Below are 127,455 nucleotides of genomic sequence, written 5' to 3'. Positions count from 1 at the left end.
GGAGAAACACACGGGAGAACGTTTTACTCGGTAACGACGCGTTTAATCTATTTTCATTTCTGATTTTTTTTGCGTATTTGTAATGAAGGCACAAAGTAAATTGAAACTGAACACTAATTAAACAAATCGAACAAACCTACGCCCTTTTAATTCAATTTCAATAAATTTCCAAGTTGGTAAGACGAGATACGTTCACGAATTTACGCAACAATGTACTTAAAGTTACGAAATTCATTAAGTAATAAGTTTCAAAGACGTATACAATGTGTAGTTCTAAAATAACTTATGTATAAGCAAACAAAAAAAGGAGTACATAAATTGTCTAAATACACAGAAACAATACAAAGCGTCAGCTAAAACATTCTCCCTACAATTTTACTAAATATAAATATCTGAATTTTACGTTTGATCTATATTCTATACACGGTCACCTCACACCGCACAAACCATACTTTAAATTTTCTAAAAGGGCTGAAATACAAAAAACGCGGCGTCCCGACGCCCTTTACCTGTCCTTACATCATCAAAGCTATCTGCATTCACAAAGAGTCCGATCGAGTGTTTTCCTAACATTTACGCTCCGAATAACATTCTGTATGCGCACACGTGACCATGATTTATCTAGGGGGAGGGGAGGGGGGTCTCTCCGTTGTTATTTATCTCTGATTCGACAATGCCATGAAATATCGTCTGAGATCTTGTAAAGGGCTAGTTATTTTCATATTTTTGACAGTGATGGATAACCTTTGGAAGTATTTGATGTATCGAGTGATGTTTGCGTCAAGGTCGGAGTCGAAAGGTTGCTGATGTAATTATTTATGGGTGCTTTTTTCCTTGTTGCTAGGGGTTATTTCATATCGATGTTTCTTTTCTAGGTGAATTTAAATTTAAAAAGTAGAAGAACAAAGATCTAACTACAATATATTTTGCACTTACAGACAATGAAAATTTACCTACGCTTTTAAGCTTTAGTGAAAGCTTTATATTGAATTAGGTGTAACCCATAGCTACGACAAAGATATCCATCAAAAAGCCTAAGCCTCTACAAATGGGCAATATTCAAACAAGCAAAATATTCCCTTCATGGTACTACATTACAAAGGTATTAAAAATTGAGGATTTTATTGAACTCCTATTACTCTTTATTTAATGCTGCTAAATCATCCACATCTTTCGTCTCACATTTTTATATCGCAAAGCAATATTACTATTGTACTGTGTATTTTCTGAGTTTGGAACATAGTATACCTATTACTCTTCTACGTACGACGACTGACTGGATCTGGATTAAATATTTTGTCATAGACATTGATTAGATTACGTAAAATATAAATGTTCAACATGGAAACAAGTAAGTGAAGCAGTAGTATTAAACAGTGTAAATAAAATTACTGATTCCAATTACTGTATACTATACCTAACTCAAATACGAGAAACACACACAGACTAGATACATAAATCCCGTTCCACTAACATATTTCTTTTACACAGTAAAAACTCGCTAGAAAAATAATATGACACAATTTCCACCACAATAGCTATCTTAATGAAGCGAGGGAACCAATTTAATTTTTTAAAAGATGTTAATACGATTTCCGACGAGAGATAAATAATATTGTGTTCAGGGAAAAGTCTCATAAAGCCTTACTTCATTATCAACTTGATTCAATTAAGTTTACGTAGCATTTTTTAATTTCGTCGCCTTTATTAAGCAGTGCAGGCTTTATTATTTTCTGTAATGGCATTAGGATTAAATGTCGGAAAGGAATAAGAAGAAGATAATAATGTTTCGCTTGCTGTGACGTCATGGCCAGCTACATCGTGTATGGACTTATATCGGTGATCGAGTTTGTTCTCGTCTTTCTATTTTAGTGGCTAAAAGGATGCTTCAATTCTTGTTAATGTTAGATAATAGTAGTTTGATTAGAAACTATCGAAACTACTATTGTAAATAAAATAAATTAGTACTTAAGTATGACAAATAAAACACGCATCATATTCATAACATTTATTACAAAGGCAGTCCAGTAACAGATCGTATCCAGTCCCTGGCCATCGGCACCAAACTGTAGACCCCAGGGTGCTGGGCCCCACCACACCCCACACCATACGATACCATCCCCACAAGACGACCGTTCACCACCGCTGGGCCACCAGAGTCACCCTGGAAAGAAATAAGTGGTAAAGAAAAACGTTGGAAGACAAAAAATCTAAAAAAAGCTCAAACATTCATTCAAAAAGTTTAATTAAACTTTTAGAAGCACTTTTGAATCGCAATAACATAGTTTTCTATCGCTATTAATATTAATAAATGCTAAAGTATACAATCTAACTAAAAATAAGATTAATTATGTGTCATTTTGTGACGTCGTAGATTAAAAATTTAAGTTGGGAAATAACATATTTTGTATAGTTACAAAAATACGCAGACAGATCGGTAGGCGTGACGTTCCTATAATATTTAGGTGGATAAGCGTGTCCGTCTCATGATGAAGTATAAAACTTAATAGTAACTAAGATTCGTGTTTCAGCAAAATTTCATTTAATCAAATGTAAAGTAAAATTGAACTATCCTTTATTAAAATACCGGTATCAGTAATGTAAATAGTATGAATATAGAATCATTAAGAAAATATACAACCAGAGGTTATCAACATGCTAACACGTGTGCATTTTAATTTTAATTCAAAAAATAATTCATTTCAACTGCAAGTTAAATACGTAATTATAATACTCGTTATAAAGATAAATATTCCAAACTTTTTGCCCCAGTAAAGTTCAAAATTCTTTTATGGGTCAAGGTATTCATTTTATAATAAAATTCCACGTATCTAGACTAACTTCTGCGAATTAAAAGGCTTTAAAATCAATTTTATACAGAGGTTATGGAGGGTCCGAGGTATGTAATTTTATTCTTGGTTAATTAGGGTAGTTTATATTATTTAAACTAGGACTCAATACTTAATATTATAAACAGCTTACGGAACATTTATGTATTTTAAATCTCATTTGTCAAAAAAAAAAACAGTTAAGATCGGCCATGCGCTGTGATAATATAGGTAGGTATAGTCCAAAATTCCTGCGTTAAATTTAAACAAAACTTACTCTCTTAATATGTATTTTAAAGTTTTACATTAACCGCGAAACCAACCGCGCTAAATCTTGAAGCATTAACTTCAAGCTGCACTCATCCCATCAAAATTCACAATAACAATTCCGCAAATGATAAAACACGCTTAATTCCATTAAAGTTTTCCAAACAAAACAGGAGAATCTCACAGTTGCATTATTCATATTTTCTCTGCAATTTTATTCGGAGCATAGTTTAATTACATACGGGATTGTTTGGAGTATAATTAGTCGTGTTTGTTCATTAATTGGATTGCTATAAAAATGTAGGTCAGCCTGGGGCATGGTGACATGTAGGTATTTCCAAATTTTGTATTGTTTTTACCACAGTACCAGATTGATACGAAATAAAAAACTGTTGTTTCGTCGCGTCGTCCAAAATGTTTCAATGACCTTTCTGCCACTAACAGATCTAACTCTAAAGTATAATAAACTTTTGACACTATACAATATGGTAGTAAAGTTTCTTTCAATTTTTTATTTTAGGTAAAAATTTAGCGCATCTCGTTCTCACGCCCCTAAAATCTGTCGCCCTTAACTGCGACTTATTAATACGTCACTGTCTACATTTGATAAAAACTTTCGTTTGTTCAACACTCAAATTGTATCATGTATAGGTCACGAGGCAATATTTCAGTAATGAATTAAGACGAAATGTGAAGTCGCAACTGACGTAGGAAGTTTACAGTTTCATGAACTGTATTGTTTGCTGCTAATTATGAAGATAAGTTATATATGTATGTTTTAAAATAACAAAAGGATAATTTTATATGTTTTAAAATAACAAGAGCATAATATTTTAGCTTGGAAGTATACAGTTTTGCATCTTATTGCAGAAGGTTGCCTTATTTTAATGGATTACTTACACGTGAACATTTTTTTTTTTCAAAATTGTATAATTTTAATGTACTGGGTACCTATTTTATGTGTACCTGTAAAATACTAATTTGTTTAGAATTTATGTGAATCTAATCAAAATTGCGAATTTAAATGTAAGCAAGCTTTGATATTAAAGTACATTCATCAACAATGGACCTTACCGAGAGTAATATTGTACCTATTGTGATTCCAGGAACGAAAAATATATTATTAAAGGTATTTAATATTTTCGTTCAATTCTTCGAATCCAAATTCAATATTTAGATTTTCAATTCATAACAACTAATAAAATTATTGCATTATTTATAAACAATTAATTAGCATAATATAAATTATTTACTGTTATACTAATTACTTTAATTATGTTTACATAATAATTGGAAATTGTTTACATTTAGAAGTACCTAAACATTTCACATAGGCCTGTAATTCAATTCTAGATGGCGTTGAAGCACAGTATTACAATATAGATATTGTAATACTGTGGTTGAAGTATATATCACAAATAGTTATAAATCATATTTTAATAAAATAATATTTGCATTTTTTAAATATATTTTTGTAAGTATGTAGTGCCGATTTTGTTTTTTTTTTATGTAATAACATAAAACTATGACCCGCAGCTTCACCCGCGTTGTAAAATAAAAACTTGTACCTATAGTTCCCGTAATGGTGGAATTACCGGGAAAAATATATATCCTATGTCCTTGACATGAAACTATATTTATTAGAAATTTTTATGCAAACCAATTCAATGGTTTAGGCGCTAGAAATGAAGAGGCACAGACAGATTTACTTTCTTGTTTATAATAATACGCCAAAAATGAAAATCGGTTCAGCAGTTTTTACGTGAAGGAGTAACAAACAAACAAACAGACAAACTTGCAATTTATAATATTAGTAGGATAAAGTAGTAGGGATTTACCTGACACGAATCCTTGGTACCATTGACATATCCCGCACAGAACATTCTAGGTGTGATCTTGTCGTAGTTCCCGTCTGGCATTGTTCTGCAGGTCTCGTCTGCCATGACAGGCACATAGGCGCGGCGTAAGTACTCTTGCATTTTGCTTTTCTGTTCAATTAAAATTTTATTAGTAAATGTATAGATCGAAGGACGAAATTGAAACCGACGGAACCCGTAGTTGGTCAAATCTCGAAAAGAATCGTGGCAAGTTAAGGAAAAATAAATTTAGATTACCTATTGAAATAAAAATATCGATATTCCATCCATCTTCATCCTAAGCAATAAGACTCGACAGATAGAGAAACGTAAAAATAAAATTTTAGGTTAAATTAAATTTTTAAGTGGACCAGTCACCTTTTGAATCTTACAATACAAACATACCGATAGATTAAATTAATATAAGCTTTAAAATCGGTTCCGTTTCTCCTATGAACTTTATTATTTGAATAAGGGAAGTAAAATAAACGCTTGCTCATTACAATAACTGCACAAGAATGTTGCTTATCCTTACCGTGACGAATCCAGCTCATTCATGTGCCATGAACTATCGTTATCAAGAGCAGCTATTAGTCAATGTTTTTATTAAAAAACATGAATTAGGAACATTTTCGATCAAATGCTAATTTAAAAGGCATTGCAAGGTTAGGATTAGGGTACTTAAACGTAACCTAGTTGAAATTGATTCGATATTTTCGCGCTAATTATAATATAATTTTGTATTTTATAATATTGCCTGTCTGACTATGCAACTTATAACTAACTAACTTACTTTCTGACTATACAACAAAATAATTCTAAAAACGGAATTATCAGTTTTTTTGTGGTGGTGCAAGCGCCCATCCCTGGCTACGCACATGGGTTTGATCTTCACTGGTGTCCAGATGTACAATTACGTAGTATAATTTAAAGTGTTTAAAATCAGCACATTATCTGTTAAGCATATCTCGATTACCATCAAATGCGACGCTGCTATTTCACATAGTAAATCAACATACCTTATACTGCAAATGTCCCCATCCACTGATCGACACCATTATCCCTGGCTTCACATCATCAATACTACCAATCGCGATGGGCCTGGAACTGTCAGTCACAGGAACAGCTTTCTCCAGCAGTACGAGCTGGTAATCGAAGTCGTGGCTGTGGAGCCTGGAGACGTTCCACATGGGATGGATGAAGTGTGCGCAGACCTTGAAGGGGGCTGCTTCGCTGCGTTGTGTGGAACCGATGTAGACGTATTTCTCGTATGACCTGGTGGATGGATATGTGTAGACAAATCAAAAAAGATAAAGGATTAGAATCTTGAAAATTTGACGCCATTTTTCCTAGTTCTATGAATCCTTGGAAATATTATTTGGTAAGTTTACTCTCTGTCAAATCGGAAATGTGAATAAACAATATTATCTCACTTTAATTTAGTAAAATAAAAACATTTGTGATTTCTCTCTGTAATAGATGTTTCTTTATCAAATTCCTATGAATTTAAGAACCCATCTATGTATTTTAACAGGTTTTTTAAATATTGTAGAACATAGTAGGTACAACACTATATTACATTCTGTTATGTTATGAAAGTAATCTAGATTGTGCACAGCTAGATCATACAGAACAAACACATTGAATGTTAAAAATTTAAAAGTATTTCTTTCAGACTATGTTTGATATACTATACTTACTTACAATGTGCAGCTGTGATAACCCACTCGGGTGCTATGAGCGCCCCTCCACAGTACTTCCCATACATGACCTGGAACGGCACCTCCCGGATACTCGCAAACCGACCTCCCACTATCCTCCAACCAATCTGTAACATGTTTATTGTTTAATTTTGTTTCATACCGTGATTTAGTTGATCATTAACTTAAAACGATCACTAATAGAGTAATTACAAAAAAAAAATAAAGTCAATGGTTTACTACAACAATTTTTCAAATTTAATGAAATAACCTAATCAAATCAAGTGTTTAGAACATATTTTTCTATTTTATATTTAATGTTTAATGTTTCAATTCCTCGTTACCCTGAAATCTATAGGTAGGTACGTTTTAAACTAAACCAATGTTTGTCGTTACTAAATACCTACGCTTATGTATTTATATATAAATTACACGTTATATTATGTAATTATTGATGTAACGTTGTTTTAATTATTAAAATCTAATTTCACACCCACGTACATAATTAATCAGATTCGTATTATATAAGTTACAATAATGAAGTTATAGGCCATCTTTTAAGCGGTCAAAATGTAAAAAAAAAAACTCACGCAATTCAGATTTTTCAATTTCATTACCAGCTAAATTAGAAGGCTCAATGGCCTTAAGAGCGCTTATTCAATTTAACGCAAGTCAAAATCTCCGCGATCTATTACGATAGATCGCGGCTTGCGCTATCCTTTTACTATGAACAGCATAGGTCCACAGGAGAGCGCCGAGCAACATGTCCTCTCGCTGGGAAGGCTCGCTGCCGACTGATTTTAATCGGGTCGCGCGCAGTGTTTTATAGTACTTTAAAAAAAATTGTAGAAAAATAATAGAGGTACCTTAGTTGATTTTTTAAATTTTATCTTATAAGTAATACGTTCTTTTATTGCAATATGTATAAATTATATTCAACTAAGTCAAATATCTTGGTGAAAATAATCATTTTGTCGAGTATAATTTCTAAAAAAATTCACATTGTTCGGATTTTAATTTCGTAAGTTAGGAGTCCAAATTAAAAAAATCTTTTAACTAACTATTTTAATAAGGATTTTTGCAGTTAGTTAAAAAAAATGTGTGTTAGATCTGTCAGCAATTTCAGATATTTTTAGCTTCGAAATTGACACTAAAAGTGAAATCAAGTAATCATCGGCTCAGTTATCTTGATGGTATTCACAAATACTGTATTAATTGAAAAAAACTCTTAACTAACTATATAGACAATAAAATTCCCTAAAATTATTAGTAATTCATATGTTTGTAAGATAAGTGGTTGATGGACAATCTGGTTTGAAAAATCACATATTTGAGCCAAACAGCGCACGGACCGCGTACACGGCCTTAATATCTCTCTTAATCAGGGTAGATTTACGATTCGAACCTCGGGCATAGCTATTAATAAATACTTACAGTAAGTAGTTCAAACTTGAATGAATAAACTACTATTACCAAAAACTTACATCAACAGTCCGTTCAGCGCTGTCCTCCTGATCATACAAGGCCGGCAAGTTGACCTCGTGGTAGTATCGATAGGTGCGCGGGGGGACGTAGCGCGAGATGTACAGCGCGTGGTACTTTCTGACACATTCTGGTGTGAGGAGACCGCGGTATTCGGGAACTGTGGATATTATAAAATACCTACTTATATTATAACAATATTTTTTGTTATTTAGACATACTACGGAAAATTGGTAAATACGAATTGTGTTAATTTTTTTTGTGTTCATTTAGACGTTATTTTCTTAAAATATTACTTTACCTTTATGTTTCCGATTAAAAAATAACTGGAAAAGGTTACAGTTTTTTTTTCTCATATATTTTCATTGAAAATCCTTGCTGGTATAAAATAACATATTTGTTTGTAACAAAATAGCACCACAAAGCTCTACCTTAAATATATAAACTATGTATTTTATACGATGCAACACTAACCTGGTTTATCATCATCTTCACAATAAGAAGAAATAAACAACGCAAACAGAACCAGCACACACTTGCACATGTTAACAAACACACGAACTAAATGTAATGTGACTAATGGAATCTTAACGCCTCTCTATATAATTATATTTATATATACAAGTTTATGATGTGTTTCTGTTTCCGATACAATTTCATTTTTCAACTGTATTAGTATTTTTTCTTTATTTCAATGTATGTTTATTATAGGGATGATTAGAAGATTAGATTAAAATTGAAAATGTGATTTGAATACTTATAATTGTAGTTTTATTCCATGCTCATAGTACTATAGCTAAATAAAATATAAATCCCATTAATATAATAAATGCTAAGGTTTGTTTGTCACTTGTTTGGTCATGAAAGGCACACATATTGGATAACTTGGATTAACACATAGGATAGTTTTTATGCCAAACATCAAATACAAAATAATAATATTGTGAAACACAGTCGTTTGCTGAACATGTTTTCTAGGTAAACAACCATAATTGTGCACAGAGGTATATATTGTAATATTTTGTTACGATAAGAAATCTGGCGGACTTTATCTTGTAGGAAAAGGATAATGATCAATAAATATTTTTTGTCGTCAAAATAATAGCTTTAATTTTAATTAAACTGAATCGAGCTTGATACTTTAAAAATAAAGATCCATAAAAATGTGTTTATTTGGCTATGAAAAGTCTAAACAGATTTTTTCAACAGCTACTTTTATTTGGACAAGCGTTATATGAATTTTCTATGTAGGTACCTACCTATTCATTTTGTTTTAGGTGAAACAAAACAAGACAGTCTATAAACTACATACAATTTGATTGTTTACTCATTAATTCTTCAAAGAATAACAACAATAAAATGATTATTATGATCGAAAATTATTCTTATGAAATATAGCTCTATTTTTGAAATAAACATAACATATTTTTTACTTTTCAATACATCAAAAGTTGCATAAATCACTGTCGCATAAAATTGACATTTAAATTATTAAATTGTGAATATAAAATGTCTACAAATGAATGAAAGTATATAATAATATTTTTTAATCAATCTACAAAATTAAGTCTCTCTAATAATATGAAACAGATAATAACTATTTCAACAGATTTTACATTCCCTAAAAACCACATTAAAATTGAATAATCCATTTTGTTACTTCATAATTCATAATAAAGTTATTAGAGCAACAAACGTCATCTCTTTTACTTTGGGCTTGAAAATAATTTGAAAAATTGAAATTTTCCCAATCAATATAATAACCGTGTTATCAAATATTAAAATCGTATCGAATCAATAATTTTAATAATTTTTAATGCAAAATAATATACAATTAAAACATTTTGCAGCACATGCGTCAAGATATTTGAGAAAAAATTAATAAAATTTACAACGTTGCAAAGATAAACTTTTCTTATAAAAATACTTATTATGAAGAAATTCCTGCATAAACGGGAATACCAAGATATTCCATCGCATAATATTATTCCCCTTGTATTGTTTTTCCGAGAATTGAAGGTGAGTTTGTCTAGTATTAAAATCTAGATAATTAAAATCGAGAATGATTAAAAGTTAAAACGTAAAACTCTGACACGTGTATGAAATAGAGAAATCAACTAAAATATACATAATTATAACATTTAGTTACAGAAGCTATTAATATACTAAACAACAGAGGTCTAACCTTTAACCAAAATAAAATTAATTACCTACCGAATCTATTACATTACCTTTGAACTTTCCCTTTTATAAAATAGCAATTTTTATTTATTTATACTATATTGACTTATCCCGACTAATAGTATAAATGCGAAAGTAACTCTGTCTGACTGTCTGTTACGCTTTCCCGCTTAACCTCTCAACCGATTTTGATGAAATTTGGCACGGACAATCTTGAGTCCTTGAGAAAGAACATAGGCTACCTTTTATTGCGAAATATGGACCACGGGTGAAGCTGGGGCGAACCGCTAGTAAGAAATATAATAATTACTAATATAATTGCAGAATATAATTGCGGAGTTAGAAGAAAACGGTATGTACATCTTTCAGAATATTTATACGTGATACAAAATTACAAATGCTGTTAAAGAGATGAAGATCTTATTTTGGCTTCAAATGTATTTTTTCTAAGACGACACTTATCATTCTTGAAAATTTTGGCCTAATTTTTTTTGGGCAATTATTAAATGTCTATTAATAATATTAAATTATTATGATCTGTCAACCAATTCCTAATCGTTGTTATTTACGTAAAACTAGAAATAGGTAATTCAACTAATTTTTACGTAGGTCGCTCGATCTCGCAAAATCAGATGGACCCACTTAGATAAAGTTTAGTTCACTTCATAACCGTTATTACCGTGTAAGCTCCTTTGGAAAGGGCTAGTTGTAATATGCATTAAAATACACGACTCTATAAAGAAATAACATAAAGGTTCTTTTATGGTATTCTATGAAAGAACAGGGATTTACAAGGGATTTCTGGAAATACCTTTTCATGGAACAGCAAAGGGACTGAGATATCTAAAAGTGAACCATCGAATATAGCTAAATCTATACTTATATTAGAAAGCTAAAGAGTTTGTTTGTTTGACGCGCTAATCTCAGGAACTACTGGTCCGATTTGAAAAATTCTTTCGGTGTTAGATAGCCTATTTATCGAGGAGGGCTAGGCTATATATTATCACACTAAGACCAACAGGAGCGGAGCAATGCAGGTAAAACCGCGTGGCACAGCTAGGCGTTAATACGATTCGATGCTTATTATCATTTATTTATGAAACAATAATTAGAATGTTTCAAAGGAATTCCCCTATAATACATTAAATTAAAAGAGACGAGTAAAGACGATTTCATAAAAAGAAAAAACTTTTTAATTACGAACAACAGTACAAACAAATCGATTATATATGTATATAGTGACGTAAGCAAAGTTTCAGATACATCAATCACATGATTACAATGACGCTTCTGTTGAAATTTATTAGCGTATCCTAACGCGTAAAACATAAATCTGTAAGACGTAAATTATTTAAAAATAAATTCATTGAAACATAATTAAAGATAAAAAAACGTACAAACGAACTAATCAAAGTTTTGATTATGTTGTATAACTAATGCATAATAATATAGATACGCTTTTTTATATGAATTTTTCTTTTAAATCTGTATTACTAAATATATGAATATATTATACATCCTGTCACTCACAATGGGACGATTAATCGTCCATCATGAAGCTTTATTAGACTTCTTTTAGAAGCACTTTTTAATCGTTTTTACATATTTTTACCATTTACCACCGATTCGGAACTCCGTATATAAGGATTCTCCTTACCGGCAAGAAATTTCATAGTTGCTTTTTTATCGAACACTAGCTGTGCCCTGAGGTTTTACCCGCAGTGCTCCGCTCCAGCTGTTGGTCTTAGCGTGATGATAATAATATATAGCCTATAATATATATAGATAATAATATATAAATGGGCTATCTAACACAGAAAATTTTTTTCAAATCGGACCAGTAGTTCCCGAGATTAGCGCGTTCAAACATACAAACTCTCCAGCTTTATAGTATTAGTTGTATTATACGTAGTATATTATTATTAGTCTGTGGTATTAGCATAGATGACAATTAGTAATTAGTATAGATTATCACACAAAATTTTTCTAGGAAGTCTAGTTATAAAACCTGAAGCTATATTGAAATGAGAAAAGCGCGAGTTGGCAAGTTGGCCCATCAATTTTAATGACACCGTAAATAAAGGAAAAGGAATAAGGCCATACATTCAGCTCGTAAGTAACCCTCGATACGCCATAACTGAAATCGCGACGAATGTACGAGTGCTTTCAATGTTCTTGTTTTCGATAGCGGTTTTGTTGTAAAAGCGAGCGGATTATATCACAGTATTACAATATTGGTAATACTGTGATTATATTCTTAAGAGTAAAGACTTTGTTTTAATTTTTTTTAAGCTATTGCATAGCTTCTATCGCGGCCCTTGAGCGCGGGGACCAAATCGAGAAATTCCGTAACGAAAAAACCTCACGCTCCCCACTCTGACGGGCTCGGAGGTGTGGCTTGAAGGCATGCTATGCAATAGCTTTACCGCGGCAGTCCCCGAGTCCCACACGTCTTTTGGTTTGTATTGAATTATTTAAATGATTTTTGCTAACACAGCCAGTTATGGTGTAAAGCTGTATACCTAAGTGTATCATAAACACTATACCTATACTAGGTACCTGCGCCTACTTTGCACGGCTGTAATACTAATCTTTTATACATTATATAAGCCTTATCGAACCCCTTTATCTATTAAAAAACTTATAAAAATCCGTTGCGTAATTTTAAAGATTGCATACATAGAGATAGATGCAAGAAGCGACTTTGTTTTATTTTATGTAGTAATGAGCAATTTTTATTATTTAACTTTAAATATTTCTCAACATGTAATTAGAGCAATTTTAAAAATTTATATTGTTTATCCTGATCGAACACATACGTAACAGCAAACCTCTCAGTTTGCTTGTAACTTAGTTTATCTTTCGAGTCTTTAATTTCCTAATACAGAAAATAATAATTAATAACACAAAGTTTTCGTGAAAGCCTTTATCATGAACTACTTGTTAATTAATATCTACGTTGTTTGTAATGGTTGGTATTTTTGGTAAGTATATTTTTGGTTGTTGAAACGTACCTATCTGTGTTTATTAGATTTGATTATGATAATTGGGATGTATGATTATTTATTTGTACAATCATAGAAAAGAGTGTCTTTTCAGTTTGACATTAATATGGGTACGGTGTGCCTATGGGTGTGCCCAATTATTGCTTTCAACTGAGATTAATACTTGTAAAATTTCTTGTTATCTAATTTTTAACAAGCTTTGTTACATCACATCTTTTTTTGGGAATTTTTATACGTATTAAATATCTTTACTTGCTTCTTTCAAATCCAACTGCTTCTATAACCAGAGACACTTCATAAAGCAATATAACACACTAAATGTGCCCTGCGGTTTTACCCCCAGTGCTCCGCTCCTGTTGGTCTTAGCTTGATGATATTTTATAGCCTTCCTCGATAAATGGGCTATCTAACACTGAAAGAAATTTTCAAATCGGACCAGTAGTTCCTGAGATTAGTGCGTTCAAACAAACTCTTCAGTTTAATAATAATATTAGTGTAGATAACCATTATAAAGGTAAACCCGCCCCGCGCACGTACATACCACAGTTCCTTAAACAGGAATCAATTTGCTATCCACCGTCAGAAAGCAGTAAAATAAAGTGGAGGGGAGATATCTGAGATAAGAGGCGTTTTGTTAGGGACCATCGTAAACCGAAAACGGTTTCAATAGCTCGGGACAAAATGTTGAAAAACTATCAAAATAATATGGAAATGGGTGACTGTGTCCATTGTCACACGGTTTTTGGGGTCTGTTCAATTGGCCGTAGATAAGCAAAAAGGATCCAACCCACAACATGACCGAAAATGAGTTAAATATACCAAACTGCTCGTCTAGGTCTATATTTTCGATTAGCAAAAACAATCCAAGTAAAATATGAATATTTTGACGTTAAATTGACACTGGGTACCAACCCACATGTATGGAGAAGCCATATTTTAGTTTCGTAAAAACGATCCATTCTTCTTGGATCATATTGTAAAACGCTCAGTCTAAGAAACTAACACAAAACTAAAATGTTTAAAAAAATCCAAAGCATGTGGATCCTTTTAGATATTTAATTTTTATGATATTATGATGCAATAGATAAATCACTAAAAAGATTCAGAAAGCATGGATCTCTTTTGTTAAACTGAATTTTGTAGAAATGTATACTGGTTTAATAACAAAAACGATTCAGAACATTTGGATAGACTGAATATTATGTACTTAAAGCTTGAGGCGTTAGGCATGCATTAAGTTCACACTCCAAGTATCTTGATTGGGTCACACATCTTTGCCTTTTTTATACCGATTTTTCTAAAATAGAAGCACTTTGAAAATACCTGAAAAAATTTACGAAGCTGACGAATATGTCGAAGTAACAAAAAAAAATTACTCGCACAACTATCGATCACGCGCTCATGTGATCTTTATTACCTTCATTCAAGAATTCCCTATAGAAGACTGTAAGGTTTGTTGGGGATATAAATTATTAAGACTGAAATCGATTGTATGCGCACCTCCATCGACTAAACAGTTTAGTCATGTTGAATTCAAGAGGAGAATACAGCTCGACAGATCAGTTTAGTCGATGCAAAAGTTGTATGTATGGGCGGGCTCGAAAGGTAAATCTTCGGAGGTATCTGATAATGATTTTCAATGACTATGGCCAAATGTTAAAGAAAAGCCCAATTAGACGATTTGGAGTCAATCTTTGACTATTTATCTAAATACTGCCTGGATTTCTATAAATCAATCCAAGGGGGCAATCCAAGACTTCATGACGATGTAGATATGGCGATAAACCGGACTTCGCACACGAAGAAGAATAGTAAATCGGATACAATTAATATGTTTTATATAAATAATGAAAAAAAAATTGAAAGTTAGTTGTTTTATTTATGAAATTAAAAAAAAAATAAGGATCTTAGTAGAAATTAGCTACTTTGAATCGTTTTTGCGAAATGAAAATTCACTTATCATAATTGAAAATAGGTTTTATCAAAAAGGATCCTAACACACATTTAGCTGAATATTTCAAGAAATAAAACTAAATTCAATAAAATTTGGTTGTAAGAATAAAATATACATTGACACACACACTTTTCCTTAAGAAGCAATTAACACAAGCAAGTCTTTATATGAACAAACACAGGTTAAACTTCAAACTTCAATAACTCAAAAGTAACATTTTGTGGGTTGGATCCTTTTTGGTTATCTACGGCCAATTTGAGGATTGTAAACTGTATTGTTGTTTGTTGAATGGAAATAGTCTCGTGTTTTTACAATTTTTTACCTGGTTTTATTTTAGCTTGACCTGTAAACTCTATGAGTCAAGGGATATTTTGTCCTTATTTTTATTGAAATCTAGGTGATTCATTCACATGCAAAAAATACGAATGGTATAAATTTTTCATAAATAAAGACGAAGATATTGAAAGGAAAATGGCGCTATGCATTGGACAATAGCAATGATTTAATAAACTGTGCCGAAAATATTTCAAAAAAAAAAAACATTTGCAAATGATCAACTACTTACATAATATAATACGATTTTAAGGCAAGACGTAAAAGAAGTATGTACCTAGGTATAAAAGAATAAAATATTTTTATGATATAGAGAGTTTGATAGTAAAATATGTTATTTACACCATAACTTAATCATATTTATGGAAAAAGACGTCATTAAATCGAAATAATGGTGCAATATTTTTGATTACAGGTTTTATGGCAGCTCCTTGACGTATAATATGGTCTTTTAACTTGAATAGTTCCACTTAAAGATTTTAATGTCTGAATATAATAACATATTATTATGTTATAATATTAAATATATTCAAATGGCTCGTTAACGTTTGAAACAGAGCCATACGCTCTATTTTTTTTCAAGTAGGTACACAGTATCGCCGACTTACACACATAAAGGTAAAAGACATTGTTTTGACACAAGCATTTAATAAAATGCCTGTTTTCCTGATTTTTAAAGTAATAAATGGATTAACTATGTATGAAAAACTAAAATTTATAATTTACATCACATAAAAGAGCAATCTTTCTTGGCGGCTCTTCTCTATAAAAACTGGTTTCTGGAGTGGTGGTTAAATACCCATGTCTATGCACTAGCTGCGCTTCGCGGTTTCACCCGCGTAGCCTTCCTCGATAAATGAGCTATCTAACACTGAAATAATTTTTCAAACCGGGCCAGTAGTTCCTGAGATTAGCGCGTTCAAACAAAGAAACAAACAAACAAATTCTTCAGCTAGTTAAATTCACTTTCCAGTGAATTAATAAAAAGAATTATATATCTTAAATTATTTTAATTAAAAAGTAAAATTACATTATACGTGTTATTATGAGCACGATGCTTCACAATATGTTTTTATTCTAATATTATAATTTAAAGGAATAAAACGTTCTCACGAACGAAAGCACACCGTCAGCGCTTCACATTACATATAGCGTAGGGTTGTCACATAACTCCTCCCCCCGCAGATCCGCAACTATTTTAGGACATTGAGTGAAAATGTTGCGGCAGGATCAACTTCTGGGGCTGAAGAGTTATTTGATCTCTGAATGTTCATTTTCTTTGATCTGTAGCGACGATAGCACAGGAACATTAAAGTGGCCGCTGCGCACAGTAGAAAGATGTAAAATGGTATTGTTGTATGGTAGATGGCGAACTCTCTTTCAGGGGCGACCGTCGTATATACTTCTATTTGTCTCTGTAGGTTGTGTAATCCCTGTAGGTTGATGGAGTGCAGTCCCAAGGTTTTTAGCGGTCTCGTCGGAATATGATTGATTGGTGCAATTAAAATTTTTGTAGGTGTCCCTTTAATTTCATTATTAATATTTACAATAGTGAGGTCGTCAGTACGTAGAGAACAGTTTGTCGGCAACGTTGCTATGAAACTGCCTTGGAGATGAAGGTATTCCTTATGATTGCAGGATAATTCAACTTTAGTGAGATGTGGGAAAATAATGGTGTAGTGACTGTCGTCCAATTTCTCCATTGCTGGCTTAGTTAATGTTAGGCAGGTGGATTCACAGTCGCTGGATATCTCTTGCGTGGTGATGAGTTTTTCAATACAGTCGGGTGAACTTCTTGTATGATGATTTAGGGTCGACTTCACATAGAAACCGATTGCTCTTCGATTGAACTTCGGGCATTCAGCCTCTATGTGCACATAAATATCTTTATTGGTTGCTATATAGGGATAGGGAGGTATGATGATATGATTTGTACGATTAAAGTGTGAGGAGTTATAATGGGGAATCTTAATATAATTACTATCCTATTTTTACTAAAGTATGATCCAGTGCGAATTATTCGCGGAGATCTACATTAATAATTTGTTCTGAATCGTAAAAGGAACGTAAAGTAACTAATATAATACTTAATATATCTATCCCTAACATAACATGGTGCGCTCGCGATGTACGCATAAAAGCTAAACTATCCTCTATATTTCTTATTACTAAAAGTAAATCATTAATATTATCGTCTAAGGAGTCTAGGAATTGCGCTAATTCTGTATAGAACCTAAACCATTTATCAATCTACGTTTTACACTGGTTTTAAAGCTTCTAACAAGGACGATGCCTTATCCAATTTTTCGTTTAAATGTTGAACCCTAATTTTATATAGTAATAATGTACGGTTATAATAACTAATTGGTCACATATTTTAATGAATTTTGTTAATACATGGGGGTTACCATCAAAATCTGGGACCACCCTTAAGCATTTAAAAATTTCTTCCGTGTCAAACGACATATTAAAACTATCAATACTTCTAATACTATCAACTAAACTATTTCTCGAGGACTGTTGGGTATTAACAGCCTCGGTACCTCGGGATTTCCTAGGATGGAAAATCGTGAAGGTTTATTCTAAAATTAATATAGGAATATAATATAGGAAAGCAACACAATAAAATAATTCTGTGCAACTCACATTGACATGGTTTCTGTATCGATGGCTGGATACTGCTGATGTTCTGGATACTCGCTTGGGTTTTTAAAAAAACCGGTCGGCCGCGCGGGGCCTCGGAACCGATATTCATTTCGGATATCTTCCCGCGGGCGACCCGAGTATCCTACCGACTGCGCCAGTTAAATTCACTTTCCAGTGAATTAATAAAAAGAATTATATATCTTAAATTATTTTAATTAAAAAGTAAAATTACATTATACGTGTTATTATGAGCACGATGCTTCACAATATGTTTTTATTCTAATATTATAATTTAAAGGAATAAAACGTTCTCACGAACGAAAGCACACCGTCAGCGCTTCACATTACATATAGCGTAGGGTTGTCACATAACTAGCTTTATAATATTAGTATAGATTAAAAATATTGAATAATAAATAAATAAATATCTTTATTTGCTCAAATGTGGTTTACAAGAACGAAGAAGATTGAAGAACTTCTTAAATTATGTATGGTTGAATGAATTTAAATTTTGATTTGAGTTTATTTCAGACACACAAACAAAAATCCTTATCCTAGTATAATATCTATACATATAATAAAATCGTAGGAAAGTCAAAACTGTACATTGAATATTTTTTTAAAAGAATACATAATCCATGATCTATAATCGATATAGAAGCCAAAAACATAGTTTTTAGAATTTTTGTCTGTTTGTCTGTTTGTCGGTTTGTCTGTTTGTCTGTTTGTCTGTATATTTGTCCGAGCTAATCTCGAAAAGTACCGCATAGATTGACTTCAAATTTTGCATGAATATTACTAACAGGTCGGGTGAGGCTTTTATATACACATTATCATGCTATCACCTCCGGGGGAGGAGCTGTGAACCTTTATTTTTCTAACGTATTCCGTGTATTACACAGCGTACAATCTAAAGACTCATGTTTAAATGTTGTTTTTGGGTAAGCCACGCTATTATCTAGCTTTACACTATAAAAACTACGTCATTTACGTAATTTTGGCAGAGAAACAGTTTAATGAATCTTAGTAGTATAAAGACAAATTTGAAACAGCGCCATCTATGAGACTTCATTAAAATCAAATCAATTTACATGTTTAACGCTTCTTGCAAATTTATAATTAAAAATTAAATAATATGATGTTGGTGGGGTTTTTAATTGTACTTATTTATTTAACTTTTTAACCCATGTCCTCCCAGAGTCCACTTCAGGTGCTTATATTTTACGTGAATATACTAAATAAAATTTTACAAGTGAGGGTAGATGTTTATTATTTGATGTCAAACAAGACACTATTAACAGTTAATTGTGACATTTTAAAAAATCTTTCTTGCGTTCCCACAAAAGGTAAGTTGTAGCTTTTATATTTATTCTTTATTAATTAATTATATAGTTAGACTCATGTTTTTAATTAGAATTGAAGTTACGACAAAATAAGAAAATGATGAAATTTTATTTTTATGTATAACTTTTACAAGAGTCAACACTATATTAAACGCCCAAAGAAGGTCACTTTAGTTCTTGATAGAATTTTATTTGTTAGTAGCTATTTAATAAAATTAGGTAAAGTAATCTTTTCATTTTTTTATTTACAGATTCAATGTTCATAAAAATTAACGATTTGCATGAGGATGTAGTAGAAATAAGTATCCTGGCGCGTGGTCAATTGCTGACTAAAGTTAATTTCCAACGTATGGTACAATCATTGGAAGAATCTTGGGTAATTTTAGAGGATATTTTTCGGGAATGAGAAAAGGGGCAGCCAACCACGTATCAGCGTGCGTGCGTGAGAATCTACCTACGTTTTAGTACCAAAAAAAATGTTATTTTGAAACGTAAATATTGCACTCACAACTACTGTACAAGTATGATTTTTAATCGTGCTTTACTGTCATCTGATTGTTTTATTATCGTTATGGCTATCGCGGTACAGATCGTACTGGGATCAGAGTACATATTATTTATCAATTGGTGTGGTAATATACGTACCACACCAAGTAAAATATTTACAATCATACCAAATGGATTAACACGGTATGTACATAAGGCGGTCTTATCGCTTACTAGCGATCTCTTCCAGACTGCCCAAGGTAAGAGATAAAGAATTGTACTCATGATCCAGCAATTTTCAACCGAAAAAGAAGTTTTTCTGTAATTGGTAGTTGTTTCATTTATTTATTTTAAATACCTAATTTTACTTTTATATTTGCCCATTTGCATTACATTCAGCTTCCATAAAACTTATAAAAATTTTATGTTTATTTCTGTCTAATATAAATACTCTTTTTTAGATATAAATAACAAAAACAACTTTTTTATTAAAATTTAGTACCTTGGGAAGATATTATCTATGTGTTAATAGAACAATACATAAAGGAAATTATGTTACGATTTTATACAATGAAAATATGTAAAAAAATATTAGCAGGTGTAATTATTAAATTGATCCCGAACCCAAAACTGTAGTTAATTTTTTTTGTCATTTAGTGTTTAATTCATGTCAATTGGTTCATTAATAAAAAAATTATGATCATTTAAATATAATCACGGCGAACATTTGCTAAGGCATTCATGTACAAGGTGTAATCGTTCAGTGTACACAGGCGATTTTTTTTTGTAAGTATTACAATAACAAAAAACTTTAAACTGATATCGAAAGTACTTAACCTAATAGTGGCCGTAATCATTTTTATTAAATAAATCGAGAAATATCAAAAAAAAAAAAATATATCTTTAAACCCTCCCATACATTAAGTACATAATATGAAATATGAATATCCCATATACATTTAATATGAAAGATTTTAGCTTTCTTTTTCTTTTTTTGGTTGTCTGCTTTAATTACTTCACAAATTTGAAGTGGCATTTACCACGCTTTTTCTGGACATTTTCACGCATTTTCCGGATATTTTCCGGTCATTTTCCGGGCAATTCCTCACGCATTTTCCGGGGATTTTCCAGGCATTTTCCACGCCTTTTCCGGACCATTTCACGCATTTTCCGGATATTTTCCAGATATTTTCCAGGCATTTCTCAGGCATTTCCCTGACATTTCCCTTTTTTTTTTTTTTATAGTGGGGAAATCTTCTTAGATACCCCCGGCTCCCGGGGATGGAGCCGTGGTTATGTCGGATTTTTACCGACTAAAACCCCACTCTGTTCCATCGCGCTGCTTTGGACGGAACTGCGGGAACGGTTACGACTCTACCGCGTGTCCCGCCCAGCAGATGCCCGTTTCCAGGCCCACCACTAGAACCCCCCTCGCTGGCGGCTGCTGGAACGAAGGCTTACGCCACCAACGCGCAGACAATGGATCTTTCCCCGCTCCATCATCCGCGTTCCCCCGAACCCCCGACCCCAACACCGTCCGGCCGGAGGGTGCACGCCGGAAGGTCCTCCGATGTGTGAAATACACGTCGGGGGACCCTCCGGCGCACTTTTATAGAGATTACCTCGCAGCCCCCACCTCACTAGAGGTGGCGGCCCTCGGTCCGGCCCCACGGACCGGATTACGAGTTGGCAGACGGCCGTTTTACAGCGGCCGCCGCCCCACACCTCTCTGCAGGAGTCTCCGCGCGTCATCACAATGACGCGTCGGGATCCCGCCCTCCACTGCACGGCGTGGCTTGCAAAACCAGCGAGCCCGCCGCGCCGCGACCTCTGGCCGCCATCCACCGCCGCATAAAAGCCGGCTCCTCTCTGGTCCACAAACAGGACCTCTGCTGTCGGGTCAGTCGAGGCCTCGCAACCCCGACTGCCGTTCAGCGCCACCTTTGCCTAGCGGACACAGGGTCCGCCAAGCCACGACCTCTGGTCGCCATCCCACGCCGCACACAGCGGCCGCTGGGCCACACCTAGCCCTGGCCGTCGGGCCGGTCGAATCTCCCCGACTCTAGACCAGCCGTTCAGCCCCTCGCTGGTCCAATTTCGCTTCACTCAGAGGGCCATAACTCTGAGCTACTGAGCCCCTCCGCCGCGACAAGGCCTGGACCGTTGGGGGGCCCTGACATTTCCCTGACATTTTCCGGAGATTATCCAGGCATTTCCCACGCTTTTCCAAACATTTTCACGCATTTTCCGGGGATTTCCAGGCATTTTCCAGACATTTTCCGGGAATTTTCCAGGCATTTTCCACGCCTTTTCCGGACATTTTCACGCATTTTTTGAATATTTTCCGGGCATTTTCTGGGCATCTCTCAGGCATTTTCCGGGGATTTTCCGGGGATTTTCCAGGCATTTTCCACGCTTTTTCCGGATATTGTTCAGACGTTTCCCGGATATTTTCCGGGTATTTCCCGGACATTTTCACACATTTACCGGGGGATTTTCCAGATATTTTACAGGCATTTTCCGGATATCCCCGGAAATCCCCGGAAAATGCCCCAGATTTCCGGAAAGTACGTAAGTTTTTTAGCTTAGATTAGTAATAAATTCTATTAACAATTCTATGAATTGTTTATGGTAGTACGTGTTTACTAAATAATTGTATGTAAAGTAGTAACTACTATGCAGTCGCTATTCCACGCGGACGAAGTCGCGGGCACAGCTAGTAAGTAAATAAATTAACTTCATTTTCTTTATCGAAATAATTCAAGCGTAACAAATTACGGGATCAATGGAAACAGCCCCCGGCCATGTTAATTTGGACTACGAGTCGTCAAATATTATCCAATATGAGGAACAATACATTTTATCATTTGTCGAATGGAAATTATTAATTTTGAATATTGGAATATGGAGGGTAGTCGCAAAACAAGGAATGAAAAGCGCTTGACATATCTGCGATTTCTATTTGTGATTTTAAATAGGTTTCCGCTCGTAGCTTTTTTTATGCTCATATTTATTGTATTGCATCAAATAGAGTAATTACAAGATTTTACAAATAGAATAACTACATGGTGCTGAGGTGTAAGATAGAAGATGTTTTTGTGTTACAGTGTTTGTATCCAAACACCTCCGAAACGGCTTGACCGATGTTTATGAATTTTTCTTTATGAATAGCAAAGTGGATAGAAATAAATTGTAATTGTTGTTAATTTTAGTAGATTGTTTCTACTTCATGAGAGGTAACTAATTAAATATTATTTTTTAAATATTTTATGAAACAAAATATTAAACAAATCTAGGTCAAATTTAGCGTTACTAATACCAAAACGGGAAACGATATAAAATAATGCGTATCGGTACATTAGAGGCATATCGGTGACGATGTTTTTGTTTTATTACCTATCAAAGAATGTGCTTATTTAGATATTTATAAAATCAATATTAAAAGTAGCTCAGCAGTTCAATTCGAATTGCTTGAATTTTTGATTTGAATTTGAATCGAATTCAATTTGAAATCGAGGTTTATATACTACTATACTATATAGACTACCTACTAAAATATAGAGCCGAGAAAAAGCAGGAAGTACGATAAATTCAAATTCAAATTGATGAAGGAGAACTTCGTTATAAAACTATCATACCTAATGCCAAATTTCATAATATATGGCACGTACCAACACCTTAAATCGTACACCAAACTAGCTAGCTACTAGTTATTATTCTGTGACCAAATTAATACTCCTGCAATCACGCAATGAAAACTTAATACTTAAACCGAATAAGAAATCAAATCCAACCCTTTTTATTTCTTTATTTATTTCTTTATTTCAGGCAACAAATGTAGTTACAGTTAAAGGTCTTAATATAACTTAAAAACTACGGCCCATATGAACTTAAAACTACTTAAATACTAAATTAATACACGCTATGCCTTCGGCGTGTGACGCGATTCCGGGGGGCCGGGTATCCGTCCGAGTTTTTATCTGTTGAGGTGATCCAGAAAGCCTGCAATTTTCCCCGCAGTCGGTCTCGTCAGCTCGGACAATAGCAATCTCAGGCTGGCACCTTGAGCCGGTATATTTCAAGAATTTAAACAATTGCGCGCCGACATTATAAAGACGCAACAATACAGAACCTTGCTCGTTACGGGACAAAGGCCCAGAAACGCCTAGTTTTAATTTTAATGAAGCAATTATCCTTCTATTGCTGTGAACTGTTTCAAAGGAGACCTTATAAAAATGTTAATTAGGCTGTATAAAGAGCATTGGATGCGGATTCAAACTGTCATGGCGCCGAAATCCCTTCGCTTATTCATGAGCTCCTTGTGGAGACGGTTGCACTGCGGTTATTATCAAGCTGGGATAGAAAAGAGAAAGAAAATAAGGATTGGTATAACACATACATGACTTAAGACAGAAGAGAAACTTTGCTTCTTGCATTGGTAATGCATATGGAAGCCTAATGTTATGCCTATGCCTAAGTTGAGTTGTTGTTAAACTTACCTATATTAAAGTCAAAAATAATCTTTTGCCGAGCGAGTGAACTACGTACGCTTTATAAGGATTTGTTTGTAAAAGGAAAAAAAACGGTGGTTAATGTCTGCACTAACAACCCAACTCCACATTACAATGGGCTAAATTTTCAATCATTAAAAAAGATAATAAGACGGACAAGTCGGAAGCTGTCAAAATATTCATCGCGGGGGGTCTCAGGGCGCTCGTTAGCCTCGCATTCATTAAACGAAAACCTTTTGTTAAGGTGCAAAAATGACTTAAATAGAACTTTTTAAGTGTATATTGTCCCTTTAGATTACGAAAGGGGAAATCTTTTGGGAGGGGAGAGCTGATAGCGACTGTTTTTGCACTCGTAAAAACTAATAAGAGCCTGTGAAAAAAGGATTTTAGAGCTTTGTGAAAGGGGGTGGATAAATAGCGGGATTTAGGAGGTTTTAAAACGAGATTAATTTAAGTGATTGCCTTATGTAGTCACAACAGACTGAGGTGTACATGCAGCACATAAATTAATTGAATATTAAAGAATTATTAGTATTATTTTTTACATTACATCTCTGCCTAATTAACTTACAACTAGTGGACATCGGTTACAACTTACAACAAGTTTGGAAAGCAGTAACTACAGAGAAGAGCAGCTGGCAACAGTATGAACCAAACCAAAGCTTTAAATTCGATAAAAAGAGGTAGAAGCTATAGTTTAGTAATAAAGATTTAACAGCAACACAGAAGGAAGAAAATTATTTATTTCTAATAAAAATAATTCACGTGTACATGAATATACTATGTGTCCTGCCTGCGCAAAAATTATTAGCAACCTCCTTTAAAAATAAGTAAAACAATAAAAATTTACCTAAAACAAGGAACAGTCCCAAGGGATGATATCACAAGATTTATCAAAGTCAGCTCAAAACTGTCACATCATTACGACTCGCCCTCGCGGGGACTCCGGTCTTATAACAATTATTTTACATTACGATTTTTTGCGAATCCAAGTCATTTTACTTGTACCTTGTCATATTATCCTGTAGATAAGAATGGTTTAAATATAATATTTTGACGACGCGGTTGGCGCAGTGGTAAAGTAATTGCCTACTGAGCCGACGGTCCCGGGTTCGATCCCCGGTCAGGGCAAATATTTGTGTAATGAACTCAATTATTTGTTCTTGGGTCTGGGTGTTATTATCTATATATGTATTTATTAAATATTATATTTATCGTCGCCTAGTACCCACAACACAAGCCTTAATTGAGCTTACTGTGGGACTAGGTCGATTTGTGTAATAATGTCCTATAATGTCCTATAATATTTATAAATTTTTTATACGTATTTTTGGTTTTATACGTCTTCGCTATATGGCTTCGGTATTAAAATGACTATTTTAACTATATACCTATAATAGTACCTCTATAGTACCATAGTACCTCTATATCTCTTATTTTAGTCACTTAAAAATGTGTATTTATACTTCCCCTTTTATGTTTTTATGAATAAATCAATAACTAAATAATTGATAAACACTATTTTATTATAGTTATAATGTTAAATTGTTAATCATATAATTTTGATCTGATTGTCTTTCAAAACCACAAATTTTAATGCAATATTCCGAATCTCTATCCGCCTCAACTCATAATTTTCGAATCTTCAACATAATATATATCACATAAATACATTTTTTAACAAACAAAACTTAATTTTTCTCAAGACTAACAAGTAAAACCTAATTCAGAAACTGTAAGCTCGAATGAACAATCCTGGAAAGTTCTAGTCTATGAATCGAAGTTGTTGACAGACGAGCTGAGCCCATGGGAACGGCTTATCTCTTCACAACTACTAACTGATATTAATTGAAGATTAACGTCAAACCATGTTTTAAAATGGCTAAAAACTAGACTTTTCATCTACTTTTTATGAATTCCATTGAGATGATTTATGTAATTATTTATAACTAGCTTACCGCCCGCAGCTTCGCCCGCTTTGTCTAAAACCTAATAAATTATATTATTTTACTAAAACCTTCCTCTTGAATTACTCTATCTATTAAAAAAAACCACATCAAAATCCGTTGCGTAGTTTTTAATATTTAAGCATACAAAGGGACTTTGTTTTATACTATGTAGTGATATTGAAAAGACCTATAGTTTGGAATAATTGATAATGAATATAAACATATCAGTAAGTATCTACATAATTATTATGTACCTATTTAAAAACAAAGATACTTAGTTATTAAAATCATTTAAAAAAATTTACAAAATTATGTAAACATTACAGATGAAAAGAACTCCCGAAGGAATAACATTAATTAAGAGAAAACGAAATCGCAATAACTGATAATTTAAAAATACATTTCAACCCTCAAATGAGTAAGTAACCCTTGAGAGGAATAATTTAAAATACAAGAAAGTGACTGAAAAAGTGCCCCCGTAACCCTGAAAAGGTAGCGAGAATTTTAAGGGTTATTTGCAATTAGAATTATTCTCTAGAGTACTTGAATACGGGTTGAAATGAAACCGTTTGGGCCACTTCGACCCCGTGTTTATGTGGAACGGGTTAAAACGAATATAATAGAGTGTTTGCGTGTGTTAATTGTATTTTCTTGTGCAGGGTTAAATGTTGGGTCGAAAATTATTAGTTTTTAGTTTGAATTTTATTTTAGCTACTTAAAAGCTTTTTATTATAAAATTTATTTGCCATTTTAATGAGGTATACAATATTATACAAGCTATTCTTTATTGTGACTAGGTACGATGGGTGTTCCAACTTAGAGCTAAAAAAATTGTAGTGCTTTTTACAAGAAATTGGTAGAACATTCACGATAAAATATAGTCGCATTAATATTAAAATTGCTAGGCCATATCCATCTTAATAATATATAGTTTCAGCCAAACCGTTGCAGGAATAAAAAAGTTTCGTTATTTTTTTACATTTTTGGACACATTGTCCTAAACCAACATATTGTCCTAATGCTGCACAACATGTTTTCATAGATAACTTAAAATTAAGAGGGACGCTTTATATATAAAGAGCGATCTCTTTCAGACAACTTACAGGGTTAAGTAAAGCTTCAAGTAGAGTACATATTATATTATTATCTATTGTACAGCCATATTTAATTTTATTAGCATTAGATGCACATTCTTTACATTTTACAAATATTATTTACCTTTAAGACAAAAATCACAAACATTTTTTTCTAAATAAAACCACAAAGCTAATTAATAAGTGTTAATAAGCTTGGCTAGAATTAGTGTCGCTGCAACGGTGTCGCGTTAGCACGTTCGTTCTGCTCACAAATTAACATAATTATTGCGTTATACTGCGATACGCTGGATTATCACGAAAACAATTAGTACATTGTTTTTAGAAAGAATTTGGAGTAAAAAAAAATTGTTTTTTTTTATCCTTCATTGCTTGAGAAATTAATATTTTGAATTCATTTGAAAGTCATAACAATGCCTCTTATGTGTATAATATTGTTCCATACGTAAAATTGTCTAATCTGTATTTTTTTCATGACGTATGTACCTATAGTTGCAAATATAATATGCAATTTGCTGTTTGCTATTGCAATAAAGCGCTAAGTAGCTTCCTGATCCCTGTCGTAAGGTCTCATTTTCTATATTTTTTTTGATTTGACTACCGAATTTCATTTTCATGCATAAACCACTTTACCAGAAGTCGGTCGACGTTATCCCGTGGTAATCCAAAAAGGATGATTCGATTTTGATAACTCTTACCAAGAAAAAGATCCTCTATCTTTGAATATTTAAGGCTTTATTTTATTGGGATAACTGAATATTTCAGCCGGTAGGATAAAGCGGGTTACCTTCACTTCATTCATATCTACATAATATGTATTCTATGGAGGAAAGTTTTTAATTTTTGTTTATTTGTAATAAGATCAAAAATTGCATAATCGGTTTGTAAATTATTTTGAATGTGGCCAGCTCTACATCTTATAACTGTTTTCCTGTTAAATTATATAGAAAATTGGAAAAAATGCGCTGACTCCCGCTAGGTTAAATTCAAGTACAATAATTACTCGAATTATAAAGAAAGAAAGAAGAAGAAAATACTTTTATTTAACAGCACGCCACATTGAAAAAAAAATACAAATACATTTTGAATTACTAACTTTGCAAGAAATTCATAAGCTGTTTAAAAAATAAACTGTTTACTATACAGATATATATAATTCTACCAACGGACGTAGACAAAGCTAATCCACAATAATATCATTGCGCAGTGGATTGAGGGCCTAAAGGGCTTTATGAATAACTCCTCACTCGGTAATTGAATGAGGCGAGTGTCACGCGACACTGCGAGTTGGTGATTACTGATCTAATTAAGGCTTTCACGAGCTGTAGGCCAGGAGCTGGTTGGTTTTTATTCTTACATTCATCATTTTATTTCTGTAAACTTTTACTTCTTAGTTGTAGTGAAAATACATTTTAAAAGTAATTATAATACCGAGGTATGTTTATAGCTAGAACTTATTTTTCATTATACAAACACTGTTCAGCGGATCCAAAGGTCCAAACATGAAAAGTTGAAAACCTTACTTCACGTAAATTTATATAATATTAAAAAATATAATGTTATGAGCTTACGGAATCGAATATGTGTACAAAGTTATTTTCTTTCCTTTCGTAGGTAATATATTTTCTCATATTATGTTTGTGAGTTAGTTTGAATATAAAACCATAAGGAAAATATGTTTGGAATATTATAACGATCGGATTAAGACCCCAAATGGTGTTTTGTAAATTTATACGAGTATAATAATGTAACAAAAACAACTTTTTACCATACAGGTTGCGGTTTCCTTCTTAAAATAATATGTATGTACTTCTATTTTTAAAGAAAGCAAGGAAGCCTGTTATTTATTTCTTTTATTTTATATTTTAACCTTTGTAAAACTTCAAATGCAAAAAATACAAAATAAAGGTTATTTAAACAATCTCGAAGTCGTCTCCCGTACTGATCCGGGAAACACAGAGTAATGAAAGAATAATATACAACATTAATCTTTTATTTCACTTCATACAAAATCATAGATTAATAATTTGAATTGTTTGAGCATTAAAAAAATAAGGATTCGCACAAACATTCACGGATGTAGGTATATTATTCATTCATAAATGATTCCATAATTTAAGTATTATTGAAGTTATTACATATTATTGTAAAAACATTAAAATTGTTTAACTACTGACTTATACAATACAAGATATTAGTTATAGCTAAATTGCACAGTTATTTGTAATACCTACACAATATTGTAATTTGAGTTCCTTCTAGTTTTTAACATGAGTTTAGTCTCTTTAATTTTCGTTTTTTAAGTTTCTTGCTTTCATAACTAAAAACAGATGGTTCTTAGTTGTAATCAATTCCTAAACGAATATTTATGGAAAATATTTCGCCATTTTAGGGTTTTAAAGAAAAATACGCAGTAACATACTTAATCAATAATTATAAACGTAACATTTTTAATTTTCTAATACTTACTAATAATAATTATTTTTCCTTAGAAAATTAATCTGCTTAAAAATCAGTATTTCGTCTCTGAATCGCCTACTCTGTGGCCTAACCTAATAAAGTAGCAGACTGTTCATTTGATGTACGAATGTGCTCGCATGAAGTTATGCAAATATCTAGTAATTAATCGATCTACATAACTCTGTTTGCTGAGTTTTAGTTTTTGTTGAGTCTTACAAGATTACAGTAGAGTCTTGTAGTTTTGAATTCGAATTTTATATCTATACTAATAAGCTGAAGAGTTTGTTTGTTTGAACGCGCAAATCCGATTTGAAAAATTATTTCGGTGTTAGATAGCCAATAGTTTATCAACGAAGAAGGTATAGTCTATAATATTATATCATCACGCTAAGACCAACAGGAGTGGAGCAAAGCGGGTAGGTAAAGGCGCGGGGCACAGCTAGTAATGTACCTATAATAATTGATCTTTCAAGTGATATAGGTACTATAGTAATAATTCAATCAATTTGTTTTTGATGGTTCAAACCACATAAGTCGGAGCAAATATGGCAACGAAGCATTTCGCTTGAAATTTGGTGTAGGATTAGCTTTATGTAAGATCTTCAACTTGATGGGATGGAACATAATAATATTATGAATAACAGAGTACTTTACAAAAGTAATTAGAAATAAATTACTAGTTCTGACTTTTCTATTTTTGTTTGAAAATGAGATGATTCCTGTGTAATATATTATTTAACAATGAAGTGAAGTAAATGTAGAAATACATGTAGGGGAAGTGGGCCCAAAGGGGGCACCTTACCGGAAAATTAAAAAAAATAAGGTTTGAAAAGAAGTTAAACCATTTATTTTTTTGCAAAAAGTTCCATTACTAAATACTTTCGAATGCTAAGAGGTTAAATTTGTCAAAAGTTAAAGTATATAATAATTATAAACAGTTTAGTAAAAGCCTACGATTGCCTGCTTTGCCCGAAGGGGAGGCCTAAAGCGGGCTTTCGTTTAGGGCAAAACGGGCAGTAGTTGGGTAAAGCGGGCAGACCTGGATTTAAACAGCAGATTCCAAAATATACAGCCACAAATAATATATATAATAAATGTAAAAGACAAAAATATTTTATAAGTTATGTATTTCAAACAGTCACACAATTATTTCTAAATTTATATATGAAACAAAGGAACTTAAAAAATAAAAGTCTCATATACTTAGTCTCATTACAAAATTAAAAATAATTTTATAATTGTCATTAATGATGAAACAAATTATTAAGGTCGGCATAACATGTGAACGACAAGTATTTAAACAAAATAATTCCTAAAATAATGTGCCTAATAGGTAGGTAAGTATACAAGTTCCATAAATTCTTGTTTAGACAGCCCGTAAAATAAAGAGTCCACGTATTCCAAAAGCTCCATATCTTTTTCCGTAGAAAAGACAGTAGTAAACCTACCAAGCTCATAACACGAACGATTTAAGATGTCTTTGTGATGTCGTTCTTGGAATCCCATATTTAGTTGCTACTTTTTTGACAGGTTTTCCTAACTCTTGCACTTCTCGCATTGCTTGCTGCATAGTTGAGCGTTGCCATGAGGCTTGTAAAGTTTTACGCTTATATTTACTAACCATCTGAAAGGAAAAAGCAATTTAACAAAAGAATGTATGTGTGTGTAATGAATGAAAGAAAGAATGTAAGTGAATTTTAGCGGACGGGGCAAAGCGGACGCGTGCCCGCTTTACCCTGCCCGCTTTGCCTTTTTCGACATATGAAAGGTTCAGACGAAATTATAACATCAAAATTTTTAGACACGTGTCTTTTTATGGAACTAAAATACGGCCAGATAGCCACTTAATAACTTACAAATTTTGGATAAAGGATTGTAAGCACCAAAATAAAAAGAACACATATTACATACCTTGCAATATTTTTCAAAAATCATCGAAAAACATTTATTTGTTGTAGCTTGTAAATGCGTGCTCGCAAGCGAATCGAATGACTGCCGCGAGGTGGGAGGGGTGAAGGGATCGTGCTCACGCGTCGCGCGCGCGCCATTATTTAAAATTACGATACTATACTGAGTGCCCGCTTTAGGCTATGTGCCCACTTTAGGCCTCCTTCCCCTACAATTGAATGTTGTAAATCAAAATTCTAGCAAGAAAAAGTAATAGCTGCCCTAGAATATACACAATATATTATATACTACAGACAGCGAGCTTATTCCCAAACATCTTAATTATAATATTACATTCCACTCACTCTGAAGATTTTTCATTAAAAACGAAATCTCAAATAAATAAATTATTGTTTGTGCGGCTCATCGTTTGAAAATCAACAAGTTAAGTAAACGAGGTTGGCAAAACAGAAGAGCGTCGGATTGCGCCGCGTGGATATCTTCAAAATATTTACACAAAAAATCCAACGAATATAATTTTACTTTTTCGGACTTCTGGGTAATAGATTAGGTAATCGGCAGATACGTCTCATAATGTATCTATATTTTTCTTTTATTCTAGGTAGAGGCCGTTAGTCTTGATTTGGTAGTAGCGTCTTGGTTGTTTAGTATTAGGTATAATAATAGTATGTTTTGTACTTAGTAATAGGATCAATAATTTAATAGGTAATAATTATCGAATCGTTTTGGAAAAAATATCTGTTCAGTAGTTTCTGTGTACCTTCATACTTTGGATTAATATAAATTTTAATAAACAAAAAAAGAATACATAACTAAACATATAGTTTCCTTCATATTACAGCATAATGTTATTTTTTCCGTACGTGTTGAAATCACTCACAAATATTTTTATAGCAACCTATAAAGCACGTTCGTCGGGCTGTGGGCATAAACTCGCCTGCCGCATCTACGTCATTATTCTGACAGCTAACGAAGGCGCGAAAACCGAGTTACTGCGAAGGGTTGTTTTATCAAAGACTTTGTTTCTACCATTCTTTTCTTTTTCGTATAATTTCACGTCAATAAGTGCTGTACGGACAGATGGCGATCTGGAAGTTGGTTGTTTGCTGTTTCTTACGTTGAAAAGACGTTTGATTTGGGACTAACTTCGAAAAGGTTTTATAAAAAAAAAGAAATGAATTACCCTTGTTGACTATTTATATGTATTTCTAACTACAAAAGTATTAGATATCTAACAGTTAATTTGTTTGTTTGAACGCGCTAATCTCAGGAACTACTGGTCCGATTTGAAAAATTATTTCAGTGTTAGATAGCCCATTTATCGAGGAGGGCAGTAGGCTATAATATAATATCATTACACTAAGACCAACAGGAGCGGAGTCACGCGGGTGAAACCGCGGAGCGCAGCTAGATATGTATACAACTTACCAGTTTACGAGCTTATTTAACCATCAAAAACTTGTTAAGCTCGGTTGTTACTTCAATACAAAACATTTAAGATTCATCTCCATAAGTCAGGTCGAGGAATATCCAGGCAAATAAAGAGATTGCCATGGAGAGCATATCGCGATTAGGTAGGTACATCCCGCATCTTATTACAGAGGTCCATTGTTTTGATCCACAGAATTTCGGGATTACTAATCCATTGTTAGGTTTGTTTTGTTCTGAAGTGGGTAAATTGCAGTGAGTTTGTGGTAATGAAGTTAGGTACGTTTTTAATATTATTTTGAAGTGATGATGAGCTTTGGGATTTATGTAGGTACCTAAAATATATAATAAATCTCATGTCAAAGTGTTTAATTTTATGTAAGGTGTAAATCTATAGTTACTATAAATTATAATATTATAAAGCTGAAGTTTGTTTGTTTGAACGCGCTAATCTCAGAACCACTGGTCCGATTTGAAAAATTATTTCGGTGTTAGATCACCCAAGACCAACAGGAACTGTACAATGCGGGAGGAACCGCGGGGCACAGCTAGTAGATAAGTATGAAGTTTGAAAATGTATTGACTATTCAAATGTAGGTAACAAACACTTTCGTTACGATTAATTTATATCAAGATGCGTGTTGGTAAATTAACTGTACTTAAGTAATTAGCTAGCTATTTATCCGAATAGCTTTCGCACTGAAAGCTTTGAAATACCCAGGTACTCATGTTCGAGGATGTGAAAAGTTTGTGTTAGTTAGTTACTACTGTGGTTACTACGAATAATATATTATGTACCTACTTCAATTTTATTAAATAGTAAAATATGAACTTATATGTAAAATTCTATATTTTATTCATATTACTAAAAGGAACCTAGGATAAAACATGATACATTGAGACGTGTATCTCGAGACCAACCCAAAACTATCAGCGAAATTAAATCCCATCTCAAGTGCTGCCTCCGACTCCACTGTATGACGGATGGTATCTTTTTTCTGAATAAAATCACATATCACTGAAAGGGCCCGTATTTACATAATACTCGAATTTGAATTCGTACGCGACTACAAAGACTAAATAATGCATGCAAATTCTGGGGTAGATTTAATGAAAACCTAGCTTCTATTGAAGCGGTTTATAAAAACGAGCGAATTGTTCCCAGGCGCGCGGAGAATGGGTTTAAAATCCTTTTTTCATAGTTTATTACTTATTGAATAACGGTGATTTACACGGTTTGGAGTGCGGGAACCTATGTGCAGCAATGTGCAGTGTTAGCTGGAATTAAAAACGAATGCAATGTCGTAGAATTACTCCATAATGAATGTAAATACCAATAGATAGGTATACAACATTGTGGTCGATTTTGATGAGATTTTCTTTTGATATTTATTTTAAATACAAAAAGAACCGTATTTCCCGTTACAAAATATGAATATTGAGAAGAAAATTGTCTTTATTTAGCAAGAGAATAAAAATGTCTCATCGATTCAACATAATAAGTATTAATTTTTTTTACGACATAGGTAATATTCGATACTAGTGTTCAACTCAACTATAATATATGTAATAATTTGGATTAGACTGCACGCGATAAATTCTTCACATCCACAATATTTATGCTAATTTTATGTCTGCTATAAACGTTATAAACCTTTAATGTGCTTTTATGATGTCCCGTTTTCGAGTTATGTGAGCCTTGATAGGAACTGACTTAATTCTTAAACTTCCTATACAGGGTGTAATCGTTAAGTGTGCACAGGCGATTATTCCGTAACTATAACAGATATCAAAAAACTTTAAACTGATATCGAAAGTATTTAACCTAATTAGTAAAATGGCCATAATAAATTTTTAAAAATAAAACGAGAAATATCTAAAAAATTAACTTGAAACCCTCCCATACATTTAGTATGAGATACGAATATCCCATGTACATGGGTTGATCCAAAAGTAATGATAATCAATATTAAACGAGGTCATTACAGTTATAATAATTATGTAGTTCTCTAGATAGTCTTCTAACTAGAAAATATACTTCAATATTTTTTTCCTAAACTTAAAAAAAAAAAACTTTGACTTCATCCATAAAAACCCCTCCACGCGGCCATCACTTCGCTGTCTTCTTAAAATAATTTATTGCTAAGAAAGTGTTTCTTGTGCCGAGGAAAGAGATAAAAGTAAATAGGAGCTAGATCTAAAGAATAGGGTAGGTGTTCAAGCATTTGGAATGCCGATTTTTGAATGGCAGCCATCGCAACTGACGCTTTGTGATCTGGTGCGTTGTCTTGGTGAAACAGCGTTCAGGTCCGCAGTTTGCCATGTCTCTTTTCCTTACTTACCTACCGCAATGTTTTAATTTGGTCTGTTTAGTAAGAGCCCTATAAAGTGGCTACCTTTTTAAAATATTCCACCATAATTATTCCTTCAGCGTCCCAAAAAACTACCGCTTTCATCTAACCAACTGATTTTCACTTTGAATTTCTTCATCGTCACTTTGGAAGCTCGCATCCAGGACATTGATTGTTTTTTGGTTTTAGCATAAACATGGTGAACTCGGGTAACGTCCATGATCACAAAACGTGACAAAAAATTATCCTGATATCATTAAAAATTTAGAAATTTAACCTCTACATGTCGAATCGATGATACTTCTTTTCGTCGGGAAACATTCTGGCACGCACGGTTCACATTCAAATTAATGTAAATAATTGGAAACGTGGCCTGTTGATATGATTTTTTTGTGATTACTTAGTGAATACATGAGCAAGCAAAAAACATTTATTTTATATTTTTATGTGCACAGGAAATACCCAATTATCTACTTTTGGATCAACCTAGTACATTTAATATGAAAGATTTTAGCTTTTTCTTTCTTTTTTTGGTTTTCTGCTTTAATTACTTCGCAAATTTGAAGGGAAGTTCATTTAGAAAGTGTAAATAGACCTCCTCATTATATTGCATAATGAGGATATCACTTCGAAAATCTGCTATGAATACAAAATGTATGGGAAATAAAATGTATGGGAGCGTTTAATATAACATTTTTGGGTATTTCTCGTTTTATTTTTAAAAATTTATTATGGCCATTTTACTCATTAGGTTAAGTACTTTCAATATCTGTTTAAAGTTTTTTGGTATCTGCAATAGTTACGGAATAATCGCTTGTGCACACTTAACGATTACACCCTGTATATTATTTTAAGCAGCTGTAGATTCCTTGCCAAGCTGTTTGGAAACGAGATGTGTGTACACTTTTTGAATAGTGATTTTTTTTTGGAGGGCAAGCGACCGGACGCAATGCCCGAGGTCAACAGCAAAGTGCATCGCCCAGACGTTCACAACGTAAGATCATAATTTTGATCATTAATTTTTAATCAAAGATTGTCATTCAAGTAATGGAATGTATTTTCAAAAGTTCAAGGATACTTTATCAGAATTTAATCGTGAGTTCCAATCATTTTACTGTTTAATGAGGAAATATAGTCTTGTTATAATTAATAACAGTTGTGATGTGGTAAAATAAAACAACAAAAGCTCATACAAAAATACTTTATTAAAGAAAATATAATTGTTCTAACAATAATATTATTGGATAATATTTTGTGACAATAATATAATACGCACTTTTTGTTAACACAATACATTCGTTTTAACTTTTATTTGACGAAAAAATAACATTCAACAAATGACTTAAAATATCAATAGATGGCGCTGGAATAAAAATAAAACAGATTTATTTCATAGAAATCACAACTGAGAAAATAAGTAAAAATAAAATACATACACACTCACAATTTCTTATAAATGTAAAAATATTAAAAAGGAGTAAATTGCATAAAATGAAGATTCTAAAACAGCGCCACCTATCGTTTCTAACCTAAAACGTTTATAAGCTTACTGTACCAAATTTCGAGATCATTCTTACATAAAAGATTTTAACAAAACACACTGTAGTTATACTCATAACAATACTTATATAAATATCACATAAATCAAAGCAAGCAGACTTATCAGTACATAACCAAAAATATTTCGCCGCCATTTTGAATTACATATTGAAATTACAACATTATAATTAGAATGGCGGACGCTTATTGTAATGAAAGGGCATTTAAAATATTTATCAACAATAATTGACAAATATGGAATGGTCTGAACCAAAATGGAAGAAAATTGAATTGGCTTTTCATTGAGAAATATTTGAAATTAGGAATTTAAAAAAAAACATTCAGAATTATTGAGGATGCGTATTTTATAATTTCAATACTACCTATAAGTTTTTATAAATTAAGAAACTGAAAGCCAGTTTCACAACTTCTAGATAATAATTATGTCTGTTTATTATCTGTTAGTTAAATGAATATAATGTATGAAATGCAAATATTTCGTTCTAAGTGTAGAATAGGCTATCAGTGACTTTATCAGCAAGTCGTGAAACTAGCCTTTAGTTGTAAATTATAGGATTACGTCAACTAAATAATGAACATCCTATTTTCATTATTGCTTTTAGAAACTATATTTGGAAATAACTTTTAATATCAAATTGGTACTGTTTTAATTATTAAATTGCTAGCTAAAAGTTGTATTGTGTTTATTCATAACAGCTGTTAACGTAATAACAATAAAAAAACGACGTGTGTCACTCGGGGACTGGGGCGGTTGCGCTATTGCATGCTATGCCTTCAAGCCACACCTCCGCCCGTCGGAGTGGGGAGCGTGAGGTTTTGTCGTTACGGAATTTCTCGATTCGGTCCCCGTGCTTAAGGCCCGCGATAGAAGCTATGCAATAGCTTAAAAACTTATTTAGAACTACACTATATATTTTATAAAGTTATGAACATGTTAAAGAGAGCTTAAAAATAGGGTAATTGTAATAAACTGGAAACTTAACAACTCTTTTCTTTATAATGTTCGTTTCATTGCAAGCTTCAGAATGATATAGAGAAAGAATTCTTCGGTTTGTGTGTTTAACACGGAACTTTTTAAAATCGGCAGGATCGAAGTAAAGCAAAACCGGGACGATTTGCTAATTGTTTGTTAATGTTTATTAGAAAATATAGTAACTGATAGTTAAAATTATTATCTACATAGCTTACTTTCATCAATCTTTCCTCATAAAAATTCAGTTGAAGGAATAATACGCATTAGCATAAATTCAACAACAAATCACAACTATGAATGGTACAGAAACACAAAAATATGCTTTTTTAAACAATTTAACGCAGAAAACAAAAGAATATTGCGTTTTATACGTGTTTTAAATATAACATTTAGCACCAATTATTGATATATAATTTTATTAAAACCTACTATAGTAGAGCCATTTTAATAGGCAACATTTGACAGTTCAACAAAATTCAACAACGTAACCTAGTAACGACGACATAGAATAACATGATATTTCGTTTTGTTAGAACTGCACATTTGCTTAACTTTTTTCAATTACGATTACATATTTATAATTATAATGACCGATACAAGTTATTTTAAGATTTCATTTTACTGATAAACCATCCTAAACATAATAAACAATCTCTGAATTGAAGAACTGACGTCGCTACAATTTTGTGTCAATAAACCTTTTTTCTTTTTAAATACTAGAGACGTTACTCTAAAAATCGAAATCTGATATCTAGAATCGAATGCATTGATTACTTGTCAATAAAAATCATCATAAGTTAATAAATTCGATTGACAAATGTTTCAAATCCGTATCGATTAATACACTTTTAGTACGAGATCCGGCTGCAGGATTAGTGCGTTCATCGGTTTTTTGCTGAAAACCGAATTTTTGTGTATATTTATAATTAGGAGAATATATATCGACTAGGTTGCCAGTCAAAATTTGGCCGCAAGCATGTTTAATTAAAATTTTTCTAATCGATTTTTGGGAAAAAAATTCGTTCACTTGTTTTTTGAATAAAATGTAGTCTACATCACGGCAAATGATATAAAGATTCAAAAAAATCACGGTTGCCGCTTTTCACCTGGCCGCAACATCTTGGCAGCCTGGTGCAAACAGGTATGATTTCGATTCATTTTTACGTTCATAACGTACATTTATGAATCATATATCAAATTAAAGCTAATTTTTTTCTATTTATTATCATATATGGTTGCCTAATTAAATCCGGCCGCAAATAAGGGTTGCCGGCTGTTAAAAATTATAAATATTTACGCCTATTAGTACACCGACGCATTCGCGTGCGGCAGCGAAACAACGAGAAAAAGAGAGGATCGGCTGTTAATTATATTAAATCAATATTACTTTTTAAATTTGTCATTTTGAAAAGGACGACATATTTTCTTTCACTCAACCTTAAATATTCAACATCTTTAACAGCCGGCAACCCTTATTTGCGGCCGGATTTAATTAGGCAACCATATATGATAATAAATAGAAAAAAATTAGCTTTAATTTGATATATGATTCATAAATGTACGTTATGAACGTAAAAATGAATCGAAATTATACCTGTTTGCACCAGGCTGCCAAGATGTTGCGGCCAGGTGAAAAGCGGCAACCGTGATTTTTTAGAATCTTTATATCATTTGCCGTGATGTAGACTACATTTTATTCAAAAAACAAGTGAACGAATTTTTTTCCCAAAAATCGATTAGAAAAATTTTAATTAAACATGCTTGCGGCCAAATTTTGACTGGCAACCTAGTCTATATATATTCTCCTAATTATAAATATACATAAAAAGAATGCGTCGGTGTACTAATAGGCGTAAATATATATAATTTTAACAGCCGGCAACCCTTATTTGCGGCCGGATTTAATTAGGCAACCATATATGATAATAAATAGAAAAAAATTAGCTTTAATTTGATATATGATTCATAAATGTACGTTATGAACGTAAAAATGAATCGAAATCATACCTGTCTGCACCAGGCTGCCAAGATGTTGCGGCCAGGTGAAAAGCGGCAACCGTGATTTTTTTGAATCTTTATATCATTTGCCGTGATGTAGACTACATTTTATTCAAAAAAACAAGTGAACGAATTTTTTTCCCAAAAATCGATTACAAAAATTTTAATTAAACATGCTTGCGGCCAAATTTTGACTGGCAACCTAGTCGATATATATTCTCCTAATTATAAATATACATAAAAATTCGGTTTTCAGCAAAAAACCGATGAGCGCACTAATCCTGCAGCCGGATCTTAGACTATTTAATCGATGTTTTTAAGCAGGTTACCTCTCTTCGAAGATAAAATTGATAGACGTCAAATGTTGCCTATTAAATTGGCTCGACTATAATACATGTATCAAATTCCTACACAAAAATATATAATACATTTGAAAACGCATTTAAACCTGCTGCTATTTTATGTAATAATAACAGTCAATTTTATGTTTTATTATTTTATGTATTAAGTAAAATTTTCCTTTCTTTCAAACACGATATGGATCTGTTCCTAGTCTTCGAATTCTCTTTTTTATCACAGATCTATAATAGAAGATTATCTTCTATAACTATAACCCTGACTGGGATGGATGGTTGAAATTTAGAAATTTGCGACATTTTTAACTACAAATACTCAATTCAAAAACTCAGTAACATGCAATACAATACAATTAATATGCCATACATTGAACATCACTTTTTTAAACCGGGCGATAGTTGCATATAATACCATACAAATACATTCAATCGGTTTTTTTTCACAAAATTAATCACCTGTATACCCCCCCCCCCCCCTACCCATCCAACCCAGTCATATTCAAGCTATCCTCCTCCCCCTCGCTATTGTACGTGAGGTTCTGGTTCCCCTCCCTCTCCGCGTCCCTCAGGACCTTCTCGAGCCTCGGCTGTATGTCCCCCAGTAGGGCCCTTTGGCTGGGGTCCGTGGCCCAACACGACTGCATTATGTCCCAACACTCGTCCGAGAATTGGGGCAAACGCTCCGGGCGGAGCCCTGGAAAAAATGAATAAAATTATTGAATCAGCGTAAGAACAAAAGGAAACAAGTTATTTTAGCAGTAAACAATAAAAACTTTTTTATTGATCCGTCTCGAAGGACCAACGATAAGAATTAAGCTCTGCTCTCACGATGTTTTTGGTTGGAATCAATTATTAATTAAATGATAATATATCGAAACGAATATATTTCGTAGAAAAAAATACGGCAAACATAATGCCAGTGCGATCTGTTACGTTGCTGTGCCCCGCAGGTAGCTTAAATTCACTAGTCACTAATTTTTCTCCTAATCATTTCTTACACCTGATATTTTATTTACTACGTCTTCATAAAATGGAAGAATTCTTAAGAAAAATGATCACCTATTTTATATTAATTACAATTTAAATAAAATATAAATAAACACCTTTTTTCACTTTACTCCACAATTGTTCTTTATTCTGGAATGATTCAAATGCTGCGGGTAGTTTAACGGTACCAGCACACAGATACCTGAAAATAACAATATTTATAAACATCATTTTCAATGATTATTATCAAGTTGAGTACCGTTGTTTGCACAGTACAAAATTACAGAAAATCGATCCAAGATTTTACATTCACGAATGTGTAAATCGTTTCGATGCACGATGTGTAAATCGTTTTAACTTCATATTAAAATGCGATAGAAACGATTAAAAATGATATTCAGCCGCACAAAGCTTTAAGATCGCTAAAAGTATTTAGCTTTTGATTGTACCGCTTTGTACTGCTATAATATATCGTTTGTACCAGTTTGTACTGCAAAAATATCGCTATTTAAATAAAGGCGCTTTTCATTACAATAGACCCGACGCGTTTGCGCATGCCTTTGTGTAGAACTGCGCTCCTTAACAGGAATAGTTATGCAATGGCCATAAAAATCTTTAACCACCTTCCTAAGGAGCTAAGATCCCTGCCACATAGGAAACTGAAATGGCAACTCGTGAGATTCCTCGCAGAGCGTTCCTTTTACACAATGGATCTACAGTGATCACAATGGATCGCAGACTACTTCCAATATAAATTTTGAATTGTGATTTTTTTTACTTTTTTAACAATAATTGTAGACTTTGTAATGTATGTAATGATAATGTAATAAATGAAATTTTGATTTATAATTAAGGACGCGTTTACGAATCTGACTAAAATAAGCAGTTTTTCGGTGCATTTTGCGGCGAAATAGTACAAAACCAAATTTAACTAATAATTACCATAAATAGATTACTCCTTAATCTTTAAGTGGTACTAATTTTTAAGTCGAAAATTTTGGTTTATAATATTGAAAAAAATAATTTCCGTTGCCTCTTCACACAAAATTGACAATATCGTGCTGAATAAACGAGCATTTTTCTTGTATTTAATAAAACAAATTGATTTATTTAAAAATATTTTAAGTAAGTAGACATGTCTAACTCAAAAAGGTACTAGATAAAACTATCAAAATGTTACAAATAGGCTGAGAAAAAAATTAAAATCAAATCTTATTTTTTCACATATTTAGCTGTAACGCGTGATACTTATTGCATTGAAATAAGGGTTATTTTATTTGTCACTATCTTGATAAAATTTGTAATGAAATATTTTAGTAATTTAGTCGGCGCTCGGACGCCTTTGTGAGTAGACGCTGTGACGCTTGTAAGCAGTTCCTCGTTTACGAAAAGATCGCTGTACGTATACAAAATATTTGACCTAATAAACTTGATCATTGACGCATTCTGCACCGACAACCAAGGCACACCAAGGAAAGATTTTATTTATAGTTTTTCATACTTATGGGATTATAAATTTCATATTTAGTTTCTGACTTGATGGAGTGACCTGCATGTGTACTTCGAAAGTTCGAAGACTGCTACTGGAACTAATAGACGAGTAGAGCTAGGTATGCCGAGTTTGGGCTCGTTTTGTTAGTTATGTTGAGACCTTACCTCCGGACTTGATGGAGTGACCTGCAGGTGTACTTCGAAGACTGCTACTGGAACTAAAAGATGGTTAGAGCTAGGTGTGCCGAGTTTGGGCTCATTTTGTTAGTTATGTTGAGACCTTACCTCCGGACTTGATGGAGTGACCTGCAGGTGCATTTACAAAATATGTTTTATTAATTAATGTAATAATATAGTGTCGTAGTATACGTACGGTTACTTACATATTTTGTAAAATTAAATTGTAATACTGAAATGATTTAAAAGAGCAACTATGGAGTTTCTTGCCGATTCTTCTCCATAGATACTGCTTTCCGAATCGGTGGTAAATGATAAAAATATGTATTGACGTTTCAAAAGTGCTTCTCGAAGAAGTCTAATTGAATAAATAAATGTTTGAGTTTGAGTTTGAGTTTGTCGACTTATAAAAATACTACAGGTTTGCCGGCAGCTTCGCCTGCATCATTTTTAAATTTAACCCAAATTCGGCGCCATTTTGAAATTCTTTGTTAATTGACCGATTTCGTTCAAAATCGATATCTGAGGATCCTTAGGATCACAAAACAGGAAACTGTTACAAAAATTTGAAAAAGTCAACGCCATTTTGAAATTTTCTGTTATTGTACCGATTTCGTTCAAAATCGATATCTGAGGCTCCCTGGGATCGCAAAACAGGAAACTGGTACCAAAATTTTAAAAAGTCAGCGCCATTTTGAAATTCTTTGTTATTGTACCGATTTCGTTCAAAATCGATATCTGAGGATCCTTAGGATCACAAAACAGGAAACTGTTACCAAAATTGAAAAAAAGTCAACGCCATTTTGAAATTTTCTGTTATAGTACCGATTTCGTTCAAAATCGATATCTGAGGCTCCCTGGGATCGCAAAACAGGAAACTGGTACCAAAATTTTAAAAAGTCAGCGCCATTTTGAAATTCTTTGTTATTGTACCGATTTCGTTCAAAATCGATATCTGAGGATCCTTAGGATCACAAAACAGGAAACTGTTACCAAAATTGAAAAAAAGTCAACGCCATTTTGAAAATTTCTGTTATTGTACCGATTTCGTTCAAAATCGATATCTGAGGCTCCTTAGGATCACAAAACAGGAAAATGGTACCGAAATTTAAAAAAGTCAACGCCATTTTGATTTTTTTGTTATTGTACCGATATCGTTAAAAATCGATATCTGAGGATCCTTAGGATCACAAAACAGGAAACTGTTACTAAAATAAAAAAAGTCAACGCTATTTTGAAATTTTTGTTATTGTACTGATTTCGTTCAAAATCGATATCTAAAGATCTCTACGATCACAAAACCGGAAACTGGTACCAAAATTTTAAAAAATCAGCGCCATTTTGAAATTCTTTGTTGTACCGATTTCCTTCAAAATCGATATCTGAGGATCTACGATCGCAAAATAGGAAACTGGTACCAAAATTTAATAAATTCAGCTGGTAAAGAAGCAAAATATACAATTCTTGCAGTTTCTATGTCAGTTAACTGTCGAATCTTTCTGCCAGCGTAACCAGCAGAGCTGAGTTTGATCCTAAGGATCCTCAGGTATCGATTTTGAACGAAATCTGTCAATTAACAAAGAATTTCAAAATGGCGCCGAATTTTTTAAATTTCGGTACCATTTTCCTGTTTTGTGATCCCAGGGAGTCTCAGATATCGATTTTGAACGAAATCGGTACAATAACAGAAAATTTCAAAATGGCGTTGACTTTTTTCAATTTTGGTAACAGTTTCCTGTTTTGTGATCCTAAGGATCCTCAGATATCGATTTTGAACGAAATCAGTACAATAACAAAGAATTTCAAAATGGCGCTGACTTTTTAAAATTTTGGTACCAGTTTCCTGTTTTGCGATCCCAGGGAGCCTCAGATATCGATTTTGAACGAAATCGGTACTATAACAGAAAATTTCAAAATGGCGTTGACTTTTTTTCAATTTTGGTAACAGTTTCCTGTTTTGTGATCCTAAGGATCCTCAGATATCGATTTTGAACGAAATCGGTACAATAACAAAGAATTTCAAAATGGCGCTGACTTTTTAAAATTTTGGTACCAGTTTCCTGTTTTGCGATCCCAGGGAGCCTCAGATATCGATTTTGAACGAAATCGGTACAATAACAGAAAATTTCAAAATGGCGTTGACTTTTTCAAATTTTTGTAACAGTTTCCTGTTTTGCGATCCCAGGGAGCCTCAGATATCGATTTTGAACGAAATCGGTACAATAACAAAAAAAATCAAAATGGCGTTGACTTTTTTAAATTTTGGTAACAGTTTCCTGTTTTGTGATCCTAAGGATCCTGAGATATCGATTTTGTACGAAATCGGTACAATTAAAAAAAAATTATACTGCGTCCATAGATAACAGGTATACCTGTTATACGGACGCAGTATAATTTTTTTAACAAAACGAGCCCAAACTCGGCACACCTAGCTCCACTCGTCTATGAGTTCCAGTACCAGTCTTCGAAGTACACTTTGGCAAGTACTTGTTTACCAAACAATCACTGTCCAATGAAATTAGATAAATGGTATCTACTTTTGTGACCATTCAACGTTACAAACTTTACAAATCAAAGTAAAGTTAAAAAAAACATAGCAATAAAAATAAGCTCAATTATCAAGTCGTGTCAGTTTACTCATAATTTCGCCGCTTCGCGCATTTCGATGTGTGTGTGAGCCGTGCACGTGTAGTAGTAAGACTCAATACCTAAAATTGATGCGCGTCAATTTGTAAATACGTCCTTAAGTGACATAATTTGCATGCTGTTAATAACGGCTGAACATGCTGGAACTCAATTGTTAACATCTATTTGTAAGTACCATGTTTTTTGGCAAATAAATTAATTGAATTTGAATTTTGAATTTAGGATAACTCGATAAGATTATGATTATTTATAAGTTGTATACATATATTATGTGTAATAGTTAGTACTTGCATTTTATTTGTTTTCGATTGTACCGCTAAGTATATCGTTTGAAAGGGGAAAACATCGTTTGTAAATGCCTTTATTTTATGTAGGATATCGATTAAACTTTAATTTAGGTTAAGAGAAATTTATTTTTGTAAAGTATTGTAAATATTTTCATTTTATTGAAATTATCCGTTCTCGCAAGTTATACAGGGTGTAGAATAGTTATAACAAGTAATTTTGCTTATTTGCGATCGAAAAATTTGTTTGATTTTTACAGTTATCAGTTATTTCACGGTGTAGAAAAGAAAATAGTAAAAACTGTTTTTGCAGTGAAACTTCTTTATCGGGGTTGGAAAAAAATTGAGTGTAACATTTTTTCGTTACGCGCCATCTTTTTCTTATCCCTACCACGCGAGATTGACGTATTTCTGTAAAGTTACATATAGAAAATTATTTTTTGAAAAATACGGCCATAAAGAAGTTTCACTTCTTACATGTGTACACTAGTACACGCACACATTTTTTGACGTGACAACGTCTTATAATTCGATAGCGCCGGCTGCACGCACGAAAAAACATGACTCATGCGGCGTTACCTCGCTCTGAGGCGTTCCATGTAAGGCTTGAAGTGCGAGCGAGAGCGCGGAACGAGCGACAAAGAAGCACAATCGGACGTTGTCACGTTCAACTATCGTCAGTAAACCGACTTTACAGACAACCCATTTTTTTTTGTATTTTTTTTTTTTGTAATGTCACTTACCACAGCAGCACCCCCAACGCATACACATCAACAGCCGCATGATACCTGCCGGCCAGCAGCTCGGGCGCCATGTGCAGCGGCGTGCCGACCAGCGAGCCGCACACTAACGCGCCGGCCGCACAGAACCCCAGGTCCGCTAGTGCGGCCCGACCCGATGCGTCCACTACTACGTTCTTTAGCTTTACGTCCCGGTGGACTAGGCCGAGGGAGTGGAGGTAGCGCAGGCCTGGAATGGATTGAGTTTTGAAAATATTTGATTGAAGAGCTTTGAATTGTTTTGAAATGTTTTGAAATGTTCAACTAGCCGTTTCTAACTATCTGCAGACACGAAGTTAGCACAAGACCATAAAATGGCTCTGGAGCGAAATTAAAAATAAACAAATTTTTAGCCTATTATAGTATCTTCAATGAAGAAACATTTTTCAAACACAGATACTATACTGGAATAGTCTTAACTGAATTAAGTTCTGCCGATCGAATAATATTGAGTGTAGGGGAAAATGATACAATTATGACCGAAACTGGGCATAGATAATTTTACATTTACATTATGATATCAAAATTAAAAAAAAATAACGCTTACTTAGCGATAAACATAGTAGCTGAAAATTTTATACGGATTTAAATAATATTGACCGAAATACGCTACAGATACGCTATGGATACAGAATCTGCTGTTGTTTATTTTTACATTTAACTACATCGGCATCGATTACTAGAAGGACATGTTCTTAAGCGTAGATGATAAAGATTTCGCCAAGATCCGGTCCTTGTCCGTGTCATACGTGAAAATTTTAAAATATACTTTCGATGTATAAAAGTTTTTTATTAGGAATTTAAATAATTGCGATCACGAGAAAAGAAAATGTTTATCGAATGTCACGTAAGTCTTACACTAATATTATAAATCTGAAGAGTTTGTTGTTGTCAGCAACTACTGATCCATTTTGAAAAATTGTTTCGATGCTAGATAGTATATTTATCGAGGAAGGCTATAGGCTGTATATTATCACGATAAGACTAATAAGAGCGGAGCAATGCGGGTGAAACAGCGGAGCACAGCTGGTTTTTAAATACGAAAAGTTTGTATGTTTTTCTTTAACGTCGCAATAGATTGATATTATGACATTATTTTATTAGGAAGCTATAGGGTTAACGCTATATATATGCTATTTTTTAAATATGTCCAGTCTAATGCAGCTAGTTATAATATAATAGCTTTCCGCCCGCGGCTTCGCCCGCGTTTTCAAAGAAAAACCCGCATAGTTCTCGTTCCCGTGGGATTTCTGGGATAAAATCTATCCTATGTGTTAATCCAAGTCACCCTTTATATGTGTACTAAATTACATTGTAATCGGTTCAATAGTATTTGCGTGAAAGAGTAACAAACACGCACACACATCGTCACAAACTTTCGCATCTACACTAATATTATAAAGAGGAAAACTTTGTTTGTTTGATTGTAATGAATAGGCTCATAAACTACTGGACCGATTTTAAAAATTCTTTCACCATTCGAAAGCTACATTATCCACGAGTAATATAGGATAGGTTTTATCCCGGAAATACCACGGGAACGGGAACTATGCGAGTATATCTTTGAGACCGCGGGCGGAGCCGTCGGCGGAAAGCTAGTTTATAATATAAGTATACCGTCGACGACATCGCAGGCGATGCGCATGCGCTGCGCGTGCGCGAGGCCGGCGCGCACGGCCGCGTGCAGGTCGCGCGCCCACCGCTCCGACACCAGCACCACGCTCACCCCCTCGCCCCCGCCCCCGCCCCCACCCCCACCACTGCGCTGCACCAACGAGCCCAGCAGGCGCACTATGCGCGGGTGCGGGGGGATGCTCCTGAGGGACAGTCATCGTATAGTTAAGAAAGGAAGTCTACCCAGGACCGCGCTGCTAAGTATGCAAAACGTCCGCGTCGGGATAATAGTACAATGAATAAATCTCGTTTAATCATCGTATATGTAGTTCACAAAAAAGATGGTAGCGAAGTCTAGGAAGAGTGTGAAATGCTCGCTAAAATGAAGACGAATTTCAGCATATTACAAAATGCCGACCGTTTGTAATACGGCGAATTATACAATCCGACTGCGACATACACAGTACATACCCCTCGTCCCGCGTACCTTCCAATATCTTAGATATTTTACGTTTCCGATTAATATTTAGGAAATGTATAGATTTCCTAGTAAATGTGTATAAAATAATTTATTTCACACATTTCCGTACGATTTTAGAAATTACATAGATTTCCGTTAACATATATATTAATGACTAGCTAAAAACAACGAGATATTGTAAATTCACTGATGACATATTTTGTTTAACAATTCCTGACGATCTGAAAGATACTACTTCTAACGGGACTTTAAACAATACTATTCATAATATAATATCCTGGATAAATGTAATGGATTGACACCAAATTTAACAAAAACAAAATGCATACAATTTTTAAATTATAAAACACAGAGAAATCTTATTAATATTAAATATAATGACGAAGGATTGGACGAAAATTTAAATTGGAAACTTCAATGCGTGCAAATGTGCTCTAAAAAATAAGTTTGTTTTTGCTATAAGAAAATTAAGAAGAACTATTTCATACGAATCTGCTTTAACTACTTACCATGCTTATAGTCTCTGTCTTAAGATATAACATACTATTCTGGGGTTACTCAACAGGCGCCACAAAAGTATTTATTGGCCAAAAAAAATGTATAAGAATATTTTGTAATGCATTTCTATTGGATTGCTGCAGACCATTATTAAAAAATGTAGAACTTTTTCACTTACTAGTCTTTATTTATTAGAGGCTGCCCTTTTATATGAATGGCGTATCGCTAACAACCTATAACCACAGAAAATATATAGTAGGGGAGCCCAAGAGGGGATTTTGGGATTTACTCGAGGGCGTCAGATTAATATAAGGGACAATACCTTAGCTATTGATAAGTATCTCTAGCCAGTAGGAGCAATTAATATTGGTGGGTGCGCTCAGGGCCCACAAGAAAATTTGAAAAATCCATAATTTTCTAAGGTTTATCTAGAATCGTCAGATTAGCGAAATGGGGACTGCTTATATTCTAATTAACCCCCCATACCTAAATCTGACGCGCTTGAATAATATTACTTTAATTTTTCAACCTTTCTTTTTAGCCACAAAATCAAATTAAATTAAATTAAAAATTAAATAACTTCGGAGTGAAACCCCCTGCTACAACTCCAAGTCTCACCTGGTGTAAAAGAACTCCATGGCCAGCTCGTGGTAGTGCCTTGTGTCTGCGGGCAGCACGGACTTGGCGGCGACCGGGCTGTGCCCCGCCCACGCGCCGCGCACCGCGTACACCACGCCGTACTGCCCGCGACCTGCCCACACCACAGTTATTGTAAGAAATAACACGGGGCGCACAACATAACTTCCTACTTTACGCACAGTTGGTAACAAATCACAGCAAGTCAACGACTATTAATAAAGTTTTTTTTTTAACACGCTGCTCAGGCATTTCACCGCCTTCTCATGTTAAGCGAAGATGCGGTCTTTCAGGTTAGCATACCTGATCAGTAAGGTAAAGCCTCACTTTGGCCTTGAAAGTGAGGGTAGTTGGGTCAAACGTCGTATAAACTCCGTTTAAAATCCGTTAAAAACTATAATTTCTAAACCGCCCGCCCGCCCGCGTAGTCAAAGGAAAACCCACATAGTTATGAAGTACACGAACAGATGATACACATTATTAAGACACAACAAATAAAAAATAAAATTGAAATGCCATTTTCCGGCTTAATGGATCAAGGTATACGCTTTTACAGTAGATTTCCTTCCAGAATTAAACAGTTAAATATTCTTTGACATCATTATTATGATTGTATACATATTATGTAAAATAAAAATGTAAAAAAAATCCTTCCCGTTCTTATCTCAATATTGAAAATATTGTAATGTACGTACCAATCTCACGGCCCAAATCTGGAGTTCCGTACATGAGCAGGTCGCACATCGACGTACTTTCTAAACATAGACGAGCGAACGATGGTGCGTATCTGTAAGAAAATACCATCAAATTATCATTCATTCATTCATTCATTGAGTAGTTTTTATAGCATTACTCATAACATAAACAATAAAATAATATTTATTTTTTTATTTTTTATTCTTCTTATTCAAAATTTGAAGATAACAGTCAATAGATGAAAAAAAAAACATGCATTTCCTAACTACTAAAGTCTACTAGGTAAGTTTTTAGTAAGTTTATATGAACAGCATATTTTGGAAACTACCGTCAAGGACTTAAATATTATCGTCCGTGGCTTGATCATTCATTATTTGAACAATAATTTTTATACATTTTAATTCGTAACTTACTTCTTTCTTATCGCCAACTTAACGTCTTCCGTGTGATGCAATCGATTCGACAAAGCGCTTTCGAGCGACGCGAGCGCTGACTGATAGCGCTCGTGAGCTACGCTTAGACGCTCTAGGATCTGGAATTTAAATTTATACTTGTTTTTTAATATAATAAAATTGTATTTTCTAGGGTTTGATTTTACGCGAGTATTATACATTTAGAAATTAAAGACTTTTTAACGGATTTTAAACGCGATTTATTCATTGTCTCCCCGTGACCACGCTCGCTGTAAAGTGTTCGAAACGTCGGGAAAATAATAGAATGAATAAATCGCGTTTAAAATCCGTTAAAAAGTCTTTAATTTCTAAATAATAAAATTGTCTGATTAGCCATATTTTAATTCAGTTATTTATAGACTACAGGCCCGTGTTGAAAAAATTATGGGTCATTTGACCCACCAGGTGACCTATTTAGAACGATATAGGAGCATAAAATAATAAGATTCAGCATTATGACGTCACTTGTGAGCTGTCCACCTGAGAGCAGATGAAAATTCGAAAGTTCAGGTAGAGATCTTCTCCCCTTGTTCCTACGTGTGCGTAGGTATGCGTGTTGGTGATTAAAGGTCGCGTAGCAACACAGTAACGTCATAGAGCAATGCGTTGTTTTTGGTATCTTTGTTGCCAAAGCAGTTCCACTTCTGCCACGCACCTGGTGGGAGAGCATGCGCGCGGTGCGGTGCGCGCTGAGCGAGGCGAGCGCGCCGAGCGCCGCCTGCCGCCGCCACGCCGCGCTCAGCGCGCAGCACGCGCCCATAGACCCACCGCCCGGCACGCGCAGCCTGTACCAAAGCATCTTTATTACTAACTAGCGGTCCGCCCAGGCTTCGCCCGTGGTACATATTCACGTTTTCTCCACATAAGAACCATCCTCGTACTTCAAGGAATATAATAAAAAAAGAATTAAAGAAATCGGTTCAGCTGTTCTAAAGTTATGCGCTTACCAACACATTTTGGGATTCATTTTTATATTATAGATATATTATATAACTAGCTTTCCACCCGCGGCATTGCCCGCGCAGTCAAAGAAAAACCCGCATAGTTCCCGTTCCTGTGAGATTTCCGGGATAAAACCTATCCTATGTCCTTTCCCGGGTATCAAAATATCTCTATACCAAATTTCATGCAAATTGGTTCAGTAGTTAAGGCGTGATTGAGTAACAGACAGACAGACAGAGTTACTTTCGCATTTATAATATTAGTATAGAGTATAGACTAGCTGCTCCGCGCGGTTTCACCCCCGTGGCTCCACTCCTGTTGCCCGTAGCGTGATGATATATAGACCATAACCTTCCTCGATAAATAGGCTATCTAACACCGAAAGAATTTTTTAAATCGGACCACTCGTTCTCGAGATTAGTGCGTTCAAACAAACAAACAAACTCTTCAGCTTTATAATATTAGTATAGATTAAATACTATACACTTTATTTCGTAACAATAAATGTTCAAAGTCTATTGTAAAAGTCTGCCTAATAGGTACGAAGGCAGAGTTTTACTATGATATGAAAAAAAAATATAATTTTGAATTTATAATAGCACATTCCATAATAAAAACACAAAGTCATTCATTATATCTGTAAATCTATTTTGCAATATGCTCAAAAACTACTTGCACGAAATATAATTTTATTTTCAGCAATAAACAGGACAGTTCTTTGGCATATTATGATAATATATATTTTGTAGTTAGATGTACGTAACATGTAATGTAAAATTATATTGTATATGGACATGACTTTAAAAGAGCAACTATGGAGTTTCTTGCCGGTTCTTCTCCATAGATACTGCTTTTCGAATCGGTGGTAAATTTAAATAATGTAATGACGATTCAAAAGTGCTTCTGGAAGAAGTCTAATTGAATAAATAAATGTTTGTGTTTGGATACCTGTGCAGCAGCCTCTGCAGCGAGTCGAGCAGGCCGCGCAGCAGCGAGTAGGACGCGGCGGGCTGCAGGTCCACCGCCCGCGCCGCGCCCGCCAGCGCCCGCGCAGCCGCGCTCGCCGACTGCCCGCACGCCTCCGCGCACGTGCCCTCCAGCGACTGCAGGCACCTGCCCCACACCACACGGGACAGTCGACACGCGTGACAACACTCGTGACAGCACACGTGACAGTCGATGCACGTGACAACACTCGTGACACCACACGGGACAGTCGACACGCGCCACACCACGCGTGACGGCACACGTGACATTCGCCACACGCAACACGCGTGACACAACATGTGACATTCGATACACGCTACAAACACGTGACAGTCGACACACGCTACACAACACGTGACATTCGACACACGCGACAACACTCGTGACAGCACACGGGACAGTCGACACGCGTGACAACACACGTGGCACTACACGGGACATTCGACACACGTGACATTCGACACACGCTACACAACACGTGACATTCGACACGCGTGACAACACTCGTGACAGCACACGTGACAGTCGACACACGCTACACAACACGGGACATTCGACACACGCTACAAACACGTGACATTCGACACACGCTACAAACACGTGACATTCGACACGCGTGACAACACTCGTGACAGCACACGTGACAGTCGACACGCGTGACAGCACACGTGACAGTCGACGCACGTGACAACACACGTGACACTACACGTGACATTCAACACACGTGACACAACACGCATTCACAACACGCGTCCACTTCCATTTTTTCTAAATATAGACTCGGTGTTTTTTCTTCCTTTTTTAATAAAGTTTGTATTCAAGTGAATTAAAAATAAACACTTTAAATTGTAAATATACAATAAATATAGAATTAATTATTATTACCTTTCTAATGTACCGAAATATGCATCCTTCAGACAATCGACGAAATTGACTAGCTTCAAACTTATCTTGTGGCTAAGTTTTGAGAGAACTGAAACAAAAACTTTAAGGTTTAAAAAATATTATTGAACAAAATAGACATGCCAATTCTATTGTGTATTTCGTTACAGAATAAGTGTCATAATAAACAAAAAAAAAATGTGAAAATTTTGTAAATTGAACTCTGCCTAATATACATGTAGGTAGAGTTTAACATCAGACAATAAACCTTGAGAGTGATTTTGAGTCTTGTTTTTTTGTACCTCAATTATCCCTATCCCTACTAATATAATAAATGCGAAAACAACTGTTTTCTATCTATACATCCTTCACACATAAACTACTGAACCGATTTCGATATACTTCACAAAGATATTTGGATCTGGGAAAGGACATGGAACTATGCGGGTTTTTCTTTACTATACGAATAAAGTCACAGGAGGAGAGCTAGGGCTAAATAAAAATAAATAGAATTTAACCTGTCCTCTGTACATCTAGCGATGCGTGTTTAGTAGACAGAGGAGCGGAACAACCGGACAAACTCCACGTGTTTGAAGATTGGCAGCGAGTGCCGAACGAATCGCCTACTATGCTCTGAAATGTATGGAAAATTTATTTAAATAAGGGCCAATTTTTCAATCCTTGATTTAATTTTATCCGTTCAATAAAGTATTACTATACACGAACATTTTAAAATGTCACCTCTAAACTGTCATATACGGACAATTAGAATACATTTTTGAAACGTATTAAACGTTATTCGATGAATAAGTTTTAAAATTTTAACCAAGGATTGAAAAATCAGCCCTATGTAACAATAATTTTTATTATTTTTACGTATTTTGTATATTTCTCAATAAAGGGTTGGGCGGATTTTAGCTTACAAAGTGGCGTTGAATCATAAGAATTGTGGTAGTGACAATTACAAGCTACATAAATTAAAAAAGCGGTCGGGTTTATGTTATTATAATAACAACACTTATTTTTCATCAGGAACTAGCGGACCACCCCGGCTTCGCCTGTATTTACGTTTTCTCTCCATAAGACCCATCCTCGTACTTCAAGGAATATTATAAAAAAAATAACGAAATCGGTTCAGCTGCTCTCGAGATTTGAGCTTAGCAACAAATTTAGCGTTTATTTTTTAATCTATACTAATATTATAAAGATGAAAGGTTTGTATGTATGTATGTATGGTTTTCACGCATAAACTACTGAAACGATTATAATGAAATTTAGCACACATATAGACGGTAACTTGGATTAACACATAGGATAGGTTTTATCCCGGAAATCCCACGGGAACGGGAACTATGCGGGTTTCCTTTGAAAACGCGGGCGAAAAGCTAGTTATAGATAAACACACGTAATTTAATAATTTTTTTACCTGTAACCCATAACTCTGACTACCCGCAAAACTTTCATCGTGCGACGGCACGATATCGTAGTCGTCGACGTTAAAACTGTCGTACGACAGCGCCTCTTCCACGTCCGACAATTCTTCACTTTGCTGACTCGAGTCCGTTATATCGTAGTCCTTTTGACTTGATTTATGACCGGTTTCTTTGGGTTTAAAACGGTTAAGTTGTATTATGGGCGAGTCACGCGGGGAATAGAAAGTGGAGTTCGATATTAGGAATTGCTTGTCTTGGTGGCAGGGGAGATCTGAAAATAATAGATTTATTATTAACTAGCTGTTCCCCGCGGTTTCACCCGCATTGCTGCGCTCTTGTTGGTCTTAGCGTGATGATATATAGCCTATAGCCTTCCTCGATAAATGGGCAGTAGTTCTAGAGATTTGTTTGAACGCAAACAAACAATCAAATTCTTCAGCTTTATAATATTAGTATAGATAATAACTGCTTTTTACGTTTTTCTGAGTTTGTTTTGTATTTGGACGATTCAAATGCGCTACTAAATTAAGTCTAGTTGAATAAACATAATTATGCTTCAATTTGACCTTTAACATCACAACAATCGAGAAGACTATAGTAACAATGATTTTCTAATACTTCGAAATTATAAACAGTTTTCTATCTATACTATACTATAATATTATAAAGCTGAAGAGTTTGTTTGTTTGCTTGAACGCGCTAATCTTAGGAACTACTGGTCCGATTTGAAAAATTATTTCGGTGTAAGATAGCCCATTTATCGAAGAATGCTATAGGCTATATATCATCACGCTAAGACCAACAGGAGCAGAGCCACGCGGGTGAAACCGCGAAGCGCAGCTAGTTTCTAATATTTTGAATGGTAAAGATTTGATATTTTGAGTTATTGAGCCCACTTTAAAGAGAAAACAACAAACCATCCACACTCCAGTCCATGTTCTGAATGTCTGTTTTCATTTCATCCAACACTTCTTGGAGTAACTGTATCAATTCCTGTTTCTTCTCTCCCTCTGTGAATTTCTCGGTTATCGTCTGGAAATCAATTTTAAATACTTAGTTTTAAACTCAAACTCAAACATTTATTTATTCTATTAGACTTCTTTTAGAAGCACTTTCAAATCGTCTTTACATATTTTTACTACCGATTCGGAAAGCAGTAGCTATGGAGAAAAACCGGCAAGAAATACCAAAGCTTAAAAATCTCCTTAAAAGTTATTATTGTCATTTTACTCTTTAGGTAAAGTGATTTTGATATCAGTTTAAAGTTTTTTTTTATCTGCGATAGTTAAGTAATAATCGCCTGTGCACACTTAACGATTACACCCTGTATACACCTGTTTTTGCGTAAGTTCAAGCCAATTAAACAGTGTTAGCAATGAACATTAAATATATGAAAGTAATTTTCATAATTATCTAGTGCAATAAATAAATTACCTCATACAAGTGTTGCTCCTGTCTTGCAACGTATTGTATCTTTTTGGGGATCACTTGTAATTCCCTCGCAAGATCGAACGACGCGAGAATCAAACGCTGTAGCAGTTTTACGTGGATCTGTAGAGAAAAAATATTTTAAGATTTAGATTTTCACGAATATAAACTTTATTCCGCTATTAATAAAGATCAAAGTATGTTTTCGTATTGTAAAATATTAGCCTGTATTCGAAAACATACTCTTGAACAATATCAATAATGCTCAATATCTAGCGAACACATTGCTAAAATTATTACTCTAACCACACATTCGCAAAAAATCTCTACTACTTTAAGAATAAAGCTCAAAATTCCACATCGTACATCACGGAGCACTTCATCAACAGAAAGTTCTGCGCACACTTCATAGCGAACTAAAATTATTCCTTTAACCACATTCAAAAATAGACTCTACCATTATACAAAATAAAGCGCAAATTATCTCACCTCCTTCATTTATACTACGCAATAATCAAAAACAAACTCTATTACTATAGTAATAAAACACAAACTTCGTTACCTCGCTCAACACAGAGCACTGCGTCAACAGAGAGCTCTGCGCACACTCCGTAGCGAACTTCAGCACATTGCTCAATAACACAGTACGACTCTTGACAGTTCGATTGGCGGGCTCTTTCTTTCGTTTCTCAGTCTCTGTGTTCGATTTGTCTATGTTTTTCAATATGTCGCTATCGTCTAGTATCAGCCAAGTTGATCTTACGTGATGTTTCGGCGGCGGGTTCGCTGGAAATTCATTATAAATGACAATAAAAATGTAATTTCAAGATAGTAATATGTGAAACAAGATGAGATATTTATCTTGAAAAAAAAAACGACGTGTGTCACTCGGGGACTGCCGCGGTAAATGCATATTGCACGCTATGCCTTCAAGCCACACCTCCGCCCGTCGGAGTGGGGAGCGTGAGGGTTTTTCGTTACGGAATTTCTCGATCCGGTCCCCGCACTCAAGGCCCGCGATAGAAGCTATGCAATAGCTTAAAATTTAATTTCAAGTTAGTACGTGAAATAAAATGTTGGATATTTATCTTGAAAATAATATGTATTCTTTTTTTACAAACTGATAGCGAGTAGTAATTTTGAACGATACTAGGTATGATTTAAGTTAGCAAAAGTGTTTTTGTTTGTTCGTAACTGGGCGATTATTAAGATGTATTTTTGTCTCTGAAGGCAGTTTAGACTAGAGAAAAGAGAGTGATATAGGCTAAAAATACTGTACTATTTTTGATAAAACTCCACTCACATATAAACTCCCACTGATCGAGCAGCTCGTTCATGAACGCGATCTTCTCTTCCTGCGCACGCACATCCGTTTGAGCCGATGTTTCTTGCGTGTGCCTGAAATATATAAAACATTACATATTTTATCAACTTTCAATTTTCCAAAAAACATAAAAACAAGTTTTGTACCTATTTTAAGTTTTACTGACTCATTTTTGAGAAGTTTTAACAAGGAATAGGGCATTTTTTAACAATATTATCGGCGATAAATGTTAAAAATATGTTAAGACGATTCAAATATGCTTCTAGAAGAAGTCTAATTGAATAAATAAATGTTCGATTTCATTCTTTATATATTACTAGCTGCGCTCCGCGGTTTCACCCGCGTGGCTTTGCTCCTGTTGGTCTTAGCGTGATGATATATAGCCTATAGCCTTCCTCGATAAATGGGCTATCTAACACCGAAGAATTTTTCAAATCGGATCAGTAGTTCCTGAGATTAGCGCGATCAAACAAACAAACTTTTCAGCTTTATAATCTTCTTATATATAAAAATGAATCGCAAAATGTGTTGGTAAGCGCATAACTCGAGAACGGCTGAACCGATTTCGATAATTCTTTTTTTATTATATTCCTTGAAGTACGAGGATGGATCTTATGTAGAGAAAACGTAAATATGTACCACGGGCGAAGCCGGGGCGGACCGCTAGTATTAGTATAGATGTCACCAGAAGATAGACATACATAATATTTCTTCTTATCTCTTACCTGATACCACCTCTCAACAGATCTCTATCCGACTCCGGCAGCTCACTCCCGTCTCTAGCGGACTCCGTGCACTCGCTAACTTCTCCTAACTCTTCTCGATAAGAGAGAGATGAGTCAAAGAAGAGAACGAACAAGAGTTGCGCGTTTGGATCGATCTCCTTTATTTGGTGGAAGTCTAGGAGATTCTGGATGTGCGATATGGGAAAAGAGTTAATTATCAGATATAGGAGACAGAAGTAAAGAATATTTTTAGAATTGGGTTAAAATAATTAAAAATACTACTACGACTAATGTAGAGATCTTAGTGGCGGTATAAACACGCAATATTCCAATTATATCAAGATAAGATCGTGGTCAAATGTTTCCCTAATCGTCATAAAAAAAATCAATTATGTCACTATATTTTTTAATCGAAACTGGTGTCACTACATAGTATAAAACAAAGTCGCTTTCTCTGTCCCTATGTCCCTTTGTATGCTTAAATCTTTAAAACTACGCAACGGATTTTGATGCGGTTTTTTTTTAATAGATAGAGTGATTCAAGAGGAAGGTTAAAATAATATTTATTTTTTGCTTAAAACATGGTACAGAGAGATGTCAAAATATTTCGATTGTTCATCATGTTTTGCTTAGTCTAAAGCATGCAAATACTGTCTCAATTTAAATTAAATACAATATTGAAATTAATCACTTCGCAATTAAAAAATAAAATAAAACTTTGCAATTAATTGACAAATATCATTCCACAATAATTACATTTAAAGGCTATACATACAATTATAATAATTAACATTTATGGTTAAAAAATTATTTTAAGCTATAAAAACAATTTAAGATCAACCATTTTTTTTAGTTTATTTTTATATACATTAAATGTTTGGTTTCGTATACATTTAGGAATACGGTTAAATATTTTTATGAGCATGATAGGCCCACTTTTAGAGTAAAGCGCAGTTTTACAACGTGGCACACTAAGTTTATCAGGGTCTCTGGAGGGAATAATGCTCACGTTAGCCGCCCTTGTGAAATATTGGGGGTGTTTTTTTATGAAGATACAGCTCTCCAGTATGTACATGGAAGTCAGAGTCAGAACGTTTAATTTTCGAAATATTTTTTTTTTTGGTTTTGGTTTTAGTATAATATAATTTATTAGGTTTAAGACAAAGCGGGCGAAGCCGCGGGCGGTAAGCTAGTAGACTATAAACACTCACAATACCGATACCGATAAAAATGAGATAATATTATTAAAAAATTGTATCTGTAATTGAAAAGTAACATGATATAAAATTTGCATTTAAATTACACAATTATTTGTTATCGTGCGAAAACCAACATTTCAATTTGCTTCTACAAAATTTGTGGCACATTTACCTGAATACAATATTAAAATAATTATATATAATTATATAAAAATACCAAAATAAAATGGGACCATACGGAAAGCACCAACTTTAAAAAAAAAATCATCAATATCTGTACACTCAATCGAAAGATCTGCGATAACAAACACATACCTCAGCATTAAAAACAGACGACTCTGCGTTCCATACACTTTCGGTATTTTCCACTTTTTTCTCTTTATCATTTTCAGTCTTTTCAACATTATATAAACTGAAAGTGGTCCAGAAATCTTCATCGCTTCGAGACACCGCCATTTTATTAACTGTCTCATTAAATATTATATTATTGCCATATCTATCCAAAGCATATAAGTATATGGGGGCATAATTTCTAAGTATTGCTTCTCTTTTCTGGTAGAAATCGGAATAATTTTCTCTAAGAGTCTGATAGTTGAGTAGACCGGGGTCTGAATCGATGTCTGGTGGTATGATGATGCGAAGACCGTCTTTTAGGAAGGAATTATTGAGTTCCACTTCTAATACTGTTGTTAGGTCGTTGCTGTCTTTACGGAGGAGATCCTAGAAGAACAAATATGGTAAAAATAAGTATGAAGGACTTTGTAAAATGGTGATTACAATTTCCAGTATCAAATATTATAATTTAATTACCAGTATTTATCTACTGGTCAAGTTATTGAATGTGTTATTTAGTCATTTCTAATTTGAAATTTTTAATCCAGGATAATAATTCTAATCGTGTATAAGATAAACATTTGAGTCAAAATATATTTAGTAGTTTTTCATAGTAATAGAGGATTTAGTTGACAGTGAAATTGAAGGAAAATGATTTTTATTGTATTCTAATTATAAAATTTCATTTTATTACAAATTAAAAGAATCTGTCTGTATGAAACCATAATATTATAACCAACGGCAACAATCATTGAGATAATAAATGTATTAATTTATTTATTTTAATTTGGCACATCAACAAAAAATACATTTGACATTAATAAAATGAACATTATTAATTAATTAATATTATGTACTTATCATTCAATAAAAGGTATACACAGAATTTACAATAGTCCTCGAAACTATACATATAGCTTGTTGTCATAATAAAATTGATATTTCTAGTAAAAGCAAAAGAAAAACACCTTTAATTAGACAGTAGATTTCTTTTTTGTTCACTTTAATGATAATATACAAATACCTGAAGAGGCAAGGTATCCCATGGCTCCCGATTACACTCCAGGTCTTCCACCAGCTCGAATTCCGAAGTACCGAGGGTTAGATGCACTTGCGTACTGGAACCGTATTGAATACGTAACTGCAAATAGTAAAAAAAATTAACATGATTCGAATGTCACGTGATTCGAATGTCACGTGTGTCGAATATCACGTGAATCAAATGTCACGTGTGTCAAATGTCCCGTTTGTCGAATGTCACGTGTGTCGAATGTCACGTGTCGAATTTCACGTGTGTCGAATTTCACGTGTGTCGAATGTCACGTGTGTCTAATTTCACGTGTGTCGAATGTCACGTGATTCGAATGTCACGTGATTCAAATGTCACGCGTATCGAATGTTACGTGTGTCGAATTTCACGTGTCGATTGTCACGTGATTCGAATGTCACGTGATTCAAATGTCACGTGTCGAATGTCACGTGTGCCGATTGTCACGTGATTCGCATTTCAATTGTCGAATGTCACGTGTCGAATATCACGTGTGCCGATTGTCACGTGATTCAAATGTCACGTGTCGAATGTCACGTGTCAAATGTCACATGTGTCGAATTTCACGTGTCGAATGTCACGTGATTCAAATGTCACGTGTCGAATGTCACGTGTCAAATTTCACATGTGTCGAAGGGCATTGAAACTTTCTGGCATATCAAACCCGCCGCCATTTTGATTTTTTTTCGAAATCGCGGCGCACGATTTAAGTGGTATATATGGATAGAGGATACATAGACAAACAAAAAATGTCTAATAACATAGTACCCTACAGCGTCACATTACCGAGATATTTGGAGGTAAATAACAGTTTATTGGAAGAAAGTAGGTAGATTCATTACATAAAAACATAAATACATTACATAAAAATGTAAGTAATGTAATGAATACCTACTTTCTTCCTGTAATAATAATAATCTACCTTGGAGTGATTATTTTTAGATAATATTATGCATATAGACACGTAATAAGTCTATTTTAGTGTTTGTCGTACTCATAAGTGAATATTTTCCTCCAAATATCTCGGTAATGTGACGCTTTAGGGTACTATGTTATGAGACATTTTTTGTTCGTCTATGTGTCCTCTATCCATACATACCACTTTAATCGTGCGCCGCGATTTTGAAAAAAAAATCAAAATGGCGGCGGGTCGATATGCCAGCGTCCATACAAAAAGTTTCAAACCCCTTTCACGTGTCGAATGTCACGTGATTCGAACTTCACGTGTCGAATAACACGTGATTACATTGTCACGTGATTCGAATATCACGTTTCAAATGTCACGTGTCGAATGTCACGTGATTCAAATGTAACGTATGTTCAATGTCACGTGATTCAAATGTCAAGTGTCGAATGTCACGTGTCAAATGTCACATGTGTCGAATATCACGTGTCGAGTGTCACGTGATTCAAATGTTACGTATGTTGAATGTAACGTGATTCGAATGTCACGTGTTTCAAATGTCACGTGATTCAAATGTTACATATGTTGAATGTCACGTGATTCGAATGTCATGTGATTCAAATGTCACGTGTCGAATGTCACGTGTGTCGAATGTCACGTGTGTCAAATTTCACGTGTGTCGAATTTCACGTGTGTCGAATTTCACTTGTCGAATGTCACGTGATTCGAATGCCACGTGATTCGAATGTCACGTGTGTCGATTGTCACGTGATTCGAACTTCTCGTGTCGAATAACACGTGATTACATTGTCACGTGATTCGAATGTCACGTGTCAAATGTCACGTATGTTGAATGTCACGTATGTTGAATGTCACGTGATTCGAATGTCACGTGTCGATTGTCACGTGATTCGAACTTCACGTGTCGAATAACACGTGATTACATTGTCACGTGATTCGAATGTCACGTGTGTCAAATTTCACGTGTCGAATAACACTGATTACATTGTCACGTGATTCGAATGTCACGTGATTCGAATGTCACGTGTCAAATGTCACGTGTAGAATGTCACGTGATTCGAATGTCACGTAATTCAAATTTCAGGTGTCGAATGTTACGTGTCAAATGTCACGTGATTCGAATGTCACGTGTCGATTGTCACGTGATTCGAACTTCACGTGTCGAATAACACGTGATTACATTGTCACGTGATTCGAATGTCACGTGTCAAATGTCACGTGTCGAATGTCACGTGATTACATTTTCACGTGATTCGAATGTCACGTGTCAAATGTCACGTGTCGAATGTCACGTGATTCAAATGTTACGTATGTTGAATGTCACGTGATTCGAATGTCACGTGATTCAAATTTCACGTGTCGAATGTTACGTGTCAAATGTCACGTGATTCGAATGTCACGTGTCGATTGTCACGTGATTCGAACTTCACGCGTCGAATAACACGTGATTACATTGTCACGTGATTGGAATGTCACGTGATTCGAATGTCACGTGTTTCAAATGTCACGTGATTCGAATGTCGCGTGATTCGAATGTCACGTGTTTCAAATGTCACGTGATTCAAATGTCACGTGTCGAATGTCACGTGTGTCGATTGTCACGTTATTCGAATATCACGTGTCGATTGTCACGTGATTCGAACTTCACGTGTCGAATAAGACGTGATTACATTGTCACGTGATTCGAATGTCACGTGTCAAATGTCACGTGTCGAATGTCACGTGATTCAAATGTCACGTGTCGAATGTCACGTGTGTCGATTGTCACGTTATTCGAATATCACGTGTTTTGAATGTCAAGTGATTCGAATGTCACGTGTGTCGAATGTCACGTGATTCAAATTTCACGTGTCGAATGTTACGTGTGTCGAATTTCACGTGTGTCAAATGTCACGTGTGTCGATTGTCACGTTATTCGAATATCACGTGCGTTGAATGTCACGTGATTCGAATGTCACGTGATTCGATTGTTACGTGTGTTGAATATCACGTGTTGAATGTCACGTGATTCGAATGTCACGTGATTCAAATGTCACGTGTTTCAAATGTCACGTGATTCGAATGTCACGTGTGTCAAATATCACGTGATTCAAATGTCACGTGATTCGAATGTCACGTGTCGAATGTCACGTGTGTCGAATTTCACGTGTGTCGAATGTCACGTGTGTCGATTGTCACGTGATTCGAATTTCACGTGTCCAATGTCACGTGTCAAATGTCACGTGTGTCGAATGTCACGAGTGTCGAATGCCACGTGTGTCGAATGTCACGTGTGTCGTGTGTCACCACGTGTGTCGAATGTCAAGACGAGTCGAGAACCTCCTCCTTTTCATTTGAAGTCGGTTAAATAATATTCCAGAACCTTCATAATTCTTTGTTTAAATAAAAAATTGCCTCCAAACTAAAACCTACATACCCATCGACACCCTCTAGGCAAGTTTTCCGGGAGCAGTCTCCTCCCCAGGACGCAGTGCAGCAGGCGAGCCCTGGCCCGTTGGCTAGTTCCCAGGATCACTAGAGCGGTTGGCCGGGAGGATTGTACTCCGAGCTTTTCCACTGTTTCGGATACCTCCGCATCTATATTAAAACGTTTTATTTATAACAGTATGTATAAAATCAACTAGACTTCGTTTCGAAGTGCTTTCAAATCGTCAAAATAGCATTTCGGTTCAGAAAGCCGTTTCTACAGAGAAAAGCTGGCAAGAAACCCTTTTAAATTAATAAAATTATAGGTAAGAGTGGAATTCCATCTATTAAAGTCGAACACTATGGTAAGAATATAGTGTGCTCAAGAATCAATTTTACGCTGTAGCTGTCGTCAATTTTTAATAAAATATGTTACTATATAATGTATATTAGCGCTGTATATACCAGTTGAAGAAACGGGATATCCCGAAGCCAAACTAAACCTATTTGTAAAGCTCATGCATGCATTTAAACGTCGAGCAAATATTTTTTTTAGCTGAGCAGATATTAACGTTCAGAAATTACCTCCATGAAAAAATTAAACATACAATAATTTACATAGTAATATTATAAAGCTGAAGAGTTTGTTTGTTTGAACATGCTAATCTCGGGAATTACTGGACCGATTTGAAAAACTATTTCGGTGTTCGATATTTATCGAGGAAGGCTATTATAGGCTATATAATATCATCACTCTAAAACCAACAGCATCGGAGCCTCGCGGGTGAAACCGCGGGGCGCAGTTAGTGACACAATAATGATACAATCTTAATATATATAAATCTCGTGTCACAATGTTTGTCCTCAATGGACTCCTAAACCACTTAACCGATTATAATAAAATTCGCACACCATGTGCAGTTCGATCCAACTTGAGAGATAGGATAGTTTAAATCTCAAATCGTTTTAGAGAAAGCGGGCGAAGCCGCGGGCGGTAAGCTAGTATTTACGTATAAAAAAGATTCAAACCGTGCTTTATTATTCCTTGAAGGACGTTATAAAATATCAAGTGTCCTTTACCCAACCTGAACTTATCAAAGAAAGCATAAGAGACCGGACAGCTAATGTATTTCAGAGGATATTATATGATCATTACTATCAGGTATCAGCCCGGATATTTCCCAGGGGACTGTCACGGATCTGATACCAGGTTCGCATTTTCTTTGCCAATTTAAGTTGTAATAGGATCCACATGAAAATTCATCCTTATTATTAAGCTTAGTGGTATATCCCAAAATATAGACTATACTAATTCTGATTCACAACAAGATAACATTAGTATTTCAATTAATATTCCTTCCCATTCATGATGTAGACTATAATTTATTCAAGTCATTGTGAACTGTTTCAAGTTATACTTCCCAGATGTATCAATTATAGGTTGTATCAAAAAGCTGTTCGTCAATTTCCTTAAAAATGTTAGTTGCTGAAGTTTAAACTCAATAATTAAGCATCTAATTTCACATTATTCCCACTTCCATTGTACTGACGTAAAGTGCGTAGGTATTAGTATCTATCTACCCTAGTTATAAGAGGAGTAGTAGCCTTTAAAACAAAAACAACAGTAACACAAGTCACAACTAACCGCAAGGCAGTATATCCTGCACATCTTGCAGCGCACGCGTGGTGTCGCGCAGCAGCACGCGCAGGGTGCGCACGCGCCCCGCGGACCGCCGCCAGCCGCCACCCGCCATCCGTGCCCATACGACTTTGTGCTGAAACCATTTACATACAATATACTCACAATCACTACCTATTAGAACAGCTTGTCGATTTGTCGATAATCTATACTAATATTATAAAGCTGAAGAGTTTATTTTTGTTTGTTTGAACGCGCTAATCTCAGGAATCTTAGGATGGTCCGATTTGAAAAATTCTCTCGGTGTTAGATAGCCCATTTATCGAGGAAGGCTATAGGCTATACGGCATACGCCTATTAGAACAGATTGTCGATAATCTATATGTACTAATATTATAAAAGCTGATGAGTTTATTTTTATGCTTATTTATCTTATCTCAGGAACCATTGGTGCAATTTCACTGTTAGATAGTTAGTCCATTTATTGAGGGAGCATTAAGCTAATATCATCGCACTAAAAGACCTATAAAGCGGAGCAATGCGAGTAAACCGCGGGGCACAGCTAGTTACACTATAAATGAGGCTTATATTATGTTGTTAACATTTTTCTTTAATCTATTGACTCTTACTGGCGTTCTACTGCATGTAGAACGATAAAACATACCTATTCATTGTTGACCCTGTATGGCCCATATACTTAGATAAAAGATATGCTTTAATCAAAAGGTGAGGGTAAAAAGTAATCTTTTGTAGAATACGGCACAGACACTTTTGTAATGTAAAATTTCAACCTTAGTGCAATTTTTCCCTAAAATAGGTAATCTTTGCCAACATTAATATTAAGATACAAATACAAATACATTTACAGAACATTTAAGTTCGTGTTTAGTTGTTATCGCGTAACAATCTAATTAAACTGAGAAATCATATAACAAGCATGTAACAGTAAATTTCATAAACTACCTAAGTGATAATAAAGGAGACGAGGAAACGGAAATGCTATTTCCTAATAAGTTTATAATCGACTTATCATCGTTATATAGTGGCATATCATTTTAGATTTATTTCCGGCAATAATGACTCACAAGAATTTGATATATGGCATACGAGACACTAGATAAATACATTAGAAAACTATCAGTATACCAAATCTTCCCACCATCATCATCAGCCCATGCAATGAGTCCCTACTGCAGGTACAGGGCCTCCTATGAGGGTTGTAGTGTATGTGAGTGAAAGAGAGGGAAGTATTATGTCATCTCTTGCGCACATGCAACGGTGACACCGCTCACACAGCTCAGTTGGCTGCAGGCGGTCGGAGTGAGAGGACGTGTGCGTCTAAGAGCCGATAATAGGGAAGGACATACACTACAAGGGTTAAGGCCATGATAATCAAATCTTCTATCATTACTAAATCGAAAATATACCGTATCCATCAATATATTCAACTTTTTCGTCCAAATCAATGGTTCTATTTTCAGTAATAGAATAGACCTTGGAAAAGAATAAAGGCTAATTATATTATGTATTGAGAAAACAAAACTTGATATATGAGAGGAATCGCGGGGAAAGGCTAGTGACAAGATTAAAAATAAGATGGTACAGTACAGAAGTCATAACTGACGTGCATCAATATCAATTGAACCCGTTTGTAAATAAACAGTTACCGATAAGTACAGTATTTGTCCACTCTAGCCACATCTGTGACGCATCGATATTATTAGCTTCATACGTAGCCAGAGAACAGGAAAATGTAAGGTATTCTCCTGGATATATTAATTCTGCTGAAGTTTTAATTGCACTAGATTCTAGAAGAACTAGGCTACTACTTAATTGATATAGGTAGGTCGATCTAGAGAAGGGCAGTTTTAACTTTTAACGCGCAAGCCATTTTTTTTTAGAGCTTCTTCCCGTACAAAAACATAAATAAATAATAAAGAACTATGGAATAATGAAACTATTGGCTGGTAGAAGAATTTTCAAAAACTTATTTGTTAAAAAAAATCTTTCCTGTTTAAAATTTACTAAGTAGGTACCTACTACCTTATTGTAGGTGTTAATAAAAGCATATTAGCATATTAATTGTTTTTACAAAAGATTCCTAACCTATTAACTGCGATTATCACTTTCTGTAGTATTTCCTCCATTATTCGACACTAGAGTGAATTTATCCCAATATCTATGAAAAATTATCAACAGCGCGCGTAAAAGAAAAGTTTAATACATTTCTTCCTTTTTAAAAATCTTTGGCTATTTAGATATATAAGATATTATTTTATTAAGCTTCTATTGCGGGCCGCTTTGAGCGAGGGGACCGAATCGAGAAATTCCGTAAAGACAAAACCTCACGCTCCCCACTCCGACGGGTGTGGCTTGAAGGCATAGCATGCAATTATAGCTTTACCGCGGCAGTCCCCGAGTGCCACACGTCGTTTTTTTTTATGAATGAATCTCGAAATCTCTCTCAAACACATTTGCATACTGAATCAGCTCTTGATAGCGTATGACGAAACTAAATTATTCATTGCGAAATCGTAGGCAAGGTCAATACAAAACTGATGTACAAAATACCATATAACCAGCTTCGAAAAAAAGGATATTTTCAAACATACAGATAAATTTCGATTTATTAAAAAATATGTGCATATATACTAGTGAACTCACGTAAGAAGTGAAACTTCTTTATGACCTTATTTTTCAAAAAATAATTTACTATATGCAACTTTACAGAAATACGTCGTATCACGCGTGGTTGGGATAAGAAAAAGATGGCGCGTAACGGAAAAATGTCACGCGTAACGAAAAAACGTTACACTTAATTTTTTTCCAACCCCGATCACTTCAAAAAAAAAAAGAAATAGCTCTCATTCTTCCTCTAAAATAATTTTATAACGAATAAAAATAGTTGCTACCTGCAAAAAAGGATCAATGATTAAATTAAATAAAAGTTATTCGTAAAACATTCAAATTGCAACATATTGGACAATTATAGAAGAGAATAGAACAATAATTTTCGGATTAAAACAATTTTTGAAGTGAAACTTCTTTATCGGGGTTGGACAAAAATTTAGTGTAACATTTTTGCGTTACGCTGTAGGCGTGACATTTTTGCGTTACGCCGTAGGCGTGACATTTTTGCGTTACGCGCCAACTTTTTCTTATCCCTGTTTCACTTCTTACGTGTGTACTCTAGTACACGCACACATTTTTTTTGTTGATTATTTTATAGAATACCTTACTATAGTAGATACTTAAATCTAAAATATAACTGCTTCATTTATAACTAGGACGAAGCTAAAATTTCACAAGAGAAGTCTTTTCATCTTAGTCTATGACGACAACATTCACACGGACGAAGTCAGAACCTAAACCTATCATATTTAATTTTACAAAAAAATACTTTCTGTGTGCAACAAAAAAAATGTTGTGTGGTTTTATGAAACCACGGTAAAAGTGAAACTTTTTTTCACACTATAGACATTTAACTAAAAATTATCGTATTTATATCGTGCGTCACGCGACATGCGCTACAGTCTACACAGATCAAAAAGTTTGAGACGCTGTAATAAAAGTTTCACTTTAAAAATAAAGGAAAAGTATTTAAAATGTAGGATTATACGATTATACCCTACGAGGAATTATTTTACATTTAAAAAATAATTATGCCTATTTAAATTTAATTAACATAATACTGTAACAAGGGCCGTTTTAATCCACAACCCTGAATGGCAACTAATGAGAAAGATACTACAATTACAAGAAATTAATTTTCAAGAAAACTCAACAGTTCTAGAAACTCGAGTGTAAAATGTATTGTAAAACTTATGAGAAATGATCGCTATTGCTAATGCGACGAATACACTACGTAGGTTTTAAACCCAAAGGTAGGTAGTTATTTGGTCTATATCTATAGGTATTATTCTATAGTAAATTCTGTCTCATAGTATAGCAAGCTTTGGCACTAAATTAATTACATGACAATATACATATATCTTCTTATATATAAAAATGCGCATAACTCGAGAACGGCTGAACCGATTTCGATAATTCTTTTTTTAATATATTCCTTGAAGTACGAGGATGGTTCTTATGTAGAGAAAACGTAAACATGTACCACGGGCGAAGCCGGGGCGGACCGCTAGTAATGATATAAAAGTGATATAGATTTCATAAATTGAATCATTCAAAACGTGCTTATCATTCTATTATTCACCACGGGAATTTTCCCCCTATTGCTTGATAAATTCATGGGATTACGTATGTGAAATATAAGATGCACATTGACCTATTTAATTATGTACTAGTTACACCCCATGGTTTTACTTGTGGAAGAAGTCACGGGCAAACGGTATGTTTTTTTTTTTTTTAATAATGTAGCCTACTTTTACCACCTTTATCATGTCTTTCAACTTTTTTCATTCCAATAGGTGCTGTGGTTTACCAACTTTATAATATAAAGCAAAAAGGTTACTTACATTTAATCGGATAAGTAGTTATAAGGTAACTCCTAATTAGTTAAATGTAATGAGATTACATTAATATGAGCAATTACTAAAGTATCACATACTACTGTAATCTATTACACTTTTTTGTGCTATAATATCGAGATACATTTTCCTAAACGCCATTCCAAATAAGCCATCGATCATATTTTTTGGAACTTTGTCAACTAACACGTTTAATACATACTTTCTGACTAGACTACTTCCAATAAAACTTGGTGAAAAATACTATAATTGAATTATGAAATAAATACTATAATAGACTTCCAACGACGTTGAGATCAAGGAGAGTGGCCTATAAACAAGGTTGCGGCTGATAACCCGCAGGACACTGTCCCTGTTGGTAGGGTTGCCACACCTCTGTTTAATTAGTTAGTTATTACAATGTAAGTACCTCGCTTGTGAATCATAAAAGTTTATTGGAACAATGATCATATTTTGATAAAAAACTATGCAATACAAATGAAAACATTCAATTATTATTCAATTCAATCTATATGTGAAAGTTCATTTCTTACACCAAAACGCATTTATGCGCGTTTGCAAATTTTGTGCTACTATAAGTATAAACTATAGCTTACTTATAATTAGACATCGGATTATATGCATTTGCATATTTGCATATGCAAATGCATAAAACTCTCTAATTACGGCGTTAGTGCATATTTTAGCCTTTTTCCCCAATCGTGCATATTTCGTGCATAAATCGTTAAGTAGCGGGAGTTTTGATTGGTCGACTAACCTTTATTAGCCAATCAGAACGCTCAGCGAGTAAACAAACCCTATTTTGGCATGGTAAAATGGCAAAAAATTACAAAACAAATTACAAATGGTACATTTTAAGTAAATTTTGAGCCATTCAAAATAGGGCTGGATTACCCTTTTGGGGCTAAAAAGGTAAAACACGGGTTGAATTCCAAAAAAGGGCTAGATTTAGACCGGAAAGGTCTAAGGTGGCAACACTGCGCTCGCGGGTGACAAACATCACAAATTTGCGCTCGAAAATTTGGTAAAAATGCTTAATTGTATATTGGCACAAAAACTATACTCAATTTCAAGAAAATTTCAATGTTTTTGTACAATCTTTGATTTAAACATATAAAAATAATAAAGATTTTTTTGATTTATATGTGCATATTTTAGGCATATCAGTCGTTTTTAGTGCATATTTCGGCCTTTTTTAGTGCATATTTGCATGCATATTTTGGCATTTTGTTAGTGCATATAATCCGATGTCTACTTATAATAGCCACAAAAAAAGAAGTTGTGTATAGATAAATCCCATAGACACGGAAATTTTACAATCGAGTAATTTTGGCACAATAGTAACGGATCATGTCAGTGTGTGATCTAACAGTTAGTTATAACTTATATATTATAATATATAAGTTTTTTTTTCAGTTCCCGTATGCATAACCATTTACCTACACATACGTAAACTATCCTTCAATTTATCAGCTAACTAGCTTAACGCCCGCGGCTTCGCCCGCTTTGTCTAAAACCTGATAAATTATATACTAAAACCTTCCTCTTAAATCACTCTATCTATTATAAAAAATCGCATCAAAATCCGTTGCGTAGTTTTAAAGATTTAAGCATACAAAGGGACATAGGGACAGAGAAAGCGACTTTGTTTTATACTATGTAGTGATGTGAAAGTAAATTAATTTACTACGGTGGCAACCCTACAGGCGACAGTTTTACAGCTCTGTTTACCGACGCACGAAGTGTGGTCAAGTAAATCGATTTCCTTTAATACGATAAGATTCAACCCTTACAGTGTACGACTATGAACTTATACGATCATAATGCATAATTATCATGCTTACCTCATTTACCTATTATTTGATAATTAATAATTACAGGCTCGTTAATTTCTAGAAATAGGAAATTCACGGAGTTAATCAGCCCTATTTAGTATGTACTTTTAATTCTTCAACTTTTTGGCACTGTGTTTGCTTTATCTATACTGATATTATAGAGTATATAGAGTTTGTTTGTTTGTTTGAACGCGCTAATCTCGGGAACTACTGGTCCGATTTGAAAAATTCTTTCGGTGTTTAGATAGCTTATTTACCGCGCGAAGCAGCTAGTCTAAAATAAATGTAACTATTTCTAACTATTACCTACCTGATGGCATGGTCTTAGTCTTTGATTTGAACATTGATAAGCAAACATGACCAAATGCATAAAACTGGAACCAAGTTGCAGAGTAAGTACCTACCTACATTAAATATAAAACCTACTTCTTACTTGAACATGATTAAAGGATAAGATATTTTACAGTTATTCTGTATGTTATATACTTAGCTGAAGGCGTATTCTTTAATTATTATTTTTAGAATCCTGAGTTTACATTAATAACCTAGCGTTTATTTACCAATAATATACCGAATGGATAGACATGTATAAGCCGCGCTCTTTCACTCTCACTCATAAAACAGATTGACATCTCGCTCGCCCATTTACACGAACCGGGCAATTACCTGACCATGCATCTATAGCATAGAGCAAGCTATTAGCTAAGGCTATAATTATCACGCTAAGCCCTAAGGTCGGAGAAATACAGGTAAAACCGCGGGGCAGCTAGTAACTTTATATTTTTCATATTATAATTTTTATCATCATGATCACGATCAGATTAAAATGTGCAAAAGATAAATTAGAAAGAGAACGATGTATTCCTTGACATTTTAAATTAAACGAACGTATTTAAAAAAAATAAGGTTTCTTAAAACCAGACTTACTTAATTGGTGTAGAATTTCACAAAGATCCTTTGGAAGATAATTTGATAAAATATAAAATACCTATACAAAAACATTTATTTTGGACTAGCTGTGCCCTGTGGTTTTACTTTCAGTGCTCGACTCCTGTTGGTCTTAGCGTGATGATGTGTAGCCTATAACCTTCCTCGATAAATGGGCTATCTAAAACCGAAAGAATTTGATTCCGGTTTTTGAAACATTCTTGTATTTTGTTTACTATCACCGCTGTTCACAATTACCCATCCTGACTATATATTATTATATTATCATGACACATAAAAATAGAAAAGTATTATGTTTATACTTCATTAGTATTTTATCACAGCTTCACTTGCGTTTGAATCTTAGCTATTCTCAATTTATATAATGCTTAAGTCACCCAAAAAATTAATTAAAATCTGTCCAGTCATTTAGGCAATCAGTGATAATCACATAAATAGAAGAAATATTTCTAGCTAAAATTTATTAAATAACAATTGCATAAAATACAGGGTTTTAAAATAATATTTCTGATGATATTTTCTGTTTCCATTGAAAGTGATAAACTGGTACAAGAACATTAATTTTATCTTGCTCTGCACAAAGCCAGGTCGAGCAACTAGCTAGAAAAATTCAATATTCTTTAAAACAATTAATTAATATACCATAACCAATTACTTAAACAATAGATAAGAGTTATTTGTTTATCAGTACAGGTTCAACATACATACAAATATTTGATAATTAAATGTAATTGTAGCGATAGTAAACATTATTCTTTAAATAATATCAATGAGTTGTAGATGAGGAGAACAATGTAATATTTTTCGTCTTTCATTGCAACACTGTGCCCCGTGGTTTGACCTGCAGTTCTCCACTCGTTGGTTTTAGTGTGATGATAACTATATAGCCTATAGTCTTCCTCGATAAATGGGCTATCTAACACCAAAGAATTTTTCAAATCGACCGAATCGAAGTAGTTAGTGCCTGAGATTAGCGAGTTCGAACAAACAAACAAACTCTTCAGCCTTATAATATTATTAAGTATAGATTGTTAATGCATTGTTCTATAAAAGAGCTTCAACTATTTAAAAAAGCACATACAGAGGGAAATTATATTATATCAAGTACGAAATAGCAATATGTATATGAATAACTAATTTAGGATAACACTTGTTAAGAAATATCCTAAAGAAATAAATTTACAGTTTTTTTGAAGTGAAAACTTCTTTAGCCGCGTTGGGTATAAAATCTTAAACTCGCGTCAGGACACGTGGCCTGATCGAAAAAGCGTAAGACAGATACCATTCCAAAATATCAAACATAGAACGTTAATAATCAAGTTTTCACTTCTGCCGGCACTCCCGGAGTGCAACCCGTCTTTTTTTATTTTAATATTATGGTTACAGATTTAAGGAATCCTGCTTCATTATTTGTTCATAATTGCAATATTTTCAAGCAATACAATTATATTAATAGTGTGAAATATGATATTTTAATTTTTGAACATAGAATGCTATTGATATGACTAAGCCTGAATATTTGTGCCTGAAAATTACCTATGCAGTGCGTCCCTTACACACATAAAACTGAAAGAATAGAATAAATTCGATCGCTCTGGCGGGTCACGAGTGGCTGAGTTGGTCAGGCATCCACCTCGGAATGGTGCGAAAGAATGCGGGTTCGAGTCACGCCTCTTGATTGAATTTTTTCTATTCTTTATAAATCTATACCAAATAACCGTTAATTATTGTAAAACCAACTACCCAAAATCATACTTGAATTGGTTGCATTCTCAATATTTAAATAGTTGAATTCATTATTATTTAGCTACACATATATAATATAATTATTGCAAATAGTTTTCAGGTAATAAATATTAATAATTAGCATGTATAACAAGTGAATGTTAATTAAAAATGACTATCAGGTGGCAAATTTGTTTTTCTCAAAAGGTTTCACTGAGTTATTAGACCTTGAAATTTTAAATTACTTATTGAATAATTTCTTATTATCCTGTATTCATGTTGTTTGCTAATCTAATAATAATGATTAAGCCCTAGAAATCATATTTATTACATTTTACATAATATTGAATAACAATCAAACTAAAAATCAACAATAATTTACATAATATTAATTTTTAATTAATACAACATATATTGTGAATAGTTAATATAACAAACACAGAATACATATTACCTATATCTAGTTATATCAACGTATCATTTAATTGGTTACCTAACAGTTGTATATTCAATTTTCTTGATTTATAAGAAGGTAAGCAGAAAAAATAAATACGCCTTGTGCAATATGAAATATCGTTCCGCAGCACTTCACACGAATTTTATTGGGCGAAACTCGCAAGTACACAAATTTTAAAGCGAGTTTATTAGGCTTCTGCGTAAATAAACAATGCTAAACTTACCTGATGGAGCAATAGTATTCTTGCTAATTTATATTGCAAAGCGATCCCTCCAACACTTGATTGCACTTTCAGTCACACAATACAACAACACACTAACTTCTTTTCTTATTTAACATTATGACACGTAAATTAAAAATAAGAAACAAAAGGAAACTTGTTTCGTTCGTAAAATTCGGAGTTTAGGCAGCGGTTTCTTCTGCAACAGTTGAAAAACGAATAAGGAATTTAAGTTGACAGTTGACACAATAATAATGTCAGTTTGACAACTGACGTTACGGTTGCCATTTAACTCAGAGACGTTCCGCTGGAAAATATTAGTCCGTATAAATTGGTTTCGCTACAAATAATTATTGTATAATATTTTTTAAAGTTATTTAACAAATATTAAACATCATTACGGTTATATGTGTTTATAAAGCATTTCAATGCCATAAAAAAAAACAAAAATATGAATTTCATTATTACGGTTATTTTGACAAATTCATATGTATTCACAACAGCAACAAATACCTAGATAAATAAATATTATATAACTAGATAAAAAGTAGGAACAAATGATACAACTTTTTTATAATAATAATTACAAACGTAATCTTTTAGCTAATAATTGTAATGTAAATTGAACAATCTTAAGTGTTCGCAGAGTGTGGTGAATCAAAAAAAGTATATTTTCGATATTCTACCCCCATGTTCTACCTCCTTCCTTATTATTGTTAAAACTTAAATTTAATATTAAGTTATTACTACTAATCTCTATAATAAATAAATTAAATAGTTTTGTAATACTTTTTTCATTCAATATTATTTTTATGTACTTAGGTAGACCGTAGGTAAATATATTAATAACTCACAGTGCCGTCTTTAGGATCAACGAGGCTATGGGCCAAGGTACTGGCTGGGGCCTATGTAAGGGATGGAAAATCCTTAAATTTTAACTTTATCATTTTTCAGTTTACAATAACGCAATAGGCTAAATCGTAACCCCGTCTGATTTGATATTTTTCTTATTAAGTCTTATTAAGTTATAAAATTTGTTGTTGTATATCGAAAATTTTCAGAATTGTGGGGCCCCTGCCTACCTCGGAGCCTCGGGCCAGGGCCCTGCGGGCCCTGCCTTAAAGACGGCACTGATAACTCAGACCCCGGAATCACAGACACAATAAAAAATCTATTGTGTCGTGGACCGATCGGGCCGCTCGGGCCTCGGGGCTCACCGCTCAATGGGTTAAATCTACCCTCCCTCATGTAAATAACTTTCATCAATCAGGTTCGATTAATTAGAGTTGGTAGATTTAAGGTAAGTAGGTATATGTAGGTAATGATTTTACAACTTTTCTTAACAATTTTGATCATAGTGCGTAAAACAATTGAATATATTTTTGAATGTGAATTTTTATTCCTCTTCCTTCTTTGACCTCTGCAACAGTCAGCGGTAACTTTATATCAGTTTTGACCATATATCTCGATGGTTTTGACTTGAATTTTAAATGTTAGTTGTTATTCTGCACTTTGTTGTATAAAGCAGTCTCAATATTCATTTTTAAGCCTCTATATTATATTATTATGGTTGTTTAATAATTAATGATAATTTAATTATAGAGTGATGAAAGAAAGAGATAATAATAATATGAGTAGACTATTTATTTACATTCTTGCTAAGTATTAACATTTCCGATTTACAGATTTTTGTTCGAATGTTTACTTGTACACAGATTTAATATATTATATACAATTTACGAACATGGTAATTATGTATCAGACTGATACGCGCTGAAAGCCAAAACAGAAGGCGCGCGCCAACGCCATCTGGTCGCAATAAACATACACTAATGCACTCAGATAAGAACCATCAACATGACAATATCGTTCAACTGACCTACTTCCCTCGAACAGTAAAAATAGCGGTCGACAATAGCTCAAACACTATTTTTAGGCGCGTATCGCTAAATTGTTAACTAAGAACCTTATCTTACCTTGTTCTAACATCTTTGCAATCAGTCCGTGCGATATAGCTCACGGCGCAACTCCTGAATATCTACCTATAGGCGACGTACGATACGTAAAAATCGATATTACGCGCTCGCCACCAGTACTCGTTTACTCTTCAATAGTGCCGTTTTAGTTAACGCTAGAGATTCGTAGTTTAGTAAACAAGGGAACATGTTTTAAATTAAAATAAAAAAATGGAAGCGTCAAAGAGATATATTAGGAGTGATTCCGCGAGTTGCGCGCACATGGTCGAGGAGAACACCGCGAACAATAGAAAAACTGATCCCCATGAGAAGCTGAAGGCGTTGTTGAATTCTCCCGAAGACGATACGGACGATACGCTGCCGCCGTCCGACGCGCCCAAGTTCGGCACCGTGATCCACAACAGGATCTTCGTCGGCGGCTTCTCGCTGACGACCACGGACGAGGACCTGTGGAAGTTCTTCTCGGGCTTCGCCACCGTGACTGCCGCGAGGGTGATCTACGACCGCGCCGGTGTCTCCAAATGCTACGGTTTCGTCACATTCGCCAGCCCCAGAGTCGCGAGGCTGATTGTGAAGCAGGTGAGCTTTGTCTTTGTCTGCCATTTGCGCGGCAATCGACGATACAGCATTGAGATTTTAAAATCTTTGTCTTATCTGATAACGGAGATAAGTTGATAATAGTAGATCGTTTTAGTTGTACCTACGCTGTAATTTTGAACAATGTTATTAATTTGAAATCATTTTCATTTCCATTATTTATAAACGGCAGATGGATTTTCACATTTTCTTTATTATAAAAAATAATAATTAAAACAATAGATATGCATGTATCCAATGATAATCTAGGCGGAAATGTTGTTTTAGTAGGTAATGTAGGTAATCCATGTTTTAGAAAATGATGCTAAGTTAAGATTTCGATATATTTTAGCTAGATATATTTAGAGCCTAGATTTAAAAAACCTTGAATGTGTCTTTTTCCTAAGCGTATTTTATTTTTATACGCGTGTTTGTTAAATTCATACACATGAAATAATCATATCGTAGGTAATTATAATTGATCAAAAATAACACAATATGTTTTATTTGTTACGTGGAAATTTACAAGGAATCCATTTTAACAATGGAAATACCAAAATATTTTTCTTTCTCTGTTTTATATTCTGATTATTATTAGACTCCCGTTTAAGAAAATAAACGTTATGAATTCTTTATTTGAAGAAAGTTCATCTCAAATTATTAAACGAAAAATATTTTTGCTTTAAACAAAAATTACAACAAAAAACACTCATTAAAGCTTGGACAGATAGCTTCTTAACAATCCCGAGTCGTTTTCAATATTTCTCTCGCATTTTATTCGAATATAAAGTATCTTATGTTTGATTTATCGTTTCGTTTCGTTTCAATGTTTTAGCGTATTTTAATATTATAACAAACGCAGAATTAAAGACACGGAAGAATCAACAATGTAGGTAACTAAGTTCTTTCAGATAATACCTACCAAATCTAACCGCGCGCCGTCTAAAATATACCTACCTAGCTACAATTTTTTTTTATAACATTCACATTTACATAGAACACTTATTTTACCGATAAGATATGTAATCAATCTTAAATATTATCATACTTATCAATATAAATGTATTAAATAATCCACTACATAATACCATAATATTAAACAGTCATCGATATGCTAATAATATAGAAATTTTACCTGAAAATAAAATTTGTATTATGTTTCCTAAGACGTCCGTAGTCCATTATAAGAGAGAGTACATCGCCTTTTTCCCCGTGAAGTCGCTAGATGGTGCTAGTTTTAAGCCCGTCACGTGGTACCGCCGCCAGCGCCGCGAGTGGTGGGGACAAAACTCACCACAGTTCCGGCAAGCCACCAGAAATATCCTCATTGTTCGTCTCATAAATGATACGGTAGCACTGGTGCAAAAATAACACCAGGAAGACCTTATCTGGACTACGGACGTCTTAGGAAACATAATACAAATTTTATTTTCAGGTAAAATTTCTATATTATGTGTTCCGTTTGACGTCCGTAGTCCATTATGAGAGAGTTGTTTGTTATCTCCTGGTGGCTTGATAAATAAAACGCAACAATGTGATAGAGTAATGCCCCAAAAAGGTTATAAATATCCTATAAACAAAGTATATAATGTATAAAATCATGACTTTGATAATTATTGAAAATTTGTCTCAATACCTTATACATGGTACATAATACATCCATAAATATACTACAAGTACCTATATCTTGTCAACATTTTAATCAGTATATGCCTTTCAACCTGAGTAGGCTGAAAAATCTCGATTGTGATTACTAATGATCTATTTTGATTAGCATTATATACACAACGCCAATAATATAATAATAATTCCACCATGTGGCGGAAACACGGGGGTTCGAATCCCACCTTGTGATCGAATTTATTATATTCTTTAAAAAATTTGTATGTAAATACTAAATAATAATGTTTATAAACATCTCTCTAGTTTACTTTTGCAAGAATGTCATTAACTAGATATTTTTCCAAATAGATTGATGATGCTACTATAACTATGTAACATCACCCAGATTTCGACCTCGACTCGAAAACAGCTCGCTTTACCCTGCCACCTATGATAGCCGCTGTAGCTGGTCTCACCGGATTCTGTGTAGTAATAAACAAATTAGTCAGAGAACCTCTTATGGATTGGAAATGCAAAGAAACGTTCTTATGTGCCTTGAAACTGGATTTATATTTACATAATAATTGCTAGTATGTGGAAGAATATGTTTTGGAGCCCAATGCGGAATGCGAGGTTAAAACGCGTCTTCACTATCGACCCATTGTTTTGAATTGTAATGTAAACAGGAATAAATAGAGAACACGTCCAAAAGCTAATAACAGTAATCACATAGCTGCGCGTTAATAAATGCAAACAATTTTTTGTTTATTTTATTAATCACATAGATAAATAATTATTATGCTGATTTATTTTAAAATTATTTCGATAAGAGTTTTTGAATAATCTTCCTTGCCTTCCGGATTTGTAATTTTGAAAGATTTGTTCTAGCTAAGGAAATACCCTGAGGTAATGTTTGCTTAAATGATCAGATGAAATTTTAATATAATTTTATTTTAATACAAACTGACTGATTTTATGTATAAGAATAGTGTACTAAACCGTCAGTTATACATAATTTAGCTAAGCATTTAGCATCCTTTTATAGCCTGGTCAGTAGTTACCAGCAGTCTATGTATGTTTCTATTTTTTTAGGCTGTCCATCAAGGTGTACAACAGATTGACCTATCCAAAATGAGCCAGACTTTCAGCTGTAGGTTCTGTATTTGAGTTGGTGCTGAACCTGTGCGTGTTTGTCAGTGAACGATTGAGAAGACTTATCCTGATAGTAGCACGGCTCTTGAGGTCTGGGTGCAAAGACTGGTTCTTCCACTTGGAATAGTATTATAATGAACTCGAGGCAATAGAGCCGGTTGTTTAAGTTTAAGTCTGTCTTACTTGAGATGACGTAAGCTGTTTGAGCTGTGATTAAAATTTATTTGTAGAATTCCCCTCTGAATGGAAATGTTTGTGTCGACTGTCCGAGCACGTTCCATTAGGAGCCGGCGCGATTGCGCGAGGATTCGGCTTCCTAGCTGTACAGCTTGTGAAATGTTCAAACTAATAACTCTTGCCAAAGAGATCTCGTTCTGCCTTTGAATGAAATTTTTTCTTACTACCTCGACTGTCAAGGTTAGGAAAGCTATTACTGCAAACATTTCAATTTCCATACCAACTTTTTTGACACTGGGTCCAAGGTCCTTTCATTCAATGCTTTGACTTTCCTGTGAATTGGATACGGCTGGTAGATATACTTGTTTTTACACTTACTTGCTTTTAAAAGATGTTTTTGAACTAGATCTTTAACAAGTGCGGCAGTTCATTCTTCCCCGGAGGGAGCCAAAGGTTTCAAAGTTGATTAGCCCTAAGAGGCGTTCCTGTAGCGCTGTGGCGTGTGTCAGTACATCCTTCCCCGGAGGATGATAAAATTTTGCAACGATGACAAACCTTGATAGGCGTTCCTGTGGCGCTACAGCGTGCGTAAGTGCATCCTACCCCGGAGGGTGATGAAGGTTTCAAAATGATAAGCCTGAGAGGCGGTCCTGTACCGCTGCAGCGTGCGCCACTGCATCCATCCCCGGAGGGTGATGTAGGTTGCAAAAATAATAAGCCCGTGGGGCGTTCGTGTAGCGCTGCAGCGTGCTCCAGTGCATCCTTACCCGGAGGGTGATAGAGGTTGCAAAAGTGCTAAGCCTGTGAGGCGTTTCTGTAGCGCTGCAGCGTGCGCCAGTGCATCCTTCCCCGGAGGGTGATGAAGGTTGCAAAGGTAATAAGCCCCGAGAGGCGTTCCCTTGGCGCTATAGCATGCGGCAGTGCATCCTTCCCCGGAGGGTGATGAAGGTTGCAAAGTTGAGAAACCCTAAGAGGTGGTGTGCCTGCTGAGGGACCAACTGCCTGCTATTAAGCCTATTTTTAGGCACTGACACTTTCAATTTACCATTTCCATCGTCAATTTCCAACTTGCTTCCGTGCTCCAAACCGTTCGTAGAAAATCGTAAACGCTCGGGTGTCAGAATAGATTCTATCGGATTGATATTCCAAAGTAGGTTAGAGACGAACTTTATTTCGAATTGAGTTGAATTGCAATTCCAAAGTCTCTGCAAGCCAATCAATTGGCGATTTGTGCTGAACAATGAAACAATATAACATGCGTAAATTTTTTACATTTCTTGCAAAATAAATCATTTCATTTCATTTCAATGTGGTACCTATACATACTGTTCTGGTGAAAGCAAATCATTGCCCACGTAGATCACCAAGTAAAGGCCACAGTCCCTTGGTTCTTGAGCAGTCCAGTTTGTGACTGTCGCAAACATTCTATGAGCTGACGCTAGCCCGAAGGGCTGATACGTTATCTTAAGTAATCGACCTTCGTTTATGAAGTATTTATAATATCGATATGGTATTCAATAGTGATACAAGGATATAGGAGGCGTCGATACGTACGGGTAGTCGATAGCCTCGCAAATACAAAAATTATAATTTTAAGTCGAGTATGTCATGTCACAGTTAACAGTGGGTGTGAAATTGAAAATTACTCTGTATTTGCAGAACTTGCTTTTCTTAATTATAAAAAGGGGTGATTATTATAGAGTCATGGTGTTCGATTGACGAACCCCTGATGTTCAATAGTGGCTTGAATCTCCAAAGACATAAAATATGATGTCCGAGTTAAAGAATAAATAAATATTATTACCTCTAAGTGAAAACTATGGCTGGTTTTCGAATTACATGGTATTCGAGGGTGATGAGATTAATTTGAGCTTTGTTTGTTGAAAATCTCTCCCCCCCCCCCTTTTTATTCTTTTGGTGTTTCCCCTGATTCTAACTTTTGTATTGATGAAATGATTTGAAACGACTTAAAAAGTCGATCTTAGCGGTTATTGAATGTACTGGTAAAAACTGATTGTGACGAGTTTTAAACCAACTTATCAAATCCGCCTATCTGCGTATGCAGATAGGCGGATGGCGTATGCCATGATTAGTAAATTAAAAAATACATTCCACAGCGGGAGGAATTTTATATGAATTTAAACTTATCAATAATCTCCTTCAAAGCATCTCTATTAATTCTTAAGTTTATTTGTATAGAGAATAGAAATCGCATTTAAATTTAGCAGTAATTAGGCACAGAGTCGCGGACTAATTTAATACGTCAGGCAAAAATTATTATTAATATATTTGTAAGAAATTGATAATAATAATTTACCTATTTCTATTGTGCTTACAAGATATAGGCAACTACATTCTACTTGATTCGACTCGTATCGGATGGATTTTCTAATCTAACGATATTAAGAAATCGTTTTTTTTTTTATATTTACCCTCAATTCGGAAAAGGAAGGCACAATTCACATACATTTATAATGTCCGCGTAGCGAATACGATTCAAGGAGGAATAAAATCAATAGATCGAAACACGTTTCGGATCTGCTTTCGGCAATTAATACTAGGTACCTATCTTAAAACCGATATTTGTGAAAATGGATTATCTAACGTGTAACATCCAGTAATAACCATTCACGTTGAAAGATTTGTATTGAAATCATCGTAAATCACGTATAATGTATTAATAACATGACTCACCGTGTTGAGACAATATCTCAAACCTGCACACGAGCGGCTGAGCGCGCGCTGGCGGCGCCATACAGCTGCGGCGGTTCCTCGTCGTCGCTGGACCCCGAACAAGTAGAACTCAGCTCGGAAACACGTAGAAAGCGCACTGTTAAGACGCTCGACATGATTCGGTAGGCCCTTGGCCTGCGCTGACCTATGGTCGCGATGCCACGCTCGTGGTTGCAGATTTATACTTCATATAAATCCGAATTTCGTTCTTCGTTTGAAATAACGATAACGCAGGTAACACTTGAATATTCATTTCACTATGAAACGTAACGGACTTTTTATAAAACTATAAAACTATTTAACCCGGCGTCATTGTGGCTACTAAACAGAACTTGGCCGTTGTGGCCGGGTAAATTTTACCCATGTACATTATTGTGCACTGAATAAAGCTTATGTCATTATTAGTTTTATATAATAGGGAAATAGGTAGTTAAATACATTATTAATAAAAATCAAACACTTATTTATCATAAAATGAGCAAATTACTCATCAAATTAAATCTTTTTAATCTGCGATATTTTTTTTAGAACATAACATAAAACTTTTATTCGAAAACATAACATAATATACAGTTAGAGACAAAACATAAAATTTTCTTTAGAACATAAACATGAAATCATTGACTATATAAAACAAAGCTTATTTAGTATTTACTAATAATATACTTGTCCGCTATCGAGATCAACGCAGCGTTTTCTGACCCTGTGCGGACGTTGATCCGAGGTGGTTGCGAAGACCATTTGATGGAATTGTCTTTACCAATATAAAACAGCTGGTTACTTGTTGAAACAATTACTTCTTGCTCATCATCGCTGCATTCCTGTTCCGTATCACTGCCTTGACTTCGCTCTGAAGTATGGTGCGATTTCACCCTCGTCGTCTGAACTGCACTGTTCATTTTCACTGGCGTCAGCTTGTTTAAACAAGGCTAGCAATCGACGTTGTTCGCTTTCGTAAGACATGGTTCATAAAACTTTGAAAAACGATATGCGATTTATCAATAAACAATAAAAAACAACAAACACGCTGCCTTTATAAACGTTACGTGGCCATTGTGGCCGGGTATAACTTACCCGCACGCTCTTTACACATGTCTACACTACGAGGTGGCCGCAGCAACACTAAAGAAGAGAAGAGAATACGCGAACAGAGGTCAACGACTGCAGCTACTGTAACGGACAAAAGAAGTGCGCATTTTGTTTTAAAATTATGACAGTTTAAAAATGAGTCGGGTATTAGATACCCGGCAACAATGACGCCGGGTTAAAAATAAAAAACTAAACTTTCTACTTCAATCTCGAAAGTTCGTTTAAAATTGTTACATAAATTTAAATTATGAATATATGTATTTTAAAATACAGTATTTTAAAATAACATATAATCTAACGACTTGCGTACGGTTTGAAAAACGACGCAACAATGAGGATATTTCTGGTGGCTTGCCGGAACTGTGGTGAGTTTTGTCCCCACCACTCGCGGCGCTGGCGGCGGTACCACGTGACGGGCTTAAAACTAGCACCATCTAGCGACTTCACGGGGAAAAAGGCGATGTACTCTCTCTTATAATGGACTACGGACGTCAAACGGAACACATAATATAAACTCTTTACGATTTCACGCATAGGTAAAGGACTGAACAAAAATTGATAAAGTTTCATCCGCCTCCCATGATGTTGATTATCCACGTGGTAAGATTTTTTATGACACCAAATACTTATTATAGATTTATCAATAACCATACTCTACATCTGTTTGTCTCTTCGCGATAAAGTCAAAAACCACTACACCGATTTTCATTCCGTTTTCATTAGTGACTAGCGTGGTTCACGAGAGTGAGTTATTTTTATAAATTTATAAAGAATAGAAAAAGTTAACTAGTTGTATTTGTTAAGTTTAAGACAACGCGGACAAAACCGCAAGAGGAACAGCGGCATAAAAAATACCTAAGTAGGTACGCAAAGATTTTTTGAACCATTTCTTATAACATGAGATAAAAGAATCTTAAAAATAAAATAAAGAGAAATTCACTTCATTCTGCATCAGGAGGCAGGAATAGGAACTTATTTTTGTGTGCGTGTGTAGTAATATTCATAAGTTATTTCAAAGATAAATAATAATTAATATATTAAAATTTTACTATGAAAAATGTAATTGGGTATAAAATATTATTAAATTGACTAATGATAACTGATTAATAACCTATGCTATTAATTTTTACTAATAAATAATATTGTCTACTGTTAAATTTATTTTATAATTGATTTTAATACAAATTAATTAAGTTTTATTTTCCTCGTCGCAATCAACTTTTAACGAGCGCACGGCTTTAATTGAAACGTGATCAAAATCAAGTATTTAAATGCATTGCTGAATACATTTTTATTATTTTTGTAACAAAATAAAATATTGGAAGAGATATATAGGCATATTAAAAACTATGAACAGTATTAAGTACCTACTTCTGCCTTTTAAGAAAATTCTAGAGATTTGTCAATTATTAAACAAGCTTTGCCCCGCGGTTTTACCCATATTGCTCAGCTGCTTATGGTTTTAGTGTGATAATAAATAGCTTTTAGCCTTTTGTCAATAAATGGGCTGTATAACACAGAAAAAAAAATTCATATTGGACCAGCAGTTCCTAAGATTAACGCATTCAAGCAATCAAACAAACAAAATTTCAGCATTATAATATTAGTATAGATTGACAATATTTTATCAAGTACATAGTTCAATATCCTATACCTACAGTTATACATATTATGCACCCTATAAATATATTATTATGTAACTATTTATAGAAAATATAAACATTGATAAAATTAAACGTCATTTCTTCCGTTATTTCAAACTTGAAAGAAGCCCAGATCTATGTTTTAACACCTGTTAATTATGTTTATAAAAACAGTTTTATATTTATAAACATTGCAATTAGCAAGAAGCAAAATATTTATAACTCAATTACCTGTTCCGGTAAATAATAACAATAGAATATTGTATGACAATTTTATCTACAAAATGTTTGTAAACATTAATTAAAATACGCTCGCATTTTTCTAGCGAAAAAAACAATCATATTTTAGTAATTCTGAGATTAGCGCATTCAAACAAACAAACAAACTCTTCAGCTTTATAATATTAGTAAAGGTATAGGTAGGTACTATTCTGTGTAATGGTATCCTCGAATATCTTAAGTAAGTGAAACTAAGGTATCCCAAACTCAGCAAATCGTTATCTTCGTTTGTCGGGTAACAAAAGGTTTTGTGATGTGTTGACGAGTTCTATAAACGATCTCTAATTATTATTTAATATCATTATCATATGGAAATCTTAATTATATTTCTTTCATGGCTGAATTACATAAACCTGCTTGAAGTTAAACATGAGTTAAACGGTTAAACCTATTCCACCACGTCATAGCCTATACGCAAACTTATTTGAAATCTTGTGCAATAATTTCATAATTTATAAACACTGACATAATATTTTCAATACATTATTTAACATAAACTCAACGAATAAATTAACCATAATACCTCCTCAAAAATGCCCATCAGCTACCAACTTGAAAAATTGTCGAAAAATAAAAAATCGCTGAGAACTAAAAATACCATCAAGTATCCGCTCGGCTGAAGTGACTGTTCAGTATCAAAGACTTGAAATACTCGAAATGTGCGATACCTCAGACAATGGTGAGAGGCTTTTGAGGAACAATCTAAGATCCATTGTGGCCGGGATTTGAACTCGGTTCAGCTACTGGCTCATGCTAATTGTGTAGGTCGATGTGGAGCTATAGGGAATGTTGGAAAAAAATTGTAACGGGTAATATAATTAAGTTGCGTTTAGCAAAGGCTGTAGATCACTTTTTGGGCGAGAATAACATTCGTTAGTATTATTACTTTATATTCTTTTGTTCTAGTTTCCCAAAATTTTAAATACTTTACATTATTGTCAATACGGCAGCTTATAACTAAATGTAAGTAGAAATCTTCCTCTCGAATAGCTATCTTTTAAAAAAAACCACATCAAAATCCGTTGCCTAGTCAGACAGACAGACATCGGAACGTGATTTTTTATACTATAACTATTAAACCATTATTAAACCCATCGAGCTTTAAATCACACAACTGATCCGTAACAATAAAGCTTAAACACACACACAACCTGAACGCTTTCCCGTGGGTGTGTCCCATAAATGTGTACGTGACCTAATTCAGAAAACAGTGCGAATTGGCGAGGTCACAGTGAAATCGCGTCAATAACAATAATTGAAGCCCTTTAGGCTTATAATTATTAGAGGGCGAGTAATAAATATTGGTTATTAGATATTGATGTTAACCCTAGATTACTACCCTTCGTCGATTCGACGACGCGTCACCAAAAAAATCGCTATAACTTTTACGCGTGCGACCGTATGGTTTTCTGACTTCAGCTAATCTCAGCCAACCCGTTGCGCTTGCGATGGACGGTAGTGCTTTGTGCGTGGAAGGTCCACACGCGGTGTTCCAGCAACCATGGCTCGTCACATCGACGAAGGTTAGTATTAACGTAACTTTTCGTACTATTTAGTTAAGTTAAAATTACGTTATTTTATGTTTTATAATGGTGCCTATTATTTTATTTTTAGATACGATTCATATGTTAGTTTTAGAAGTTGAAAGCGATGAGGAAAATTCATCTGCGAGAGAGCCTGAAGACCACATTGAGGCTGAAGAGGCATGAAACGGAGGGTGATGATGAAGTTTCTACTGTAAATAAAGAGCAATTTCCAGATCAAGATTATGAGGCAAGTAGTAATACATCTCCCCACGTTCTATTGAAGATGAGATACCTAGCACTTCAGCTGACCCTAGCGATTACAAGACCATCGCATACCATTCTTCTTGGGAAAGACAAACACATATTATGGTCATCACAACAGTCAAGGCCACAAAGCAGAAGACCTTCAAAGAACATAGATACATAGCACGTGGACCTGTGTGTGACGCTTTTTTCAAGATATTTTAGATCCTCTTCAATGTTTTTCAGGTATAATTACTGGTGACATTACTGATACTCTTTGGGACTCAATTACATAAATTTTAAACATGCCAGAAATAAATAATGTGAAAGTTATAAATGAGACTGAGCAAAGTAATGCTGCTAATGTGCCTCCATAGCAAACTAAAATAAACATATAATATGCTATATTATGTCCCTCCGTAAAGCAAAGGTAGACCTAAAAATAGGTGCACTAGGTGCAAAAATCGTTGTGTGGGGAACACAAACTTGATGTGTGTCACAAATGTTTTAGATCCTAAGCTATTATCAAAATTATATTTTTAATTAATTTTCCAGATATTATTTTTGTAAGTAATACTTTATTTCGAGCAATTTAGAGGTATATATTATTTGTACGGAATTTTTCAAAAAAATTAAGAATGTTCAAAAAGCGTGTAAACTGTGATCTCATTTTGATGACTGTTTGAATTAAAACTATGTTAAAATAAATATTTTTATATTTTTATATGTAGATTAATACCTTGTCCTTAAAATAAAGACATAACTACAAATATATTTTTTTAAAATAAAACCCCTAAATCCCCTCCAATAAACAGCGTAGTCGAAACGACGAAGGTTAGTATTAAACGTTGAAAAATAAGGTTAGTGTTCTAGGGTTAAGATCAGAGTCTTAAGAAATATAATTGTTATGTGATAATATGTCGTAAATAATAGTCGTAAGTAGTAAGAAAGATTTATTTGAAGTTAGAATTGAGTCCCATGGGTCGCATTAGAGTATAGGTACATATTATTATATTCTATGCCTATGGCGAAAAAAATTGCAGATTTGTTTTATGTTATTAACACGTAGATACGTGAGATAGTGACTTGACTTACTTGACTTATTGTCCTATGTCCCCTATGTGGGGCAGAGGTATGAGATAGTGACATATGCGTAAATAAAATCGTAGGTGTTTTTAACTTGTTATTATGTATGTGAAAGTCAGATAAACTATTGTCAAATTATCTTGGGAAAAATAGATAGGTATCTATATGTTTTATTTGATAAACAGAGATACGAGATTTTATATAAAAAAATACATTCGTAAAATGTCGATTGTTCCCAATATAGCCACTAGCTTATTGCTAGGTGTTTCTGTTTTATCTAGAGCTGAAATTAGACGGAAACTAAACCTGTACTAACCCTGACTATACAAATGCAACAATGTTTTTAGAATATATGGTTTTGTCTAATCTTTTAATTAATTTTTATAACTAAAAATTCATGTTATTTCAAACAATAATAACATAACTCAGGCCCCGGAACCACAGACATAATAGAAAATCTATTGTGTCTGGGACCGATCGGGCCGGCTCGGGGCTCAATGGGTTAACATTGTCTTTTGAAGTCATATCAATAAGGTATTTCACGTAAAAATGTAACAGACATTAATACTTGCCTGAACTCATTAATTTCGTATACTTAGTTCCAATATAAATAACAAATAATATTAAGAAAGACTTAGATAAAACTACATTTTCATAAAGAAAATGTGATTTTGTATCGCGACTGTTTTCTAATAACTCGACCTGTCATGAATCATGATCCCTTATCAGAATGTCAAAAGTTTGATTAATTTCGTAAAAGCAGTTCCCTTTTATTTTTTGGGGTTACCGCTTTGGCGTTTTGACTATGAATTGACGAGAATTTCATTGCGTAGCATTTTTCTACTCAATTTTTGTACATAGCTATAATTAATTGATTATGGTTACCTTATGTTATCAACTTTTAATTTAATATCATTGTGAAGGTTCGTCTCTATACAGTAAGTATGGAAAAACTGACCTTTGTGTACGATGATGATAGTTTTTTAAAAGTTTTAAAGCTCTAAGTCTATTTAAAAGAATACATTTTATTAGAAGGAGGTAGGTGATAAATGAAAAACTATAGTGAAATTAATAACATTTTCAGCTTAAAGCAAACCGTACTTTTATTATTAATCAAAATATAATAATTGGTATTTCAAAGTCTTTTAATAGAAACTACGTAAGCTTGTCAATCTAAATCACGTTTATATATTTTTGCCATAATTCGCGTTTCTAAGCATTTATAAACTTTGACTGAGTAAATCGGGCGTCAAACTTATATATTACATAACTAATAACTTATACACATGATTCACGAAGTTTTTTACAATATTACATTGATCGTCATAATATGAATACTCAGGTCAAACTTTATTTAATAAATATCAGCTTTCATATAGAGGCAAAGTTTCTGAACTAATTCTGTTTATTATACAGCTTATAATAATTGATAAACCTATGCTTAAATCGTTATTAAATATCTAGGTGGATTAATTCCCCTTTATATTAATATAAGGGAAATAATCCAGCTTTAAATGACTTGATCGTTACATACAGCTTTCAAAAAGTTACCTTAGCTTTTATGTTTTTAGTTAGAAGTATCTTTTTATTAACTATTAAAAGTCATGTTAGTACCTATTTGAAAGCTCTAGTTAAAAACACGGTTTAAAATTATTTTTTAATTGATGTTAATATAATTTTATTACCTACCTACTTATTAATAGTAAAAATTAGTAGATTAATTTATCAGATCCCATCCCGAAAACCCATCACCACACATACGAAACAACATTTTCATTCACCACTTCAAAACGTGCATAACATGCAAAAAACTAAAAATTTCGTTACAGTTTCACAGCAAAAGTTCACACCGTAATCGTAAATGTCAAATGTTAAAAAATAGTTGAACGTTTCTTTTGATGTTCATAGAAACGCGAAACAAAGGACGCACTCGACTGAGCTTCAGTAATTGAGATGATGTGGGTTTGATTGAGGTTTTTTTTACGGGTTGCAATACGAGGTGTTTACTTAATTTTGTTTCTTAAATTGTGTTTTTTTTAACAGTGGGTTGGTAAGTGCACGTGAGGTACGCACGTTTCTAATTCTTACTATGCTTTCAAAAGCCATTTTTTGGTTCCGTATGAAGTGTAGGCGATGGTGTAGACGGTTGATCTTTCTTTACGTTTATATAATTATTTACTTATTTATTGTACTTGGTGGTAATGATCGGTTAGTAACGCATAATTATACCTATTATGCGAAACGCATCTTATTCATAGGCCGGGAATATTTTTTTTGCTCAATAATAAGCATTTCTATCTAATACTAAAGATAAGTTTTTGATTGCAATACAAAAGTAAAATAATCTTTCGTAGCATGTGAAAAACATTGATAAAACAATTGCATATTGATAATGTCAATGCTTCGATAACGGTTTCGTGTGGGTTTCGTAGAAGCGAATACTTATTATGTCAAAATATCGCTTGAATACATAATATAAGAAGTGAGTCGGTAAAATCTCCAATACATGTACATAAATACCACGATTCGTACAAATAAAAACTTTGATTTGATCAAGGCCCCATGTTAATTATTAGAAACTACTTCAAAAATCACTTTCAAATAAAAGTTAACAATAAACTCAATTTACTCGTGTGATGTAGAAGCGTAGAGATTAAATACATGTAACCTATTAAATGGTATTTTGCATGCATAAAATTAAGTTTATACTATGACATTTTTTTATCAAAAATGAAAATATAATATGTAGCTACTTGCTTTCGAATACATAATATTGCACATTCAAACATAGACATAAAATGAAAATATCACAAATTTATCAAATAAAAGTAACAGAAAACTTTCCGTTTCCTTAGAAAGTGTATCCACCCCATAGGGTTGTGCATTAATAAAAATGTATAGAGAATATTGACCCACATCAACCCTAGTGACATAGCGTGACACCGCTCGAGCTCTCGTAAAATATAAAACATTTTATTATTAGAAGCACGCTATATTATGAATGAGTTCCATTTCGCTTCATTTGTATGTTTATTGAACATCTCATGGGGAAAACATTTCCAAGAAATTGTTGTGTAAACTTGGAATATTGATAGTACGATTTTAATTATAAAATGTGATGGAAATAGATATCGTATATTGAGAAAGGTCAGTCATTTAAAATGTCGATAATAATATAGGTAGATATAACTTTTAATCAGGCTTCGAGATCTATGACTATTAGCACTAGTCTTTGCTCGCTTATAAACCGTATAATAATTTATTTTGGTACCAAAATTTAGGATATCTCACAAAGACTTAACTTTCTTCAGGTAGAATTATCATAGTGTGTGAGTTTCTCTATTTCAAATACAAATAGTCAATTAAAAGTTATTTTAAAAATATAATTGAAAATATAATAATACATCATAGGTACTTAAATTATTACAATGTCTCTTCCTAACTTCTCAGTCTCTCAGTCTTCATCTACAAACCATCATGTCCCAAATTCAGAAGGACATTTAACACGAACAAACATAACATTCCGAATCAAAGGCTTTTTTTACTCTTATCTCGTATCTGACGTTACTGATAACACTGTGATGCTGATAACAAAGATTCAATCAGTCATATTTTTATCTGGCACACGACAATATCCCTGTTTGTCTGCTACTTTGTGTAATATTATATTTGTTTAAACAAACTAACTACTAGGTACTTACTACAAGAACATTACCTATTCGCGGAAGAAAAAAAGTATTCGGGATCATTAGGAATTAAATTTCATTTCACGTACATTAATTTTTTAATTGATTTCAAATTTATTCTTTGACAAAGATATTATGAAATACTTGCTAAAAGCTATGAAGCTTGATTTTCTTTTCATTTGTACTGACACAACATGGACACAACTACTATTACGTGAGGTACTAACCCACTTACTACATCTGGCTAATATTTACTTTAATATCTAAGTTCATACTATTTCTATAAAAACACAGTGATAGTGCCAACAAAACTGTCCCTCCTAATATGTTCGAATTTAACAAACTTTGTCCAAGAATCTAATGACAATAATGAAGCTTCCATCCCACATTCTAACGAGAGATCATTAGCAAAGGATTTCATATCAAAGACAAAAAGAAGTACCTTCCTATGTCAATCGATTGGATCATGAAACAACCCACAGAAACTACCAATGTATGTCTAATAAAACAAAATCTCGCACTTGGCCAGCGTGGTGGATTATGGCCTGTACCCTCATAGTAGACCCGTGTCCCAGCAGTGGGAACGTGTATGGGCTGATGATTTAAACAGTTTAAACAATGTGTGCTTAGATCCTTAAAACTAGTACGTAATTTATTTACCGTTTTAATAGGTAGACTAGACGGACCGTATAAGTAGACTAGACGGACGAACCCAGCATCTTATAGCTAATGTATCTTAAAAATTAAAATGACCTACGCATTGATAACGTCAGAAGACAGAATCTATACTAATATTATAAAGCTGAAGAGTTTGTTTGTTTGAATGCGCTAATCTACTGGTCCGATTTGAAAAATTCTTTCGGTGTTAGATAGCCCATTTATCGAGGGAGGTTATAGGCTATATTATATCGTCACGCTACGACCAACAGGAGTGGAGCCACGGGGTTGAAACCGCGCGGGGCAGCTGGTTTAAATTAACCCGATCGTTCGATTAACCAATAGCATAGGTAAGATAATTGCAAACAAAAAGCTCGGAATATTTACACCATAGCAGCGTACAGACAAAAGAATAAATCGAATGAATTGTTAATAGAGAGTTCTGTTTTTCTTTGTATTAAATGTTGTGAAAGAATACTTGGCGTTCCACTTGCATCCAGCATATTGTGAATGCAATATAAAAGGTATTTTTGTATTTGAAACTAAGCTGACCTCGCTTGTATTTGGTTCTATATTTCTATAGAGGGTTAGGAATTATGCTATGAATCTGTATAAAACGTGAAGTACAAGTAAAACGTGATTGTACATGCTTCTAGGAATATGATTTTGTTATTGGTTACTTTATTTTTGAAAAGACGATTTAAAATTTCAAATTCTTCATCCTACTAATATTAAAAATCCGAAAGTTTGTGAGGATGTGTGTGTGTGTGTGTTTGTTACTCTTTCGCGTAAATATTAGTGTACCGATTAAAATGAAATTTAGCACATATAGAGGATAACTTGGATTAACACATAGGATAGGTTTCATCCCGGAAATACCACAGGAACGGGAACAATGCGGGTTTACTTTCAAAACGCGGGCGAAGCCGCGGGCGGAAAGCTAGTTGCTATATAATCGCCAAAAATTGAAAATTATTGTGCATATTTATACCTAAAGAGAAATGTTGTTTGTCTGTATTTTACATCACCTTTACCATCACAATAATTATATACATAATAATATGTACGCAGAAAAGCTTCCTTTTTATTTTTGGTGTACATTTTTGTTTTTCCTCAAAGATTTTGTGTCAATTATTTTGAAGTTGGCAATAAAGTGTTTCTTGGCCATTAGATGATCGGCAGTTGGCAACACGAATATGGTTTAATGAACGCTTGCGTACCACTTGATTTTAACGATAAAGTTTTACTTTTATCTGATCAACGATGTTTTTGGTTTTAAGAATGAATTTCCAGTGTTTTTTTGTCAAATTTCTATTGTAAACATAAGATGTTGTGTGAAATGTACACACGAATTGTCATAAGTAGAAAATTACTAGATTTCTGCCCGTGTCTTCGCTCGTGTTTTCATAGAAAAACCCACATAGTTTTCGCCCCTGTGAGATTTCCGGGATAAAAAGCAGCCTGTCTTGTTCTTCAGCTACATAAATACCAAATTTCATAGTAATCGGTTCAGTAGTATTATTGCGGACTCACAAACTTTTGCATTTATAACATTAATGGGATTATAAAAAAATGATAATAATTTAATGCTTATAAAGGGAAATAGAAAAACAAAAGTCCTTAAGAACATACCTACTTTATACTTATATTTAAAATGCAATGTAATGAAGAAATGTCATTTAATCTTTCTTTAGTAAATAGATAGCCTTATAAAAATGCTGAAAGCCGTTGTAAGAGACTCTCATTAAAATTATAGTTTCTTTTAAAAAATAAGTTAGAAATGAGCGTCATACGCTACGCTGCTAGGGTTGTCACATGTCAGATTATAGTTATTAAGTTGAATTTTTCTTGATAAAACTCTGTTCAAAATAGCAATGTGAAGTTTATATACAGCTTGAAAAACTTATTTCTATAAGCATAGTTAGAGATTTTCAGTATATACTCATAAACATTTTTTACAAAAAAAAAGGTTACCTACCTTTCAAATATCGTAGGTGCGAAAATAATTATAGTATGAATCTTATCTTTCTCTGTATGCATATTTTGAAATTTTATTATATAGAGATTGTTAGAGATAAGGCGATGTAATTGTATTATATACTGTTTGTTTATTTGTTAATTATGTGTGCACTGTGCAATAAAATGCTATCTACCTCTTTTTGTATGAATCGCCTGACTCTTAAAAACTTTGGCCTTTAATAATACTTACCATTGTTAATGTGTTGCAGGTACTTTATTAAAGCATGGAAATAAATTATATTTATTGAGAAATAATTACGCAATTATAATTTAAATTATCTATATAAAACAGTTATCTCAACCCTATCCCGTCTCCTCAAGGAATGCACACTCCAGTCCCAAGTTATATCTTTTTCTCTGAAGGAGTTTCGTGTTCGCTTGAAACGTTCAAATTAAGGTTATTTCAAAGCCTTATTTTGTAAAAATCTTCACTTAGCCGTTTTCTTTGCTTTTAGACGTTTTTATGGCGACTTTCATGTTAAGTGCTAGCGTACTCGGGTACCTACATACTTACAACTTTTTTTATGTAGAGTTGTACAAAAAATGTTTAAAATGTACGCATTTATCTCAATATTTGAGTAACTTGTTATAATATTTTATAGTTAGGGTTAAGTGTCATTCACAGTCATTGTGAATAAAAAAGGTACCTAGATATTATTAAGGTTCTTTTAAAAATGTAAAAAAGGAAAGAACCGGTGACACAAAGTATCATAAAATATATTTTTAAACTAACTTACACTATTATGATAATATTATATAATATTATTGGTATTTACCTATATCATAAATAGTTTATTGGGTAGCTTTACTAATTCCCGGGACTTAGCGGGGACTTGGGACGTCCTCAAAACTGCGGTTACTCAACTTCAAAATACCGTAACATAAGACTGTGATAATAACCACAGATTATCGTGCAAAATGACTGGAATTCGTATCGAATATTTTGGATAATTTCATTATTATGTAGAGTTTATAATATTACGCACTATTATTGTCTTGTTTATTGTGGAATTAGCTTGTTTCAACGTATTTACATTTGTATTTAATTATTGTATAAACGACTCAGTCAAATTTACCGATATTTTCGTTATACAATGAAGATGGAAAAAATAAATTCAAAATGAGATGCTTGCAAGCAGCAGTTGTAAAAAAGTAGTACCTATTCGTTATAACATCAGCTATCTGCGAGAAACTACTTTCTAAAATCAGTATAGCTGTTTTGGAGAGAAGTAGGTACGTATGAAAGCTCATATTATTCGCTTGTTGTAAATTATCTGGAAATACAAACAGTCACTTAAATTGCTATACAGTTTGCATATTTTATAGAGCAAGAAAAATGCAAAATTCTCGTAAAGATCTAAGTTATTGTGATAACTTTGCAAAGCTTAAAGATTGAAAATGCAGGAGATTGCACGATATTCTTCGTGAAATTTCCAATCTATCCTCAAGGATAGAATGTATCGTAGATTTTAATATATGTAGCGATTCCATTTTATATCTAGATATGTAGATACATTTATTCTTGAGAACTTAGATTAAGTTACTCGTACGATCTTTAAGTATGCGTTAAGTTATACTTACTAATTAAAAGTTTGTTCTTGTCAACATACGAGATTATGATATGCATCTCGAGGAAGAGGTTTAATAGCTTATATTTTTGTAAATTATACTATTCTGTTAATATTATAAAGTCGTATTTTGTTTGGATGTGCTGTGTAGAAATGTTTATTGGTATATAACGCGAAACCTCCGGAACAGTTTGATCGATATTAGGTTCAAGGATAGAATATCCTGGAAATAAAATATAAAGGCTATACGGTTTAAATCATTTATTTATTTATTTATTTGGTTAACCAACATTTGTTTACAATGATTCTATGATATAATTATTATTACATAACATATAGTTCTTGCGATAAAGTAACAAACAATTAGAGGTTAACACAGCATGCGCCAATTATACAGAGCTATTTCTTAAGAGTACAATACAAAATTATTTTTACAAAGTTATTTTTATTATTAAAAGAATAATAATTTTTAATTAATAGATGATAGATGATGATGACAACAATTTAAGGTATCAATTTTTGTATATCCTTCACTATAGAACGGAGCTTGTTGGGTGTATGGAAGAAGATGTCGATTTTATCACTGTATTTATTGATTATTTTTGATAGTCTGGGTAGTGGGGAGTTGGCCCCGGAAACGGATTTGCGGAGTGGAGGAGCTAATGGGGTTATTTTAAAGCGGGGATATCTAGTCGGTACACGAATGTTGAGTCTTGCTAGTAATTGGGGACAGTTAATTTTATTATTAAAAAGTTTAGATACGAAAAGTAGATCAATAATGTCTCTTCGATCTTCGAGCGAGTTCATGTTGAAGTAAGTCAGTCGGTCATTATATGAGTGTGGTTTTTTTCTTGGTGTTCCGCAATTATGTAGTAAATGCCATAAAAATCTCTTTTGGATGCGTTCGAGACGTAAAGTGTGTGTGGCGTAGTGTGGCCTCCAGACAGTAGAACAATATTCTAATACACTGCGCACGAGGGTGTTATACAATGTAACTTTAGTTTTATAATTTCTAAATCCTTTGGAGTTCCTCATAATAAAACCCAGCATTTTAGAGGCACGAGCAGTAATATTGTCCATGTGTTGTAGGTATGTTAGTTTGCTATCCATTAAAACACCCAAGTCACGGACCAAGCTTTTTTCTTGAATTGTATGGTCGCCTATACTGTAATTATAGTTTATAGAATTTAATTTCCTTGTAAACCTTATGAAGTAACACTTTTTTGCATTGATCTCCATATCATTTTGGAGGCACCAACTAAGAAAACTATTTAGATCAGATTGTAATTTACATGCATCTTCAATATTTTCTATCACTCTACTGAACTTAATGTCATCAGCATACATAAAGCTGTTTGAAAATTTGAAGCATGAGGGTGCATCGTTAATGATCATCTAGTCACATTGTTATCCAAAACTTAACCACACTTAACTTAGGTAAAATATTTCTTACCTATATATTTCAGCATTTGATTCTATGTATTTTGGGATACTATACTATATCGAGATATATTAATATTATAATCTAGGATACAAATGTTTGATACTCGAGATTCGTAAATACGTCTTTTCCAAGTTACAACCTTGTTAAAATAGGTCACCCACTTCAGCTATCGAATTTCAAAGAGGGTAAGGAAAAGAAATACAACTCCGTAAATACAAAAAGTAATATAAGTAACCTAAAACCTTAAAAAAACCACAATGATGCAAAGATGAAATAAACCTCAAAATCTGCAAAATATCAATATTTTGACAAAACATCCCCGGTGCGTGTAAAATAGGTGCGTGTAAAATAGGAAAATCATAAAGTAATAGATATCTATGTATCTATACTAATATTATGAACCTGAAGAGTTTTTTTGTTTGTTTGTTTGAACGCGCTAATCTCGGTTACTACTGGTCCGATTTGAAAAATTATTTCGGTGTTAGAAAGCCCATTCATCGAGAAAGGCTATCATCTCGCTAAGACCAACAGGAGCGGAGCACTGCGGGTAAAACCGCGGAGCACAGCTAGTAATGTATATACGTAGGTACGTATATATGTGACCTGACTTATTACACTAGTCACAACGTAGTCTAATGTTCAAACACATGTTGTTACGTTGGCGTGTCTTCTAATTTGTACATATTTCCTACCATTTAATCTCCAGCTTGATTCTCAGAAGCCCCCGCAGTCACGTGAATTACTTTCTTACTTAAAAGGTAATAAAAAAGAAATAAATATAATTCCCAGCCTTCAGGCAGAGCTATAATAGTAACCCTACCACTCACAGCCGTCGTTATAATCTTGAAAAAAATTAATCTCTCATTGAAAAGAAGTGACTTCGTTGACATTTAAAATGGCGGACGACTTGACAGTGACTTGACATCTTCAATGATATCTGAGTGAGACGAGGGGTAGTGTGTCGCCCATTCAAACTTGTTAAAAATTTTATCTTATAAATCATAGTTTTATAGTAAAATCTATACTGTATATGTTTGTTTGTTTGAACGCGCTAATCTCGAAAACTACTGGTTCGATTTGGAAAATTATTTCGGTGTTAAATAGCCCATTTATCGCTAGTAAGTAATTGTTAGTAAAAAGTAGCCTTAGAAAGTAGCATTTAAAAATGTAAAAGTGTAAAGTTTGTCAGGATTCATGTTTGATATTCTTTCTACAAAAAACAACGGACAATATTAGCTAACATTGCCTTTTTTATTGTATTTTTTTAAGAAATACACATAGAATTTATATTTTTTGGTTTTTATGGCATTCAAATGCTTTGTAAATATAAATTTATAAAGAATAGAAAAAAATTCGATCACGAGGCGGGATTTGAACCCGCATCCTTCGCGCCATTCCGGGGCGGATGCCTAACCAACTCAGCCACTATATAGACTAGAGCTAGACTATTTAGTATTTTTTATCCGCGATGTATTTTCATTTCGTACGAATACTTATTACCTATACCTACCTACCTACTCTACGAAAAATACGAAAGTGTTATTCTTTATGAGTTAGTCTGGAGTGTGGTCTGGAGTTAGTTATGACGACTTGGAATTTTTAGAAAGTTTAAACCTGATTGTTTAAACTTTAATCATTGAATAAATTAGGTATAACAGTTTAATATTAACTCTCATTTCACTATTTTGTGTTAAGTAATCACTGAAAATACATAATATGTATTAAACGCAATTACCCCAAATGTGCACAAAAATATAAACAGATAAAATGAAATTACCAAAATATAATAAAACAGGAAATGAAATAATATCGAACATTAACAAATTCAACAAACTATAATATTATCTAGGTACTTAAATCTTGAAGAATCACCAAACAGTTTGCCCGAAGCGACTGAACCGAAATATTACACAAGATTATTCAAAGGGAACCCTAATATTGAGGCCAAAGGAATTCTGGGATAATGAATCAGCAATAAATAAAATAATCTAAGCCTAGACTTTTCCAGAAATCTCTAGAGTCTAGACTATTTAGGTTTTGTTATTTGAGGTTGTTAACTTTTGCGTACTTCGAAAAGGAATTTATAGTTTTGTCGGTTATTTTGTTGTTTATATTGATAAATACTAGAGAATATTACGAGCAAAACAAACGAATTATTTGAATAGAGTTAATTATAATTGTAATTTAACGTCTACTCGTTTCTATATAGTTTATACAGTTACATATTTTGTAATTAAATTGTAATACTGACATTATTAAAAAGAGCGACTATGGAGTTTCTTGCCGGTTCTTCTCCATAGATACTGCTTTCCGAATCGGTGGTAAATGTTAAAAATATGTAAAAATATGACGTTTCAGAAGTGCTTCTCGAAGAAGTCCAATTGAATAAATAAATGTTTGAGTTTGAGTGTGAGTTTACTCCTGTTGATCTTAGCGAGATGATATTATATTATAGCCTGTAGCCTTCCTCGATAAATGGGCTATCTAACTCCGAAAGAATTTTTCAAATCGGACCAGTAGTTCCTGAGATTAGCGCGTTGAAACAAACTTCAGCTTTATAATATTAGTATATTATATTATAATACCTACATCATTACATGGAATACATATTTTTGCATACAGGCACCTATAGAATACAATTTATTCTTAAAAAAACAATATTTGGGATCTAGAAATGATTGACGACGCGGACGTGGTCACTAAGCGACATAATCACTTGAAGAATAAAGAAAAATAATATTTTTCGTAATTTGTTTCTAATAGATAATACTTCTAACTGTCTCTTGATGTAATTCTTCATTAGATTGAATAACATAAGCGCCTAAATTACAGATGTAAGATATCGTAAAAGTAAATTCCACTTCACTCACACAGCGTAAATTTATTATAATCTATCCCAACATTTTATATAGATGTAGATTTTTACTCATAATATTTTGAAAAACAACTCGCAAAGTCCAGTCAAGCGATTGATTTCAAGAGAAAAAGCGCCCCAAAGGTTCCCTTTGTGAAATAATCACGGAATCTTCCCAGCCGTGTATTGTGCAAAAATGGAAAATTATTATGAACAAGAACCCTTAAAAGTTCTAAATTGCGACGAGACGGGAAAATTTATAATGTTCCTCGCTGTTCGTCACTTTACGTGTTTAATATAGTTGATAGATATTTCTAATTTGTATTTTCATGACGTTTTTAATTTACGTTTTTTTCAGTGAAGAGTTGGGTATTTGAGCGGGGAAAATTAAATATAAATACTGAAACTGGCAAGGGAAAAGCTCTTTTTGCTTTTCCATCTACCGCATTTACTTCTTCTATTAAGTATTATTAGTTTATGGTTAACAATTTACATAATTATATAAAACCTATTTGAAATTAGAACCTGTTAGAACCTATTTTAATTATCGTTTCAATTATAAATTTATTTTATAGGTCCTAATATTTTTTTATAGGACCTACGTCTAATAGAAGAAAATACAAATTTTAAAACTCCATGTTATAGACAAAGACGGCTGTTTTTGCCCTTTAAAAATCGTTTATTATGTACATATAATTTGAAATATTCATGAGAATTGTGTTATAATATATTTTCTCTAGAATTCATTTAATTTACTCTATACATACACATATATCTACACAACTTTCTACTATCATGAACATCTAAATAATAACACTACTTTAAAACATATACTATCACAATTTTAACCACTATAGTTAAAACTTTACTGAGTCTAGTTCTTCTCTCTTCAACCAATTTTCATCAAACGCGAATATTTTTCTCAGTTTTCCTAAAGAGCTTGAAGCAAGATTTTAATTACAGTTCGCAAATCAACGATGAGGCAAAACAATTGAAATGGTAAAGGTCTACGTAAATTCTATCGAGATAGACTTTGTAACAGATTCACTCTAGGGCATTAAAAATATTCTGTTGGGAGCACTTTAATTAAGTGCTTAAGTGGGTGGTATGTGTGGTAAGGTAATAATTATAGTATGCTATTTCTGTATCAATAATTAAAAAACACGTTAATAATATGGAAATAGGTTTCGTTTGTGAATTGTGAACGGGAAAGTTATCTAGGTTAATATCTCATGATTTTGGAAATGAAGATGAGATGAAACAAACTAGAAATTATTTTTTTTGATGGATTAAGTAGGTATATGATGAATAGATCGATGCTACTTAAATTAGATGTGGTTGTTTTTAACATAAAAATGAACTATTTTTCTCTATATTTATATGTACTATGATTTACCTAGTAGTACAATTTCTAGAAATCAGTTCAGTCGATCAAAAGATAACAGCCTACAAATTAACATACCTCTGATACTAAACAATCTAAACGCACATGATATTTTAACATTACAAATCAAAACTAATTAATGTGACAACCGTACTATACTGTCTATCAGTACGTAACTAATACTGTCTATCAGCAATATCACAATATAGTACTAAAGATTGTTACAAGCAATTAATTTCTCTTGTACATAGATTAATAGATATGAAACGTCGCGAACACAAGCACAATTATACATAGCAGCGACGTGGAATAACCCCAAATTTCTGAGTTCCTGGTAATCGTGATTACTTCCTTTTAAAGTATGTGTATTGCTGTTTATATTGTGTGCTTGTTTCTATATTTACGAATAATTTTAACGTATTTTTACGAATGTATTTAATGTAAAAAAGAAATTACTAAGAATTGTTTTAACCGACTTCAAAAAAAAGGAGGAGGTTATCAATTCGGCCGGTATATTTTTTTTTTTTATGTATGTACACCGATTAATCCGAGGTTTCTGAACCGATTTACGTGATTCTTTTTTTGTTCGATGCGGGATGGTGTCGAATTGGTCGAATTTTATTCGGATAGGCCCAGTAGTTTTTATTTTATGAGCATTTTTGTCTGTAGGTATTTGTAAATTTTGCTAGTGCAAGTTTGAAGTCGGTTGTTTTTAACGCAGTTATCACTTGTACTAGATATTTATCGTTTGTGATTTTTTCTTTCTTTACTAGGTAATAATTTTATTATTATATTATGACAAACTAACTCAATAATAATTGAATCTGTTTAGCAAAAATGAACAATAATAAATATTAAAATGATATTTTTCTTGGTATTCGTCGATCACAGGTCTGCTGGTTTACTCATAAATAAATGGAATAAAAACTAGGAGATACAATAAAAGTTATAATTAGATGAACTCCGAGCCAGACGGCTTACTGTGAACTGGAAAATTATGTCTGATTTAAAGTTGGAATGTTGCTATTTTGACCAAAATTTCATTGCGTTATAACGTAATTATTACAGTATTTATCTAGTTATATACTAAACTAGCTTTCCACCTGCGGCCTCGCCCGCATAGTCCCCGTTCCCGTGGGATTTCCGGGATAAAACCTAGCCTATGTTGCTCAGTGAAGATGCAGCTTTCGAATGGTGAAAGAATTTTTGAAATCAGTCCAGTAGTTTATGCGTGAAAACCATACGTACATACATAATTACAAACCTTTCCTCTTTTTAATATTAGTATAGAAGTATAAATTACGATGACAACTCGAAAACGTAAATTTTAAAAGGATCACTTGGTGAAAATCGATCTTTTCATTCTCAAATGCGTTTCTCTGCACGTATACCTATTTGAAATATACATTCGACAATTCTGCAGTAGGTGTGGAAACGGTATAATATGCATCATCCCGACGTGGAGAGATCATTTTACTATGAAAGATTTGTTGCGTGTTAACATTATAGAATTTATAATATGCATATAACATTTGCGGTTAAACGTGTAAGAATAATAATAATATATAATCATTTTGGATATTTTATTACTGATAAAAACGTACGTTTCAGTTAAAGACTATCAACGATTACTATTTTACTTCTTAATAATATAAGCCATCGCTTGTTATTTACTAACATTTGTAGAAGCTTCTAAGTTGTAAGACTTCTGTGTTTGATAATTATGTAGATATGTATCTATTTTCTTATTAAATCAGTGACATATAGCAAGTTTCTTATAATAATTATACTGTATACCGATTTAATTTAGATAAAACTAATTTTATTAAAACATCACAAAGTGAACAAGTAAATAGAGATTGCAGTATGTAAAAGCATTTCGAAGTTAAATAAAGTGTGTCAGCCAAGTGAGATGATCGGGAGCTAGCACTCAGCAGGTGACGCGAACTTTGGCTCAATAAGGTGCTTGAAACAGTGGCCGTTTGTTTGAATAAATTCGTTTTTGGATATTTCGAATATACAGGGTAGTACTAAAACTCAAACATTTATTTATTCAATTGGACTTCTTCTAGAAGCACTTTTGAATCGTTATAACAGTTTAAACATTTAATTTAAATTTTCACTGATATCTTTGTGTCTGTGTAATTGTAAATGGAAGACACAGGCTGCTGAAAATCAGTTCTTACTATCTTAAGAGCCTGGGTCACTTTGATTTGTAAAATTATTTCCTATGTTAAAATAAATTATTTAGGTATCTATTAATTTGTTTATTTTTAATACCATCGATTCAAAAAGCACTATCTATGAAGAATGACATACCTAGTTGCTCTTTTAAAATCAGTGTCGATTTTGGTTTTTTGAATAGCGCTAGTAAACAGGGGAAAAAAATAAATTTTATTGTTATCTGTTCGTTGTTCATAACTATGAACTATAAATATAAAAATAATATACTAATTAAGTAGATGGTGAAACCTCACACTTCAAATACTTATTTATGTAACCTGTATTAAAATAAACAATTTTATCTAAAATGCAAATACTTTCGTTGTCAATAATTTTTTTTATGAAATACGATAATTCCTTCTTTCAGCAGACTGTAACTTATTTAATATAATAATTTTAGTAGAAATAACAAATACACATGCCACATAAATATCTGTCGAGCTATAGCTGCCACGTGTCATGCGTATTTAACTTCCATATTTTCGTCTGAGCGACACCCGACAGTCATAAGCATTATTATTAATAAAATGGCGTCAGTGCCTTTAAATATAGGAAGAGAAAAACTAAAAGAAGAGATATATGAAATATGATAAGATATTACAACAGATTATATCTAACTTGCTTTCCAAAAACCGTGAAAGCAGTATGAGATTCGGTGCATTAGTTTTTGAGTATACAGATAGAACAGCTGATGTATGTAGTGAAGAGCTTCTGTAATATTATCGTTTTTATCAAGCAGGTACTTTATACCTATATACCAAATGGGGTTCGAAGTTATAGAAACGATTTAATATGAGATTAAAAGTACCTAATACAATATACCTACATTAATAATTTATTCCTTAGAGAATTAAACCAACTAAATGCTCTAAGATTTATTCCGATATAATCATAAACTAAAATACATTTTACTACGGTCAACGATTTAAAGTTTTCAATTGAAACTATGGTCGAACGGTCAAGAGACGACGTTCTCAAACTAACGACTCTTATAAGTTCGATCGACTGCACGGATCGAGATAAAAATACATTTAAAACTTGTAATACAAAAATAAAGTTAATAATTATCTCTACAGATGCCTACTTGAAACTAGTTTATAATATTATTATGTAGACGAAGACTGTGTAATTATACAGGGTGTCCCACTATTGGTATACTAAGCGCGAAGTTGCTTGTAGTTTTGCATACACTGAACACGTAAAAAAAACTTAAGCAACAAAATTACGCCAAAAATTTTTTTCTTAATTTTTCCTTAAAATCCATGTTTTCGTCTCCAGCTTCGAGCAGCCGGCATATACCGCTTCGCTAATGTGAGCATTTTGTCTTTGAAAACATAATCTCAAACGATATAGGTACGTAGCTCACGTGCGGGTGGCAAAGTTGAGCGGGTTGCTTGTTAGGGGTGTACACTGTACAATGTACATATAGAGTTTTAAGAATTCATCTATTTGTCAATTAAAAAATTGTCTGGAATTTTATAAGTATTTTTTACGTACTCAGCGTATGCAAAACTATAACCTATATATATATATAATACCGTTGCTGGGACACCCTGTATATAATATTCACTATTATAATAATATTCACTACTTTCAAGCAGGATATTATCTGAACAACGCTTATATTATCCACTGTCCACGTCCAATTTTAAGATCACAGTTGCGCCGGAAATTTAAAACAATCAACACAAAATGGCGTTTGTTAAAATCAAGTTACACAGAGACCTCTCCAGAGTGCTCCACTCTTGTTTCTCTTGAATTTATTCGTTTAACTGTAGTGCCTATTGTTTTATATTCTCCAGCCTTTTGCCAGAATGTACAGTCGAGTTTTAAATGACTTTATTTAGTTTTTTGGGTGGATTCAAAGGTTTTTTGACAATTATGATGTTATATAAAGTTTTGTACATAGTTAAGAATATTAAAAACTTTTATATGTAATCTAAGATTATAATATAAATATCTTCTTTTATAACATTCTGGTATAAATAATTACGGAATTACTTTACTGATCTTGAAACATTATTACATGTCTAATGTATCTAATGTATTTACAAATTATAAAATAATATTATGTATATTTATGCACCTATTTAGGTTTCTTTATCAGTTATCTACACATTTAAAACTTTGCTTATTTTAATTGTGTAATGAACTAAATTCAAGACCACATAAGACTGTAGGATGTATTATCTCGCCTACTTCAAGTCACAAAAAACTGTTAGAAAGTGATTCACAAACATTATTTTCATTGTAAGAAAGAGTTCATCTCTACGGTAATATTGCTATGAAAGTATCAAATCTTTTCTGTCCTCGTATCCATGCCATGTTCCAAAAAATGAAGAAAACATGAAAATATATAAGAAAAAACCAATAAAAAAATAAATAAGCGGTAATAGAAGCAATACCTTCGTCCCGGGTGCCACTTACGCTTATGTAAAGGTACATTTAAAGGGTTGTGTTCTTTGGATAGGTATTTCTTTCAATAGTAGTTCTTTATATTTGTGATGAATTGGTTTTCAATACAGATTGTATAGGTGGAAATCTTTTAGTGGAACCTTTGAGGGTTTTGGTCGGATTTTTCTGAATAATTTAGTATAGCTGTTGACGGCTATTTCAACGTAGGTATATTAAGACCCGATTTCACCAATATTTTCTAAATCAGAGATTTATTAATCGAGCTTCAAAATAAACATGTATTTTAACATCGTTGTCAACTCTTCAGGTCCCAAGAAGGAAATCTAACAGCCGTTTATCAAATCGACCTTTAACTGAGCGACTCACTTATCATTCATTCGTATTTTAAGCCGCCCGAAACAAAATGTCATAGTTGACAATGCCATAGTTTCGCACATTAGGGCTATTTGTTCTAGTTGTATAATAACTGTCATGTTTGGTAATTCGACTAAATCGAGATGTTCTGATACAGTATAAAATTTAATAATCATGTAGTAACTTTTACGTTTACTGGTTTATATGTCAAACGATTTGGTCGTTACCATGGTTACAAATGTTTGATGTTATTTGGAGATTGTTTTGTTGTGATTTTTCTTGTGTTATTTTAATTTTATTTTGAGTTGAATAAATACAATAATGTTGAAGAAAAATCGCGGTTCAATTTCACTTGGTAGAAGGTAAACTGGATCTGGTTGAAATTACGAAAAAAAATTCGGAGTCCGAAGGAAAGTGGAGAGATATCTCATACTAGAAGAGCAATTAACAAGAAAAATAAAGACAAAGATAAAAGAAAGCAGTAAATTAATAGTAAATTCTTGTTCGTAATAACCTAGTATCTAGTTGTTATAACCAATTTATTGAATGATGTTGATAGGTACAATCTAAGGGTACAATAAAAATGTTTTATAAAAACACAAGTTTTATTTATTTAGGTAACTAACATGAAAAATTACATATTTCTATAACAATGTCACATTTAAATTAAATTAGGATCATCATCATCGTCAGCCCATATACGTTCTCACTGCTGGGACATGGGATTGGTAGTGCTAACTTAAACTTAAACACGGTAAGGGATCAGGTCATTATCCACCACGCTATCTTATGATATGTCGGTTTCCTCACAATGTTTTTCACCACTGAGCCATCACTGCACTGCACTACAATAAGCAGTTGGTCTGTAGGTGAAACTGATTGATTCCTAAAACAGAATTTAAAATTAAGATAAGTAGGTACATTTCATAATCATGAGGAGGCCTGAGCCTTACCTGAGTAGTGGTGAAGTTTACATTTGAAGTACCTATATTGGTATTCAATCAAGTATTCAATACTAGATTTGACATGACTCACAGGATTATTATGGTTTAATTGAAAATAATACAGTATGTAGGAAGGAACCTTTTATGCACATAAATATAAATATTACCTCACGAGATAGTTTTACTTACAGATCCGACGGTTATTCGAGTTTATCTTCAATTAATTGCAATACTTCCAAAACCGATTGTTTTGATAAACGAAATCTTGTACTAAAATCAACATCATCATATTCTACGAAACAATGACGACCTCTTTATAAATTCTGGGCCGTCGCGTTCGCACTATATAATCCAAATTATACAAATCATCCAACACATCTTCATTTTCAAAAATAAAATAGTATGCAGAGTCCATCTTGACAGCAAGAAAACATCAAATCATTTTTTCTAATCGCTTGTTAAAAATTTAAAGAGCCTCTATGCCAGTAATTAAATATGATGCCGTGTTAAGGAAACTAAACCTCGATTAGGTCATGGTGGGACACTCTCTTACATTGATGTCCCGTTAAAAGAGTTAACAACGTGTTAAACTAACTAACAGAGCTTGGTGAAACTGGGCCTAAGTGTGTAAAGTATAGATCGGCCAGTATGACATACAGAATACTTAGGAATCATTTCATTGATTTTGAGGACAAAAAACACTTTGCAATATAATTAACTCGGTTAATACATTTATTTCAAATTATATAAATAATTGGTAATAGTAAATCAAGCATTTTTTAAATAAAGAGGATGTACATAAAAAAAGATCGTATGTGCCAAGCACACGTGTCAGAAGTGAAACTTCTTTGGCAAGATGCAAGCATACCAAAATCGTCGCCTTACTTCATGACGTGACGGTATTGCCATGACGAGACATTGAAATTTTACTCTCAACGCGCCTAAAGATGTTTCTCTTCAAAACTACTAAATAAATTATATGCTATGATTAACTATAGGTAATATGTAGGTAATAATTGTTTTTAATAAAATGTTATTAATTTTCAGAGTGGTGGTGTGATGTTTTCACCTTTGGGACGCTTGAGAGTTGCACAGGCTGTGAGGAAACAGGTAATAACAATATTATCTATTCTAATATTATAAAGCTGAAGTTTGTTTGTTTGTTTGAACGCGCTAATCTCGGGAACTACTGGTCCGATTTGAAAAATTATTTCAGTGTTAGATAGCTCATTTATCGAGGAAGGCTAGGCTATATATCATCACGCTAATAATAATATAATTTATCCTTCCAATCAATAACGACCAATACGATACTAATAAAATTGGACCATTAAATAAACCAACAAAAATAACTCGGCCATTGTACTTAATCGAACTTGTTTCAATACGTCTTCAATCTCATCGTTTTGGATACAGGCCAAGGAGACAAACTTATTTACATATTTGATGCGCTATTTTTATTTTGGCGAAATGCTATCGGAGTAATGTATTGCGGTTTTAGGAAGTCACAGTTATATGGAATGGTAGGGAGATATGGGAATCTTGAATGTTTATAATTTTTTGGTCAATTATTACCTACCTGCCTCTCGTAGGTCAGCTGTGAAAATTCCTGTTTTTTGTGTCTTATTAAATCGTTGAGGAGAAATCAAATGTCATGTTCATTAAATGGACTACTGTTATAGTCTATATCATCTATATGTAAATAATACTTGTTTATAGTTCCCCTTAAAATATGTTAAATATTTTATTTTATTGGAGCTTTCTAAAGCTCTGTCATACTTAGTTGAAAATTTTCCACTTGGTCTTAAAATATTCAATTTCTAATAATGACAGACTAAACAAATCCGGAATAAAAGTGAAGTCCCGTGTCCCCTAGTGGGGTAAGGGGCAGATGCATTATGCATACATCTGTTTCACTGATCGATTTTCTTTAGCGACAAGTAGCTGATCAGCCTTCTGTGTCCTGCCAGACCGAGACATTTTCAGAATAAACTAAATTTAAATTATAAAATATTCCAAAAATTAAAACACGTTTTTAAAAAATACGTCTATGACAACTCATTTAAAGTAGCTTCCTCAAAATAGCAACTGCTTTATACATATATTTAGATATCAAACTAAGAAAATTATTGTCTGTTTTATTAATTTTATTTTTACCTATTGACTGACATAATATAAGTAGGTATATCATTTTCCCAAGCTAGTTTTAAATTTTAATAACGAAAAATTTTATATTAAGTACCTAACTACCATCATACTTAAACATTTTTTTGTAGGTACTATTAACTAAGTTTCAAATACCAATTTACAACATTCACAGATAAGCCAGCTTCCCGTGATCAGCTCAGAAGCGACCCCGCTGCAGGCGCCGCTGTGCTATCAACTGATCTGCCCGCCGCTCGCGCCGCTCCCCGCCTGCGCACCCTGCGAGCTGCCGCCGCCGTACGCTATGTATCCTATGCCTTATGAAAGTAAGACCTTTTTTAATATTGTGACATTAAAATGCCCAAAATATGCCATATTTTGATTTATATGGGTAGATAGACTTTTATGTGCTAATATACAATGTAGCTATAGTATTTTTTATGTTGTTTACAAAAGTATTTCAATGTTATGTTCAGCTAATTATTGTTTATAAAACATAAGACTATTTTATAAACGCTTATTTACAAAGAAATACGTACGTTTATAAATTCTAATTTAAATTTCATATTGAATTCTTTCCAATTTATCCTTATAAATTATAATGTACCTATAACTTAATTCATCTGTAAAATTACAACTCACCGAATAGTCAATTTTTAATTTCTAAAGACAACTAAAACGAAGCAATAGACTTATTTAATAGACAATAGATATGCCTGTTTCAGCGGGCCCACTGTACGGGCCGCCCGCGCAGTTCACGCTGGTGCCCGCTCCATACAGCACCGCGTGTTGCGAGCCAGCATGCTGCGCACCGCTCGACAAGCAGCCCCGCATCCCACCGCCCCCACTGCACCCAGCTTTCATCTACTAACTTACTTCTTAGGGCGCATTTCCACTATGTCGTAGTGATTCATTTGTCGACGACTGTCGTCTCTAGCTGTTCCCTAAACGATTGTTTATAATATGTCTGCAATTGTTTGGGAACACACGAGTAAACGAGACGATAATATTTTTGACGTGGCTACGATAGAGCCATCAAGTTTTAGTTGTAACGATTTTACGACTATCGTGCATCAGTCTGCAAAAAATGTCGCAGACGACACTAAATCGTTCCATCTATATGTGAACACCTCCATTAAAACATAAAAGACACGACACTTTAAAATACACGATTAGCGGTCGTCAGGACAAAGTGGGAACGCGCCCTTATTCAGCGCTCATTTTAATTTAAGTCTGTATCTTTTGTAACTACGGAATTATAATGGATTGTAAGAAGCTTAGCTTACGTGACAGATTATGTGTCGAAGTCGGATATCTTTAGTTTAAGTTTTGGTACTCTATGCGCTTCGTACAAACAGTTGTTATCTACATGCGTAATATAATAGTTGTGTGTAGATTCCAGTCTCCAGTCATTCCTTTCGCTCGAGTCTTCCAAATATCATGCTCAAATTGGGTTCGCTTATCGTTAACAGTTGAACGAGAAATATCAGAAATAGGTTCTGAAGTGATGCAAGAAGTGTTCAAGGTTTAGAAAATAATTGTCTATCGAGTTAGTTTTCGAGAATTTATCAGACGTGTCGTTGTTAGTTTCGTTAATTAGTGGTACTGTATCGCTTTTGAATTTTTCGTTGAAGCCACCGTCGCTCGTTATATTAGGATTAGCAGCGTGATTTTTGAATTTACACTCGATGAAAACCTAACGATTCAAAATAAATGTATCGATGTACTTAACTTAGATATATATTGTCTCTCGATGTGACGTATGTTAAGGCTTGTACGAATATTGTCGTCACGGGTCCTCGCGAAGGAGGGCGCGTGATGGACGCTGTATTCTAAACCGTAGCTAAATATTAACTCGTGAGCACGTGTCTCAGCGAAACTTCGATACGGTGACACGGGATTGTGTTATACATGTAGCCGAGTCGATTGTTGTTATAATAGGTAAATAATAGTAACATATAGATTCTGTTATATTTGGTATCTTGTTAAAAATAACCGCACAAAGTAAAGAGGACAAAGTTATCGCTAGCCATAAAGTTTTCATACGTTGTTGAGATCGCTTGTTATCCTTTTAAAGGAGTTACGTTTAACAATAGCAATAAAATATAAAATAATTAATTTGTTGCCCTAATATAGAACAGAGAACCTATTTTTAGTAGTTTAGTTTTAGATGATATTGACAATGAATTATATCTGGGGTCCAAAGTGTGATAGATAATGTGAATCTTGAAATTCTGCTGAATTCGGCTCGAAAAAGCGAAGCATCAAGGATATTTCACTATTCACATTTCCACTGCTGTTATATCATTGTGTTGGTTTTTATATTGTTTCAAAATGATTCGAAACCCCGTTGTTGACACTCCAGGACCAATTACTTTGGTAGATTTTTGAATTATCACTGTAAAATTCAATTGCACACCCGGTAGACGGCAATATTTTGATGAATTTAACGATTTCAATATATAATTATATTTTCATGTTTTATAATGCCTTGTTTTATAAGCAGGGGCGCATTTATGTACAATATTTTCAGAAAGGATTATTCTATTCGCTTCATCTACATAATATCATATATAAATATGTATAATATTTCATTAAATTTATAATCGTTAAGTTTACAGTATATGTTTATTGTTTATGTTACAATATAAATATTTTAATTAAATATATCTTCGTTTACTCGATTTCATAAGTAACATTGACTACAAATTGCGCTTCATACTTTCCTAGACCACGTTCCAGCTTATTATCAAATTAGTATATAACGAGCCTAATAACAATTTTGGAGTCTGTTTCAACAAAAATATCTAGCTTTGATGTTTTCAAAGCTATTAATTCTGTCTGGGTTATTTGTCAGACTATTGAAGATGAACATGATTGTATTACCTACACAATTGAGAGAAAGTTATACGATGATGTGTAATACTAAATTCGTTTCAGAACAAGATTAGGAGGGATTGAAAAGAAAGATAAAGATTATGAAGTTAAATATTTTTTTAAATAATATTTTTTTTTGCAACATTCTACTTTCATTTGTAGCTAGGAAAATCAGAACATTGTGAAACAGACCCTCAAAGTTTTAGGCTCTCAAATATCTAAAAGTATTTTTCTAATACTCTTAAATGTATCTTATCTAATATCATTATCAACATCTGTAGATCCTAGGCTTCAAATATTAACTAATTATAGTCTAACTGAAAACGCTGTCAATTTACTATCTTGGACTTGTACTACTATATTATAGCATTTAAGTGTAGCTATAATTATTATTACTTTATCCTTTACTCTAATCTATTTATTATTGCCTGCTTCTTTATTTTGTCTATTCTCAATGATTATATTCTGATCGTTTAATTTGTAATCTATTTTGGAAATTGAACGTGTTGTGATTTGTTTAAAGGTATATTGTGATCACTCAAATGCAGCTAATTTTAGACCTATTTTAAGTAAAATATCACTTATCTATCAGCTTGGTTTTTGCTATAAATATATGCCCCAATATAAATGTGTTCTTATCACGACGATAAAACATTAACGATTTCATTTCGTTCTCATTAACCGGCATATATTTGTGGCAATTAGTCTATCTAACTATGTGGCCTAGACACTTACTGCCTGACATATCGGATATATTAGAAATCACTACGCTATAGTTTTTATTTTACGTGTATCTGTATATAAACTTTCGCTAGACGTATTTGAATTTTAACTGATGTAAATTAGACAATATTAATGTAACCGAACCTAGATGTCTTAATTATTATCTTCTATATAAGCGATCACTTCATCGATATTGTTAAGCGCTTAGTATTAATGTGATGTCTATTGTGGTAGTCAAGTTTAAACTTTTTAAATATTTCTACAAATAGCATGAGCCTGTTGTCGATGTGAATTTTAATAATCTATTTCGTAAATGTCTATTACAGTGTTGCTTGATGTCGTACCTCTTAAAATTACAGAATTTATAAATATTCTAAATTTCCTCGTATCAGAACTTTTAATCTTACCAGTGTATTGATCGTGTAGTAGCTTCGTTTCGTTTTTGCTGTTGTTATCATCAGAACTGTTGCGATTCTATGTTGTTGAATGAAGAGTAGATGTCAGTATTGGTCTCAAAGTAGCCGTCCTGTGACGAACATTTGTTTGGTCTAAGGCCCTGATGTACTTTTATATTGATTCCGTGGTAAATATTATCCGTCTGATTGAAGCATAGGTTATACAGGGACAAAGACAATACATGTGGTTGGAATGGCGTAAGGGAATAAGGAAAGGCGACTGTAATGTTCGTTACATGTACTCGTATCTATGCTTTTTGGCTGTTACATTTTGCAATCGATCGTTGACGTTATGTTTAACAATAGTATCAGATTTATTACCTTCATAACCACAAATTTTACATAAATTATAACAATGTGTTTTAGAGTGAAATTTCTCTATTAAATTTTTAGAGTAATAACGAAAAGGCATACTAATGTTCGTCAAAATGTGCAGTTGTTTATAAAGTACGTAAGTACGCCAACAACAAAACGTTGTCCAGTCATTATAATGTTTAGAAAGCTATATATTTGTTAAATATTTGTCCCCTACATCAGTAAGAATTTTTATAAACCTTTACAAATTTGTAGTCCGACGTTTTGGTTATGATCGTTCTACCCTTTTAGATGCTAAAGATGTATCGCAGATTATTTTCTTCGTAAAAACATTTCATAGCTGTATTTTAACTGTTGACTACTTTTAAGAAGTCTATTTTAAAATGCTACGCGTCGAAAACTGTTATACGACCATTTAGGCTGATGTATTGAAAACGATAATAATACAAAATAAATAAATAAAAGAAAATACTAAAAAAATCTAAGTGTGAATCTATTTATGTGTATTTGTAGATCGATATACGTAATGAATATTCATAAAAGTCTATGTGTTTAGATATTGCTAAAAATATTCCACAGATAACTAAATAAGATATTATTATAGATATTATATTAGAAGTAAACGCTACTAACGACTAGGGATACTGGAATAGTAACGCTCCGTGATCATAATCTATCATTGCGCACATAATGTTATATTATTATACGAATTATTGTAAGTGGAATATACTGTCGAATATAAAGCATCGTATCATCGAATGTAGGTGATTGTTGATAGATATTTATAATTATCGTCTAGCTATTATATGTGATATTGTTATTGGAATAATAGATATTTTAAAGGCTAATATGATAATTAATTCTATATTCTCCTTGTTGACTTTTGTGTAATAGAATAAAAGCGTTTTAAGACATACTGTAAGAATACAGAATGGTTGGGTTTGGTGTGTTTTGGTGTGAAGTGAAGTATTCGTTCGTTCTCTTACATTTAATTATTTCCTAATTTTCAGTACAAATTAGCAGAGACCCACAGAATAGTCTACAAAATTATATTTTTTAGAATTATTGTTTTTTTTTAAATATCAGTACAAATGAACAGAGATGAACAGAATAGTCTATATGTTTCATAAAGTTGTTTTTTTTAACAAATAATAAAGCTGACTATATGCAATGTTTACGTGCATCATCTGATTTGGAAAATGTTGATCTCACAGTATAAAGTGTATAATAAATTGTTTTATTCTTGGAGGGTAGAAGGAAATATGTGCGTAATACAACTCTGATACTAGATGGCGTTATATTAAACTTTCTTAACACGGAAAGGATCTTTTTAGTTCATATTATTCAGGCCTTAGTATATTATTTATTATGTTCAACTGACGAAGCATCCATTTTAAACTGTATAATGTATATTAATAATAATTTATAAACTTGAATACTTATTGGAACAAATTGTGAAGCGCCCTCTGTAGTTTAAAAATGTAAACCATTTCAATAAATACCAACAATTTTCTTTGATTTTTGTATTTTATTGTATAAGTTTAAATTAAAATATGTAAGGGAACGAATGAATCAGAATGGAAAGTGGTAAAAGCATAACAAAGACGTTTGTAGTATAGATAAAATTTCGATTTGCTCAACGTTTATTTTGTATCTGGTCTTTCACTGTTATTTATTTATCGATACATTGATAATTAATCTATTTTATATTATATTAGTTATTAAGTTTATAAATTATTACGATCATTGAGTACAGTTTATTTGATAAAAATACCTGCAAAAAATATATTTTAAATATTTCTATGAAGATTGCAAGAATTTACGATAATTTTACAAAATAACTTACCTATATTTTATTACCCAACATACCCTTAGATTTATAATTTTGTAATACCCCTATTTTATTTTGTGTTTATGAAAACAACTCGAACGCAAAATTAATCATATAAAGTCATGATTTATATCTATTATAGTTATTAATTAAAATAATTTAATTATAAGATATTTTTAAGTACACTATGTTTTTAAGTTAGTTATAAGTATCAATGTATCGGTAAACATAACTTCAAAATTTCGCAATCAACTTCCTATCAAAGCAATATAAACAGAGTTCATATCAAAGTCGCGACATCGATACTAAATATATATAAGTACAATAAATGAAGCAATAACGAATAATGTATTATGTAAGTCACGTATAATAAAATAATTATAATATAAATGGCTTTTTATTTATCACTCTTCATACCGCACGAAATCCCTGAACAGTATCCCATACATACGTAACCAGCCTTAGTCGCATATAGGATATTACAGGGTACGATTGTGTTTATTGTTTACTAGCTTACCGACCGCGGCTTCGCCCGCTTTTTCTAAAACCTGTATAATAAATTATATACTAAAACCTTCCTCTTGAATCACTCTATCTATTAAAAAAAACGCATCAAACAAAATCCGTTGCGTAGTTTTAAAGATTTAAGCATACAAAGGGACATAGGGACAGAGAAAGCCACTTTGTTTTATACTATGTAGTGATTGTGCTATATTGTATTTCAAATCTCTATTATACTATGTAAAATTATGTTATTATATTATGTGTGTGGTGTCAAATAAACATTTCTTTCTTTCTTTCTATACAGTATGATGATGATTTGAAAATGATTTTTAAAAAGTTTCCTCTAAATGATAAACGAGCAAGGAGCACATATTGTTTTGTTCTTACTCCTACGAACCGTCACACAATAAAAAAAATGTGTGCGTGTACTAGTGTACACACGTAAGAAGTGAAACTTCTTTATGACCTTATTTAAAAAAAAATACTATATATATGCAACTTTACAGAAATACGTCGTATCACGCGTTAAGAAAAAGATGACGCGTAATGGAAATATGTCACGCGTAACAATAAAATGTTACACTAAATTTTTTTCCAACCCCGATAAAGAAGTTTCACTTCAAAAACCTTCCCGAGTCCCGCCTCGTGATCGTGTTTTTTTATTCTTTATAAATTACATTTCAATGCCATAAAACCAAAAATATCAAATTCAATAAAAAACCTTTTTACTTAGTTTACACAAAAAGTCATATTTGTTTCTACATCGTCATCCTATCATTATCCTAATCCTACTTCCTACTATTGTTATAAATGTGTTAGTTTATGAGAAAGCATGTATGTTTGTTAGTCTTTCACGAAATAACTATTCGACGAATATTTGGATTTAGCTTTACAGTAATATATTATGTTAAACATCAGAATAACACTCAATGAGAAGAAAACAATGAGTATCATGATATTATAATATTATGTAAAAGGAAGTAGGTATCAAACCCTTTGCATACTATGCCAGCACTATTGCATCCATGAAAATGACTGATTCCATTATGTTTAATTAAAAATTAAAATTAGATGAATCATGTACCCGCATACTTGGGAAATAATAATTGAATTTATCTTGCCAGATAAAAATTAAGATTATTGCCATCTAGCGATAGTTGTTGACTAGTAGAAAATAACGCCACCTGGTGAATATATTGAGAAATAATACAACCCATTCATTTACCGGGTAAAATTTATCCTATTTTCAAAAGTTGTGAACATGGAAATTTAGGTCAATCTGAAATGAGTTGCAAAATGGTTCGTTACTTTGTAAACGCATACTTATGAATTTTGCAATCAAAGCATTGCGTCAAAAAGCTCTTTATAATATGATAATTTTGAAATCATATTATCATAAATCTATAAAGTTTGTATGAATTATAATGAATTTAATTGGAATAAAATATTTAAACACTTTGACGTACAAAATATTATTATATTAAAATTTAAAATTATTATTATATAAAAAAATTAGTTTAAAATTATTTTTTTTCAGCAAATTGACATATTGAATTTAACTTAATATAATGTTGTATTTTCCTGTTATTGAAGGTGCAGTAGACCATATTGTATTCAATTGTAAGCTATGTAAAATAATATTGACTGTAATAAATCAATAAATCTACAAAAATAGCAAAACGATATACTTTCTTATTTAGAAAATAAAAATGTGTGCGTGTACTGGTGTAGTACCTACACACTTAAGGAGTGAAACTTCTTTATGACCTTATTTATCAAAAAATAATTTACTATAATTGCAACTTTACAGAAATACGTAAAATCACGCGTGCTATGGATAAGAAAAAGATGGCAAGTAACGGAAAAACGTCACGCGTAACGAAAAAATGTTACACTAAATTTTTTTCCAATCCCGATAAAGAAGTTTCACTTTAATAATTTATAAGTTGCTTGTCGCTTGCTCTTTAGTGGAAACCGGACTAAAATATTAATTTAAACCAAAGAACCGTTGATAGGATTCTAGCACAATTATCAGTTTTTGTCGGAAATTATAGAATAACGATGTTTTAAATATTAATTTAAAATAAATTTATAATTACTTTAAGTAAAAGAAACCTTAATCAATAATTTTTATTTGATTATGACAATTATATAGAGCTATACAGACTATCGCCCGCGGCTTTTCTTACATCTCTTACACTTTTGCAACAAGTATTCCTGGTTGAGCTTTTAAATAACCTTGCTCTATTTAAGAAAATTAAATACGTCATAAACGGATCGACGATTCTACAGTATTCTACGGCTGACTCTACGTAGTTCCAGTAATACTTACTACGTACTTTTACATGCATTTACATCACTACATAGTATAAAACAAAGTCGCTTTCGCTGTCCTTAGGTCCCTTTGTATGCTTAAATCTTTAAAACTACGCAACGGATTTTGATGCTTTTTTTTAATAGATAAAGTGATTCAGGAGGAAGGTTTTAGTATATAATTTATTAGGTTTTAGACAAAGCGGGCGAAGCCGCGGGCGGTAAGCTAGTATTATATCAATACTAATATTATAAATACGAAAGTAACTCTGTCTGTCTGTCTGTTACTCAATCACGCCTAAACTACTTAACCAATTTTCATGAAATTTGGTATGGAGATATTTTGATACCCGAGAAAGGACATAGGCTACTTTTTATCCCGGGAAAATGACGCAATCCCGGAAATCCCACGGGAACGGGAACTATGCGGATTTTTCTTTCAAAACGCGGGTGAAGCCGCGGGCGGAAAGCTAGTAGGTACATTTATATGCTCATGGTAATATTACAAAAATAATAATAAAAACTTTTAACTATCAATAGTCAGAGTCCATTAATACTAAACGTTTATAAAAATTTATGACTAGCAAGAAAAGAAGAAAAATAGAAGTACTAACCCATATTGTAACACTAATACTCCATATTCTTTACTTTTAAATTAGTTTAGTAACAAAAACATCAGCGATAGCATAAAAAATAATACGAAATAAGTACCCTAAAAATAAAGGCATAAGTTATTTTGACTTTCGTGACAGCCAGTGATAGATAATAAGTCTTGAAGACTCGTTTAAACTCCATCAGGCTAATATTAAAGGGCATTTTATTTCAGCCAAGGGTGGATGAACCCTACTATCAGAGATACTTCTAGCCTATATGTTGGATCCTGTCCAGGTTTCGAGGATGTGGGAAGGATTTGATGCGGCATTCTAGTCGAATTCCCATGATCTTGGTCCCGATTATAAATATGACTAGAAATTATTTATAGTGATATTGTTATATGTTTTTATTATTAAAAAAAAATATTATTTGGTATTTTTATTAATAGTAAAAAAAATAGTATTCTTCACGATCATTATAATTATTAAAAATACATATTACGATACATACCTATTATCGCGAGATACAGATCACTTGACTTAATTACTTTTTTCCGGAACTACCTATAAGAGTTTACATGGAAGAGCAACAATGCGTGAAAATAAACCTACATTTTTATAAATCTAGAAAAATAGGTAGGTCGTAGAAGAGAATCAATAAATAAAATAAAACTAACTGAATTCGCGGTTTATGCGTTATTATATAGAGCAATGATTTTTCGTATGTTTGTTAAGATATTAGTCGAAACAGGTCAACACATTTACAGGTAAGTTGCATATTAAAATATTACAAGAGGGCAATATAAAAAAAGCAAAAATTATACAGACATACTAATGAAACATAAATCTCTAGGATACTAGGATACCATATCCACACATTCATAATCCCTGGCGTCTGATAGCGCTTCAGCCCAGCACCAATATTATAAGTCCAGACGCGATGTAAATTGTCAAAAATAATTTTAGAATTTACGATGTCCAGAGAACGCTGGCCACCTTAACAGCGTTATTACGATCTTATCGGCAAAAAACCACTTTAAATGGGTTAATGTGTTTTGTTTGAACAATTTTTTTGATTCATTGCAATCGAGATTACGTTTCGACGATTTGTGTGAGTTTACATTTTTTTAGGACATTCTTGTGTGCTTGGATTGGTGGATAATTGAGGATATTTTTTTTAATATTTCTTCTTGTCTTTACTATTTTTGTTACTTAGGAAGAATAATAATAGAAAGGTAACATGTGTTGCACCTTGAACCTAGTTGGAGGTAAAAAAAAAACTGAAATATGGAATATCTGTCAATGCACTCCAATTAAAAAAAGAACAGTTTTAATTTAAAAAGTAGCTCACTCTGTCTGTTTGATTGTTTTCACACCTCACCCACTCACTTACTTAATTATTTACATACAATATTTCCTACTCAACCCGTTATTGGTATTTTTAAATTAATTGGGAATAGAGTACCAAAAATACATTTTTGTACAACTTTTGTCAAGAATACAACTTCGAGTGAAATAAGGGATGAAATATGTACGGCTGTCACGCGATACCGTGAAATGCCCAGAATACTAAATATTAGTATGGGAAAAACGAATTTATTAGTTCCAATCTGGAATCCTAGGATTTATTGTGATGGTACCTGCATATAAAGTAGCCTAAGTAACTCCTACGCAAGTACTAATTTTGAAGAATCTTTATTCCTTACAAAAATATATATTTCGTTTGTATAAAAGACTAGCTGCGCTTGGCGGTTTCACCCGCATGGCTCCGCTCCTGTTGTTCTTAGTGTAATGATATACAATATATCTTGATAAATGGGCTATTTAACATTAAAATATTTTTAAATCGGACCAGGAGTTATTGAGATTAGAGCATTCAAACAAACAAACTCTTCAGCTTTATAATATTATGCTAGCATCCTCGCGCGGCTTCGCAGCAGTGTAGAAATATCCACAAATAATTATATAGGTACTAAAACCATACTATTTTATGTATACTATGTAGTGTAGTTATTGTAGTAAATGTTAAAAATAATTATGTAATGACGATTCGAAAATGCTACTAAATAGTAGTATAATTGAATAAATGAATGTTTGAGTTTGAGTTTGAAGCCTATTATTTTTGAAGATACCTACTTTGACTTTTTCTTCATTTAATTCTTCTTATAACTTTTAGCGTACTGTGACTCAACAAAAGCAATTCTTTGAACGTTGAAAATGAACAGATAATTTATTCCTTGATGAACATTTTGCATACAAGTACAAAGCGATTTCCCAAAACTAATTTGACTTGACCCAAAATTCAATGCATGATGTCATATTTATTTAGTCCTAAAAACCATGTCTATCGAATAAATTGGGTTAAAAGTTACAATTAAATAAAACATTCGTTATTTTTTAGAATAATACCTATATTCCTATCCTATCAAACTACTATTTTTAACATAGAAGGTACCTACGTGAATATAGCTGTTGTTTCATATAAAAACGGCTGATCGAATATTGATGAAATTCGGCATTGAGACGGAATAATTAATGTATTCTGAAGACTGTTTATTTTTACCTTATTTGAAAAACATAATAAAATAAGTAAGTATGTATGTATCATTATTTACACGGAACTACTGAAGTGCTATTAAATTTGCTTAATTTCATGTTACAAGGATATAGAAACTTGCAGAAAGATGAAAGACACTTTGAGCGAACCGAGACGAAAAGCTTGTATTTATATTTAATTTCTCTATGTGTAGAGAATAATAAACTCGTATAAAAATCATCTACCTCATAAGTCCGAACATAGTTTTTTATGATTTCGAATTATCATACATTTTCCGAGTTTTCCTGAAAATAAGTTTTTCTGCCTTTCAATGTAGGTCTCCACTTTTTGTATAATAGCTCTTAATATAAAGGTATTAAGGGCTATTAACATAATGTTTCGTCGGGTAGCAACACAAAAACTTCATGACCTTGTGTCTAACGCGTATCTCGTGCCTAAATCAAACACTTGACTCTAGTCCTAGACAAAATTTCTAATCTCAATTCACTTTTATAAAATCAACTTTAATACTCTGACTTAAAGCTTAAATTCCATCAGACAACGACGATATTTTATCTGTATGCAATTTTGAGTTCTATTTGCTAGATGTAGAGTTGATTTTCGATTGTGTTTTTTTTAAGGGTGTGTAGTGGGCTCGGTTAGGACGTCCTCTAATAAATTGAAGTTAGAAGACTATTATTGTTATCTTCAATGAAAAATAGAGGATTGTTTCATATTTTTGTCGAAGAGGAGTTAAAACTAGATTATGAATAATCAGCTTTTACTTGATGCGAAATTTGATAGAGTCCTAAACTGTAATCTGCTACGCTTTCCCGACCACTGTAGCATTATATAGTGACATGAATGAATGAAGAAGTAAGTGCCCTTACGCACTAGCGGTTAACCGCGAGAGCGGCTAACCGCTCGGTTAGCCGCTTTCCCATTTTAATATGCAACCGCTTATATGATTAGTGCGTACAATCATAAGCGGTTGCATATTAAAATGGGAAAGCGGCTAACTGCGCGGTTAGCCGCCCCCGCGGTTAATCGCTAGTGCGTAAGGGCACTTAGCCTTTTTAGAGAACAGACAGAATCGGGTTGTATTTGTAATTTATATACTTATTAAAATTTTTAGAAGTGTTAGGTACACGATCAAACTTAACATTTTTACGTGTATATTTTATTTATTTATTTTAAACAATTTGGCGACAGAGATCCATTAATGTTCGTGACTTATAAGCTAATGTTAGTAAATATTAATAAAAATATCGGTGTCCGGTAAATAATGAACCTTCAAAAAGCAGAAGTTAGAACACAGAAAATATATATAAATAAAACCTATATCATACAAAATATTAGATTATTAGTTAGAAACTTTGAAAATATGTTTGCTATCATCATATTGGTATTATTGCAATGAACACATTGGTTTTATGTAAATGACATACAATGTGGTAGTTATTATAATAGTACATTATATTTTTTTTAATAATGCCTAGACAATTATTATCCAATATGTTATGAAATGTATACAGCAAGTTTATTAGTTTTGAATGGCATGTCTTATGGCACTTTTACCTAGGCGGTTAATTATTTACTGTTGTCTGATAGAGATCGCTATCAAACGAATAATTAACACAAAGTTGTATATTTTTATATACATATATATATATATGGTAACTGCGTATTAACACATTATATACTTACAATACCCGACGTAAATATATCTCTAAAGATACATTTTCTTCTTGATTTTGCTCGAAAAAGTTCACATCCGTTGCTCTAGTTACTATGTAATTAGAGAAGATTTATATTAAAATATATCAGACTGTAGCGGCATTGCAGGCAAATATTTTATATTTATAGTGCATAGCTTATCTGAGCACTTGAACTATAAATCTAGATTCAACCGAGTGCGGTTGCTGTGTGATTTTTTTAGTAGTTTTGTTTTATAATGCCATTCTAAATTTTATAAAGAGTTTGAGATTAGGTTTTTTAAGTATTATGTATGTAATTAAAACCTGTCCTGATTTTATGGAAAGATAAATCATATAAAAAAAGGTTCATAAACGTTTTTAAATAGTCGAATATCGTAGTTCTGTCATCTATACTATAATATTATAAAGCTGAAGAGTTTGTTTGTTTGAACGCGCTAATCTCAAGAACTACTGGTCCGATTTGAAAAATTCTATCGGTGTTAGTTAGCCCATTTAACAAGGAAGGCTATATTATGTCAGGCTAAAGAAGCGGAGTCACGCGGGTGAAACCAAGCGCAGCTAGTTTTGAATATTATAGTTTGGTTATAGCACATAGGCACATACTCTATATCTGCATCAAATTGCGTAGAAGATATTTACAATGATAGAATGTCTTGTTTTCAGCGATTTTTTCTTTTTATTGCAATCAAATTAAACCACAGGTGAATTAAATATAAAAATAGGTCTTATGCGTAGTCACTCGTCCTTTAAGCAACAACTTTTTAGACGACGCTTCGCGCGCTTTCTCTCGTTATTGAAATCAAAAATTTCAAAAGTATTTTAAGAACCAATATGCTCATTATACTACACTAGCTTCTGCCCACGACTTTGTACGTGCATCCCCGTTTTTCCCCGTTCCCGCAAGAATTTCGGGAAATCCTTTCTTAGCGGATGCCTACGTCCTAACATCTACCTGCATGCCAAATTTCAGTCCGATACGTCCAGTGGTTTGGGCTGTGCGTTGATAGATCACTATATCAGTCACCTTTGAGTTTTATATATATAGATTAACTACATTTTTTAACACTGAGTAAGTATACAAAGTAGAGATTTAGAGTCACATTTCACTAAATATATTGAACTACATTTTTTATTAAAACTGTTACTTGAAGGTTTGTTATTTGAACCATCTTTTGTATACTTGGAAATGGGTTAAGTTAATATTATTTGAATGTCTGTCTAGAATGCTAATATTATGAATAGCCTAATTATATCTAGGTATTCCAGAAAAATGGAAACCACGGCTTATATTATAATTGGCGATAAGTCTAAAAAATGGTTAATTAATAATAAATATTCTTTTCCTTGAAATGACTTTTTAAATTCTTTCACCATTTAGTTACATAAAACTAACTGACTAAGATTAAGATTTTTTTACACTCAATAAAATACAATAAAATTAATCACACGTCAAGTTCAGAAC

At 33.3% G+C, this 127,455-nt stretch overlaps 3 protein-coding genes across 3 annotated transcripts; 1 reads left to right on the top strand and 2 right to left on the bottom strand.

Moving 5' to 3' along the window:
- Positions 1 to 1,996: 1,996 nt before the first annotated feature.
- On the bottom strand, positions 1,997 to 8,693 carry LOC123703489 (trypsin-7-like). The gene is made up of 6 exons (XM_045651504.1): positions 8,608 to 8,693; positions 8,136 to 8,293; positions 6,652 to 6,779; positions 5,971 to 6,226; positions 4,934 to 5,083; positions 1,997 to 2,164 (listed from the first exon to the last, which is right to left on the bottom strand). Exons 1-6 carry the CDS (start codon positions 8,675 to 8,677, stop codon positions 2,012 to 2,014), a joined length of 915 nt encoding a protein of 304 aa, XP_045507460.1. The 5' UTR covers positions 8,678 to 8,693; the 3' UTR covers positions 1,997 to 2,011.
- A 32,452-nt stretch (positions 8,694 to 41,145) lies between these two features.
- On the bottom strand, positions 41,146 to 76,554 carry LOC123703392 (dual serine/threonine and tyrosine protein kinase-like). The gene is made up of 22 exons (XM_045651320.1): positions 76,357 to 76,554; positions 66,688 to 66,817; positions 65,053 to 65,213; positions 61,688 to 61,804; positions 60,646 to 61,050; positions 59,132 to 59,316; positions 58,386 to 58,480; positions 57,645 to 57,868; positions 57,089 to 57,205; positions 56,572 to 56,686; positions 55,648 to 55,925; positions 54,740 to 54,854; positions 54,225 to 54,312; positions 53,301 to 53,465; positions 52,066 to 52,195; positions 51,372 to 51,490; positions 50,958 to 51,049; positions 50,245 to 50,377; positions 48,651 to 48,850; positions 46,998 to 47,223; positions 41,773 to 41,858; positions 41,146 to 41,363 (listed from the first exon to the last, which is right to left on the bottom strand). Exons 2-22 carry the CDS (start codon positions 66,794 to 66,796, stop codon positions 41,146 to 41,148), a joined length of 3,378 nt encoding a protein of 1,125 aa, XP_045507276.1. The 5' UTR covers positions 66,797 to 66,817; positions 76,357 to 76,554.
- A 1,655-nt stretch (positions 76,555 to 78,209) lies between these two features.
- On the top strand, positions 78,210 to 118,225 carry LOC123703586 (protein boule-like). Its single transcript, XM_045651673.1, has 4 exons — positions 78,210 to 78,908; positions 111,031 to 111,093; positions 112,304 to 112,454; positions 112,839 to 118,225. The coding sequence occupies exons 1-4, from the start codon at positions 78,540 to 78,542 to the stop codon at positions 112,997 to 112,999; spliced, it is 744 nt and encodes a 247-aa protein (XP_045507629.1). The 5' UTR covers positions 78,210 to 78,539; the 3' UTR covers positions 113,000 to 118,225.
- The last annotated feature ends 9,230 nt before the right edge of the window (positions 118,226 to 127,455 follow it).

The sequence above is a fragment of the Colias croceus genome, chromosome 26 (genome assembly GCF_905220415.1).
Source record: "Colias croceus chromosome 26, ilColCroc2.1".
Taxonomy (NCBI): domain Eukaryota; kingdom Metazoa; phylum Arthropoda; class Insecta; order Lepidoptera; family Pieridae; genus Colias; species Colias croceus.
Note: the sequence above shows the minus strand (reverse complement) of the source record. Positions and strands in the feature narration are given on the sequence as shown.

Excerpts from the sequence above, each read along its gene's own strand:
- LOC123703392 (XM_045651320.1), bottom strand. The coding sequence starts at position 66,796 with ATGGCGGGTGGCGGCTGGCGGCGGTCCGCGGGGCGCGTGCGCACCCTG. Across the intron at positions 54,855-55,647 it reads GTCAGAGTTATGGGTTACAG|AGCATAGTAGGCGATTCGTT; the intron begins GTAAAAAAATTA and ends CATACATTTCAG. Across the intron at positions 51,491-52,065 it reads CGCGCATGCTCTCCCACCAG|ATCCTAGAGCGTCTAAGCGT; the intron begins GTGCGTGGCAGA and ends TTTAAATTCCAG.
- LOC123703489 (XM_045651504.1), bottom strand. The coding sequence starts at position 8,677 with ATGTGCAAGTGTGTGCTGGTTCTGTTTGCGTTGTTTATTTCTTCTTAT. Across the intron at positions 6,780-8,135 it reads GCGCTGAACGGACTGTTGAT|ATTGGTTGGAGGATAGTGGG; the intron begins GTAAGTTTTTGG and ends AACATGTTACAG. Across the intron at positions 2,165-4,933 it reads GTACCAAGGATTCGTGTCAG|GGTGACTCTGGTGGCCCAGC; the intron begins GTAAATCCCTAC and ends ATTTCTTTCCAG.
- LOC123703586 (XM_045651673.1), top strand. The coding sequence starts at position 78,540 with ATGGAAGCGTCAAAGAGATATATTAGGAGTGATTCCGCGAGTTGCGCG. Across the intron at positions 78,909-111,030 it reads CGAGGCTGATTGTGAAGCAG|AGTGGTGGTGTGATGTTTTC; the intron begins GTGAGCTTTGTC and ends ATTAATTTTCAG. Across the intron at positions 111,094-112,303 it reads CACAGGCTGTGAGGAAACAG|ATAAGCCAGCTTCCCGTGAT; the intron begins GTAATAACAATA and ends CAACATTCACAG.